Source organism: Chelon labrosus (genome assembly GCF_963514085.1).
Source record: "Chelon labrosus genome assembly, chromosome: 2".
NCBI lineage: Eukaryota > Metazoa > Chordata > Actinopteri > Mugiliformes > Mugilidae > Chelon > Chelon labrosus.
In genome coordinates, this window is record NC_140338.1 from 21,562,259 (window position 1) to 21,706,437 (window position 144,179).

The window sequence follows — 144,179 nt, forward strand, 5'->3', positions numbered from 1 at the left end:
CTGATTTGTGAAGTTCAATATATGTAAAAAGTGAAATCTTTCAGTCTGTTTCTTTATTAGAGGCTTTTATGAGTATATGTTTTGATCAGAACACAGCTCACACATCACCTCCAAGCACCAACCATCGCAGCCAGCTCGGTCACTCAGCAGCAGGCCGCCTCCTGCAGCCTGAGTCGGGAGCTGTTCTTCAGCACCACCGGACGCCGGCAGCAGCGGCAGCAGCAGCAGCAGCAGGAGAAAGTGCGTGTCTTCAGCATTATGAGTTGCATTCTGCATTCATTACCATTCAGCTTTCTATCCTGCCCGAGGACGCATAAACCCCCCCGCGCCATTTGGTGCCAAATTACGCGATTAGTTCTGAGCGTGTTTTGGTCGTTATTTACTGACCTTTCTGGGAGTTTCGAAGTCTGTGGAACCCCTGCTGTTGTCCCCTTTGCAGCGTCGACAAGCCTGACACATTGTTGCCCATGACAAGACGCAACAGTGACAATAATTCACCGCGGCTTGGACTCAACGCTTCCGATCAGATTCGCAGTGTCTGCTCTCGGGCTGATCCCTCAGCAGTAGGTGAATGAACTCATCCCTCCTCGGATGCAAACGTTTTGTTTTTTTTTGTTGTTTTTTTTTGTAAATGACGTCCTGCAGGCATCAGCAGCCACAAAGCGGAAGAGGCGGCAGGCAGCAGGCGCACAGGTGTGTGGAGTCAGAGTGCAGCGATGAACTGGCGGGATGTGCTCGATCCTGTACGCAGCTTTTGGCTTTTCAGCAGCCGAATAATCTCCTCATCTCTCCTCATGGAGTCCTCACTGTAAAGCTGAGCTCATTCGATTACCTTGTTGGAATGAGAACTGTGCAAGAAGGATTTTAACTAAATAAATAAATAAAAAGGTGTACCCTCTATGTTCGGTTTCTCAAGGTGGAATAGCGAATGAAATAAATAAATAAAAGCACACCAGAAGAGTATTGATGAGCCGGTGTTTGGGCCTAGCTCAGTCTGGGATACCTGCATTCTTGCGACCGTGCAGACAGACGATAAATATCAAACAAGTGCAAAGCACCCATGCATAATGAGCGCCTCATCATCACGCTCCATGAACTGTGAGAAGCTGCCATCTAGCGTAAATCCACAACAAACATCACAACAAATTAAAGCCAGCGGCAGTTTGCTTTCGATTCCCTAATGTGATCAAGGTCCTCGGCAGGAGTCATCAATTTTTAAAGGAGTCTGGTGTCAGCGGGTGTATTTATTCTTTCTCCGTGCTTAATCTTCCCACCCACGCATGGAACCTCATATATTTGTATATTATAATTTACTCTCCTGCAACATATCACTTACACTGTTTCATGCCTCTGTCCTCCCATTTATTTATTTTATTTATTTATTTTTCTAAGCTACATTGGATTTTCCAGCTCCAGTCACTACTAGTCTCCCATGCATCATGCATCAGCTACTATCTTGTACTCTTGCCGTACTGTTGATGTGCTTAAATGCTTCTCTTCTGCTCCGTCTCACTCTTCTGTTTCTGTCTTTCTACAGCCTCAAGCAGATGTTTCCCAATCATGAGCTGGGTTCTACTCAAGGGTTCTTCCTGGCCACCATCACCTTAGTGTTCGCTCTTGAGGGTTCATGCTGTGGGTTGAGACCATGTTGATTATATTTGACACTATATAAATTCAATTGAATCGATTGAACGTCTCAGTTTTTCTCTGTTGACTAGTCTCCAAGAAACCGAAGCCGAAACTGCTGGATCTGCTGGGATCTGTATGACTCGCGGGGAGTTGGGGCTTAAATAGGAACATATTTGGGTGCTGTCCACCTAAAGCTCACTTGTCTAGGGTCTGTAATTGGCAGAGACAGTTCCAATCCTGTTTTCCTCCCCCAGTGAAGGGTACTCCAACAACCCATCAAGAGTCTCCGGTCTCTGGATGTAAATTGGCGGGGGGGACTTTTTGGGGACAGATGTTAAGACTGTGTACCATACATGGTTGTCTTTTGGCAACAAAAGCAGTTTCAGTTAAGGCTAAGGAGTATCCCGATGTCTTTCAACCTGATGAACTTTCCATTAATATAGTTATTGTGGCTCTTTACTCCTATTTCAAACCAACTAAAACATGGAAGTCGAGTGTCCATTGTCATTCAGGTGCAGGTTGACTGTTGAATCCTGGTTTTCAGGACCTGCTCTCCTGTGTCTTAAAAAAAAAAAAAGGAAAAAAAAAAAAGGTTGCCCTCGTTTCAGTTTTATTTTGTGGATATACCATGACTTGAATCACTGAGAAACCTCCACAGATGTTCATTAGTGGAAGAAGAACTGGTAGCGTGGAAACAAAAAGAATGATTCATGAGACAATTATACATCTTTACTTTTAAAGCTAGAACGTCACCAACATACTGTGAGTACAATTTTCCATAGGGACTAAAATGTATCCTTGTTTACTCCGTATAAATACAGCTTTGACATTTATCTTTTTTCTCCTTGCAGAGGTTAGAGGAAAATGTTTTTATTCCACGGTCTGAGTAAACTTATAAATCATTTTACCAATCGAGGTTTTAAATAAAAAGCCCATCATGAGCGAGCGAAAGCTTGGAAACAGCTAAACCAGTGGTTTCCATGGCCACTGGCACTTTTCAGATGTTAATGAGATCGACACATTCATCGACAGATCAGGTTCCGTGTTCAGGTGATGTGGCTGCTTGTAACGAATGCAAGTTTTCACACTGAGCATCTTCAGCCCAGTCGGGTCCGACTTTGTACACGAATCTTCCCCTTTTTCTACAACACAGCCTGGTGAGGGTTTTGGGAGTGGAACCGTTTTAACAAAGTCCTTATTGTCTGAAAGATGAAAATGAACACAGCAGTTTTAGCAGACAGAGGCCTCCAGTCCTATAATCTGACTGCCAAAGAGCTGTCTGTTTACTTAGACTTTGCAGGGATGCAGCACCCACTTACCTGTAGGAAGTAAACTCAAGAGTGCATGGTTTCACCAGTGAAGTCTGTGAGTTGTGACAGTGACTCCACAGGATCCCTTGAAGACAAAAGTCTAATAAAAGCTTATTCATCCCAGTTATGCCAATCTCCTGCTCCTCCACTCCACAATTGATTGCTAATTAATGAAAAGAAGAAGAAGAAGAACACTAGCAGCAACTACTGCCCCTGCAGCCTGAAGTCAATGTGAAAACACCTGCTGCTGCTCCATGGCTCCAGAAAAGGGCTCCATCTGACTCCCATTCACAAAGCATCAGCTTCTCCCTACATCACTTAATCATCTCGGCTCCGTTCACTGAATTATTCAGACCTTCTGATAAGTCCACCGGCAGTCTTATGGTTAAATTATTGCTTATGAATAAGGTCTTTAAAGCTTCAGACCTTATTCATAAGGTCTGAAGCTTTAAAGAAGGACCAGACTCGACGTCTTGTACTTCTTTTGAGCTTCTGTTTAAAGAATGAAGTTAGATTTTGTTTATTTCTACAAGTCCAGACCTGCTGTGTTTGTGGTTTGTGTCACTAACAATACCCGGACGGGATGCTGCCGTTACACATTTCAGTAGGTTTAACGTCAGTTGCTACTGGATTAAAATAGCACGGCACAGCTTAAATAGCTAACCAGTGTAAAACCAATGGGAGATATCACACCTTGCTATGTTTATCTGCATGGAGAGACTCAAAGAGTACGGCACTAATGTGGCACTGTACTTGCACAACACAATGGGCATATTTTTATGTTGTTATTTGTCTAAACAAATAAAAACAGCACAGATATTGTATATTTCCTAAATGCTGTGTGCTTTCCTCCCAGTTTAACTTGATTTCTGGACGCTCAAATGCCAGTAGCAGCCAGCGAATCCCTTGAGCCCATATTCTGCTGAGCTGAGGAAGTTTTTGAAGCTGACAACCGATGCTGACTCAAGTGACATTACTTCATCACTTGGGGAAAGCGTCACCTTTCAGTAGGACCGTTCGATCTTCAAGTACAAGGTGACGGGAGAATACTGTACACAGTTAGGGATTTGGCAGAGAAGTGGTAGTGAAGACATTTTCAAAGCTCTTGGCTGTGGTCCTTTTATGATAACAGTATGCTTACAAAAACCTGACCTCAACTGTATATGGGATACTGGTCATATCTGAACATCTACAGAACGTTTTACCTTGCCGTTATAGTCTTTTTAAAAGCACCAGATAAAAGAAAGAGCCACTGGGCTTTGTGCTAAACAAACACCAGAAATAAATAAGGGGGAAGTGTTACTTTGGACATGAGTAACTGCTGAACTCCAGCACAGATAAACCATATTTAGCTCTGGAGGGTGTGCAGTCTGAAAGGTAGAGAGTCCCAGCAGGATTCTGTCCCGCTGACCCCCACCAGTACATGTAACAGCTGAAGCTTTTCATCCGTTCTCTTTGGTTTGGTGTTTCCAAACTCGGTTCTAGCTGGACCTCGAGGTCCGTCATATCTCCAGAGAAGTGAAGTTGAAGCACCTGCAAAGGCTGCACGGAGGCCGTGATGCAATCATCAGACCTGATACTGCGGGGCTGAGAGGTCCCAGGAAGACAACAAGAGACTGGAGCAGCAGGGATGGAGCTGAGAAGGAGAACAAAGGAGAAGGACAAGCCCACACAATCGCAAACACACATGACGGATTTACACAGGAGGGGAACATTCTGCCTGATCTTTGCCAAAGAAAGTCACGGCTTGAATCTCAGGATTCTTCTTCGCTAAATAAACACATAAATAGTCTCTTATTACTCCCACAAAGGAAAATTCTTTCTCTGCATTTGACCCATTCATTTGTTTACACTCGGAGCACAGGGCAGCATCTTGTTTGGCACTTGGCGAGCAAGTTGGGAGTTAGCTTGCTCAAGGCACCTCAGCCAATGGACATAGGAGGCGATAAAAAGGTGGATTTTTTTTCCCCCCCAGAACGTCGTGCACCTTTGCCACTACACCAACCCCTGAAGTTGCCTTTTAGCCAAGTCGGCACATTTAATCTTCTTCCTGTTCCCCATTTTGAATGATGATTACACACTACTGCCACCTGCTGGTGTGGAAGGTTATTATATATACGTAGCTGTTGTGGTGTTCGCAATGTGTTCAAGTTCCACGTTTCGGTCCGGACAGAGATGAGGCGAGGCCTCTTAGTCAGCCTTCGTCACTGTTAGTTATATAATGTTGGTCTGGTGTGCCCGTACCGTATTTGATACAGCTCAAATTTTTATTTCAAAGGAATACAGTCAGTAGAAGTCCAAGCGTGATAACACGTAACTCATCATCTCTGTGGTACATTGATAGTGTGTGAGTAATGGTTCTGATGCGGGAAATAAACACAAATCTTCTGCGTCTTTCAAACAACTCCAATCCAACAGAAGTCATTTCAGACTTTTCGTACAACTTTAAGTTCCGGCAGCCAAATGATGTAAAATGGATAAATGAAAAATTTCAATATGCACCGCATTGATGTCTGCCACACAGACCAAGCCCAGCTGGGAGCGACAACAATAACTTCCCTCCCAGGTGGATGAATAGAATCAAAGCCTGCTTGCAGATGGATACTGGGTTGAGGGGAGGGAGGAGATCTTTCTTCTCCAACTATGGCATTCTCCACCCTGGAGCACTTGATTCAGTCATGACAGCGTGTCACTCACATTCTCCAGAGTAGAAATGAAGGTTCTGTCAGCCGTGAAATAGGGTTTTATGTGGATTTAAAATATGCAAGGTATCGACTGTGACCTCATCGCTCTGCACAAGAAAACGCAAAACTCGAAGACAAAAAAATAAATACCTTGCATTTTCCTCTACTTCTTCAGCGCGATGCACAGGCCTGAAACTGAGACCCTAATCCCCGGCAGGAATCTATTTCTTTCGAAGCTGCTTCAGTCAACACTCTGTAATAACACTGAACGTGAGTATTCATTTATAATATGAAAACAATCGCTTATAGTGGCAAACCCAAAGCCCTTGAGAGGAGCTGTAACGCTTAACAGCTCCTCTCAAACGCTTTACAGCTCTTTTCAGTGTCTTTCAGCTCGTCGTTTTGGTTTTCAGCCTGCAAATTACACAGCAAGCAGCTGCGTGCAATGATAACCCCACTGTACATGGACAAACAAAGCTAGCCACTAGCTTGCGGTCTTGTTGCTTGCGGCGGAAAACCAGGCACGTTGGACATACAGTACCTTAAATGTCAGTGAACTGAAAACGTACTTGAACCGTGACTCCAAAACCTCCAGTTTAATACCAAACTGCAAACTCTCTGCGCCTTTAGACCGCTGGAATCAGTTACTCTGATAAGTGAAAACCGCGGTTTTAGAAGCACTGCATAATCCAGGTGTACAAATATGACCTGAATGCATTATTCTCCAACCTGCTGATGGTACCTCTTATACCCAATAATTATACCAGCTCACTCACCTATAATAGAACAACCGCTGCCACCGACGGTTTTATGCCCCTGTGCTCTTGTTTATGCATATAACAGTCATTTTATGAACCCTCTATATACCCACGAAACATTTCTAAAGTGAGTAGACTCATGTAATATGCGTTAGCTGTATTTTATACTCTTGTTTCCATCACGACTAGGTTCGACATGTATGCACGACAGATGCATGTTTATCTAGTTCCTCCTGCTGCTCTCTTCTCTCTCCTTTTTCTGGCTCTACCCGGCTGGCCTCAGGCAGATGAGCCCGCCGTATATATGAACTAGGTTCTAGTCAATGTTTGTTCCTGTTAAAAGGGAGATTTTCCTTGCCACTGTTAGCTTTGCTCTTCAGGCTCGCTTTCGTAAAGCGCTTTGAGACGATTTGTATTGTTAGTGATTGTACATAATTCAAACTGAATTGATTTGAATGTCCCTTGAAGGAAACACTGATATCAGGTCAATACAAAAAGACTGTTAAGCAGGATTTACTCTCCATTTTACTAGGACTCATCTGTGTCCTGTTTCTTGCCCACTATTCTCCTCCATCCTGCCATCCATAGCTCCTTCTTGGCCGTTCCCGTGGCGGTGGCAAGGTGCAGCGGAGCCAAGTTTACCCACCGTGCCAATCGGATGTGTCTCTGGCCTGGGGGGTGGCAAACGCTCAGCTGGTGCCTGTATCGTTTGGCTGCTCTCATTCAGAGTCAGTGTGCCATAGCCCCCTTTTTTTTTTTTTTGTTTCTGTTTGTTCTGTTGACATTTGTGGTTTGCCACGGCCTAAGGTGTTTAGTGACATTTGAGCTCGCACCTGAAAACTGTTAAACAAACTAAAACGAATTCGCTCCTCATTTGTTTTACTCTCGCTCTTGCTGGTTGTACAAACCTGCCATTTCGACATCTCATCTTGTCCTGCGTTCTCTCTCCCCCGCACCGTGGCCCTCCCCCGCATCTGACAGATCTCGAATTACTCAAAAAAAAAAAGCAAGCGGGTTACTGCGCAAGTGAGAATGCCAGGGTATGCGGCTCGAGTCGGCCAATGAGCAGCTCTCTCTGGGCTGTCAGCGAATGACCTGGAGGTAAACTCTCTGCCGCCAACACACTTACACACCTGAGCGGCAGAGGATTTCCCCCGGGCGTCTGATGCTCCGTGTGTGCACGTATGTTTATGAATGTGAGAGCCCGGGAGAGAGAGAGAGGCACAAGTAAGAGACCTGACAGCAGGTTCACACTGTGCAGATGAAACACACAGACGGCACTCTCATCTAAAAGTGATCCTGGCTGTGGACGGGGGGCACCGCCAGCAGAAAACAGTCCTGGGAGTCCACTATTGCTTTTTTTTTTTCTCTAGGTTCTGCCTCTTCTTCTTCAGCCCTCAGCTAGGCAGGAACTGAATGATATTTGACCTTTTTGGGAAGGTGGCCTATCGTGATTTTCCTCTTTGGGAAAATCTCAACTTACCTCCATCAAAAAGTCTGCTGGAGCCTGAGGCAGTGGGGATGGTGGAAAAAATAAAAAAAATAAAAGCTGGTCTGGCTTTCAGAGCGTCGACTTCATCCGCATGCTGCACTGTGCACTTGTATATAGAGATCTGAAATAACTGCTCTGTAGAGTATGATTCACGCCGTACCTGCAGCTTCAGTGTTCTAAGCCCCCACCTCCACTGAATTTACATTTATACCCAGCTAATTTCCTACAATACTGCTAGTCATTTTAAAATTATAACAAGGCAGAGCCCAGAAACTCCTTAAATAAATCTTTTAAATATAGATAATGAAGTTCCCAGAGACTCCACAGTGTGAGCAAGGTCAACTCAGACTTTCCTCCCCTGAGAACACCAACATGTCTGAAGGCTTTAATGGGTACTTTGTCACATGTAGCCACAAGGGGGCACTGCTTGGACACAGTTCATCATGTAATGACCACGGACAAAGCATCCACATCTGCTCAAACATATGCATTCCACTACTGGGAGATTGGAAATGATTTCTAATCTCAAACATGAAAAATTTCCCATTTAACTTAAATTTCATTTAGATGCATCAGCCAAAGGAAAGCCACACAACCAAGCGCCCTTAATGTCTCTTGCGAGGTGGAGGAGCATGCCAATGCAGCGAGCTTTTCATGTGCCCGAACATGATGTGCATCCTGATTACACTTGAGTAGCTCTCTTCAGGCTGCTGCAGGGTTGTTGTCATTTCCTGTGAAGTAAGTGGAGGTAGTAATTTATTAAAGGGAGAACGAAGACGATAAGAGAGAAGAAACATAAAGGCAGTAAAGGCAGGCAGAGGAAGTGAGAAGAGGTAGGGAAACAAATAAAGGAAAAAAAAAGGGTGATTACATTTTGTCAAACCACCGTGATGCCTGTCTTCCTCCAGCGAATCCTCTTGAAAACGGACAAAGAAAACAGGGCTATAACCCCAATACCAGTAAAATCTATTATCCACTACTCTGTCTCTGTCTCCCCCTCTTTTAAAGTGTCCTTGTCCCTCCCACGTAGCTGTCAGTTAAAAGTGAATGCTGGGCTGACGAAGCCAAAAGTCAAGCAGAACAAAGATGGAGAGCCAGGAGGAACTGAAGAGGTGGAGGTGAAGAGGTGTGGGACGGACACACACACACACACACACGCACTAATACAACGTGAACCTCCTCTCTGTTCCTCGTCCATCACTTCCTCTCTCAACCATAAACCCTCTCCACGGAAAAAGCCTCCTCTGACCCCTTTTTTCTGCTGCTTCTAGGAAAAATAGATTACTCAGCCAGTCATGTCACAATTAAAGAGGCGCTCCAGAAATGTAACAATACATTCCCATAAAGTTTTGGAAGCTGTGAGAGACAGTTTTTACAAAAGAGTGGCAAAGACCTGAACATCAGAGGCTGAAATATTCAGACAATTAGTCTCTAGTCCTGGCGTGAGCCCAGAGAATGCATGATGCAACTCTGTTGCATCATGGGAAGGTCCGGGCCAGGTCAGGGCAGCCAGCAGCATAATAGGCAGGGATACTCATAATGCTTTCACTTCCATCTGCCGCTGATCCCCACGCTTCCAGAGGTGTTTGTAGAGGTTTCCATTTGGTGTACAGCCTGTGGCCAACAAAAGGTTAGACAGTAATGGCAGACCAGCTGAACTTTTGGGATTTACAGATCTCAGATGAAGAGGAGGAGCATGGCACTCGAAGGCCCTTCCAGGAGCCTCCAAGAAACACTGGGAGTTCTTGCTCATTAATCGTGACCCTACAAGCCCCTCCACATGTAAGGCAAGACACACAAACAAAAGCTTAGCCCAGTGAGGTCCGGCGGAGCCTTTCCAGACCAGCAGGGCCACAGATATAACAAATACCCAAAACCTGCAAAAAGAGCCAAACAGCAATGTGCACCAGTCAGCCACAACATTAAAACCACTGACAAATGTGAATAACATTATCTTGTGACAATTCAGTGTTCTGCTGAGAAACTTTTGGATCTGGAATTCATGTAGATGTTACTTAGACATGTACCACCCACCTAGACCACAGCAGGTACCCCCACCCCATAGCAATGACACTCCTTAATGGCAGCAGCCATCCCCAGCAGGATGCAGCCTGACATAGGCACAAAAACGGTTTAGGAACAACTAAAAAAAACTTGAAAAACAGCACAAAGTGTTGACCTGGCCTCCAAATTCACTAGATCCCAAACTTGTCAAGTATCTGTGGGATGATCCACAAAGGCTCCTCCCCTCAACCCATAGGACCCAAAGACCCCCCACTAACAACATTCTGTTTCCAGACACCACAGGACACCCTCAGAAGGCCCATGTCCATTCTCTGATTAGTCACAACTGTTTTGGAGGCACAAGGGAGACCTACACAACATTAGGAAGGTGGTCATAATGTTATGCCTGATCAGTGTGTGTCTCAAGTCCAATCTTGCAGTGCAGCCACCAACAATGATTATGATCATTGTAATAAACACTTTGTTTTTACATTACAAACCTACCGACTTTTTCCGTTAAAGAAAGACAGACACTGTCCGATCAATCAATTCTCCGAACGACACGACTGCGCCGTGTCCTTACGTGAGTCGAGTGTGGGCCATCTGAAGTTGTGATGGATGAGCTAAAAACATGCTGCCACATTAATACGTCTCCCCGAGGTGACGGATGGGAGCCCGGGATCTGAGGTCAACAGCCGCAATCCACTGCACGGCGACCAAAGGGAGAACACGAAATGCCCATTTCTGATGACAGCCCAGATGCTCATGCTTTCTGACACTGTACGCACTTAGCAATGTTCACTGGTCTCTGTTGCTTTCAAAGACATAACCGCCCGCTTGTGTTGTTCCTGTTTCTTGCTTTCTGTCTCTTCATGTTGATTTATCGAGCTGTTGCGCTTACGATCGCTTTGCTTCCGTACAGGTTTGCTTCTTGCCCCCGACTGTCTACCTTTTTCGCGAGATTTCTTTCTCTCTTTCGGCTGCATCACACTCTCCCAGTTTTATATTGTTTCTGTTATGTACACTCATCAGTTTCTTTTAGACATAAAAATAAAATACTTTCTCTCACCACTCTAAGCTTACTTTTAGGCTTCATAGCTCACGCCGTGCCACTAAATTAAATGGCATACTCCTCGTCATGCAAGAAAAATAGTAGTTATCAAAATGTCACAAAGCAAATTGTTTTGACTACACTACACAATCCCTGTCACCCTCTCCACGCAGAGCTCGAGGGCTCCCCAAAGTAAAGCTGAGGCTGACAGAAGCCGGCCCGGGAGACATGTTTAATTCCCTGTGAGCCGCTCTGCAGGCTACTGAAGTTAGTGGTGTGAGGTATATGAGCCTGTCACTTCCATTTACCTCTTCCTGTCTGAGCCCATATGAAGACCACTCTTGTTTCATTGTAAAGGTCACAAGTCCTGCAGCTCTGTGATGTAACTGTCGCTCTCCAACAAGACGTAGCTGGCATGTTATTTCACGCACAACATCATGCGTCATATTTCATATGTCCAGAAGCGCGGCATGAAACATTTTTCCCGGGAACACATGAAGCATTTAATTACAGTAAAGGCGTTTGTACAAGTGCTTACTCTGTATGTATGAACTTTGCTGGGTGCATTCACCCACAAAAATCGAGCAAATAATATAAATATAACGCAAGAAAGCCAAAGTAGGTGGCAACAATAAATATGAACAAATATAAACAGCCTTTAATTTAGTTCTGTGTTTGCTCAATAATCCTGTTAGTGTGTCTCGAAACAGATGAAGATTCATAGACTCATAACCGCAGGATAGGTCTGGAATATGAGAACACCACACAGCTTTTATTATCTGCACATTAGTCTTTGTTTAAGTTCTGTCAAACCAGTCGGTATTCACATAATTGCGTCTTCACTGAAGCATCTGACAACTGTTGCACAAAGAATCTGTGCCGTGTCTCCTGCTCGATTTCTGCGGGACCTGCTCACCTAGATGTATCACTGCTTTGAACAATTTTTTTTTTTCCAACTTGACTGAAATGATTCTGATCAGAAATTCTAACTTAACTGTTAACTCAGACTCTAAATAAAATGCTCTAAACAGATGTATGTGTTTACGTTGCCCAAAACATCCGTCACCATGGAACTTTATTGACAAAGAAGTCCTGCTTCTGTGGAGCGTCACATCTGTGGGAAAGACAACAAAGAAGAAGAGGACTAAGAAGGTCTTGCCCCCCCCCCAACTTTATTTCCAACACTGAATTTATTCAGCAGAAGAAGATAACCAAGACGTCTCCACATTCCCAACATCCCCGTCCACATGGATTCTGTCTTCTTTCATCTATTCAAACACTTGTTTCTGTCCCTTCTTCTTTTACCCCACGTGGAGCAAAGACACTCAAAAAGAATGGATTTATTCCAACTGGAGTGAAACCATCAGATCAATTGTTTACATGGTTATCAGAGAGCACATTTTTCTATTGAACAGATCATCAAAGATTTACACCCCACTTCAATCTGAATGAAAACCTCTTTTGATCGATTGTACTGATTGAGGTGGTTACATGAGATTGAGTTTTATTCTTCAGAAGCAATGGTGTCAACACAGCCAGTGTTGCAGAATGAACATTATATTAGGAGCTTTGCTTAAGACAGAACAAGTCGTCAGGAGGATGTGTGGAAGATGTGTGGTTAGTACAGTTTGTAATAACAGCGGGACGGAGAGGAATCGGAACTTGTTTGACTTCAGAGCCAACATTATTGTAGTGGTCCTTAAGGGGAGGTGGTTGCATGAGGGATTTTTACTCGAAGATAATGCACTTTTTCATACTTCTCATTTTGAAACATTACTTTTTATTTATTTATTCATTTATTTTTTCATTTTTATCTTTATCACTTCATGTCCAGAGTGTTCTTTCATCAAGGCCAATTGAATACAATGCCTTTGAACCCCTGTTGGTACCCCTTATCAAGAAAAACATTAGGCTGTCAGTAGCTATAAATCAAACTACCTGCCTGAAGTCAGTCACATGATGACCTTTCGCCTTTGGTCCTCTGAACCTGTGCATTGAGTACACCTGGAAAAATAAAAGACTGATTCCAACTGAGCTTTCAGTATGTTAATATGATTTTTTTTTGCCTCCAGTAGGTTTAAGTGCCATTTGTCACGATACTATGTGGACTGTCTGACCTGCATGGTTGTGTTCATTTGCAAATGGTGTTTACCAACTTGTTGGTGCATAGCTAGCCTAACTTGTATAGGTCTGTGCAACACAATTTTCTGCTTTGCACAAGCCGGTCACAAAAGTAGTCAAATGATCTAAATGTAAACACAACTTTATCATTTTGGAGGGTATGAAATGTCACTGTAAGCGTTTTGCTCTGCACTATATTTTCCTCATTTTTTTGTCCTAGGCCAGTCTATCAGCATCGCCCTTCAAATCAGTTATGTAACATAACTATAGTGGTTGTGATAAATATTTCAACTGTAGGCAGTTGTTCTCAGTTTTTTTTTTTTTTTTTTAGGTTTTGGAGGACAGATCAACATCCTTTGAGATCAAATCAAATATGTTTTGTCCATTTTAATTGGTCCATGCACTCTGGCAGCTGAACAGAAGACAACAATCCTTATCAGACTATCAGTCTGTTACATTTCAGGGGATGTTTCAACCAATACAGAGAAAAAAAAAATACATGCAACTGGATAGTTCCACAAACAACCAGAGCCATTTAGTAAAATAATTCAACTCCACATGACTACATCACTGTCACTCTTCTATCTGTCACAGCGTAAATCCCACCCAAACGATTGGATTGGCTCAGCTGCCAGAGCATAATCAGTTCCAAACACAGTGACTTCAGATCAACTTTTTGCTACAAGAAATGTTTGGGTGGGTAGGTTCGTCCGGCTTCCAGACGAGAGGACAGCTCTATATAAATGAGTGAAACAGGCCAACATAGTATGATCTTGTCACTATTTAAACATTTAACATCAGAAGAACACTGAGTTCCCTTTGGCTCTGCAGGCTGCCCATGTGCCTAAGGAAAAAAAAACTAAGGAGAAGAACTGATGCTACAACTGGACTGGGAGAGGCTAAAGTACAAACATAGCTGCTGTGTGTGTAGATGAGACTTGGGGTGAGAATCAACAAACGCTGTACATTAACAACACTGTGCAGGCACACAAACACCTGATTCTCTTTTATAAATCTCGATCATTGTGGAAGTGGACACACATGCACACGCATCATGTCCATTCCTGCAGTATATAGTTTAGATTGGATGCTTCCAGCTGTGTATTTTGACTGAAGTGTAAAAATAAAAAATAGAGTTACTGCCAATTTTAACAGGACAAGTGAAAAATAAATTCAGTCACCCGGCAGACAATTGCCTTTAAAAGTTAGAGGGGCAGATATACAGAGTATATTATTGATGTGGCTTGTTGTACGTTTTGAACATACCTGGCTATAATTCAGGTTAAATTCTTATGATGATTCACAGCTATTTTAAAATCTTTAACTCTGAGCTCCAGCTCCTCTGAAGGTCTATGCACGTCCCTATTTTATTTTATTGTTCTGTTAAAAAAGTAAGTATGTGAAGTATCATTTTTCTTTGTTCACATTTTTATTAACTTTTCAATTTTAACAAAACAAGAAAATGTCTTAGAATAAAACAATAAAACAGAACTTGCAGGCAAAAGACAAACCTCTTTTCCGCACATGTCTCTCACAGGTAGGAACAAGAAATACAAAAATAAAAATGACAATAATAAGAGTCAGTTACGTGTACAGACAGACCATAAGGCAAATATCCATCGTAGGTAGTGACTGGAATCAAACTGTATCACAATTATAAAGGTAGATCCCTGTCAGTCTTTATACGAGTCCAGAAGTGGTCCCAGGAGCTGATCTCATCTCTTCTCTTCTAATCTCTGTATCATAAGCTTGCTGTCTCTACCATCACATCAACCCAATTTTTCATACTGTGGCTTTTGTCAGTTTTCTACTGTCTCAACATAATTCATGAGGACTTGATTAATCCGACCACAAAAAGAGAAAATGGACTTTTGTGAAATAATTATGATTTCTTTATTTTTTTTTATCACTCAAAAGACAAGTCTGGGGTCAGAGGAACCATGCAACCATGCCAACGGCTTAGGACTCAGACAACTTTACCCTAAAAAAGTGCAACTAGAGAACATTATTCATTACATTATTGAAGTCTTGATAGGGAGTGGTAGTACCTGTGTGTGATCTTGTACTGTAAACCTCCCCTTTACTTCCTTCAAATGTTTTCCACAGTCTGACAGAATATTCAATCATCTCTTCTGTGTAAGGTGTGATCCCAATTCCTTCGGCCACGAAAATTTCACATTAGACAATTCACCACTTACACCACAGCTGATTCATTTATAAAACTGGAAGGCTGTGTGACAATCCAGCGGGAGGTTAAGAACATGCAGGTCTCTGACAACTTATTTCTTCTTATTTGGAAGTGTTTTGATGCAGTGGAGAGATGTGATGCTTCTTGGTTTCCCCTCATTTTGAACCAAATGTAGAGAAGCACAGCTGCTGCAGAAGTACGCACCAATAGCCTACTTTTTATTGACAAGACACAAGCTGGAGTCTAAAATGGTTTGTAAGAGGCTCTGACAGGCAGGCTTTGATCTGGAGTATTGCTACTTCTGAAACACGGCTCTTTAAAGCCCCAGCCGTCTCCCCTCTTCTTAAAAAAATGGCCCTAATTGCTCTTCAAGGCTCTCGATGTGAGATGGAAGGGAAAAGAGCACTCCTGACACAGATCATCATGTGCTAAATATTGTATCGTTGCTGTGTATCAGGAGATGAGAGCCCGTTCAATATTTAATAGCCTCGGACAGCACTGCGCCACACTCTGGCGTGATGACCGACCACGCAATGCTGACACAGGAAGAGGAAGAGTGTTATCAAAGGTACAAAAGGTAGATCTAATGAGGGCCGGACTCTTCTCATCAAGCTAAAGGCTCATTTCAGGTACAGTATATCGTGGGTCATAGACGCCGTAACCTACGCATGTAGCATACGCAGGTGTGAGCCATTTATACTAATGTTTGTTTCTACTTCCTGCCTCACTTTCAACAATGGCGACTGAAACTTTCGGCAAAAGACGAGTCATGCAAATGTCTGTATCTCCGAATCTCCTCAGTTAACCTTTCCTCTATGTGTTCCATCTTTATTGATCCAAAACAGTCAATTCAAAAATTGCAGCGATGGAGAAACACCCAGAAACACTAAAGCAGAAACACGCTACTACCAAGCGGACCAGCTCTTGCCATCTGCGTCGCTACATCGCATAATTACATTTCTGGGGAGGTGCACGTCAGACTACGCCGTTAGGGTCTACGTACGATCTGGGCTGTCGCCGTAGCTACGCCGCCAAATTGACGCAGAAGTCTAAACCGCCTACATCACCTGATGAGATGTAAGCTAACCCAGATGAGAACAGGATTGTTCATTTAAAACAGAAGTGTGTTGGGTGATTTTGGGGCATGAGCGTAGCTAACAAACATTAATGACTTGGATGCATTAACATTGGTTATTGAAGAACCGTATATTTTTAATTTTCATACCATGTAATATAGAGGGCAGCAGTAGCCGGTTAATGGCAAACAGTAGTTAAATGGGCAGCAGCTTCATGCATTTTTTAACAATACAATCCTGATTCTGATTTTCATAGTTAACAAATTAATTGTACAAAAAAAAACAAAAAAACCCAAAACGATTTAAATATACATGGAAGGATACATGAAAGGGATATTTTAAGTCTGTATTACTCTTATCAACATCTAAGCTGTTCGGAAAGCTCCCTGCTCAGTTCATAACTCAGTTCACATCAGCTGGAAATGAAAATAACTTCTGGCAGGACTTTGAAGCTGAACTTGTCGTTCAACAGATGGTAATCGGTCTTGTTTTTGTGTAGCGCTTTTCTACACTGTAACATTTAACATGTTGTTTCAACATAAAAATATCCGTGCAATGGCTGCCTTAAATTTTTAAGTATCTTGATTAAACAACCCCTGTTGTGTAAAGCTTTGTTTTTAGTTTGGTTAGTATGGATTTGTTAATTAACTGAACTCCTTAGTGTAGTCTATTTCAGCTCAGTTTAAACAGTAAGGTCATTTAGATACAATCCCTTAATTAACTGAACCTAATCTGGCATTTCTTTAGATTTAAACATCCATGTCAGAATAACTAACGTAGGCTGCTGCATTAACTGTGCCTTATTACATTTAAATTGGTGCATTCATCTCACTCCATTTTGACTTTCTAGGCTATTTGTCCTATTCATACAAAATCGTTCATACCAAATCCTAATAAAAATATTTTGAATTAAGTAAGTAATTTTAGTGTATAGTAGTATAAAAAATGGCTGAAGCAAGCTTGTTTGAAAGAGCGGTATGGCAGCAACCAATCAATATTCAGCATTCAACATTAATTTTTTGCCAACTTGGCACGAAGTTATGTGTTTGAGGGAATGCAGTGCCAAGACAAGGGCTGTCTGACGACAATGTAAAGAACTTAAACTGTTCCAAATTCAAAATATTGGTACTCAAAGTGCTTAACAGTCACAGAGCCACATCTACCCATTCAAGAGACTGGGGTTTAGTGTCTTGCTCAAGGAGAAATGTTCAAGGGTTGGACCGTTAACCTTCCAGTTTGTCACAAAAAACACTGACAGCAGCAGCCAATCAGATGTTTGCTGACTTAATGAAGTCTGCTGACTCTATGGGGCTCTTCTCTACTCTTTAGAAAGAGACGCAAGCAGTGCATCTTCAGTGGGCCCACACATGCATGTGCACATGGACATGGGAATTGTTAATCATAAACTATTCTTAGTTAATCAATCTATGGTACCAAACCATCGGCACGCATGTTGGGACTCATTTAAATCCGGTTCACAGTGTCTTAACAGTACTCACAGTTCCTGGGGTGCAGGATGCTGTTAGATATAGTTTGTCAAACCCCTCCTTCAACAGTGTCCCATCACTGTGGTGAAGAAACACGTCCTCGGGCTCCGTCCATGTTCATAAGCATCCAGTAGGTTCTCAGCAGCTTGGTGCAGTAAGTGCTTCCCAAACACAAGTCTCCCATACTGCTGGCACGAGGAGCTAACTAGCAACAGCCCAGAGTGTAGTCATGGTTTAGTATCAACCAAGCTCCCCCTGCGCGTCCAGTCTCTCCAGCAAACAAATCGTGCAGGCAGACACGTAACTAAACCACACTAATGTAAAACACTATAGCTTACTGGACTAAGTTTTAGCGGGTTACTTTCTTTCTCGCTCCGCCTCTCTCCTCTCTGTCCCACCCACCTGGAAACCCCGATACTTTAACTTAATTGGTTAATCAAACAGACTGACACCTGTCCATTGCTTTCATAACACAAGACTAGTTCAAGAACCATGATGAACACAGGACATTCTATATACAGAACCATTCCAAATACTAGTATTCTTCTATGTAATTTCCACATTTTGCAGTGCACAAATTCACTGCAAAATCCATGCCGCGGGCCAGATGAGATCCTCCGGCGGGCTGGTTTTGGCCCACAAGCCGTATGTTTGACACGCCCGAGTTAATGTCAAAATGATCCAAAATCAGCCCAGATTTTGGCCATCAGCCCAACTCTATTGCTGCCCGAAAAGTAACATTAAAAACTGGCCCAGCTGGATGTGAAACCGCAACATCTGGCAACCCTGACGGTGCATGCGTTGATCACTTGTTGAAAAAGATTTGTGGCGTAATAAGGAATTTGCATTAACATGTTATTCGTGCGTTAACTTTAACGGCCCTAATTTACATACGAAAAACAACTAAACATTTATTTACAGAAATTGATGTTGCAACTAATGCTACCATGGCCTCCAGTGTTAAATATCCAATATTGCTGTTAGACGCATCAACTTTAGGTCCTAGCAAAAATTACAGAGCACAGCATCATTATCAGCAATCATAAACGCAATTTACCGTTTCATGCAAGCATAAACACATGTCCACAACAATCATAGCTCTGTCCAAAGTCTCCTGAGGAATGCCATGAGGAATTGATCCTACTTGTACAAACCAGGTGTAAAATGGGTAAGTCCGTTTAATTTCACTGCTAGACTGGTGGTGCAGAATTGTCCCAAAATGCTGTGACGTTTGAGGTTTCTACGTTTGACCGTTGGTCTGCAGTGAAGAGGTTTCATCATCTGTCCAGATCCAAGCTTGAGGGCATCAGCAGACAAGTACAGCTCCTCTTCACCTAACTCTGGGATGTTAATATACAGCAGATAAACCAATGTCAAACATCAGGTCATCAGCTTGCAAAAGACATACATACATGACAGATCCTTTACTCTAACAGCTAAAGATGGTTTGCTTCAAAGTCATGTGAAAAGTAAATCATTTACAGCTTGTTTCTTTGAGAGAAATCAGATTCTTTCTGCAACACAATACTAACTAAACTTTCCAGCACTCTGAATATCGGCCTGTGGCAGAAACCCTTAATCTGGCACTAAAGTTGCACAAGACATTTTTTTTATTAGCAAAGTTTCAACTATGCAATTAAAAAAACTAAAAAGCTGCTGACATCACAAAATACAGAAGAACCCTACCTGAGGTTCAGCTAATATGGATTTAAAGGTTTGTCAGAATGTGCGTGCGTTAGCCTGTTACACACATTCATTTTCTTTCAGGATTTTCTTTCGTAGTAGTAAGAATTTATATAAGACCTGACAGTTAGTGAGTTAGTGAGGAATTGGTTTGTGGGATTTATGAATTTAGTTTATTAGTATTCCATGCACGTATGCACAGACACACACCAGAGTCATGGACACACAAGCCATTAGAATTCAATCCTCTCACCGGCATACGATCTAATGATGTGCTCCATAAATTGTAACATGTAGGGTGTTGAACATAAAACATTAACACGTGTTGTTGATGAGGCAGAAAAAATGAGCGGGGAAGCAACTTGATTTAAATGGAGCAATTCATCATCACTGACTCCCGGCTATTCGCCGGCACTTTGTCTCGATCATTGGTTGCAACACAGACAGTTATCCCCAACTCGACACGTTCGCAATTTCAACGGGTCTCTGTCAGCTGGCTGCGTGGCTTCTTCAAACAGAGACACTGATGTTACACAGAGGACAGACAAACCAGGCAGTCATTAATGTACAGTACAGTAGAGAATCTGCATCGTTTACAGTTGTTTTCCCTGCACCCACCCCTCCTCACACATTTCCCCTGGAAAACATCCCAGTCTCTCTTAAAGAGTGGAAAACAGTTTTGAAACAGCGCTCATCAAAGCAACAGCCTGCAGAAAGGCTTTGTAGTACAGTGCACTCATAGCAGGCAGTTTTACTACCCCAAGCATGTACATTAATCTCTCGTGCTGCAGTACTGTTCTGCAGTCTCTAATGGCCAGTGTACAATCGTCAAAGTACACTGATTAATTATTGTATTAAGACTAGTGTTACAACGCCTTATTATCCAATTTCATTCCTCCTCTGTCATTGTGTTACACAACAGCGAAGGCAAAACAGCACCAGTTACTCTTTCTAAAGCTGAGCCCATCTCCAGCTTTCCAAAGGAAGAAATGCTCAAAGTATGCTTTCCCTATTTTTAACCCCGTGTAACTCAGAGTCGGGGGTTTGTCATTTCCATTTTCTTTGTGAGGAATTTTATTTCAGCGCTGTCATTTTTTTTTTCTTCTCTCCAGATGTGGTATCAAAAAGTCGATGTTCTCCTCAGCTTCCTGCCAAACTTTGCCTTTGATTTTGCTCACTGTCTGTTCGTCTGATTCCGCCTCCTGCTTGTGTCATTGCACATTACAGTGCAAACTTCTGGTTGGTTTTAAGCCCTCACTTTTTTTTTTTTTTTTTTTGTCTCGAGTTAAAAAATAATAAAAAAAAATAAAATAAATAATTATAACTCAACATTTCAGTCTGAACTTTTAAACCGGCTGGCAGTATTCCCATGTTGGCCATTAAAGCGATGTCTTGCTGAGGGTGGTGAATAACATCTCTTACAACCATAAGCTGCCACAGTGAATACTGTCATAAAGCGCTGCATAGGATTTAGAACCTCCCAGTAATGATTTTCTGAAATGCGTCTTTACCTCTGACAAGCTCCTGGAGTCACAGAAACACTTAAACATTCATGAATATTTCCTTTTTTGCTTAAAATTTTGCCTTCAGTGCACAAAACATTGCTCAATAAATCAATTCTGAACTGTAGCCGGGGCAGTCAACCTGGCTGAAACAATAAAATTCTACTTGAGCATTGCAGTGCAGCTATTGATTTTAATCCAGTGTTCCTGCTTTAATCAATCATTTTTCAGCAGCATTAATTCCTGTTGTTTTTTTTTTTTTTGTATTATCTGAGGCGGTCACCTGTGAGGTGAGAAGGAAATAGCTGTTCAACCCCTTTCTTTTGGCAAAGCAGCTGGGGTATTTCATAAGGCAGATTGATCCTCTTTGAATTAAAAGAAAAATATGTGCTACTGACCTCTCTCGGTGTGCGGACAAGCCGTGTGCTTGAGGTGAATCCGTGGAAAATATTAAAAATTGATTTTTCACCTCACTTGGTATGAAGAACAGCGGCTCCTTTCGCTGGAGCGTCCTTGCTTTAAGTGGCTACTTGAGTCACAGATTACAGTGAAAACACTCACAATCAGCCCCCTCCTGGGTTAATGTTACTTTGGGATGGTTTTCATTAAACAAGAATAGGAAATTGTACTACGATTGGTTCATTCATAAATCCCTCTTGTATGAAATCCTTTGATTCTGTGCATGCTATCTTGGACCAGGGTGAAGAGAGCCCTGGCACAGCGTGATTGGATTAGCAGAGCCATGCACAGGGAGCAGTATAATACAACCCAGAAATCTAATTTGATTTGGAAAGGACCGAGGAATGTAATTTGATGTTTCTTATCTTGCTTTGTGCCGGACAGAAGGGAAGGGATGAAAAAAAAAAAAAAACAGAAAAGGATAGCCCGTGAGAGAGCCATATTGATCTCATACAAATTGAAAGTGGCCTAAGCTGTTAACATAACATTTTACTCACACCTGGAGTCGTCCTAGCAGCACTGGGAGCACTTGAATTTACACCCCTGTAACACTTTTGTCAATGCAGCTTGATTTGAAGTTGCAGTTTCCCACCAGCTTTGCCCAGATCGAACTTCTAACTGAAGTAGAAAGTCGTAAAATCTTGGTTCTAAGAATTTCTCTCTCTTTTAATGATGAGGTGAAGCAATACGTTCCTGACACTCATGTACAAAAGAAGTTAAGCGTAAATTCACGCGCTTTACTGGGTGAACATACGTCTTTTTTCATGCAGTAATCCAAACAGCCGATCACATGTCAGCAAGCTCCTGCAGATACAGGTCTGGATCTGCAGTCAGTGTTCACGTCTAACATCTTGAATGAGGAAAATGTGATCTTTGCTCAAGTTTGCTGAGAACGGTGAAGAACAAAAACCATCATCAACATCACCATAGACTAAAACAGCAGAAGAACACACCGTGGACACAGACTCACCAAGACAATGACCATGGAAAAACATTGTCTGTTCTGATAAATCTCCACTTCCGCTAAAGATGCAGATTGTGGGTCAGAATCACAGACAGTATAAAGATGGACGGCAGAACAGCTCCTCAAAAGTGAAGCCAAAGCAAGTAGAGCTCCCCCTGGTGACTCCCTCTGGTGACTAGGTCATAAGCTCAACCTCTTCCATGTTAGTAGACGGGACTTGGGCCAAATTAATAATTATAATAATAACAAATAATTTAGTTTAGTTTCTGTCATTTTAGATAGTTAATATAATACTAGATGCATATTCAAGTGTCCACTTTTCTAGCAAGTTTTGTTTTAGTTAGTTATTTGAGGCTATAGAAACAGGATGTGACATCACGATCACTATAAGTTGCCATGACAACTGCTCCATAAAGCGGTCCGTAGGACTGTGAAAGAGTTGAGAAAAAATTAAAATAAGCACAGTGTATAATCCAATATTTCCTGTAACTGGTGGAGGTAGAGCAGAGCACAGTATCAATTAAACAAAACGCAAGTGAGTCTGGAGGAAGTGTGGGCGGGCCATTGATATCGCAGCCCCGTGTGGCTCCACTCTCGGATCGTACTGCGCAGACTCTGGCTCCAAACTAGCAAGCTGGTGCCACCCACATATCTGGGAAAATAGTGTCAGTTTGGCCAATGCAAGGAAGTTGGGACACATTGTCCATATTTATATACAGTCTATGCTCAGAATCCACAGCATGAATCCATGGGGACAGCATCATCAACAGTCCAGAGTGCAGCTGTAATGGTGTGGGGGAATCTTTGGGATCCTTAATACCAAGCAGTCATAGTCTAAATGTCAAAGCCGTGTCGTGTTGCTGATCCTGTGCATCCCTTTATAGCCACAGATTACCACCTTCTAATGGCCACTTCCAGCAGGATGATGCTCCATGCTACAAAGCAACAGTCAAACTTGTTTTATGAACATGACATTGAGAATTCAGTCACCTTAATGTCAACGCGGAGCCGAATCCCAGAAAAGAATGCATCCAGCGTTTTATGGAATTCACAGCACAAAGAACTGAGAGCAAAGAGATACCCTCCCAGCTTTTGTGTGGTGGTCCTAATAAAGTGCTCGGTGAGTGTAAAAAGGTCACTGAGCTTGAGCTCGAACAACGTCAGCGTCTGTCTGGTTTGCTCATGTACATGGGGAATTTCTACAGCAAAAACACTGTGTAAGCAGCCATATTACTTATTTTTTCTCAAGACATACTGCACACACAGGCACTGGCTGTAACGCTGGCGTCATCGCTCACAAAGTATGAGATTGAGTCATTTGTGCGTATCTGTAGGACTCAAAAATATATCCACTGGGGGGCAGATCATGGCCTAATAATGCCAAACTAATTTTTTTGTCTTACTTTTATATTGCTTGGCAACTGACGACGTGAATCAGGCCTTCATGGTCAGAATTGGGCCAAGAAACACAAGAAATAGACATTAGGCAAGTGAAATTCTCTACTTGGTGTGATGAGATTTTTAGTTCCACCCAACATGTCTTTGTGAGACTCAGAAAAGGTGAGCGGATGGTTTCTACATGTGTGGTTCCCACCGTGAAGCATGGAGGAGGAGGTGTAATGGTGTAGAGGTGCTTTGCCGGCGACACTCTTTGCGATTTATTAAAAATTCAAGACACATTTAACCAGCACAGCTACCACAGCATTCTGCAGCGATATGCCATCCCATCTTGTTTGTGCAGGACAGGGACACCAAACACACCTCCAGGCTTCGTAAGGGCTTTTTGACCAAGAAGGAGAGTGACGGAGTGCTGCGTCAGATGACCCGGCCTCTGCAATCACCCAACATAAACCCAGTTGAGCTGGTTTGTCATGAGTTGGACCACGGAGCGAAGCAGCCAGCAAGTGCTCATCACCTCTGGGCACTCCTTCAAGGCTGTTTGAAAACCATTCCAGGTGACTACCTCATGAAGCTGATGGAGAGAATGACAAGTGCAAAGCTGTGATCAAAGCTAAAGGTGGCTACTTTGAAGAATCTAAAATATAAAGTATATTCTGGTTTGTTTAACACTTACTACAAAAGTCCACGTGTCTCCTTCATAGTTTTGATGAGAAGGTGTGTCCAAACTCGACTGGTTCTAAATGTTGGTTTCAAAAGCCCAACTTCTCAGTAAAAAGAGTCCTAGGGCAACGCTGGGGCCCGGCTCTGTAACATTTCAAACGTCGCTCAAAGCCAAGAAACTTAATGTCTGGTATTTAACATTAGGTAGAAACACTCTGATCAGTCAAAATCATCGTGGCTGTGTGGTTTGATCAGATTTGACTCAGAAGCATGTCTTCAGAACTTGATTTGAAAGCTGCTCTGTGCTACTCACTTCAAACATGTTAGTCATTCATTCATCTGCTCACACACTGAAACTCTCACTCACACACACACGCCGCCTCTTGTTAACAAGCTGGAGTCCTTGTGGTAAACACTGTAGCTGCACTGTACGGAGTGAAGGGTGCGCCGGCCTCGTGCAGGTCATTTATATTGTGCAGCCAAGCTCATTAACTCCTAATGTTTGTTTGTTTGAGCTTGTTCCATTTGATCCCCATTAAAATGCTGTTCCAGTCCAAATGGACCTTTCCAAGCTGCCAATGGGGGCTGCCAATATTAATGCACCGCTCTGACTGTTAGGGGAAACAGGAAAGGTTTGATTGCCAGAGGCTTTCATGCCACAAAATGCTCTATCACAGTCAGTGTTCTGATACAGGATATATCAAAGTCTCTTTTTGGTTTCATTATCTTTTTATATGTCTTTGATAGTCTGAGGAGAGGGCTGAAACTCCACTCCCAGTTTTCTCTAGAAGTGTCCTCAACTGACAGTTGCAGCAACCTTGTCACATTTTGTCACAGCGTTTTGACCATGAGCTGTAATTATTTAATGACAGTCTACCCTGGCTTGTCCCCAAGTCTCTCACGCCTGGAAGTTTGGATCTTTATTTTTTGATTAGGTACATTTTCTATATCTCACTGCCAACCTGTCCGACAGAATAACCAATAAACCAAGTGCTTGACAGACGTTCCGCCTTTTCTTTTTTTGTCGAGGTTAAAACCATCATGGCCATGTTCTCCCTGTGTCTGCGTGGCTTCTCTCCGGGTACTCCGGCTTCCTCCTACTGTCCAAAGACATGCTTGTTAGGTTCATTGGTGATTCTAAATTGGCCGTAGATGTGCATGTGAGTGTGAATGGTTGTCTGTCTCTGTGTCAGCCCTGAGATAGACTGGCGACCTGTCCAGGGTGTTCCCCACTTCTCACCTGATGACAGCTGGAATAGGCTCCAGGTCATCCCCCCTCGCAACCCTTCACAGGACAAGCGGTTACAGAAGATGAATGAATGAATGAATAAAACCATCATGGTGATTTGTCAGACAACAAAAACTATTTTTAAAAATATGGTCCAAACTGATCTTCATTTGAACGATCAGCAGAGGTGGGAAGTAACGAAGTACAAATACTTCGTTACTGTATTTAAGTAGATATAGTAGATAAGTAGGTATCTGTACTTTACTTGAGTATTTCTTTTTCTGACGACTTTTTACTTTTACTCCCTACATTTGTACACAAATATCTGTACTTTCTACTCCTTACATTGGAAAAACAGGCTCGTTACTTTTTTGACCTCCACGGATGACATGACGTAAAAGACGTGACATGATCGGACCGGACATGACTAGAGCATCGGACTAGAGAGGGAAAGTCGATGATGCACTTCCTGTGTTGTTCTTCTACTGTTTTGAACAGGCAGCCTGTTGATTAGTTTGAGCTCTGCTGCCACCTAGTGACTGGAGGCTTGTTTATCATTCAAGCATCAATAAAGACAGTTATACCAGAGAATGTCTAATAAGGGGAGAAGTGCCACTCTCAGTCAACTTCCGGCTTCTGAACTGGTTGCAGTTCCACTCTGGTTCCATATGAGGGCGCTCTCAGGACGAGTGCAGAATGAATGGCGGTCTATGGAGCAATACCCCTCAAAATCCACTTTTCTCAGGATATAATTTTTTGTGCAGTAATTTGAATATTGTATTTGAAAGGAGATGCAAAGAAATTACACATTGCTGGGTGTTAGATTTTTTTAGAGTCACTTATTTGCTTTAAAAAGTATTTTAAAATACACATCGTACGACCAGATACTGCTTTACGGCAATCCTTCAGTCACTGCTTTGGTGCTTTCGCGCTCTGCACTTTCTTTTCTCTCGAGGCATGGACAACACAGCTGACACAGGTAAATACACGTGCTAGAAGAGTTTTTGTTTTGTTGTTTTAAAAGTTGTTACGTTGAAAAAAAAAACTTGGGCGAAAAAGTCCGCCTTAACATTCTGGTCCCGCTTCGGATGCCACGATGCCGTCAAGCGGGATCTGGTCGTAATCAGTCCTTCACTGACCAATCAGCGTTCATTAGCACAATGCTAGCGTGTTATGGGCAACAACAACTCAACCTGTAAGACAACGAAAGGACATAAGTTCTCGTTCATTCAACTTTTGATCTATAACCCATGTTGAACTTGCAAAACCTACAATCAAATCTGAGATTTCTCAACGACAATCGGGTGAAAGAGACACATTTAGCTGTTTAGCTCCATAGACTCCCATTCATGTTGCACTCATGGCGATCGCCCCCAGTGGAAATCTGGTGGAACTGCAACCAAAATTCGTTACAATGGGACTTAATAGAGAGTGGCAAGGCTCTCCGTAGACGGGCTCTGGTAATACTGAAAGTCCACCTGACCCCACTATTTGAGAACTACTGGTCTAATGTGAAAAAAACAAATTCAGGTATGGTGTGGTTTCAGTTGCTATCATTAGCTTTTTGAGGATTTTTTGGAAGCTAGTTTACAACATTAGCAATGCACACCGTTTGATAGTTTATAGCTAACACTAGCTAGCGGTTTAAAAACAACAACCCAGTAACCCTCAATTTATTATTAAAAATTATCCAGATGCTCATGCAGGACATCTGGTCAGTTCAGTCTAGATTATTCTGCTAGAACCTTTTTCATTTTGCAAAATTATCAACGGATGAATTGTTTCATTAATGGCAAAATCATTTTTACTTTTTACTTAAGTACATTTCAGAGCCTGTACTTTCTTACTTTTACTTGAGTAAAGGAGTTGAATCAGTACTTTTACTTTTACCAGAGTATTTTTTTTTACACAAGTACCCGTACTTTTACTTAAGTACAGAATGTGAATACTTTTGCCACCTCTGACGATCAGACATTGATTTATGGAACCCTCGGATCAAGTTTTTTTTTCCATTCAATTTCCTGCATCCTCAAGTTAGAAATCTCAGTGCAAGTTTCACAAGACTGCACGAGAAGATATGTCCAAATGTGGGGGAGATCTGAAGCATGACAGGAGCTTAAACTCTGAGAGCACCGTCAGGCCTGAAATCTGATGATTGGCAGCGGTTTGGATTTAAGAAAAAAAGTAAAGCCATATGCAAGATGTGAAACTAGAGGTACAATATCACAAATCTCTGAAACCAAGGACAACATTAGTTTAAGAGTTATTTTACATTAGAAACTAAAATGTCTCTAAATAAACTGATAATGAGTCAAACTGGAATGGACTGGTTCAGGAAATCAGCAGCAATACTAATCCTTATTTTATTCAAGCAGCATTTGTTCAGAAACGTACGCTTTAGTCAGATGTTGCTGTTCTCTTCTTTCTCTTTTCTGTCTTTACCCGGCTGGCCTTAGACAGATGGGTCCCTCCATATGAGCTGGGTTATGCTCAAGGTTTCTTCCTGTTAAAAGTTTTTGCCACTGTTGCCTTCAGGCTTGCTCTAGGGGTTTCAGGCTGGGTTTTGTAAAGCGTCCTGAGACAATTTGTATTGTTAATGACGCCATATAAATAACATTGAATTGAATTGAATTGAAACTAGACTAAGAACCTGTAACCTTGTACAGCAATGCTTTGAGTTACAGACTAATGTTAGCATGCTGACTTGCTCACATTAAGGATGCTAACATAGGCATGTGGGCACATAGGAGCCTCCATCAGCTGTCAGTCGTTGTTTCTTTAATCCAGCTTTGCCCACAGGAGCTGGAGGCCAGTGTTTCTGGAAATTTAACCTCGACCACCATCTACTATGGTGTGGTCTGCTTGGAGCGGCAGCATATCAGCGGCAGACACGAAGAGAATGAACAGACTGGTGAAGAAGGCCGGCCCTGTTCTGTGCTGCCCTCTTTAGCCTGTGGAGGTGGTGATTGACCAGAGGATGGAAGCAAAGCTGTCCTCGCTGATGGAAAACCGATCCCACCCCCTCCATGGCTGTAGCAGCAGCCGACTGCTTCACCCGCTCTCTGTGAAGGCGCCTTAACGCAGGTTCTTCCTTCCTGCTGCTGTGAGGTTGTACACTCAAGCCTGCTCCCAGTAGACCACATACAGTATGTAGAACAACTTTTGTATTTTAATTTGCTATTTTTTTGTATTTATGATGTTTACTTTTCCCTGTCTTGTGTGCACTGTAGCACTGTATATGTTGCTGCAACACTCCAAATGTTCCCACTGTAGAATAAAGGGGTTATGTTATCTTATTTTAAAATTGCAAAGAAAAAAAAGGAAACATTTTGTTGGTCTTGTGTATTTAGTTTTTTAGTTGTGATTTATTTTTGAGATACGAATGAGAAAAACAATCTTTTTGGGCAGGCATGGATCATGTGAATGTGGTTGCAGCCTTGGGTGCAACATCATTTGAAGGCTCTCTATCAATGTTATCAGGAGCTGGTATGTATTTATACAATATATAACTCGACATCACCCTAGTGAGGACCATGTGTGCCAGAATGTGCTGCACAAGCTTCTTCCAGTGACTCAGCAGGTTTTACAGAGATTTCCTTCTCCTTTTTTAACTTATTTACCCAGATCCTCTTAAACATATCAGCAAACGTGTAAGCTCTGACAGCAAGCGCCAAGTCACCAAGAATTTGGTTATGGTGTATTTAAAGAAGTTAAAAGTTTGTAGAATTTTTCAGTTCACTAAAGCATACTGCAATTTTGGCCCCAAGCCTGCCACCAGTAAACCTGCAAGGCTATTTGTTACAATATGAAACAAAGCACCAAGGGGACATCCTCAGAGTTTACCCAGATCTGAGCAATGCTCTTGCCAAGAAGCGAGCTCTGTTTCATCCACACTGAATGGGTAAAACCTCGGCTTTAGCTTCACCTCATCTGAAGATCGTCTTTGAAGAAGAGAGCCAAATGTTTCGACCACAAGATAAAAAACTTTTTACAGAAAGCACTCTGCTGCTGATTATTTTTTGGATAACCCACCTTGCATAGAAACCATTGTGGACTCATTGTATTTGTAATGGCTTGCTTTGACTTCATTTTTAACCTGATATATCGAGCCTACCATTGAGTTTCCCAGTGTCAGCATCTGCTATGGCCTGATGAGTCAGCAGCCAAAAACAAGCCCCGGTTCCCCTGGCCACAAAATTATGGTGGGGTGGGGGAAGTTAGCTTCATTTGGAATTCATTATTCCCGACAAAGATCTGCTGGGCCACTCAAATCATTTGGGCTGGTTTTATGAAGTAATGGACTTGGTGCTTGCTCTGGGGGTGCAGGCTCCAAACGGAGATTGTGGAGCCGCAAAATGATTGCCGTCTTGCAGAAGCATGACGTTTAGATTCTGCTATCACATGTGTTCTGATTGGTTGTAGGACTATCCAGTGTTGTGCAGAGGTTGTTTTTGTTTTGACTGAAATACACCCCATAGTAAAATCCAGATGCTGTGTTACTAGACTCAGATTGAGTTGTTGCCAGGCTAACAACCCTATTAAACATGACAGGACACAAGCAAAACAATGTTACATCCTTTTTAATCACAGACGTATCAGACAGCCTTTGAGTGTGCTCTGCTTAATACCCTTCTTGTGTTTTAATAACTGATACAGCCTGCTGCCTTTACAGAGCCCTCAGGGGTTGGAAGGGTTAATGCAATTCATAATGATTGTTCTGTGAGACATTTAAAGTTCTCAGTTTTATTAAAAACAATTGTTACATACATATATGAAATGAAGTGATCTGATCTAATAACAGACCAGCCTGAATGGTAGAAACTGAAAAGGGAACATATTCATGTGCTCTGACATGGAGATAGTGACGCAGCACTTTTCCATGTTAGCCATGTTTTAGTGGTGGAACAGCAGGCCATGATTATAAAAAAGCAACTATGATGTGTCTGACTGAGCACATCACTGAAAGCGCCTCTAACCAACAAAATGAGCTCCAGCCGAAATGGAGAGAGTGACGCAGCACTAATAATGCTATTAAGTACATGGATGTTACATCTTTGAAGAACTCTCTGATCAGTAGCGCCTTGCTCAACAGCAACTGCCAGGGTCGCTTTGGCAACCGCATCCTATCCAGCTACGACCACCGCTTTGTAATCAATAAAATAAAGTGATCTGATATAACAACAGACCAGAGGGAATGGTAAAAACTGAAAAGGGAACGTATTCATGTCTGCTCTAACATAGGTCAATGCCAACAGCAGAAGACGGAATGCAGTGACTGTCTTCCTTGTAAGGAAAGCACATGACACAACAGTGCAGTTCCCAACCATGTACTGTATGTAGAATAAAAAAAGAAATGCCACTCCGACTCCCCCCGTCCACCAACTTTCTACAGTGGACTGGAACCCTTTTTGTTTGGACGTGATTACTCTCCAGCAAAGATCTGGTAGGCCAATCAAATAGTCTGACCTGGCTTTATGTGGTGATGGACAGAAGAGTAACAGCAACGTGGTCATACATGTCGTCTGAGCGCTGTGGAGTTCTTTGTTCACAAAAAGATGCATGACTATCAAAGTGCATGGTGGCTGTCAAACTGGTTGAAAATGGAAATCCAAATGGAATGTTTCCAGAAAGAAATTCTACAGACTGCTAAGATCACAATGCAATATATACATGGATAATTTGACTTTTACTGGAGATCAGGTATGAGTATGTGTACTGATTGATAGGCCTCAGGTGGATATTCATCCTTAACACTGAAAATGATTTCATGAATCATGCAACCTACAGACCGAAGAGGCTTATGAATGACTGGGGCCTGTGGTGTGGTCCAGAATGAGATCTGGACCCAGTCCTACAGAGTACAGGCCAGTTAGAACATGTTTACCGCACAAGGTTGGATCGATATATTTTGGGCTATGTTTGGAATTCAAGTGCACCCGAGTTTGAAATGAAAAGTTTGGAGACAAGGCTCAAGGCGTGTTTTTGAAAACAAGACCTTGTTAGTAGCAGATAATTACAAGGAACTTTCCTCACTCTGTGTAATAATTTGAATGAGTGATTCCATTATAGCTCTACAATAAGCCCGGTTAAGAATACATGTACTGCTTGACAAGGTATTTTTTATATTTTTTTTTTACTAAGCATGCTGCAGTGTGTTCGATCAGTCTGTCCATGATTTTGGTCTGGAATGATATATCTGTAGAACTACAAGTTAGATTGCAATGATCTTTGAAGACATTCACGGTGCCCAGAGGATACATCCGGGCTATAGTGACCACCCTCCTTTACTTTACTTATCTTGTGAAATATTTCAACATCTTCATAGTACACTGACACCAGATTCAGTCCAGACATTCACGGTGCTCAGATGATTGCTAAAGACTTCAATCAATTTGCTTTTCCTCCGGTATCACAGTGAGGCTGATGTTTGTAGTTTCGAGTGAAACATCTCAGCAACAGTTGCTTTAGTTCTTCACTGACTTTGTCTAAAACTGACGTTTTCTAAAATAATTAGCACCATCAGTGGGAGAAAATGTTAATTGGTTTGATTTATGTAATACCTTTTTTTTTGTGCTGATCATCAAAGTGCGTCATGCATCAAACTAAAATGATGTACTCTGTAAACATTACACTCTGCGTTTCAGATTGGTTAGCTCAAAGCAGAGTTGTGCTCAAACACAGCCACACAGAACGGCTAGCATGGCTCGAGACTCTCCTTTTTGCTCTGTTAAAATGTTTGCCAGACATGTGCGTGAGCTGGATGGCGAGGAAAGCAATTAGGAGAAGTTGAAGTTTAGAAGTTTGTATACGAACAAAAAAAAAAATGGCCTACTGTCTTGGGTGTGTTGTTGGTGGATTCTTAAGTAACTGTCTTTTCACGAATGTATAGAATGACATCTCACCTATATTACATATTCTTCCTGATGCGTCTGCAATACAGTGCCTTGCATTTTAGTAGGGATCAACAGGAGAGGCTAAGAGATGAATTAGTGTGTCTGTGTGTGTGAGAGAGAGATCGGTAAGCCAGCCAAACTGGAAGGTGTGTAGGTTGCAGGGCTGCCCAGCACCACGCGTCTGAACAGATGGATTTGGTGGGGCGCACCGGAAGGTTTTCAGGGAGAGTGTGGTCCTGATGTTCACGGCTAGCTGACTCGACCGCTCGGGGGCTTGCCACAGAACAGAGGAATCACGACAAGTTTGGTTGTGCAGAGGGTAAAACGTTCTGTTTTTTTTTTTTTTCCTTCATGTTAGGCATGTTTTAGCCATGGAACAGCAGGCCAAGATTATAAAAAAGCAATTACGATGTGTCTGACTGAGCACATCACTGAAGGCGCCTCCGACCGACAAAATGAGTTCCAGCCTAAATGGAGAAAGTGACGCGGTACTAGTAACGCTATTAAGTACATCATTCATTTAGCCATAAAGGGATGCTGTAAGAGAACTGCCACCTGTAAAAATAGAAAAAGTGGAAAGATTAAACATGATTTCCATAAGAAGGTGTATGGAATATAAATAATAAAGAATATAAACTTCCTCTGGGGTTTGTGCTCTGTCCTAGAGTGTGGACAGTGGCCTGATGCCGCACAGTTCAACTCATTAGCAAGTGTTGTCACAGTAACAACGTAACACAATTAAAAAACAAATCAAAAACTACTTGATGAGAAGCACAGTACAAGAGAAATTCATTAGGTTAGTAATGAATTGACAATATCAAACTGTGTTCCATGTGGATATATTTAGAAAGTCTCCCCATTTGTTTTCTTCATCCCCAGTAAATGGTTTTCCACCTCAGAAAGCCCTCTGCAGAGGAGCTACTAAATGCTTTTTGGTGTGAACAAAAACATCATGACTGCAAAGCTACGCCAGTGTTTATACAGCTTTAACACCGCTATAGGCACAGCGATGCTCTGAGATTAATGCTAATGTCAACATCCTCACAATGACAGTTTAGCATTTTTGTTTTCTGCAAAAAAATAAAAAGAGCAAATGTCTGTAATATAAAAAAGGGAGGGCACACCATGGACAGCTTGCCAGTCTGTCACAGGGCTAACACAGAAACACAAACAACCATTTGATCCCGGCCAATTTACAATCTCCAATTGCCCTATAATCATGTCTTCGCGCCGTGGGAGGAAGCCAGAGCACCTGGAGAAAACCCACGACCCATGTGGCAAAGCAGATTTGAAGGTTTCTCGGCCTAGTTGGACAGCCAGTCGCCACATATGACAGAGTGGGTTTGGAGCATGTGAATGACCTGTTGCGAGAAACCTGTGATTCTAGTAGGACTGTTGGTGTTTTCCCTTAAATGCAGCTATCTTTTTATTGGCACTCTCGGAGTCTTATGCTGGCTCATCATTGGTTCGTTCACTCCTTCCAAATAAGTTCTCCAGAGACATTTTTAGTTTTTTTTTTTTTTTTTTTTTTGCTAACTTTGGCTGGGATTAGCTTGATAGCCCCATCTACCAGGCATGAGCCCAGCACCAAAGACCCACAGTCCACTCCTGGTCCATGGCCCAGTGGTTGGGGACTGCACACAGATGCAGACGCTGCACATTTTTAATGAACTTCAACATCTTCACAATGACAATTCAACACACTGATATTTAGCATTCGCTAATTAGACTTAAACACACCCGAGGATTATCACTGAGATTTTAGTTTCTTCAATTGTTAATTAATAATGATAATTAACAATTCGAATTCTCTGTCTGTGCTCTCGAAAACATTTGTTTTATTAGTGGATTTATGATTATTAAATGTAAAAGTCTGTGTATGCGTAGGCCTTCTGTCAAACTACAATCACTTATGCTATAATAAGATGTATGTTTATTGTCAGCAATGGTGTGATCTGTTTACTAAAGTCAAAAAATATATTTCTAGCAACAGACAGCCAGGTAACAGTAAATTCAAATCTCCTGGCGGCTGCGATGGGGGATTCAACCTGAGTACGGCTGCTGTGGAACAAATTATTTAACCGTAACACTATGACTCTGTGTGACAGCTCAGCAGTGTGAAGTGTAGACAAAACAGATTGCAATTTACAGTTAGATCCTGCCAATCCATCTGGTAGACGCTGCCATATTTTGCTGGATAATTGAATACTTGGCACTATATGGAATGTCACAGGAGTGATTTAGGGAGAGATTTATCCTCAGGGGAAGTGCTTCTGTGTAATTTCATTGGAAACCTTTTAAGGTTTTTTTTGGGGGATATTTGAAACTCAACCACTCTGGTGGACAGACTAACCATCAACACTAACCTATACAGAAAGGGCTGTGCAGCAGGTTTGGATTACTTGCACAAAATGTTGCAGACTCTGCCTGTGTCCCAAATGCAGGACACAGGCATGAGGCAGGAGTGGGAAACAAATGGGTTGGCAAGATAACCCAAAAACCACAGCGAAAACTAAGGGACATGAGGAAACACGAGCCTAAGACAAACAGGGCAACGGAACAGAACAGAACAGAACAGAGGTAACGTCACAGATGACTTAAAGGGAAAGGCAGGGCTATATATACATGGACAGAGAGGTTGACAAGACACAGGTGAAACGTATGGGGGCAGAGCACACAAGGAGAAACCAATCCAACTATCTATGGGGGAAAAACACAAGAAGTAACACATGACAAGAAACACATATAAAATAAAAATAGGAAACAAAGAAAAACAAACAGGGTAACATATGGAAACCAACTACTACCAGTGTGTCTCCAGCCTTTTTTTGCACAACAGACGGGTTTCAAGCAATGAGACAGTTTTCCATGGACACAAAAAACCATAATCGTGTTTTCTACAACACAACAAACAAGGCAGGGCACACCATGGCCACGTCGCCAGTCTACCACAGGGCTAACACAAACCATTCAAACCTGGCCAATTGACAATTTCCATATGTCTTTGTCTCATGTCACTGTGACTGTGAGAGGAAGCCAGAGCACCTGGAGAAAACCCAAACGGCACAGGGGAGAACATGCAGACTCCTTCAGCATGGAAACTCGTTTCCTTGTGCACTAGCACTCATCATTGGTTAATTCACTCTTTTCAAATAAGCTCTCCAGAGACCTTTGTTTTTTGCTCATTTGCCCGGGGTTAGCTTGATAGCTTCATCTACCAGGCATGAAAACCGTCACAGAGTCAGACCAGCAGAGACGGATGTGACAGGTAGATGATCTGACTCCAGTAACCAATAGAACTGACATAAAATAGCAGCATTTCTTTCTGCACGGCCAAGTACCAAAAGACCCACAGTCCGACACTTGTCTGCAGCCGAGTGGTTGGGGACTGATGGGTTAGACAACATGAACACAAACACAGACGCTGCACATTTTTAATGAATGCTAATATAATGGTGTAGTGTGTTGGATTTAAGCAACCAGTGCATTGACAAACGTGTAGATGATTAGAATTCTAAGCAGAGAGTCGAGTAATATACAGTAGGTTTTTCATCCCAGGCCTTAATCACATGCATACATAAATTACACATGGATTAATTTTCAAGTCACATTACCAAATATCAAGTGGCATTTAGAATCAAGTCTCCATTAACACTTTATAATAACTGCACACTATGACGCATTAGTACAGTGACTGCAGTTACATTCTCTAAAAGTCTACAGAATATTTTCTTTTATGCAGATGTGGACGGCACAGCTGTATTTCTCTTTTAGATCAAAATATGAACCACAGGAAACATGGACACACAGTGTACAGTATGTACATTTCAGTTCCAATATTATGTTCATGTTTGATTGTGATAGGTTCACTCTTACAGAGCTCAATCTTATCCAATAAATGTCCATTCTGAGTTTGAGCATTCATGGCCTGCGTACGGACACTCGGTGAGGTCAACTACAGATTTCCTGAGGAGCGGCTTGCAGCTAAGAGAGGTTGCATTATTGATCACAGCACACAATTCCAAGCTGTAATCAGAGCTGTAAAAAAAGACTTCAGCTAGTTATCGATACATTTTATTTAGTTGTGAGTGGATTTTTAGATTTTTTTTGTTGTTGCTGTACGTGTACCTGTTGAGTCTTTATGTCCAATTTGATTTTCAATATTTTTTAAACCTTTCAATCCTGGAGGCCCCTGGAGCCATGCTTCATAACGACAAAGGTAGTACATTCAATCTAGTACTACTGAGTTTAAAACAGATGTAGAATTGCTCTGCTTCATTTCTAATCCATCAGGTACGTAGATAGATATTATTCTCGTTATCCTAAATTTTCATTCAGGTCATTCTGAATCTGTGACCAGATGCGAGCAGTGTGAAGAATTGATTGAGGAGATGCCTGAGGACATGTGTTATGGTGCGTGGTCTGCATATGACGGCTTTGTTGTTGAGATCTGAGATGTTGGGCATGAAGAGGACGATGAATTTGTTCCCACTAGATGGAGTTAACATGGTGAAGAAACAGGGGGAACAGTAGAGGAGAATAGGTTGATTTGGTAAGAGTTGCCACTGTTTGTCACTCTAATGTGCGGACGTGTTGTGTGCTGCTGAATGTGTCCCTCATCCACAGAGGTTAAGTTTGTTCATTTCAGCCTCACAGGTGTGGAGCTGTTACAGACTGAACTTGGAAAAAGGGACAGTGCCTCACAGTTGCTGTTTTCTCATGTTTATTGTTCTCATGCTGAAGGCTAAACCCTGCCAAATATTTTAATCTTTTACAAAAATGTGTGTGTTGGTTGGTATACCTTTGGTTGACAAAAGAGTCCTTAAAATCGTGTCACTGTGACTATCATCCCCAGATGGCTTTAGGTAAATGCCTGTAAAGTAACTGCAGCCTTGGCCATAGAATATACATCCTAGACATCCACAGGCCCTGTAGCATAAAAAAATCACTTCTGTGCTGAGCAACACAGCAGTGCTCCCAACTGGAACCCTTTTGAATCTCTTATCATAGAGGAACAAGGCTTTGGAAAAAAGCTTTGAACACAGAGTTAATGTCAAAATAAAGAGCATGTACCAAAGGCAGGCAAACAGAAGTAGGCATGAAATCGAAATGTAAAATGATCAATAAAAACCTCCTGTGCTACAAAGTCAGTACACAGGACCCTCACTGAGCGCTATGATTTTGTCCAGTTTGCACTAAAATTGACCCTCAAAATCAAGTCGCGCCTTTTGATACAAGTTCTTATCACTTTATCTTTGTCAGTGAAAATAACCTAAAGATTTGTCTCCAGCTGTAGCTTGAAGTCCACATCCTATAGCCTGCTGCTAGCATTGAGTTGTGCAACTGACCTGAACCCAGCAGGTCCTGACAAGGGGTGGTGCATGATGGATTATTTTCAAATGAAACTCGAAAATCTCTTTCTCTGCATCTTTTTGCCTCTGACTCTGCTAATCTTTGCCGGTTGATGTGCGTCATGTGCTGCAGGTGCATAGTGAGAGGAGAGCGGGGCCGGTACATTAGCCTGGAGAGCTAGTGGTTAGTAATGGAACATTAGAACCTTGTTCTGACAATATATAAATACCTCACTGTGTGCATAGAGTGTAGAGATTCCAATCTAACTTCATAGCATCGAGAAAATCAGCTGTATTAAAAGTCACATCTTTGTTGGTGGCATGTGAGGCCCTTCTTGGTGACAATATGAGGGCTAAATCTTAGCCAGAGACAACAAATGGTTTAAAAGAGGAGTAAAGGAGGCCAACTATGTCAAATTGGAAAACCCTTCTCTGAAAAGAGGAGGTGGACTGAGGTATAGTCAGTTTACAACACAGTGTTAACCTCTGTCCCCAAGAAGTTTCAACCCCATTCACACCTTGAGACTGGAGCCTCTGACTGATGATAGGTCATTAGAGCACCATCCATCCAACTACTTGGATGAGTGACACAACGTCTTCAATAAACTCTACAAGTCCAGTTGCCTTTCTTAAAGGTTTTTGTCGCATGTCAATGGGTTTTCAGAATCTTCTGCTATGTCTAGAAAGTGTGAGGCTATCCTACTACAACGTGGCATAAGTTGGAGGTCTCAGTAGTTACATCTGACATACAGAACACATGCTAAAGTCAACCAATATGTTGACTAACCACGGGACTGTCAGCTACTACTGGAAGATATCTTTATATTTGATCAGATATATGTTCATCAGGTTGATATTGGACAAAGTTGATTTGTAAGTCAGATGCTGGTACCTGGCAGTGTGTGTATGTGTGTGTGTATAGTCATTAAACCTGTGATTTAATGGCTAATAGGTGTTATGCTATGCGTGTGTGTTGTTAATCCATCATTCCGTATCCACTTCAGTTCAGGTCCCTCCTGCAGAATTGTGCGGTTCAGGTCTGAGAGGTTCAGGTGATCAGCGTTTTATCATTTCTAAGTGGAGCACTGACACCAAACAACCTAAAAGACAGTCCAGGTCAGCGCTGCCTGGTTCTATGCAGTGAGTTCTTTGTGTTGGAATGAAAGATGACTTGTCCCTTGGCTGCTACCACAGAGTATCTCCCAAACCTCTTCACTTTCTTTTCTGTAGTTTGAACTATCCACCCTTCAGCTTTAACCTGGCATGCTTCAGGGTTCAGTCATACTCGCTCACGTTGACAACATCATGAACCATGGGAAGCCAACAGATATCCTTCACCCTCAGGGACTACTGCTTGTGCCCTCGGCAGCTGATTAGCATGGCGGCCTCCCGCGGCACTGTTATCTCTTCAGCCTCTCAGAAGGAGCAGATATAAAAACAGCAGGGAGGCTGACCTCAGGTCATTTACTCACAGCAGTCTCTGAAGAGCCTTCTTCAGCACCACCAAAGCTACGCCACTCATGACATTTTTGAATTAATGAGTGTGTAGCAAGATGTACACATGTTGATGGCCCTACAGACAAGAGGGTTTCAAGATTTTAATCACAACTAGACATTTACATGACAGTGTAATTGACCACAGCGGGTACAGCGAGCTTCACAGGCAGGAAGTGAGTCACTCTGTTTGTTAATATCAGGTAGAGTGGGTCACTGACTGGAAAAGAGAGCTGGGGGAGTTATCTGAAAAGACTCCTATGGCTATACACACCGGCCTCACATGCAGTAAGTGTAGGGAACAAATTAATGTTGGGCTGCATCCCGTACTTACTAAGAATCAGCAGGTTAGTCATGTGTTAGATAGCAATAAATAAGCCCTTGCAACGGATGTAGTACCATCTGGCCATCTACAACAGTACACAGCCTGTGTCATCCTGGAATCTCACTTATCTTTTGAGCAACAAAGTCAGATCTTTTAACAGATCAGGATTCTTCCACCTCTGCTTCTCATCTTCCCTCTCGGGCCTTCACTTTCTTATCTTGTTGTGGAAACACTCAGTCATGCATTTGTCACCTCCTGCCTGGACCACAGTCCTTTCCAAAATCTCCAGCAAAGTCATTGATGAGTTGCAACATGTCCCAAACTGCTTCCAGGGTTCACACACACCAAATGCTGACAACACATCACCCCTACCTCCATCCAGTGACACTGGCTCCTGATAAAGTCTCGTATTAAATACAACCTTCTTCTCCTGACCTACGCTTCTTGTCACACTCGTGCTGGTCAATACGTCTTGGGCCTTCGTCACCCCTTAACCCCCCTGAAGACTTCGCTCTTCTGACACCGATCAGCTGTCCTTTCCACTGACGAGGAAATTCTCACGACAAAGAGTATGTGATCCCTCTACAAGCAAAGTTCTATACACAACTTTTTTGACAAGGTTATCTGTAAGCGTTTTGACAGAAAGTATTTATAATGAAGACATTCTCAGTAGCACCATCATCTGTTAGACGCAGGTCACACAAGCCTTGAATAATAGCTTTAATTTGTCTTTTCAGCCTTTATCTCTTTGAGGATTGCACAGAAGGTTTCAAGCAACCACTGCCCTTTGATACAGCTAAAGACGGATGCTCACTCGGTAAAATTAATTTAAGTGTCCGTCCTCTAAATACCCGAGCCCGTTCATTAATCTGTTCACGTGTCTGGTGCAGTTTAAGCCACTGGATGAGAAGGTAGTAAACACTTTAAATGCGTTAAGTGCTTAAATTGTATTGATCCATTGTATGGGACAGAGCAGTTAATCACGCTGTACCAACAGCAAACTATCAGTTGTTGCAATGTGGATATCACACTTTGGAAACTGCGGTCTGTGTGTTTGGGTGCTGTGTTATATGGCCGCTGATATAAAATACTGTATGTGATGAGTCTGTTGCTTTAACAGCATAAAAATCTGTCATTCTAACGCATAACCTGAAACAAAGCTGAAACAATAGCTCCAGGACTTGGGTTTCGTGATGATGTTTCGCCACTGATCCAAGTACCCTCTTTGGTAACATGGCGAGGGTGAATGTCTCACCCACATCTCTAACTTCTATTCAAAACGTGTTGCTTGTTGCTTATTATAACTTATTATTATTTATTATTATACTTATTATTATAACTTATTGAGACACAGATCAGCCACAACATTAAAACTACAACATTAAAACCATTGGCAGGAGAAGTAAGTAACATTGACCATCTTGTGGATGTTACTTAGACATGTACCGCCCACCTAGACCAGACCAGCCACCACCACCCCATAGCAATGACACTCCTTGATGGCAGCAGCCATCCCCAGCAGGATGTTATGCCTGATCAGTGCAGCTATATCTGCACATGAGGGAGTTGATTATAAAAGACATTGTTTCGTACAGGATGAATTGTTTACAGCAGATGAGCTTTACCGGTGCTGCATGCATACACCCATGTTTCCAGGAGGCATCTTTTGGCGGCCATTATTTAGCCCATTCACTGCGCATCCCTATGGGGAGATGAAGCTTCACAACCAGACAGTCAGTGATTGCAACACATGCTGCTTTGGAGGTGTTACCAGTCACGGCTGTATTTACAACATCACTAGAGAGGGATATTATTCCGAGATACACGTGGTCAGGAATAAAGTCTTTTAATCGCTATTTATATCATGTTCTTATGATAAATGCATGTATATATGTATATCTATATTTACATATTCTCAAGTCATTTACTTGGTTGTACTTTGCAATACATAATTCTTTACCAAGTTTAATGCAGCAAAGATGCTAAGGCAACACTAAGTAAGGCAGCAAGACCCAACATGGTTAAATAGATTTTCAGATTTGATTCCAATTTTCAAACTAGCCGTGTCTTTTTTACCTCTGTACGTTAATTCTCCAACTGACCAGAAGGAAAAAAAAGTCCATTTCATGTCATCTTTCAGCTGTCTTATCTTTTATTATCTGCCTGCAATTTTCTCTCATTTTTCCAACTTGTGTTAAGACTTTTAACACGGGCAGGGCAGCCAGGCTTCTAACAGACACATTAATTTCTATATATGCTCTCTAATACTCTCCCCTACTTAAATTCTTTCTCCCTAACTTAAAGCACATGAAGCCACTTAGGCTCTTCGCATTTATTCCCATTTATTCACTATTGCAATAGAACGGGGCTCCATCAAGATGCCGTCTACAGAGTTAATGCTCCGATACATGTGGTCATTCAATTGCTTTTCAGTAAAGTAACACTGGAGATGAAACAGATAAAAACCCATTTACCTGACTGATATCTAAGGGCTCTTGTAAAAATCAATACCAGTGTGACATCCTTCATTTCTATATGTTGTTCTGCACTCTTGTTTACATAACAGAAACAATGTCACAACCTTAACAGTCAGCATTTACAAAGCCACATTTATACTCCACATCTTTAATTTTTTTAAATTTTTTATTTGCCATATCAAAAATCTGATTATAAAATGTACAGTCACGACTGTTATGGTGAGTTCACACTTGGTCAGCGTTGCCACCGACATTGTCGCTGAGTCACTTTTGAAATGTCACTCGAGCACTTGGTGGTGGTGTCATTGACGGGCCATTGATTGTATATATAACAGGTAAACGGGTGAAACCAATGCACGTGATCGGTTGTCGCGTTACCGCCTTAGTGGACAAAAAACTGGAGCCAGCTCAGCCTTCTTTTGTCACAAGTATCACTACATATCCCTGGCGTCCATAGAAAACACATCATAGACTGTTTCTCTCTCACCACTAGTGAGAACCATGGACAGTATAAAGATGGACAGCAGAACTGCTCCCCAAAATTGAAGCCAAAGCAAGTAGAGCTCCCTCTGGTGTTTGGCTGCAGTATAGGTCATAAACTCCACCTCCTCAATGTTAGTGGATGGGACTTGGGCCAAACTAAAACACTAAAATACATCAAATAACTTTTCAAGGATGGTTTCAGTCATTTTGGGTAGTTAATATAATGTTGATGCATGTTCAAGTGTCAGTCATTTTTGTTTTAGTTAGTTATCTGATGCTATAGAAACATAATGTGGGACGGTGAGAGTAAAAAAAAAAAAAAAAAAGTACAGTGCATAATCCAGCATTTCCTTCTAACTGGTGGAGGTAGAGCAGAACGCAGCATTAATTGACTCTGGTTCCAAAGTCACAAGATGGTGCTGCCTGTGTCCTCGGGAAAATGGCATCAGTTTGGCCAATGCAAGGAATTGGGGACACATCATTCATATTTATATACAGTCTATGGTGTGAACGTAGCATACGTATTTAGATGTTTCTTTTTGAGATCAGATAGCTGTCATATTCACACACGTCAAAAACAACAATCTGCCAGTTAAATTATGGTCCCAATACGTGAGTTTATTGGCCAGTTGAGGACAAAATATTTACTATGTGCAAGTGGACCAATATAAAGTGTAATGTATTACCATTATATTAACCTGTTGTCTAATGAATGCAACACAAATGTTAATTAGCTGAGGTTTTGCTTTCTATCTGCACTTTTCTACACTTTTTCTTGGCTGTTTCTCTGCTTGGTGGTGCTGGACAAGTAGTGCATGGCAGGTACCAGTGAAAGTGATATACATTGATTAGTGAAGCTTTAAACTCAATTAAGTGATTGGGAAGTAAATAGATGGTCCAAATCCACTGCATATTTATTTGCGGGTAACCTCAAATAGTTTTTGGCTTCTCTTCACTTTAAAGATATTTCTCTGTTTTCCGGCAGAGTTTGGTGTAGATGAAGGTGGCTGACTGGATTTGAAGAGGAGGGACGGAAAAGAAAGCAGGAAAGAGCAGATTCTGAATGAAATAAAGGGCTTATCGCTAAAGCTGATCAGCTTGGAAGAGTTTTGGGCTCCACTGATTTGCTTCCTTTTTCTTTTTTCTGTATTTTTTTCTACAAGAGCAAACCCCATTATCTCCTGTCGTCGGCTGTACGCTCGTCTGGGAGTGAAGTGGCACTTTACAAACAAAGGTGTCGCTGAGTTAAAAGCAGTACAGATGCGTTCCTGTTTAAATTGCACCGCGCTATACATTTTTAATGTAGCCTATGACCCTTTAAAAGGATATTGACATCCTGGCTCAGAGCATGTCTGTCATATCAATCCCTCTCTGCCAATTTGTCGGATGCCAGCTTCTCATATTTCACTCTTCATTTAACAATTACCCTTCTACCATTCCTGTGACAGGATGTCGATGGGTTTTTGAGGATACGCTAACCAGTTCTGTCTCAGCTCTCCACACCAAGCAAAAATGGGAAAAATATCCTGTCATATCCCAATCTTCCCCTCTTTACTCTCTTGTTTTTTCTTTTTTTTTTTATTGTTGAATTTCCAGCCCGCCTCGACTTTTCGTCCTGTCAAAAAGTGTCACCATCAGCAGGTTTTCCTCAGTGCATGTGTGAAAACTGCGGTCGTTTTCCTCCGCTGCGCTAAGTGAATTATTCCAGGGTAAACCCACACAGGTTTGGCGTGTGGTCTCGACACGCCGCCCATGTGCCTCCCTGTCACTTTGGAGTGCATTTGCAGCTCTCGTCATCAGAACAAACCAGATGAATTTTTCACCTCGAAAAGACTTTGAGCCGCTGCAATCTGTTCAACATTTCAGGGATTCTCAGTCAGTCTGTCGCTGATGTTAGCCCATAATATATGCAGGAAGAATAGCTCTTACATGCTTGACTTCCTGCCCTCTCTCGTCTGTCTTCCCTTTTGTAGTCAGACAGCCTCGTCGCTTTGTTTTCCTCTGTTTGATACCCGTATGAAAAAGTCTGAAACAACAACAAAAAAAAATAAATCAGAAAGAATGATTCTCACCTTTGTGATTGTTATGCAACAAATAAAAGCGCCTCTCAATTAGACCTTCAGTGAAACATTTTATATTTCCTGATTTTGAGTTCTGATTGTGCGATAATAGCTGCATAATTATACATATATCTCACACTCACTTGCTTAACTTAATGCAGTAGAATAATTACCTCCTTTTGTTCCATATTACAGTGCCTGTTCCTTAACCACCCTTTAAAGGCATGTGTTAAACTGTGCTAAATTAGACATTTTTATCTCTCAGCGGCCACCTGCTATTCATTTTAGTGTGCACGCTGTGTTGTCAAGCGGCACCCGATGAATGCACTATAGATGCTCGGCTCCAAAGATGTTTCGGTTGGTCTGTCTCAATGAGGGATTCAGCCCTCACTCTTTGAAGTGTGAGCCTTCTCTTTGCAAAAGCTTTCAGTAGCAGATATGAGGGGGAAAAGGCTTTTCCTTTTTTTTCTTCTTCCGTTCTACCTAAATTACCTACAAAAGAACACGGGTTCCTTTCGCTAAACTCTCCAAGCGACATATGTTGTTGTTATACAGTATGAGGACCTAATGAAAAAGCACTGGATCCGACTTATATAACAGTGAATTCACTGAATATCCAGTGGTGTATGCACATTTGTTACTGAGTTTAGTTAGTGAACATTAGACTTGAACTGGACATTTGTTTCTGTATATTTGTATCAGTATTTAGTGGGTGCACTCTTTGCCTTTACCTGTCTACCTGACACTTGGACATTATACTTTGCAAGCGGGTTTTTCCATTGTGTTGGAGATGTAATCCAGACTGACTGTTGAGATCATGGCTTAGCGGGGTTTAGACCATCTGTTGCTGACTCCTTGTTCTTCTTGTAGCTATAACAAGGATCCCACGCATTCAGCTAAAGCCCTAAGGAACAGCAGTCAGGTGCCTTCCTATTGCCATGTACAAGAATCCCTTAATTACTTTTACTACCACATGCTAACGTGTGCACAATCGATTTTAAAGCTGAAGAATATCTAAGAGTAACCCAAATATTTAAAGGAGAAATGCTGAAAACAAAAGGCTCAGTTAGCTGAATGTATTAGCATCGAGCCGCAACACTATGGTCCAAGCCCTTCAAGCTCCACTAAGACACGACACTCATGTTAGCAGCAGTCCATCCAAATGTAGCACATTTATAAAAATGAATTCAGGAAACGATGATCAGTAATTTCGATGGAAAGGTACCCATATTTAGATTTTACAATCTTTTGGCCATAGAATCGGCATTAGACAAACTGAACGCTTGGAGAGTAGATAAACAAGAAGATATTAGTGAGAAAGACTGGGAAACAGCACGCCTGAAAACACACAATAAACACAAGATTAAAACTGCTTCCTTCCAAATGACTAATGAGAGTCTGCATAATCCCTGCTGAACATAATCGTATCTCCCCTGGTGTTCCTGATATTTGTGTTAAATGCTTGAATGACAAAGGTACTTTGATTCATTGTTCACGAGGGAGGGTATGCCTTCAGAAACAGGTACTTTGGAAAAATGTTGTTACATGTTTATCACAAATGGTTCTGAGCAGTATTCCACTGAGGCCAATAATTTGTATACTCGGGATATATTCCAAGGATTTTATCAGAACAATGAAGCAAGAAGAATGATTGCACCACGTGGACCCACCATTACTTGCTATGTGGGAAAGAGACGTGTTGATGTTGTGTCTTGGGCCAGAGAGGTTGACATAGTATACTGTTATGGGTAAATAGGAAGGAAGGAAGTTTGTATTTGGAACTTTTTTAATTTATATTTTACTTGACCAACAGAGCATGTACCATTGACTGAACGTACTGAGTGTGAACGTATTGACACTATATATAAATATAAATATATATATATTAATTTTAAATTGAAAATCCAAAAGTCCCCATAAGTGTTTTTTTCCAACATATACAGGATAAGGCATCAACATTTTAAATTGTTTTCCTGGAAATCACAAATGCTTAATATCTTCAAGTAGTTTAGTGCAAGATATTAAAACATCTAATAGTTATAATGTCGCTTTGTGCACATTCAATACATACCTAGGAACCTTTTGCAAGCAGTAGTTTCTCGTAGGACCAGTCGGAGTGGGAACTACATCCGGTTAGTGGACGCTAACGAATAGGAAGTTGATTTGTGAATTAACGTTTTAAAGTTTAGAAGACCTAAGTGAAATACTTGAACTCCGTTTCAAATTGGATTATAATAGTTGGTGTTATAGTGTATAGTGTGTAATTTGAATTTGTAATGTATTTGTACATATAGATTTTGTAATTTCAGTAAATGTTTTACCATTTGTACCTTTCATGCCTGTTGTTTAATTTGCATCATACTTGCAATTATATCTATACTGTGTACTATAGACAAATTAACAATCTCCACTTAATTTAGCATCAGCTTCAAAGCACAAACACAAATAATTCATTTTTTATATAACTGTAAATCAAATCAGGCGTCAAGGGGTTAATTGCACAAATAGCAACAATATTTGCATGACTCTGATCACACAGTTGTTGCATTGTAGGAATTGGTTTATGTTGGTTTAAATAGAATTTACCAATATCAACATTTTACCTGGCAATATGTAGAGGGACTGCAAACACATGTAAGGTAGACATTGTAGACAAAGCAAATAGAAACTGCTGAGGTAATAGTTTCCTGTGTTTGGAGGTAGCATATCAACTTGTAATCATAGCATTTAGACATACCACCTCCTAAAGTTGTATGGAGGATGTGGTAGTAAAGTGTTCTCAAGCTGACCGGGACCAGCATTAGCAATTCTCTTACGTTCTTCTCCACCCTTCTCGTTCGACAGCAAATCGCCAGATTTGTCTGTTGTTTTGTTACAACACACCAAACCTTTCTTATCACACATAGGCATGACATCGGCTTCCAAATTAAAGCTGTTGAATTTTCTGCAGTATAGACGTTGTTGGACTTGTTGAAAATCACCACCCACCGTTAAGCCGGTCCCCAGCACAGACCTCTGGGAGTGCAGCCAGCCATCAGGACACATGATCTGGGCACTAACGAAGATCTTTAGCCCTTTCAGCTACATCAACATGGCAGTCTCTCACCACCAGCCTGCCCTTACTGCCTCCTTAAGATGAATGAAAGGACAGGGGTTAAGGCTTATTAGAGAGAAGAATATTACCTCACTTTTCCCTCTTGCTCTTTGATCTCTCGGCTTCTATCTCATCATTTTTCCTCACAGTCCTTCCTTCTCACAAGTGTTCTCAAGGTTCAACATGTGTCATATGAACATGGAACAAAACAAAAATGAAGATATGCTAGAATAATATCAGCACTCTATGGCTTTGCACTCTGAGAATCTAGGGAAAAGTCCAGTATTAACTACCACAGTTCCTGGCATCTATCCTATATACACCGATTAGCCAAAGTAACATTGACCATCTTGTGACAATCCAATGTTCTGCTGGGAAACTTTTGGACCTGGCATTCATGTGGATGTTACTTAGACATGTACCACCCACCTAGACCAGACCAGCCACCACCACCCCATAGCAATGACACTCCTTGATGGCAGCAGCCATCCCCAGCAGGATGCAGCCTGACACATGCACACACACAAAAACGTTTTAGGAACAACTCAAAAAACATTGAAAAACACAAACACAAGGTGTTGACCTGGCCTCCAAATTCACTCGATCCCAAACTAATCAAACTGGGGTGATCCAGACACCACAGGACACCCTCAGAAGGCCCATGTTCATTCTCTGATGAGTCACAGCTGTTCTGGAGGCACAAGGGACAATTACATAATATTGGGAATATTGGTCATAATGTTATGCCTGATCAGTGTATACTGGTCCCGAAGTGTCTTGGAAAAAAGAATAACTTCTTTCCCAAGCAGATTATCTCTTACTCTACATTCTTTTCCTTAAGAGAACCTCTGTTCCATGTATGATATGTTTTAAAGGAATAACTCTGGCGTCCATTATGTGTATGCATGTGACTGTCTTTTCTCTTTTCCTCTGTCCCGATGCAGAGGGAACCACAGCTAATGAAACAGGAGAAGGGAACGAGGCAGTGCACTGACAGCTAGAAGGCGGAGGGGCAAAACTGCACACAATCCTAGCTGATGTTCACAAAGAACAAACAACCAAACGGGTGAAAGAAACAAACCGAAGAGAGGTGCAGACGCAGGAAGAGAAAGAGATGTGATGACAGAGAGGACAGGGGTTGGGGTCGGTGCTTCAGTGAGCAAACCGGCTGCACTGGCTGCTGCGGGGATGAAAGAGACCGGTCTGGGTCTGCTCCAAGCTCATTAAACACAGAGCCGGCCTCTCCCACTGAAGACTAAAGACCCTTGTGACCTCGCTAACCCTGCATCAAGTCAAATGCAGCTGTCCGAATAAAGCACTCAGATTCCCCTGTTTTGACACATTGGAGGGAGCATTAGTTCAACAGGTGACCAAACACATTTAACAGTCTTGTGGAGGTGCACCCACATCTAGACTGTTAGGCTGACTACCCTCTGGCAGTGGACAAAGACATTTTCATCCACTCAAACAACTGTAACGGCGAGATTTCTTTTTGCAGAGCCAAAAATAATTGCCTCGATGAGGGTATTCATTTTTTCCTTCCTAAGGGGTGAATCACTGTTTAACAGAGTAATGACTCTTGACTTAAGACAATGACAAAAGCAGCAGGGCCATGATTGGAGTTTCAGTGGCTGACATCAAGAGCAAAGATTGTTTTCCTAGAGAGTTGCTAAGCTCTGGTGTCAGTGAATCTCTTTAAGCCTTTGAACCTGATTGATGCAATAAGTGATCATCAAGCTGAAAGGGTTGCACCCTTTCTTCTCAGGCTCATAACTCAGCCAGTAATTAGACTTCACTACAAATGAACAATATATAGAACCACAGAACAATAATCTTTATAACAATAACATAACTAAAGGTCCTGCCCAGTGATGTTTATATTTATTATTATTTCATCAGGATCAGACGGTACTCAGCTGATGTTGTTTTGCTCAACCTTTCATGTTGGCTAGAAATCTTTTCATACACGCTCTGTACCAATGCTAATAGACTGCCGTGTTTCAAAGTCCCAGATGATTTTGTAACACACCCAGTAGCTGCATCTGCTTTCTCGGATTTCTTCAAGAGAATACTTGGTTTGTCCGGCCTTGAGACTGTTAAAGGAGCAGTGAACAGTGACTTGTTGAACCTTCAAGGGTCGGTGCTGCTCCAAGTTCAACAGTGCTCAGTGGACACCCAAAACAACAGCAACTAAAAACACAGAGGCGTGCAAATGTAGAACATGTCAACTTGATGGTGACCCTAAAAGAAAAGTTGGGGAACGATCAGAAGTAAGTGAGCTTGATCCCTTATAGACGATTCATTTCAGTACAAACACCCATCCGGTTGGCGAGCATCGAACAAAATGTTTCTGGTTTTTGCTCATGAGAACCAGAAGATAGCCTGGCCAAGCCGGACTCATTTCCAGTCAGAATATGAGGTATTTTTCAACCAATGTAGAGACAAAATGCAGTCAGAGCCATGTTATTGTAAATAAACTCCTTGGCATTCGGATGGCATGTTGACTAGTGTGCTGTTACTCTGCTGTCCATCACTATGTAAAGCACACCCAAACAACTGGATTAGTCCAACAGATCTTTGCTGGAGCATAATAAATTCCCAAATGGGGAGACTCCAAACTTTCCAGATTATGTGAATGGATCAGTTCTAAACACATATAGGTAGGTATTCAAATTTACAAATACAAGCCACTGAAAATCCACAGATTCATTTTGTGGTATTTAAGTGAACTGTTGTGGTACAGGGCGGCACAGTGGCGAGGTGGTTAGCACTGATGCCTCACAGAAACCATGGGCCGACCGGGCCTCTCTGTGTGGAGTTTGCATGTTCTCCCTGTGTCTGCGTGGGGTCTCTCTGGGTACTCCGACTTCCTCCCACTGACCAAAGACATGCTGGTTAGGTTCATTGGTGATTCTAAATTGGCCATAGGTGTGCATGTGAGTGTGAATGGTTGTCGGTCTCTCTGTGTTAGCCCTGCGATAGACCCCGCAACCCTTCAGAGGAACAAGCGGTTACAGAAGACGAATGAATGAATGTTTATTCAATTTATTTTTCTTTGAAAGTCACACTTCCGGTCACTTCTTCCTGTTGTACCCTGATCTGATACCACCTGGACTGACCCCCTGACCCAGAGAGACAAAACCGCAACGCTATATTGTTCTACTTCTTGTTCTTACTCTTGTCTTCCCGTAGCTTCTCTTTTTGTGGCTCTCTCCGCCTCTCTCCACCACTCTAATGCCTCGCTGACCACAGAAGCGGTAATCCCCAGGCAGAACTTTTCGGGAGCAACAAGGGGGCCTGCCCATTCCCCTTTGGCTGCGAACACCACACCAACGGAGCGCGACAAGCTGCAGATACGACACAAGGTCTGCATGAAAAGTTTGACCAAATAAGGGAGCAGCCACTTGAGTTAGCGCCACCCTGCTTACTCCACTAGAGGACAGAGGAGCAAGGCTTTTAATTGATGAGTGAGCTTCACACAGACACAAAGTCTGGCATGTTAACTACTAACAATCCTCTCTTCTTTAGGATCCCAGACACGGCCTCATGCTTCTAACCCAACCACACACGAGAAAGGTAGAGTTAAATCTCCAGCTGATCAGATCCCTTTGTCCTGCATCATGAGTCCATGTCCTGCACATGGCACAAAGAAGCAGAATAAAGGAAGAACATTCTTTGTGGCGAAATTAATAATTAAGAATATACTTTGAGACTGAACTTGCTATTTGGTTATTGGTCCCTATAGCCAGGGTGGTGCTCCGTAACTACTAAGAATTTAATAATCATATTAATGGTTACTAATTATGACTAATAAACAGATTTGCTTTTACAAAGCCCAAGACTATTTTATACATTTTTATTAATATATTAGAATATAAAGAGATCTTTTTGTGTTGTTTTGTTTTCAACACAATAATAAAGCTTATTCCCAACAGGACAACGTTTCATATCCTCGGCCCAGCAGCGCTGTGTCTGATATTTAGATGTATCTCCGCTTTCGCCGTGCGAGCATTTTACTCGCTCTGTGTTTCTGTGTTTACTGTTAAGAGACACCGCTGGGATGAATCTGATCAAGATCATGTGGGGGCGAAGGCGGCTGAAGGCTGCTCTGCGGTTTGTGTGGTATGGAGGTGACTGGGAGCTTTTTTGAATTTGAATCTATATGTTCCTGCAGCATGTTACGCCAGTGATCCTTGGTTTAATTCCTTGTAGTGTAGATGGACTTTTGCTTTTTTTCTTTTGGTTATATTTCAGGATGAAATTACAAATAGTTTAGTTTGAAGGTTGATACACTGAATCGTAGTGAATGCTGGGATTATGGCTTTATGTGTTATATTAATAAGTAGTTAAGCTTAAACTTAATAATTTGTCGTATGTCATGTGATTAGGCAATTTAATACATATCACTTGCAATTCCAGTGAAATTTAGAGGTTTAGTAGAGACACTTCCAATTATTATCTCTAACAAGCTTAGAGAAATAAAAGAATGGTGAAGACAGACGTGCTCATTTGTGTAAAGGAGCACTTTTGTCATTATAACACTTGAAATAGACAGCTTTCAAATTTAGCACCACCAACTTATATAACTGGGACGTTACGCTTAGAATAGCACTTAATTATAAAGAAACCGGTATCCTTTTTGTCGGCCCGTAAAATAAAGATTTGGGGTGATGGGAAATGGAAAAAGATGAAGTGGGAGACAGAGATATTGAAGCAGAGGCGGAAAAAAAGACAGACTAAAGATTGAAATAGTTTAGTAATCAGCACAGAGAAAGGACGGAGACTGAACAGTTGGCAAGATGACACGATTCAAGCACAGGGAGCCGTTCCCTTGAACACGGAGCTCAAACCAATAGTGAATTCATTTAAATCAAATCTTATCGTCCCCCTTATTTCTGGGTTATTTCTGTAGCAGGAGGCTTCGCTATATAACCTTTCAGACTGCAGTCAGTCCCCAGCCGCTTCGATAAATAATCAATGAGCCTGAATTATGCACTAATAAAAAGGCTTCTCATTTTGGATTATTTTATTATTAAAGTACAGATATTTCAAAGTTCTTGGTGGCCGCTCCAGGGAGACGTTATGGCCTTACTTGGTAAAGATTCAGGATGAAGTACTGAGTTTATAGTGTCTGGTATTTGACTTTTTTATTTTCAATTTCAAATAATAATAAGGACTTGGGATAACATAAGACTATACTTTGCCATGTATTTCTGAATATATTTTCTCTTGAGTTAAGAATGGATAATGAACTGGGGAAAGTTGGCAACTTACAACAGGGTGACCCCCAGGGTGTTTGTGCAGTTTATGATAATTAATACACACTTTTTAGCACTTATGAAATACTTTCTTGAGCTATTCGATGTTGAGCAAAAATGTTCCCCCAAAAATATAATTTAATTTAGATTTTTTTTTAACAATTTCACGGCTCAAGTAGTAAATTCAGTTGCATGAATTGCTGGCAAAAATACAAAAAATAAATGTAAAAATCAACCCAATTTAAACATCAAACATTTCATTTAAAATTCTGGATTTTTGATCATTGAGGACCTGCAAGAAAACGGTCGCCTATTAACACATCCTGCAAAAACAGAGCACATGTGATAGCTTCCAGTCGAGTGCAGATAGAGTGGATTGGTCTGCTAATCACTCCACTCTATTGACCTGTTGGAGTACAAACAAGTGAACAGGGAGCTTTTATGAGTTTTTGCTAATGACAGCAGTGTCAGTGAACCATCACTCTGAAGCTGTGGGCCAGATAGCAAAAACTGTGAGACTGTGTGTAACCGAAAAAAAAAACAAAAAAACACTCAAATGCTTCATAGAGTTGAGGGGAAAGAACACAGTTGGGTGATATTTATCTATGGTTTTGTGAAAGTGACTTTCACGTGAATTACACAGCAAACTGATCCATTGTTAAGCCAAGATTTTTATCTGAATATGATTCTGTATTTCAACTGATACTGAGAGGAAATCCCTCTGCACACAACTGAATAGTCCAACGACCAATCAGAGCAACAAAGTATGTGACATTAGGTGATTGAGGCATTCTCGTCAAATGCCTTAATCTGTTTATCTTTTAAAGTTATTTTGTGGTCAGTATCTTTTACAACCGATGCCGGGTGTGTGATATACTATTAGACGCACTCTCTCTCTTTTTAGATGTACAAAAAAAAAATAAAAAAAATCGCCATTTATAAAGTATAAAGCACTAATAGATATTAGTAAGTGTCACGGGGCAGAAGTGTGGGTTTTAGCATGATTTGAATTGTTTGTTTTACTGAATTTTAATATTGCATGCTTTTACTTGTGTTGGTTTAACCATTTTATTTATTATGTTTTTAATGCATGCGTGTGGTTTTTTACTTACTTCTGCCTGTGAACACATCGCTGTGCACCTGGGAGGCTCCGCCCTCTCCCCTTACCACTGAACCAATCGGCAGCGGGGGAGAGTGGCGGAGGGATATAAAGAAAGGTACGACCGGAAAAGACAAAAAGGCACGATGGGAGAAAGACGCCAGAGGTCTGGCGATAACATGTAGGAACAGAAGGAGAACGTGATGGATGGATGGACGGATGGACGGACGGATGGACGGACGGATGGACTGACTGGGGACTGAAACAGGACACGATCATCATGCGAGAGGAACGCCAGAGGGACGTCGTGGCGGCGTGAGGGGAGGAGAGCGAAGAGGAGGCCGTGATTGAGCCGAGAACGGGCGAAGGCAGCGGGTGTCCCAGCAGCGGGTGTGCCGGCCGCACGGATGAAGAGACCGCGGAGCGTTACTACATGAAGTTCTCGCAGCGGCAGGGCAGTGCGCCCTGCCTGGCGGGTAAGTTTCGCCCTATGGGCCGTCAGTAACGCTCTCGTGTGTGGTTGTGCGGCGGCACCGGTACCCGTGCGATGTGTGGACACCCGTACTGGCCATGTTGTTTTATCTTCCAGGTGTCAGCCGGGCAGCCCACTGCCAAGAGAGAAGAAGAGGCGCCTGCGGCACCTGGAGCGGTGGAAGGCCTCCGATCATCTCCCCTCTGAGCCGCCTCGTCCCTGGTTTGGCGGCCATGATGGACTCTTTTTATTTTATTTTAGTAACGGACACTTTTTAATGTTTATTTGTATCTTTTTAACTTTTGGTTTTAAAACCTTTTAAGGTTTTACTGTTTTAAGTTCTTTTAATAAACCTTTTGTTTTTAGTACACCGGCTCTCGTTGGTTTGCCGTCCTCTCTCTCCTCTGGTCGCTGTCAGCGTGCTCTCCCCCGATAAATCACCAGTACCTGTGCTTCCCCCCTTTCCCTTCAATAATAACCTTTTCTTCATTCATCATCATCCACTTCTCATCTCCCCCTCTTTCCCCTCGTGACATAAGCAGTTTATTCTTAACTTGTAAGCATTTATATAACATGTTTTATAACTGAATATTCATACTTTAGTAATGATCAGCTGCGTCTTCTGGCTAAAATGAAGACATTTTTAAACCGTCACGACCTGGTGTCTCCCAGTCCTCTCTTGGCTGCCTTCAACTTGTGCAAAATGCAGCTGCTGGTCTTTTAACTAGCACTAAGAGAAGAGAGCACATCACTCCTATCCTCTATTCCCTCCATTGGCTCCCGGTCCATTTTAGAATTGATTTTAAACTTTTAATGTTTGTTTTTAAAGCTCTTAACGGCCTTGCCCCATCTTATTTGTCTGAGATGTTGACCGTTCTTGAGTGTGGTAGGACTTTGAGGTCTTCAAACCAACTCTTGTTGGAAGTGCCTGACAACAAGAGTTGTCAGGCACTTTTCAACTGAGCCTTTTCAATTGCTGCACCTAGTCTCTGGAATAAGCGCCCCAGTGACATGCGTCTCATTACTGAAATGGGCCTTTTCAAATCAAAACTTAAAAGGTATCTATTTAAAATGGCTTTTAGTACCCGGTAGTGTGGTGACACTTTTAAATTAATTTTATTTATTTTTATTCTATTTTATATTACTTTTTATCCTCTCATTTATTGTTTTTCTTTTTTTTCTTTTGTAAAGCACTTTGGTTCACCTGTGGGTCGTTGTATGGTGCTATATAAATAAAGTACATTTACATTAGATTTACATTTTACATCAGTTTATCATTATGAATTAAATATTAAAGCATTTAGAAACCAGTTATTAAGGAGTTGCCAGTGGTTCATGGGATCATTTCGAAAGTATAAACAATCGGTTAATAAACTATATAAATGTACATCAATGCATCTTATTATTGCACATGTACTAATAGTTACTGAGTGTGCCAATAAATGGTTTATAAAAATGTATTCTTACTGTAATTCATGATTAATTCAGGTAGATATAAATAGAAATATATTTTTATGAGCTCATCTAAAGTGAGGATTATCTCAGCCTTGTAACACTTTTACAGAGGAGATTTAAAGGCTCAGTTATCTTCTCAACAGAAAAACGAGACAAACACAAAACGGGAATATTTATTTCTTGATATAAAATGGAGAAAGAAACATCTGCAATCTCTGAAACTAAAATCTTCTTTAGACTTCCGGAAAACATGACTGCAGTAAAGGTACACTGAACCTTGACAATTTGATATAAAGTGGATCTCTTTCTTTTTGTAAAGCGTACCAATTGGTGGATTAAGATTTACCAGTGTCAACACTTGATCATAGAAGTGCCAAACCACAACAAATAAATGTATGATGCTGGTAAGTGGTACCAACATCATACATTCTGTTTCATCCTGTGCCTCCTATTCTGTAGAAAGTAGTTGAAGAATGTCATTTTTAATGAGCAGGGTCTCTCAGAAGCGTGCTTTTATTCTAACCTCACAATATACACTAGTCTGAACTACCGGGAGCATTTTCTCGTTAATTAAAAATTGCTTCTTTAAATACTGTGGCACATTTGGCCATCATCTGAAGTGGACTTGTAGGAATTCCATAATGACCTGACATAAAAAAGAAGAAATTCCTGCAGCCCCGTCAGCATCCTCCTCTCTTTGTACATTCCAGCCCGGAGAAATCGTGTCACCACCAAACAGCTTTATGTGTCTAAGTAGATGCATATGTGTGCATTTTCTCCCCAAGCTGACCCTCCTATTCTCCTTATCTCTCCCAGCTCTCATCAGTGCTAATGGTGGAGCCAAGAGAACCACACAGAACACACCATATGCTGCTCCCAGTAATCGGCTCATTAGGTGCCAGCCTGCTTACTCTCCGTCTGAATGGAAATGTGGAATATCATAGACAGCCAGATACACCCTGTACACTTCTCACGTGTCCAAACAAACAGTTATGCATGTATGTGAACCGAGATAAACACAGTAAAGTGTTGATTGCATTAGGCACGGCTCAGGTCTGCATAATTACCATAATTCTTCCTGTTTGTGTTAGGCCTCTCCATTGTATCACCGTCTATTACACGCGTCTCCTTTTTTAAAGGGGTTTTGGTGATGTGATGAAGTGGCTATTTAGGTTTTAATCAGAGACTGACAGAAAGTAAAGGAGCAGATCAATATTTCGAGAAACCTTTATGCTTATTATTATTTTTAATAAGTACCATTCATTTAGTAATTAAGAGCAAATTGGATGTTTTGATCACTCCAGTCAGAGCACAACATTTTTATTTGTAAAGCAACTTTGGACGATAAGGCAATAAACAGAACACAACAGAAAGCGCATGTTCTTTTAAATGCCTGCTTCAGATGCTGTTTTTATCACAGCTCAGTCCTTTCAGAGACTGTTTCTTTTTTTTTTTTTTGCTTTTTAAGAAACTGAATGACGTGACAGACTACAGTGACCTCTCCCCGACGACAGACAATAGCTCTCATAAACCCAGATTTCATTTGAAACACATACAGAAACCCCCCCCCAGAATAGTTGTTTTTTATATATATATATATATATATAGAGAGAGAGATATGTATGCCATATACGTATACTGCAGACACACTTAGTAGCAAACCCACAAATCAGCTTCTGTAGCTCTTCCAGTCTGAGAAATAGTTAATGTGTCTTGTATTCTTGTATATATACTTCCTCTTTTACGTGCCAGTATAACTTGGATCTGTGTTCTTACTTGTGCCTTGGTTTCATGTCTCTGACACATGTCACGTGTATAGTAGCAGTCAAATCTTTGGACACTATTTCATTCCATCATTACTTTAAGACATAGAGGTCTGTCAGTCTGGAAAATTTCAAGAACTTTGAATGTATGCTGAATTGCAGTCATGAAAACTCTATAAACTCTATAATAAAGCAGGGTCTCCAAGAAGCCACTCGCTCAAGGACACGATCGGCATGCGGCTTCCCTTTGGCCACAGCCGCAAGAGAGTGACGGCGTCGGATGACCTGTCCTCCACAATCACCCAACCAGAAGCAACCTAAAATATAAAACATATTCTGGTTTGATTGACACGTTTGTTTACTCCATAATTCCATATGTGTTCCTCCATAGATTTGATGCCTTCAGTATTAATCTACATTCTAGAAAATAATCAAGATAAAGACAACCCATTGAATGAAAAGGTGTGTCCAAACTTTTAAATGATATGTATTTTATGCCGTATATTACTGTAGGCACACCCACAAATCAGTTTAATATACACATAGTTAATATGTCTTGCAGTCTTATGTTTACATCCTCACAGAGGTTTCTATGTGCATCTTTTCAAATTCATCTCCATTATAACTTGACTTGAAGTCTGTGACACTGTTAAGAGATTTGGTGCATCAAGCACAAGGTCACATGTATAATGTGATTATTCTAAGCTGATGATATGACTGAGATGGGACATAATAGTTTGATTCTGTAGCTGTATTTCCCCAAAGAACAGTCGATTATGTAAAGGTTAATGGCAACGGCTGCACAAGGGCAAACCATAGATATGACTTGCCGCAAAAGATTTTCACTAGAACACCAGGACTCGGCCAACATTAAGCCAACAGCATACAAAAGCAGGGATATTGCTTGATATTGTTGACAAACAGTAAATACAAGCTGAAGGTATCCTAAACAAGCCGACAAGCTAGGTATCTAGCCACGTTGCTGTTCTCAAATCCAAAAGGTATGAAGCAATGGTCTGCCATTGTTATGGATTTCCAGGGTGAGGTAGGACCCAAATGCTGGACACTATATGATGAGGCAGGAGTAGGCAAAAACTGAATTTAATTGAACAAAAGGGAAACACAACGCACTGCTGTGATGGCAGGAGAACCAAAAACAAAATTCAAAAACTTTCAAAAAAACAACAAAATGGAACATCACAGGACAAGAGACAGAAAACACTGGGAACACAGAGAAACAGTAGAAAACATAATTACACGACAGAGGACAAAGGGAAAAACAGGACTATATATATATATATATACACACACACACACACAAGGGCAGAAGAGACACAGGTGAAAACAATCAGGGCGGGGCAAACAATTACACAGGTGGCGAATCACAGGACAGGAAGGTGACGAGAAACAGGTGATACTAATCAAGACGGGGAGGACAATCACAAAGGCGGGAAGGGACACAAGAACTTAACAAAATAAAACAGGAAACTGGAAAACATGAAACATGAACAAAACTCAAAACATGAACACAGGAACCAAAAACAGAACCATGACAGCCATCAGCCATGTGTCAGCTACAGCCTGAAGCACTGAGTTGAACAGTGAGTGGGATATAGATAATCGCTTATGTTATACAAACTGTCAGTAAGAGGCAGGGCAGCCTCCTTGCTGCAGTTCCCGTGTACATTATAAAGTGAGGCTTTCACTAAAGGTGTGTTCACACGATTTAAATGTGTCAAAAACTAAAGAACTGATTACTGACTTTAGGCAACATCAGGACACACCGAAAGCCAACATCTTTCACAATGAGCAGGTCCAAATTATCGACTCTTACTAATATCTTGGCACTATATTTTACTCACAGCTCAAACTTAAAGAAAACACTGAGCTTATTGTCAAACGGGGTCAACAAAGAATTCATCTAATGAGAAAATCACGTCCTTTTAATGTCTGTTATACTATTCAATGTAACTTTTATCATTCTTTCACTGAAAGCCTGTTAACCTTTTCCTTTATCTGCCGGTTCAATGGGCTGTCTGTGATGGAGAAAAATAGCTTGAACACAATTGTTAAAGTATGTTCAAAAATTACTGACACTAAGCGTAAGAATTTGGGCTCGATCTGGGAGGAACGAGTCGCTCAGAGAGCAAAATCAATAATCAGCCAACCAGATCACATTTTGTCGGCTGAGTTGTTATTGCTGCCTTCCGGTCGTCCATCAGTAGGACAAATCGTTACGTAAAGTCTTTTATTCCTTCTGCTATTAAGATTTTAAAGAGAGACACAGAGTCCACTCATTTTAGATGAACTTTTCTAAAGTTTTATCTATTTATTTATTGGACTTATGTATCCATGGGATTTATTTATTTATTGGATTTCCACTACCGATTTTATTGATCTTAATGTGCACTGATTGTGTGATTGATTATTATGTGCCCATGCACTTTTTGTTTCCTCGGCTTGCTTGTTTGTTTATGTGATTGATTGACTGTGTATGGAATGCATGTGGAAAAGCTGCAAATGAATTGCCCTGTTGGGATAAATAATGTTCTCTGAATCTGAATCTGAATATGAACCTGTTGGTGGAGCAGTAAAAAAAAAAAAAAGTTGAAGCGAGCTCATCTTTCCTGTCACACATCTTTCCCCGGTGCAAAGCGGTAAGTGTTACATTATACTGGTTTCCTCTGCAAATATGTTACAGCAAACCAGTTCAAACTGAGTATCCACCCAGACTGCAGTATAAAACCATTTTACCCTCCAGAATAAAAATGGAAAGTCTTGGCTGCATTTGACTTTAATTACAACATCTCTGGTTAGGCATTCAGCTGGTTAGCGTATGACTGTCTTGACACCATCAATGCATCATTTGGTAGAAGGGGGAGGTTCAGCAGAAGCATCTTGCATTGGAAAAAAAGCAGAGCGAAGTGTTTAAGATGCCCAGGAAGTAATACGCGCATCTGAAAAGGAATTGATTGTGCCACCACTCCTGAATTGTAATTTCCTCTATTTACATCTGTTTCAGCTGAGAGCACGATGATGAAGGATGGGAATAGTTAGAGTGGCGATGCTCCCAAACACATTAGCCCACGTCACCTCTCTCACCTTAAAAACTTTTCATTTATGCCTCTCTAACTCCAGAAAATACTGAAATGCAGTCAGATTTCCTCATTAATTTAACACGTTTGCTTAATTCAAACAGCTGCAGCTAGGCGATATTTCTTCTTTCTAACAACAGTGAATCAAATCACAGCATGAAAACAAACTGACAGTTAAAAGGTGTTATCGGTGTGAACCTGCAGACACTTTCCCTCTAATAGTGTTGTTTCTGACCACAGCAGGCGGTGGAAAGTCGCTAAAAACCTACTTTACCTGCTCGGCATCCAAACGGCAGACAGACACAGATGGAAACTGGCTGGTGAATCTGGGAACTTTTAGCAGCTAATCTCTGGGCAGTGTTAGCTTGATTCAACTTGTGATACCAGTGAGTTGAAGACAAGTTTTTAATTCTGTGAGTTAATTCCAGCATTGACTTTATTATTGCCAACACTCCCATTTTTGTACAAATATACAGTTTTATTTTGTCACCACTGCTAAAAATGTGCCCCTTGCTCAGTGTTCAACAAACACTGTTTACATCTAAATGGACGCTGTCAGAGAACGAGCTGTTTAGAAAGCGTTATCACATCTGTAGTAAAAGATATTGAGAGAAAAATAACCTTAAAGGAATAACAACTAACTGTGAGTGAGGCAGTAGTCAAGAATGCCACTTAATAACACATACGTCTTTGCTCTCATTGGTTCCAGGACTATCCACTTGTGTGCAAAGGTATTTTGTTTTTCTCTGAATAAGGTGAAACTATAGTCTGCATAAAGAAGGATGGCGGAACAGATCCTCCAAAGTGAAGCCAAAGCAAGTAGAGCTCCCCCTGGTGTCTGGCTGCAGCATAGGTCATAAGCTCCAGCCCCTCCATGTTAGTGGATGGGACTTGGGCCAAGTACTGTTAGCTTTTAGCAGAGCTAGTTGTCACACACTTTCCAACAACTACACACTTTCCACTTATGTCACACACATGCTACAAACAAGGCTGCTTCCCTTAGAGGGAAAGGCTCTGCCTTTAACACAGTATAATGCCGACATGTTCAGGTTTTGGGCAGCTGTAAATTGGTTTTGGCTACATGCTCTATTTGATCCAATCCATTAATTTCAAAAACACCTGGATTGGCCCTGATACCAATCAAAATGACCCCGAATTACAACTAACATTGCTGTTGTTTTGTCTTTGTTAAGTGAGGCCCTTGCGCCATGACTCCTTAAGATTACCGGCATTTTGCAAGTGCTCATGGTGGAAGGAATTGATAAGCCGTGAGGCATGCAATGTTAGAGGTTAAAATATTGGGTATTCATACTGTACATTGATTTAACTTTTAAACTGCCCCTCTGATTGTCCACACTGTAAACCTACTCTTTTGCTTTTTTATACACGCAATATTTACTGCATTGTGGAAGGGAATCCTCATTTGCTCTCCCTCAGATTTTTTTATTTTTTCTTTAATTAACATATTACACAGCCTTTGGTGAGAATATTCAGCACGTTGTGGTTAATTAGAGGTTTGTATTGATCTAAAAAGCTTAAGTTTTAGTAATAATAATAATCATGGAGTTTACAATGCAGCTTTCACAGCAAAGTCCTAGAAAAATGATTCAAAGAAGCACCAGTATTTGGTCATGTACGCCCCAAAGCTGCCTCTTCAAAAAGAGATACAGCCCTCACACAGAATACACAGGAGTTGTGTGAAAAGGAAGAGGTTATGTGTGTGTCAGTTGCAGCTTTAAACACTGTTCAAAACCCTGACGATCCAGGACCGCCTGATTTTGAAGATTCACTATAGAAACTATCTCCGAGATCTAAGAGCTGGTACATGGAGCCTTTTTCTGAAGGTAAGGGCTCTGAGCTTGTTTCGACACACACGCACACACACACACACACACTATGCGGTGTTTTTAGAGCTTTTAAGATCTGACTCATTCAGTCTCAGGTCACCACAAAAAAAAAATAAATGGAATGAAAAGGAGAGATATATTCCAGTGGTACAGAAAGGGAATGTGTCTATTTTATGCTTTCACCGCTGCTGTAGTTCTTTGCCTCTACTGTCTTTTTAGGAGACATAAACCTACACCAGAGTAATATTCCATTTAGAGCTTTATTCTCCGCTCTGAGGGTTTTTGGCTGTTGTATATTCTTGTGTAGTTAATCAGTTAGACGAGCCATTGTTATTTATCATTAGGGTTTTATTAGTGGCTCTGTCAGATTTCCTTCTGTTTGTAACTCTTTGTCTTTTTCGGGTTTTTATGATATTTTTGAATCTCATTTCAGAGCGATCCATCTCTATGGTCAGTTTACATCACTTTCTGGTCATTTTGCTGTTGTTCTGTCTTTGTTCCACCGACTATATCTACACGATTTTTTGATATCTGTTTGTTTGTCTCTATTTTTTTCCCCAAGCCTTTTGGGGTCTCTTTACATGTCTTTCTGTTGGTTTTGCACTTCTTTGTTGTCATTTTCATGTAGGCAGATCCCTCTTTATGGTTTTTCTCCATTCCTTTGTTGTACTTTTGAGTCTCTTCCCAGCGGCTCTGCCTCTCCTTTTAGTCAATTCTGCCTCTTTGTGATCTCCTTCTGCTTTGCATTTCTTTATGTTCATCAAACATCTCTTTTTAGTCTGTAGTTTGACTTGGAGAAGCTGAGCTGCAGTGTGGTGACAATTCTTTGTAGGTTTGTCACTACACATGGCCCCTCTCGCGTCGCACATTGTCATTTGATCCATTTTTAATATAAAAACATTGATTAGATCAGCTTTACAGTTACAGGGAGATTAATCAATAATGAAAATGTCTAATAATTCTGTCATTCTACCATGACCAAGACACTGGCCTCACCATGGGGATTGATTTTTCTGTTTTTCCAGAGACTGCCCACAGTTGCTGAAAGGTCAGACTAGGTCAGTGCAGTTTCCCACTGAGTTAAGTTATGCCAACATGCCATAACTTAACTTTTTGCTTTACTTTGTGGAGATGGTGGAGCTGGCTAAAAGCTGCATCTGCGAACACGACTAGATGCCGTCTTCTTTGTTTTTGCACCATAAAATGAAAGTGACTCTCACCATAAAATAATATTTATTTAACAAAGTAAGTTTATCCCCATAACGTCATGTCTGCGACTCGTTCAGATCACAGCTCCTTTCCACCATCATTTCACAAGCACAGCTTGATGTAGCCCATTCAGCTTTGCCCAGCTTTGCTCGTGGCTTTTGCTCACCCTGTTGCCAGACTTGCAGCAGATTGCATCAATGGCACTATATCCACTTCTGCCAAAATCATTGTTCTGTTTGTCAGTTTTTATTTTGCTCTGCTCGCCGTCAAAACACATTGATATTGACACGTTTTGCCTGGTAATGCTGTTCCCTGAAATAACGCGCACTTTCCCCACATACAGGCAACCATATCTACAACATAGGCGAAGCGGCTGCCGGGCCACGTGTTCTCCTACACGTTCCCCCCGCCTCGCCCATATTCCATTTGTCTCAGTAATTTAATCATGTGAGTGTTCAGCGCTGAGATTAGAAAACACCAACAGCAACGGCTCTGCTATAGGCCCAGGTGAGATTAGGCCACAAGATGTGTTACCACAATACTTTCGGCTACACAGACAGAATTGCTGAGCTGATACAGTCTACGAGGATCAGCAGACATGGAGAGATTGTGAGCATGCGAGAGAGAAAGGCAGAGACACAAGGCTGACTGATAGGTCTGTGTGTGCGAGCGTGTGTGCGGGGGGCGGCGCTGTATCAAATCGACACGAACCGGTTGACAGGTTGCCGTGTGCAGTGGGAATTGCTGTGGAACCTTATTTTGACTACCACTAGAGAAATAATAAAAAGGAATAGATAGAAGAAATGGAACATGATGCCCAATTATCCTCCTCTGCTGCGCACACACAAACACACACCACCGCTGCCCTTCAGCATGTTTCTCTTATTGAGGCTATATTATGGAAAAGGAGCAAAGGACACAAACTCCATTTCACTTTATCCTGTTTGAACACACCGGATAACAGCCGGGTGAGAATGGTTAGTAAGAGATGCGAGTGATTTTGCGGAGTTTACCAAATTCCCAAAGTACGAAATCAACTCCAAAAACTGAAATTTAGGTGATGCAACTGATTCGGCGTCGCACTACACTGCTGTGTTGTGCAGTTCATGACTGATTTTGAGTAGTCACTTATTTTTAGTCCAGAACTAACTTAACTGTCTGCCTCGTCTAAAATGACACCATCAGTCAGAGCTGCTGAGCAGACATTCCTATTTCCCCGAATCCCATTAAGTTAAACACTCTCAGCTACTTTCCAGATTCTCGAACACAGCGCTGTTTATTGCAGTAGCTGTAAAATGTGCAGGAAATATGATTGCAGGTTGACACTGGGGGTAAAGTTCTCTCCCACGGTGAGGAGTAAAGATCTGAGATTGGAGCGCTGCTAGTGGTGCATTCAAGTTTGTGTGGAAGCTAGAGAGGGATCTTGCGCTTTTTTTTTTTTTCCTGTAGTGGAAGAAATTATATTTGCGGTGCAACTTCACCTCCTACCAAGGTGCGCGGAGGAGGAAAATAAAAATATTAAACTGTCAAAACTCCAGCAACACATGGAAATGTGAACTTTATTCGACTGACACGTTTCAGCTCGTGGCCCACTTCAGGGTCATCAAGAAACACACTGCAAACAGCGTTTTAAAAATGTATGAAGTTAAAAAAAAATATTCAAATAAAACAACCGATCATATACATATGGGAGTTCTAAACAAAGATATAAAATTATAATCCAACTTGCAGTGTTTGGCTTTGTTGGTATTTGGCAAGCCACTGAGGGGTAATGTCTCAAAAACTGATTTATTACAGAATTACGTATGGAGAAGATGTTCATCTTAAAAATCAGAAAACAAACAAACAAAAAAAAGATGCTATCGAACAACAGGAAATAAAATGTGGAAACCACACTGAAAACAAACACATACAATTGGAAGGAACAGTGTCCACCCCCTCTTCAGTATCTGACGGTTCGTGCATTGGATGACAGCGAGGGATCAAGTCCTGTCCACACTGTTAACATTTCTTGTTAGGTTGAACATAAAAAAGGTTGGATTCAGCTTTGGGCTTTCCAAGTAAAGCCGACCTCAGATTTGACCTGACATTGTGAGGTCATAACGTCTAGAGGAAGAAAATATGCCGCCCTGAAGAGAGGTATAGTTCATAACTTCCTCTGTGACGTTTGTTGTTGGTAGGAAGCCAGGCAGACTATCTGAAGCATGCTGGATTCAGTTTTATAGATAGATAAAAATAAATGATATAGTTTGATCCCCACGTGTTTGGACACTGAAACAGTTCTGCCTGTTTACATATTTAAGTTTTATGATGACTATCCTTAAATGGCTCTCAACTTGATCAAGCTGCATTTTATTTGGAGACAAAACTAAAGACTAAAAGTCCCACGAACAAACAACAACCGAAAACAGCTGCAGTGAATGCCCTCCGGCAAAGCATCACAAATAAGGAAAGCCTTTTGTTGTTGATCTCTATGGAATCCAGACTGTAAGCTGTCATTGTCTGCAATTTTTCTGGACAAAATGTCTGTGTAGGCTCCAGATACTGACTTGTAAATGGAAAAACCGATTCCTTTAATAACAGTTAAATATCTGGTGGTTACAGAGCCCATGTGAGTTCCAGGTGGGCACCACCCACGGATGTTTCTGAAATAAACCCCAACTCCCCATCAGTCTTCAGAACTGAATACATTTCTTGGATGAAACGTCGTCAAGAAAAGCTAACTAATCAGTTTGCTCTTGTTTTAGCATAGTTTGTTGTTATACTTAAATATTCTCTGGCTCTTTTTTTTTTTTTTTTTTTTTTTTTTTTTTATTAGTTTTTCAGTATGGTTACATAATATAGTTCACAGAAACAGGAAAAATAAGTAAGTAAATAAAAAGAAAATAATAATAATAAACAAAAAATAAAATAAAATAACAGCTCAGATCCATATAAAGAATACTTGGGGTTACAATAATAATACAGTATGCGGTATGAGCACTCAAGAAAACCCCTGCAACATGATATTGGAGACACTAGGTTCTACATAGTTCAAATAGGGTTCCCACACTTTATAGAATTGGTCTATTTTTGAATGTAATATACATGTAAGGTATTCTAATGGCACTAGGTCAAATACCACTTTTTGCCAGCCTTTAACAGTTGGTACTTTTTCATCAATCCATTGCAGTAAAATATTCTTCCTCGCCGCAAAAGTAAGAATACAATACAACCTCTTATTCTGTTTAGATATTAAGCGTCGGCTTGGGAGGCCCAATATAAGAAACAAAGGGTTCATCTCTAGTTCTAAGCCCAATATCTTCTCTATTTCAGATAGCACATTAGACCAATACATTTGCAGTTTCAAACATGACCAAAGACAATGAGTTAGGGTACCAATTTCTGTCTTACATTTAAGGCACATGGGTGAAAAAGTAGGATTGAAGTGATGCCTGCGATTAGGAGATATGTGCATTCTATGTATAATCTTTAATTGTATGGCTTTAATACGATTGCAAACTGAGACTGTTGTAGCATATCTCCAGACATCCTTCCACTCTTCATCATCAATTATAATATTTAGTTCATTTTCCCATGTGCCTTTAAGCCTCTGTAACCCAACAGGGGGTGTAGAATATATAGCTTTATAAAACAGGCTCACAGATACCTCTCTATCAGTTAGGAATAATAATTTCTCAACAGGAGAGATTTCATGATTCTTAATTAAGGTAGTACTGTGTAAAATATAATGCCTTATCTGCAAATAACGGAAAAAGTCGTGTCTGGGGACAGAATATTTCTCTATAATTTGTTCAAATGTCATAACCACATTATCAGAGAATAAGTCTTTCAGTCTGTGGACACCATTATCCCCCCACTGCCTAAAACCACTATCAGACATCCCAGGCTGGAAATCAGGATTATTCACAATAGGGGTAAAAACAGATGTAAGCTTTGATCTTCCCTCAAGTCGACATACTGATCGCCAGGCCAGAAGTGTATTAAGTGTAACCGGGTTATTACAACTCAGTCTAATATTTTTAAATTTCTTAAAGAACAGTAAGTCCCTTAATGGATACTTTGAAAGAGAAGCTTCAATTCCCAACCAGATAGAGCTTGAGTCATTTACAACCCAGTCATAAATATACCTCATGTGAATACACAGCTGATATGTTTTGACATTTGGTAGGTCAAGACCCCCGACAGAACCTGGAAGTTGTAATGTAGCCATCTTAAGTTTTGGTCTACGCTTGCTCCATATAAAGGAACTTAGCCAGCCATTCAGGTCTTTCAACACCCTGTTTGAAAATATAACCGGAATCATTTGGACAGGATACAAAAATCGAGGCAAAATATTCATTTTGATCAAAGATATACGTCCTAGCCAGGAGACGGGTAGAGAATTCCAACGCTCCAAATCTTGCCTCACCTTCTCAAACAGGGGAACTCTGGCTCTTTTTTATCCGCAGCCCATTTCATTACACACTCCATGTACTGTTTTAATTCTTTCCTATGGATACAGAACCTTTACCATAAAAGGACAGTGGTATTATGGTTTATTCCAGGGATCAGCTGATTGGGCTCTGAACAGTGCACCAGTCATACAGTCCACTTCCCTGAGGAGTTGATTTGCCTCATGGAGAACACATGCCTGTGTAGTGTCTGACGAGTTAATATGCAAAATTAAAAGTGCTTTAAAATGAATGGGGTGAGTCTTTCATCTACGCACCGCACCTGATGGTGATTGCAACATCAAACAGAAAAGTGTTTGTATCGGAACATTTTCATTTTGCATTCGCTGTGAACTTCTGCCCCTTCACACAGCACACTCTAAACACACACAGTTTGAGTTCACAGGAGCGCTCTCAGTCCTAAATCTTCTGTGTCCCCTTTTGATCACACGTTGAAAACTCACATTTGATGCTTTTAGGTTCATCATTAATTCACTATAGAGAGAGTCAGAAAAACTACAAGGGCAAAAAGAGTCAGTGGACATTAGCCCATCCCTCAGTGCTGTGGGAGGATGTGTGCTGCATCAAGGGTTACACTGGCTTTGACTTAAACCAAGATTGTGTCTATTTGTCTGTGAAAGACAACATTTTAATCCAGGGATTGTTCCACCTCTCACCAGATCTTTACGGGTTACTTCCTAGTTATTGACGAATCTTTTACATTTGTGCCTGCACATACCTGGTGACTGAAAACTGAAGTTCATCTAATGACCAATTGAGGCTAGTTGCAACAGTGAGTCAGTCCACACAGACCTCCGTGTCCAGAAATTTTTACATTCTGGTACCGGGAGAGGAGATTTTTATAGAACTCACGTGTTTAAATTTTATCCATGCTTTAAGTCTTGCAGAATTAAGGGCGTGGCTGCTTTGAGTGACAGGTGGGTATCCTCACAAACCGACAGCTGTTTAACTCGGCATCACCTGTCTGCCTCAGCTCCATTCACACCCCCCACCTCTTTGACCGTTTATGAAATAGCTGGGAGTTAGGAGGAGTCAGGCAGCGCCAAGAGGGAGACAGCTGGAGACACCATACTGAGCTTTGAAACCGGTCTTTGGGTGATGTCACAGAGAGTTTCTTTCATCTTTATATAGAGTCAATGCACAACAATGTTTGTAGAGAAAAATCAATAGGGCGTTGCGTTTTTGGCCACCTGGCGGTTTAGTTGCAGTATCCATTCTCCTTCTAGTTGTGATTTTCTCTCCTCTTAGAATTCCCTTAGAATTTCTGGCTATTTAGAAGCTAAAGGCTTCATCACGTTCACCAGCTAGCCATGAACTTTGGTCTTCCACTGTGTGCTGGACAGGTAATAGCAGTGAAAAGAGAAAGACATTTTTATTTATTCATTTAGGTGGTCTTGTACTGTATAATATTAGAAATAGAAATAATAAATAAATAGAAAAGGTAACCTGATTTATATGGTAGCCATAATGCTCTGTTCCTAACCAGGGTTGGGTCAGATTACTTTGAAATGTAATCCATTACTGACTACAAATTACATGGAAATTTTTGTAATCAGTAACGTAATCAGTTGGATTACCAAAAACATGTAACGTAATCTGATTACTTTTAGATTACTTCAATAAATATGCACCTTAAGTAAAAGACACCGTCACAGAATTGATCAATGAATTCTCTTTTTATTTTTCTCTTTATTATTTCATTACATCTAAGAAAACTTTTTGTTCTCAGTAAAGATGAGAAAGCATTCCTTTGTGAATGAACTAAAAACTGTATTAACTAAAAACTTTAGATTTATTACTAAGTACTTTCTTTACTCTGAACATATCCGTTTTTCAGACCATATCCTCATATCAACCTGTTTAACTCTTTTCTCACATCATACTGAATGTTTACAACTAAAAACATTCCTAAAACATTTTTCTATCTTTTCTCATATTTCTGAACATTTCTCATAACATATCCACAACATGTCTTTCAAAATCTCAAAATAAGTCTGTAAATAAGTCTGTAAACATATCATAGAACAAAAGTGAACATGTTCTTTTTACAACATATTAGGATTTTTTTCATGCCCAGGCTGTCATAAACAAGTTGCATTGTTTGCATGATAAAATGTAATCAGGTAATCCCCAACAATGTAACTGTAATCTGATTACACAATTTTTGTATTGTAATCTGGGCTGATTATAGTTACTTGATTTTTGTAATCTGATTACGTAATCCAGATTACATGTAATCCATTACTACCCAACCCTGTTCCTAACGTAGTGCTACACACATACCACTATATTAGCAAACAAGCTAACTGTACCTGTAGCTAACATACAGCTTGAAGTTGTTACTAAATCCTGTATTGTGATTATTTAAGAGAGGGGTAGGAGTCCATCTTGGCTCTGCAAAATATCTCAGACCAGGTGGCTCTTATCTGAACGATTCTTAAGTTTCGCCATAAGAGTCATTGATAAAGTTTGCGTCAATTAAAGTTAGCAAAGAGGTCTCCCAAGATTCCACTTATGGGAGAAGCTCTCGGTTTCTCATGTAAGTGGCTTCTTCCAGCGGACTGCCTCAACATTTTTAATTGATTTAATGGGAATGACCTTCTCCATATCTGTCTCTTCAAATGCAAACAGTATTTTTTGAGCAAAGTAGAGCTAGCTCTGAAGCAGCCAGCCAGTGTTGCACCTTAGCCGAATTGTCTATATAAATCTAGTGATATCTCTGTGGAAAAGTGGATGTTACACATTCAGCACATGCCTGAATAATCACACTATCAAGAGAGGAAGAGTGCTCGCCATGGCTTGAACGCACAGGTGCTGATTGAAGCTACTTGACATTGTCGCCTCATGGCAACTCGTCACTCATGCTTCCTGTATCCTTATGGTGCCTGAAGGTGCTGTTTGAGAGGCATCTCGTCCCAGCTGGCTGTCACTTGATGGGGGGCAGTGCCTGTCCCTAGAAGGCTGAGGTTCCTCATGCCACAATCAAGTATCATTGAAAAAGCAATAGCATGTCCACTATAATGCTACTATTTTTGTAGTAGTAGTAGTTAGTGGTAGTAGTTTTTCCTTTACAGTTTAAGATTAAGAATCAGACACTTTCTTAAACTTAAGCTTTTAAACTGATTTCTCCTTCATCTTTGTTTTAGTCTATTGATTTTATTTTTTATTTTTTCAAGAGGGACCTGCAAAGTAAGAAGTTCATTATATGGTAGAAACTGTAAACTGTGCATATAATGATAAAATATCTCGAATTTTGAATTTATTCGTTTGCTTTCAGTCTTTTTCACCCGCTTCCTGTCCTCTTTTTGCGTTTCTGTGTGTTATTCTATAGAATCAATGAATTTTCGAGCTTTGTTTTTCAAGCGCTCGTTCTGTCTTTTTTGTTTGTATCAGTAGACATTAAAGGTAATTTGCGGGTTCAGAAATGACTCTGGATTTTGTACAACGATAGAAACATCTTGTCCTCAGTTTAATGGGGAAGAAACATTTGTTTTGTGTCACAAACTGAACTAGACTGGGCTCATTGATTATTACTATTTATAGCACTAAATTCAAGATTGACCAAGATAATTAAAAAGAGGATAGAGGACTTGTGCCACTGCATTCACCAGCTTCCTGTCACTATTTTTTAAGATTAAAACCTGTAGAACGTGTTAAAAAGTCTTTAATTAATTAGATCTACTCCTCTCTGCGTCAGACTCATGGGTGGCCCTCCTGTGAAATTATTTCTGGCTCTTGCGCCTCTCTCCCACACATGCTGGTTCATGGCCAAGTCTCTGTTCCAGCGGTTTTAGATTGTTACAGCTTTGGACTGAAAAAAATAAATTAAAAAAAAGTGAGCAGGTGAATGATAACGGAACTGTGGGAGGGAGGACGGGTGACAGCTTCGGTTTCCGAGATACTCTGAGGCTGAGCGCTGTTGTGGAATTGAAATGATTTCAGCAAGCATCAGTGGTCCTCCTTCTGTCCGCCTGTGATTCCTCTTCTCTTTCTTCTGCGGCTGTCATATCTGACTCCGCTCATTAGCCCCTCTATTAGAGGACAAAAACCGACGCGGCCGTCATGCATGTCATGTAACTGTTGCCACGGTTACTGCGAATTCAGCCTTGTTAATATCAATCAAAATGTCAACCTGTAGATGTCACCAACCCCCTCGCTGGGTGAGCGGGGGCAATCAGAAGCATTATGTTGATTATAAACAGCCATAATTGTGATTGCTTTGGTTGGCCCTCCGGTCTTTCGGGGTGCCATGCTTTGCCTGTTGTATTTACTTCCCTCATATTGAAAATGCATTTGTTTGTGTCCCACTAATTTACAATGCAGCAATAAAAAAAATTCCATTTGCTTTCTTTCTTCTCCTGCTAAGTGGCAGTCGATATCCTGGCAGTGGTTTAATTTTCTCTGTCACTGTTTTTTTCTCTCCGTCGCAGAAGTCATACTGCAGTTAGCCAGTTCTGAAATATATTGAAAGCTGGTTTTCTTTTGACAGTTTGACAGCTTAGATTTTCATGAGCCTCCAATAAAGAGCAAGTCATTTTTCCTCGAATAACTGCTTTGAGAATATTGTTCTTCCCAGGCAGATAACAATGCCATTCATTCGGTGGAGCCTTGACTTGATAACATACATATTGATCACTGTCACTTATCTGGCAATTGCCTCAGCGCCCCCATATAGAGAAATTACTCTCAAAACTTGGCTGTGCAGTCTATAGTTCCTATTGATGCTGAGTCACAGTGGAGTTATAGAATCTTTTCTATGAGCAGCCTTTTAAGAACTCAGGTGGCTTTCCTTTTTTTTTTTTTTTTTTAAACCTTTGTCATCTCGTGTTACCAGCTGTGATAGTGTGGCTGCTATTGTAATCATCTTGAAAAGACATGTGGAAGTGCCACAATGCCTGCAGGGGCATAAAGTAACAAAACGTTAATGACAACTGTTTCACCCTTCTGAATGAAAGTTTCTTATGTAGATTTATCTTAAAGGGAATAACCTGACATAGCAAAACTAGTTCATTTTTTTCAGGATCAATCAATCAGTCAGTCAATCTTTACTTATAAAGCACTTTAACAACAACACAGTTGGCCGAAGTACTGTACACAGACACAAGGCGATAAAACACATAGAAGAATTAGAAACAAGATTAAAATCATAACACAATCAAACAATAAAAACCAACATCTCAAACTGAGTTAAAAGTCAAAGAGAGAAAAAAAAGTGTTTTAAGAGAGAATTTAAGAAGAAGGAGTGAGTCGGCCTTGCCCGATGTGCAAAGGTAGGTTGTTCCACAGTTTGGGGGCAGCGACTGAAAAGGTGCTTTCACCTCTCAGCTTCATTCATTCATTCATCTTCTGTAACTGCTTGTCCTGTGAAGGGTTGCGGGGGGTCTGGAGCCTATCCCAGCTGTCATCGGGCAAAATGCGGGGTACACCCTGGACAGTCCAATTTCGTTATGCAGAGAAACAAATCCTCACAATTAGGTAGTTCTACGACCATTTACAGCTATTTTGAAAACACATTAAACTCTGCTGTCCATCACCACATAAAGACCGCCAAAACTATATCACTGGCCCAGCAGCTGGAGCACCATCAGTTCCCAATGGAGAGACTCCAGTGCAACTTTGCACCACGAAAAATTTGTCGGTGGGTACGTTTTTCTGGCTTCCAGACTAGAGATCATAGCAAAATGTGATCTTGGAGGCATCTACCATGACATAACAGGAACAACTACAAAGGCAGATTGAGTACTTTCGTAGGTGTTCAGTCTACGTCAGTCTGTTGTTGGACAGATTTTGACAAATGTTAAAGGTGAAGTCACAAATCTTCAAAAATGGGTGTGGTCTGAATTCTCATTGACTGATCGTGGTTCAACATGTAGACAACAGTTGGTGACTACAATCCCATCACAAGATGCTCTGAAGTTGTGATTTTCACTTGAAAGTAGGCATTGTACTGACACAACACAACCGACATTGCCGATTTCTATAGGCTAAATATATCTGCAGCGCGCAGTATTGATAAGCTTGTGTTTAGTATTCAGTTCTGTTGTGTTCTATTAGTTGACGTTGTTGCTGTGGTTGTAGAGCGTGAGCTGCATATTAGAAGTGTTAAACGGACGTTGTTTATGGTGTTGAGGTCTACAGCCGACAGTAGCTCGTGTTCAAGCTTCAGTTACCTTGCAGAAAAGCCCATGTAGCTTCTCTAGTGTGAAACGCTACAATATGTATTCAGGTCAAGAATATAGATTTAATTGTTGCAAAGCATTACTAGTATTGCTTTGCGTACGTCATGTATTAGTGACGTCATCGACTAGTCGACATCGACTTGACTTTCACCACCTATTAGTCGAATTTTTGGAAGTCGTTCAAACCCTAGTTGAAAGTAGAGACAGTGACTCTGACCCAACACGTGATCAAATCCAGAGAATATTTCTTCACAACTGGCCTGCTGTCTGTTCTGTGTGTGGACCTAAAAAAAGTTCATCTGTGCAAAGGCCTTGCTCTGTAAATAAGAAATAAACAAAGTGGCTAGGACCGACCTACTTAATACTGTTTTTAACCGAACAGCAACAACAAGGTGCTCATGAATGTTACATTAGTATACTGTATCTGGCACATGGTGAATTCCACTTGAACACTAGTGGACTGGTGCGCTGGAGGAAATGTGAAGAATCAGCCAAAGTGGAAAAAGTCAGGAGAACAAAAGCTGAAAGAGAAGGGCTATAATCAGGAAAGGGCAAGAAGCCATTCCCACATCGGTGAGACTTTCTAAAAATGGATAGACCTCAGAGAGCTGAGAGGCATGGAGATTGATACAAAGGATTCTCTATTTCGGTTTAGCTGGTAGGTAACATTAGTTTAGCTTTTTTTCACAGAATCTGTGACCAAAGAGAGAATCGCACAGGTATCAAGTAACTGTCAGTATTGTTTCATCTTATTTCATAATGCTTGTGATAACTTGTGAGTATTCCTATGTGTTGTTTTCTTGGCAGTGGATGTCCATGAATCTGGATCTTCTGAAGTAGCCCCGAAAGGAGGGATGTGTTTGTTTGACTGTTGAGTTCTAATCTGTCAGGAACTGCCACCTCCACCTTTAAAAGCATCTCCATTCATGTCCAAGAGGCAGAGTCCATGTGAGCTGAGATAAATGATAGGATTTTGAGAACATTTTCCTGCAGTCACTCTGAATGCACTATGTGGACTCAATCAAGATGGCGAGCGCTTGAGGAAATAACCATGTTGGTGTCTGTTTTCTCAGCACTCTGTTCACTCCTCCAGTAGGAAACATACATTCTGAAAACTGACACTAAATCTACAAGGGCTCTGTGTGTTTATTTTTCCCTCTGTGCTGAGCGTCCTCACAGTTGGCTCTGAGGCGGCAAACTCCGTTTTCATGTGTCCTGTAAAAAGCTGCTACAACATGAGGGACTGTTGTAATTGTGGCTTGCTGTGACAATTAACATCTGTACTCAGCAGACCAAACACACCACATGCCGGCACAGATTTATGCTCTCTGGATTTTTTCAAAGGCTATCTCAGTCCTCTTAATCTCAACAGAATTTTACTATCTAATATGGTTGGGCCCTCTTTTGCTTATTACATTAAAATAAATTCCTCTGCGTTATCGCTTCAAGATTCATCCCATTTTGATTATTGTGGAAATTGTTGCACTCAAAGCTGCTTCAAGCCGCACGGGTTTAATTAATCTAAAATGCAAATGTTATTCCTCTCAGAAATAATGTACATTACTCCTACAGAGACTATTTAATTAGTTACTGTGCCTTTCAAAAGCACAAAACTATTTGTATTAATGTGACCTTTATTTAACCTGATGAAAAACACAACTGTAGACAAATCTCATACAGTTGTGACCTGACCAAGAATGCTGCGCTTATCTGCTCAGTTTAATAGGCACTGGGAATATTACTTGCCTCATGAAAACAGTGGACAGTAGATCAATCATAAAACCAGGAGTGCAGTTGCATTATGGGAAGCAAAAACTGAAGATATTTCCGAGCCTGCAAGCGAACCTGATTATGCTCCGGCAAAGATCTGCTGGGCCAATCAAATCATTTGGGCAGGATTTATGCAGTGAAGGACAGAGAAGTAACAGTGATATGGTCATATACGACACTGAGCACCATGGAGTCGAATTTGTTAGCATCAAAATGGCTCTGGTTGGTTGTAGGACTATCCATTTTTCATGCATTTCTTGGCACTGGTTTAAACATGTCCCATAGTGAGCTCTAAATGGTGTGCTACCAGAGTCATATTCTCGTGAGAATTGAGTCTGGTAGCACCAGACTTTCTTGACAGCCTATGGAGTGTCAATTTTAACACCATCCTCTAAATTTATGGACGTAAAAAAAAAAAACTAAATGGTTGGATTAACTCTTTAAATCAAAACCAACTTTTCACACTTTTTTTGTTGTGAAAATACTTGAGAAAAACAATGGTCCCTAGGCCTCTTAAATAGTTGTACAGCTGGTGTTGAGATACGATATTAGGTAGATGCTCAGATTTAACCAGCAGATATACTATGATACTAAAATGTCAGCCTACAACAAAAAATAAACATCCACTTTTTTGTATGCAGGTACAAATGGCCACTGACCTCAGGGATAAAGACCAAATGTCACTAAAAGGAATGGGTACAGTTGTCAATGCAGTCAACAAATATAATTTCATATTCCCATTATATTTCAATTCAGACCATGCATAAGGCAAACAATAAAAATACAAAGGGAAACCAAGGTCAAAAGATAAAACTACTATGGTTTCAAATATTTCCAGAAAATCACCAGGATTCCAAGCATGGTATTCAAATATCAAATATAACAAGATGAGAAGGGCTCGAGGCAAGTCATTCATTTTTTTAATTTTTTCTCTCCTCTGTTCACACCTGCTAGATGTAGAGCAGCTCAATCACCACCTCACTGGGTGTCCATACCGCATATATTGACTTTTTTGTAAAATCAGTTCAGGTGTTGTGTGGGGAGTTCATGGCAACATGTCTCCTTCACAGTCAACATTAAGTGCTGGGGCTACAGTACATGGACTATGTGCCTGACATTTGAAAAAAGGAACATTATTAAAACTAACTAAACAACACTCGTGGCAGATGGACTGATGTATATATACATTTAACTCCATGGCGCTCAAATGACATGTATGACTACATCGCTGTTACTCTTCTGTCCATCACCACATAAAGCCCAACCAAATGATTTGATTCAGGTCACAGAACTTTGCCAGAGCATAATCAGTCTCCAATGGATAGACTTTGAACCAACTTTCTACCACAAAAAATCTGTAGGCAGGGCAAGTCGGACTGTCTCCCAGGCTGGTTAGTTATTGTCCCTAAAAGCAAATGTTGTGTCAGGTATCTGGTGAAGTAGGATCCAAATGCAGGACACAAAGGGGAGGCTGGAGTTGGAAACAAAGCTACTTTAATAAAAACTCACAAGCTAGGGAACAAAAGGTGTTGCAGGAAAGGGAGGGTGTCCAAAAACACAACTCCAAAAACAAGTACGGATCAAAAGCAAGATGAGAACTCAGGAAGGGTTATGGTTAGGATCTGGGTTAGGGTTACACAAGGACGCATAAGTATAGGCCAAACAACGGCTACATCACAACGTGACACATCACAACTTCACAAAGAGTGAAGGAAAAGGCAGGGTTATATATGCACTCAAATGCAAGGGCTGATGGAATAACAAGAGACAGGTGAGACCAATGAGGGGAGGAGCATGCAGACAAAAGACATGAGGCGAGAAAGGTGAGTGGACTCAAAGAGGCTGGAACAGACAGACAGGAAGTAAAACCTAAATCCAACAAGAAACCCGATTACAAAATAAAAGAGGAAATGCCACAAAATTCAACACCATGACATGTTGATGTGATGTTAAGTTGTTTGGTCTTTTTTCTTGCATTTCCATTAATAATTGCTGTGAAACGTTTTAACTGTCAATCATAAATGAACAATGATGATAGGTGGAATGAATGATGTGGTTCTGCTTTGCTTCTTCTCATGAGAACTCTTTGCCAATTCAGCCAGTGCCCTTTCATTTCATGCTTTTTATTCAGACTTGTGCTTTGACATGTGAATTATTCATTATTCTTCTAATACCGAAGCACAGACTGTAACTAAAGTGAACACCATGACAGCTCCTCGAAAGAGCAGCCAAAGCATGTTGAGCTCCCCCTGGTGGCTGACTGGAGAATATGTCGTAAGCTCCACCTCCTCCATGTTAGTAAATGGGACTTAGGCCAAACTTAAACACTGAAGCACACGTCAAATTATTTGTTTTCAAACATGATTTTTGTCATTTATGTAATGCTGACCTACAGTATGTGTCCAAGTGTCCAATGAGAGGACGAGTCCATTTTTTTTCTACAGTCTATGTTCTGAAATCAAGGTGATGAAACAATGCTGAAGCTTCACTTTGGACCCGGTACTGTGGGTTTTAACCTTAAAGATCTTGCTTGCTAAGCAGCTTCAGCCTTTCTCTGTGTTTGCAGCTTTTAGAGGAGAAGCTGCAAACACAGTTGATTAAACAGTGTCTCATCTTTGAATGCCAGCCCTCTGCTGCTTTTACTGTCTGATTTGTCAGTGTTACTTTTATGTGCGTGTCTGATTTTATGGTCTGTCTTTCATTTCATTGCCATTGTTTCTTTTGTTAATGAAACACTTTGTGGCCTCAGTTTGAAGATGTGCTGTAAAATAAATGAAGTCTGATTTAGATTTATTCTGCGAGACTTAGCGATGTACTGCTGCTTTCAAATCTTCAGGCTTTGATGCTGCAGATTTGCAACCTGTAAATAAACATTTGCTTACAGTAGGTGTTTGTGCTTGCACCTGTCACTCACAACATGAAAAGAGCCCTCACATAAAAGGATTAAGCCTTTGCTTAGGACCAGCTTTTGGGATTTCTCTGCTGCTTTCTACCTTCTGTGAAGTGCCTAAAACCCCCACTCCGGCCCCCGCTGGGAACCTTGTGGGCATGGGCTGATCTCAACTCAATCACTCACCTCTGTATTGTGAAGACAAAAACCCACACACACACCAGCACAAATATAATACACAGCCCAGACTCATGCTATTTTCACTGCTGCTAACTGAGGCATTTCTTTGAAGGACCTGCATATGAATGGGGGTCACTGCTGTTTGCCCCCCCCCCCAGTCATGAGAATATTAGTTTTCACAAAGTTAGGGTCCGTCTCTTTACAGTCACAATCTGTCTGATGGTGTGTAGTCACAAATGCATTCAACAGATAGCAATTCTAAGTGCCTCACACCCTGGGCACACTGAGGACACAGCTGACTGATCTGATCTCAAACCACATTTGGAGGTGGTCTGTCATATTTGACCACATTGCTTTGGTGTGAAAACTACATGCATCCAGGACCACATTAAGGACCGCCCTCTCAGTTGACATCTCTTTGCCTAAACTTGAGTTTTGCCTCATTCATTCAGAAAAAAAAAACACAACCACTGTTTGAATAATCACCAGCAAAGGAAAAATCTGTTAAATCTATTCATAGTAGTAAGCTTAGAGAGGCTTTTTTAAATATCCTGTCCTTGAAAAAAAATAACGAATAGGTGTTTTATTAGCAATGTGACATTACTCTGTATGCGGAAGCTCCCGTGGTTCATTTATAATCTGAGCTTTGTGCAGGTCTCTAAAATAATCTCATGGCGGAGATAAATACATTAATAAATGTTCGATTCAGTGAATGAGAGAAACTGTACAGTCTGTTCCAAAATATGTATCATCTCCCCAAGTTTCCCCAAGTCATGACACACACACACAACACACAGCTGTTCAAGGTGCTGACACATCAGTAGTTATCCATTAGAGACAGCAGCTGATGAGGTCAGTTTATTTGTATATCGAGTGCTAAACTGTGATCACTGAAAAAGCATTTCAATAACCAAATCTGAATGTCCTGCCTGATAAGTGCTGTGTTTTGAGTCGAGGCTCAGCGTTTCCTCCTTATTTTCCTGTTTGCTACTTGTCTACTTTCTCTCATTCTGTGAGATTCTGAATGACGGCTGCAAGGCGTAGCTTGAGGGATTAAGCATCTTCACGATTCCTTGGTTTTCCTTAGTAACATCGACATCTGAATAAAAAATGGGACGGTAGAAGACTAGATGAAGTTGAAATGAATTAATAACCAGTATCTCCCAGTATAAACAGCCAGTGTCTCAGGACTGAAGTTACCGCTGCTTCTTTCAACTTCTGCCAACAACTACAACAGCACCAACAAAAAAGACCACTTTCATTTGTGCAAATTAAGCCCAGGGAGTCACTGGCGCATAATAACATCAGTAGCAGTAGAATTCTAGGTAACCATCAGGTGTTAAATGAAGTCATAAAAATGTCCGGATGAGACTAGATAGAGAGAGCAAACTGGAGCAATGAAGCTAACAGAGAGTGGTATGAACATGTCTTAACAGTTTTGTAGTCAGGCATGCCAACTAAATAACTTATGACTGATTATCCAGGACACACACACACACAGACACACACAAACATGTGCATGCTTAAGAAGTATCACTGTCTTTCTCTCTTTGTCTTACTGTCTCTGCTCAGCACTCTCTGTCCAGTCCACTATACTTATAATTGCTTTGAGTCATTAATAACCTATTAATATTGATGCATGTTATTTAAATGTGCAGGTTAACGACTCAGCGGACCTCATTAAGGCTTGATGGGGTCACACTAGGCCTGCAGTGCCTCCACACTGTGCCTGATTACACTTTTAATAGACTGTGGCTTTGATTTAGTAGGGTGTCCTCGACCACGTACGCACCGCTAAGATATGTTTTAATTGTTAGTGATACTTTAAAGGAGGCCGGCTGGCTTTGTAAGCATGCAGGTGACTAGTTAATTGACTGTGCTCCAAATCCCACAAACACCAATTGTCCAATCATAGTGCAGGAGCTGTAATTATAGGCGCTGTCAAGCTGTGGACACACGCTGATTTGGTGTTTGTGTAACTCTTGTAAGAAACTTCCTCAGAGTTTAGAAGGTGGTGACTCCTTAATTGCCTTACCCAAACAGAATAATATGAGCAAGGTGGATGAAAGTTGTGGTTGGGAATAGCACATCAGAAGCTGTACTGAGGGCTGGTTGGGGATGCTATTAGAGTTTAGACCAAAGTCATAAGGTCCCTCCCGCTTTGTGGCATTTGGACACATTTACACTCCTTACCCAGGTGGTCTCCACTCTAAAAGTGAAAACATAAATGATGTTAGGTAATTAGTCAAAAAAGATGATGTTAAAAAACTGTGTATAAGGATAAAATCTTCATGACATCACCCATATGTTTCCTGTAGAGAGATTATTAAGCTCAGTGTGCTGTCTCTGGCCATCTCCATCTTGCCAATACTTGACTCTACCTCCTAGCTAATTCAAAAATGGTCAAAGAGATGGAGCATCGCTGTCAAAAAGTGTGGCTACAGAGAAAATAACCGATAAAAACTGAAATCTTGTGAAAAGACCAGGATTTTGTCTAATGTCCGCCAAAGTTAGAACGGTTGCTAATGTTAGCTACCGTGCCTCCACTCCACTCTGTTATTGCAGGTTGTCAGTGTTTTCCTGTGGAAATGGACCCTGTCTAACTTGGCAACAGTAACATCAGAAGGGTTAGGGCAGAGAATATTTTTCCTTAATCTTTATACTGTAACCAACTGGCAGTGCAAGAAATGTTGCGTCCAGCCTCACTCTTTTTAGCTGCCAGAGTATAATTTGTATAACACAGTAGCTTTATTTGTACGATAAAAATCAGCCAAGCAGCTAATGCTGGCTAGCTAATTCAGGGACCGTGGAGGGAATTCTGCTGCAACAAATAAAATACTAAATGACTAGAAATAAATTGCATTAATTCTCAGTCCACTGCTCATGACCTAATTCCTTATAGATCTACTCACATGCACGTTAACCACGTTGTTGAAAGGAGTCCTTGCTAGCTTCTCTTGACTCAGCCCGTTTAAAAATGAAAACGTGAATTTAATTTGTTGTGTACAAATATTCAGACAATAAATCTTATCAAGGAAAAAAAACAACAACCTTTTTTTTAATAATATATATTTTTGGGGATGGGACTAATTACAAAAAAATAACGCGTTAAATAATTAATGCATTTAATTGCAGTTTGCATTCCAAACAATTCATGTCTGTGTCTATTATTTGATTCAGTCATCCACTAAAATCCATTTCATACTGTTACGCGATTAAAATGTGGTTAATCGAGATTAATTACGAAGTCTCTAATTAGTTAGATACATTTTTTTAACTCAGTCTGAATAGTTTTATTTTTATTTATTATCCAAATCGTATACATGCATCCTCATAGTATACTACATAGTGATGATTCTGACTTTTATCCTAAACCAGGGTTTGAGCAGGTACGCAGCAGTCAAGAGTATAGTTAATTAATAATGCTAATTATGACATTCTTGTTAATTAGACAACTAGACACCTGCCAGAGACAGTAACCAATACATGTAGCAGTAGCTAACCCTGTTCCTCTCCACTTTCAAGTTCCTTGGTACTTACTGTAGGCTACATCTCTGAGGTCTTATCTTGGTCAGTCTGCGGCGGTGAAGGCCCAGCACTGGTTCCACTTTCTGAGAATATTCAGAAGGAACAAACTGGAGAAGAGGCTGCTGGGGACCTTCCACCCATCCACCATAGAGAGTGTGCCGGTGTACTCCATCGCCGTGTAGTATGATGGCCGCACAGCAGCTGACAAAAAAAATCTGCAGAGGGTCGAAATTATTATCGGCTGCCGTCTACCCTCCCTGAACGACATCGCCATCTCTCATTGCCTTTCCAGGAACAGGAAAATCATTGATGGGCACCTCCTGCTCAGTCTACTGACCTCCAGAAGTAAATGCTGGAGCTTCAAAACCAGATCAGACAGACTAATTTTTTAAAAAAATCCTGTGGGCTGTCAGGACTCTCAGGTCACGAACCTGCCCCATGCTTCTAATCTACAAGGTCAATGCTAATTATATGTGCATTATCACCATAACATCCCCAATATCCAATATGTGAAATACATTTAACTAAGTGCCTCATCCTGATGACCTGACACAGTCTATTCTGTATGACTTTGTTTCTGCACCTTCAGCTGTGACTATCCCAGTTGTGTTGTATAGGTGACTGAACGATGACAATGAAGGCTATCTTATCCTATCATGTAACAGACAGCAAGCATGATGATGCTCTCTTGGCTTGCTGAAGGGATGAGGCATTTAGGCCTTGGAGGTGGAGGAGCTGCAGAAAGGGCAGCAGTCTAAACAAGGCTTTTAAAAATCCCTACCTGGCTGTTCATGATGCTTTTCAGAGGTTGCTTCAGCCAACATTAGATTTACTGTTTCTTTTATTGACTGCCTGTCCTTCAGCATGATTGACAAGATGTTAGAATCATCTTGACTCTGAGCAGTGCTATTTCTTCTTCTTACTCACTTTGGCTTTAGATGGGACGGACCAGTGCTAGCCTGTTGGAATACTATCTTCAGTAGATATCTCTACAGCACTATATGTTTTTGACTTAATGCATTAATTGATTTTTTTTGAACGTGTCTAAACTTATTTCTTTTTAACAGTCTTACAAATCGCCCCTTTCATGCTCACTTGCCACATCACTTTGAAAGCTCCTTTCAGTTTACGGTTGCCAGCCTCTGGCAGTTTCAGATATGGATCTGCAATAATGGAACCTCGTGGTTCATTTGGAGTCGGGGACGATCCTTGCGCAGTCTCCGAGCCAAATGTTATGATGTATTTGATTCTGATCTGGCCCCGTCTTTCATTGCTAGCTGATAAAATCTGACGGAGACAGTTTTCAGTTCGGCAAATGGACGGTTACCAGAAATGAGAAGACTGCTTTTGTTTCACTCTTCTAAACCTCTGTTTGAAAAGTTAATAAACATAATTCTGAGCGCTTAATCCTTCACCATAATCAATGTGAGCTACAGCACAGTGTCTGCAGCGTGCAGATCCATAGCTTTTGCACATTGAAACAAAATAGTTGGGCTAAAAGTTTGAACGTAAGTGGTAGTAAAGTGGACTAGGTAGCATGTTTTTAGAAAGACTTCTCAGTACTGCTGACTCATGTCTCATTTTGCAACCCTCCACTCCAAGCAGGAGAAAGTGAACAGAGCTGAGGGTACAAGATCCAGAGGCTCCGACAGTGCCGGAGCACCATCAGAGAGGGGAACAAAAAGCTCAAGGTCTTCCCTGATATTTCATCTCTGCGTCTCCCTTCTGTTTTATCATTCCCTCCTTTTTACTGCTTTTTGTTTTCGCCCAGTCCAAACATCACTGTTGCACCGTCTTTTCAAATACTTTCTTCTTATTTTCTTTTTGACCTTTATCCCCACTGCTGTCTGCCATGTCGTCATTGTTCTGTCCCTTCCTTCTCGCTCTGTTCTTCTTTCTGTCCTCACCTCACTCCACCCTCCCCGGTCCATGTCTCGCGTCGTGTCTCTTATTCTTTCACTCTGTCTTGTTTTTGTTATTCTAATGCGTCTGACCACTTGCACAGAAATGGTACTTGAGGCTCAGCGGACCCAGGGTGGATCTAGTTCTGCGGTGCATGTTAAGGCAGCAGCATTTCCCCTCAGCCCCAGAGTGACTGATTTTTCTTTTTTTTTTCCTTTTTGCTTTGCCTTCTGTTATCCTCACAGTACCGCTGCCACTGCATCCAGCAGCCCTGCCTCTCCGCTCGCCTCCGCTGCCCATCCCGCAGAGGATTTTTCAGGGCGCCCATAAATCATTTCTCCTTCACAGACTAGTTGTGAGTTCGGGCCAGTTCACTTAAATGAATAATTAGGCCCCAGCCTCCACCACCACCAACACCACTACCAGCTCCACCACCCAATTAAGAACTCAACCATAAAGACATCACCCAATATGTCTCAACCCACATTTGGTATTCTAAAAATGCCCCCTCCAGTCTCTCACTCTTTATCCTCCCTTTTCATTTTACCGACTCCGATTTCACACACTGTGAAAAAAATCTGGAAGAACAATGGGCAGGGATGGAAAAAGTTTCCTCATTAGCATTTTTCTCTTTTTGTGTGGCCTCAGGTGATCTCTCAGTGGTCATTAGAAAGATCAGTGCTAACTTGGAATAAAAAAAAAAAAAAAAAAAATGAACGATAGGGAGATTTTTAAAATGCTACTGGTGTGCTGAATAGGTTGAGAAATAGCTGTAGTTAGAGGCCCATAACTTTAAAGTTATGCGGAGTAAAAAACGTACCCATGCCCGGAGGTGGAGACATTCTGAGCTGAATTCTTTGATAATTTATTACCGAGCTTAATTAAATGTGAACCCCCGGCACTGTTGGCAGTGGTTTAGCTAAACAAGCTTGCATCCAGGCAATTGCAATGCTAATATGGAATAAGCATTATTTAGATATGCAGTAAGCCAAAGCTGAATCTGTGTTTCTGAAATGTTTAAAGCTGGCATCTGTTTTTATGACGCCGCTAATTAATACCTTATCATGTGCTTTGTCGGCCCTGGGGATGTGGTCATCTTAGTTACACAGTGTCAAAAGAAAAACAGTTCTCTTGATGCCTTCCTGCATTAAAATGCCAGAGCTACAGTGAGTGACATAAATTCAAGCCTTTATCTACCAGCGTTTGGGCTCTGACATTAAATGGCACATAGTTGTAAATGAATGGCTGTCACGGCCAAAGAACGTATTAGATTAAAAACCTTTTCCTCTGCTTCACAGCTCCATTGTTCTGTTGTGTAGCAGGGGGGACGCCAGGGACAGCCGCGACTCCAATTGTCACGATAACAAACAGAGAAAAAAAAAGCGTCGGCAAACCAATTTGAAGTGGCGTGAAGTTGGGCGAGCAGATTATTCAACAGATTGAGTGAAATCGACATTGTTACAACTTTGTTCCCCAAAAAATGTATTTATCAACTTTTTTGACACATTATTCAAGACGCGTCATTCTTTTTTTATTTACCATTCATTCCTTTGAGACTTCAAACCAACAAGTAATAATTTGGTGAATGTGGCACAGTAATTACGGAACAATACTGTTTCACTTTGAGTGTTTACTTTCTTATATCAACGTATGCATTAGGCGACAACAAAGAAAAAAGAATGCAGCTTATTTTTGTTCACTTAATCTGATTATTAAGTTATCATAAATAATAACCTTTCAAACTTTTATTCAGACATTTTCTCATAATAACATACTTGAAGCAGAAATCTATGAATGAAGAAACTGCTTCTTTAACTTTTACGTAATGATCAGAAACATTTGTGTGGCGGAAAGTTTTCTCCTGACCTGTTCGTGCTTAGAGTTTTTGCTGCTGTTTAACTTTAAAAATTCTCTATTTTGAAGAATTCCCATAGTTTTGACAATCTTTATTTTTCAGATAAAGTCTACTTTTCAGAATCCCTGGCGGCGGGAGCTATATTTGATGTGCAGTCATAAATTTTGGAACAGATAAACATATTCCAGATCCTTGTGTTTAACTAATGTTAAGTCATTAACCATTATCATGGTTTGCTCTGACATGACTTTGCTGCCCTACATAAAAGATAATGAGCAAGTGTTGCAGATGTGACCGATCAGCCACAACATTAAAACCACTGACAGGAGAAGTAAATAACATTGACCATCTTGTGACAATACAATGTTCTGCTGGGAAACTTTTGGACCTGGCATTCATGTGGATGTTACTTAGACATGTAGCATCCACCTAGACCAGACCAGGCACCACCACCCTATTTCAATGACACTCCTTGATGACAGCAGTCATCCCCAGCAGGACACAGACACACACGAAAACGGTTTAGGAACAACTCAAAAAAACATGAGAAACAGCACAAGGTGTTGACCTGGCCTCCAAATTCACTAGATCCAAACCGATTAAGTATCTGTGGGATGCACTGTGTAATGGAAATTTAGTAATAACCTATATAATCTCATATATCCTTTGTATTCTCTTTTAGATATGTATAGCTCTGTAGGAGCCTACGCTTGGAGGGTACGCTTGGAATGTGTGAAGGCTTCCATGCACGTGCTATAGCTGTCAGGATAGACAAGATACCTAGTAACCATCTCAAGTGAAAAACCACCCTGTATATGGCATTGTTGAACCTTACCCTTCCTCTGTTTAGTTGTATTGCTAATTCTCTGTAAAAGCCAGAGACACAGCAGGCTCTTACCATCTCTCACCCTCTCTTAAAAAAAGATAATGAATGCATCCAGTCTCTGTGTTTCTCACCAGAATCTATCTCTGTACTGAATGAAGCTGAGGACTTAAGTTTCCTCAAAAATTGGAACAAGCCTGATCCACAGAAGTCCCTCCCCTCAACAGGACCCAAAGGCCCCCACTAACAACATTCTGTTGCCAGACACCACAGGACACCCTCAGAAGGCCCATGTCCATTCTCTGATGAGTCACAACTGTTTTGGAGGCACAAGGGAGACCTACACAATATTAAGAAGGTGGTCATCTTACACCCGATCGGTGTGTGTTGGAATGAGACCTCTTGCTCACATGAAGATATGTAATTCTGACCTGTGTCGCTTGCTGGTTCAAACACCTTCCTGACGGAGTGGGCCTCTCTGTTTCTCCCCTTGTTTTTGGTTTAGACTTTAAGAAACAGCGTCGGCTTAAATAAAACAGCAGTCGAACTGCACTACAATCACACAGGCTGCCATGGCGATCAGCACAGAGCTGGTGGGAGCTGACAAGCCGAGCCAAATGACAGCTCTCATGCTCCAGCTGCACAAAACCAAAAACCACTTGCCTAAGCTGCAACAATTCCCGTCATTGTATTGTTTTGTCACACCGTGGCGTTGGTGCCGCCGTGGAAAAAGAGCCAGAATATGTGCACTGATCCTAAAATTGAAACTAAAATACATGTAAATGCCAGCGGCACAAATGTTAACTGTCGGGTTTGGTTTTCATCTATGGAGTCTTCAGCCACTAATCTCTGCAGTGCAGCGTGCCAGTGCATATCACCAGGAGCCTATTTAAACTGGTAGCTGGCTCTGTATAAATGGGGAACTGTTCAATAACTCTCTAGCACCCAGTGGCTGAAAGGTTCCTCCTGTTACCCACACTTCTGATGAGAGTTATCATGCTTTTGTCATCTAACAGGCTTTAAACTACGTCTCTCCCCATGAAAAGCACAAGGTGCTGCTACATGCACATGGCAAAATGACATCTTTTCATCTTGTCAAATCATTTTTTGGCCTTTGAATTGGTTGCTAGCAGATGGGATCATTAGCGAGCCAGCAAGTTTGGCTTCCGGGAAACACAGAGATGAATTATCTGCTGCCCCAAAGCATCTGAAGGCTGAATGTGACCATGCAGCCTGTCTTACAAACCTGTGTAACCATTACTTACTGTTTGGGTGAAATTTGACGCATTAGGGCATTTGACAGAAATAAAAATACCCCAAATCTTTCAGCTGAAATTTTGATGACTTTAACTAAAGTCACAAAGAATACACAAGAATGAAAATATTTGAAATGACATGGATTTCAGATCTACCATCGTGGGTCAACTCAAGGACAAAGGAGGTTTTAGGCATTCTAGCGATTGTAGTGTAGATATTTTAAGGGACAGTGGTGACAAAGTTCTCGGGGACTTCGACACTGTCACAAGAACTGTCTGTGTTCCCACGACATTTACTCAGATTCACACAGAGACAGACACCTGCTGGTCTCTGAAGGGGCATGGGGCAATCTCCAAACAGTGAAATAGTAAAACAGCATAGGAGTGATCATGTACGGCGAACAAAGGGAACAGAAGGTGGCTGTTTGCTTCGTCCAGAAGTTGAAATTTCAATCTTTTCGTGGCCACAGACATTTGCCAGACAAGCAGAAATCTTTGATCCAGCAGGCGAAATTGTCTCCCAGCCAAAGTCAGGTAAAGTAGATGGACTAAAGCATAAATCAGCATGCTGGCATGGTGGAGCAGGCTCTTCTCTGTCACTACAAGTGGCACCAGGGTTTATAATTTGAATGGGTAACACAGACCCTCAGCATTAATAGACTGTCCACATTATTAGAGGTGAAATATCCCTTTAACAATGCACTGTATAATGAATGGGGTTCAGAATAGCAGACCTTCAATGGCGCCTAACGTATTTAAGGGGCGAGGGTCAATATATGACATCAAAATATGATCAAAACAAAGTGTTTCTCATAATGTCAATTCAATAGATATACATGCCCTCTATGTCACAAGTCCAAAACGAAACATTTCCCAGATCGTTAAAATCTTCAGTGAAACCGTCATTTAATCTATTCCCACACACCTCGATTTATTTTTCATGTTAGTCCTCCGAACAGAACAAACTGTCTCGAGGCGCATGCACGTCCACAAGCACAGCTGCAGCTGTCTGAGTCCATATGTTTAGTCTACCAAATGCTAATCGTTGATGCTAATGCATAATGCTAATCCTTAATGTATCTCCCAGTCTCTGTATTTTTATTTTCATTAACCTGTACAGAATGTCCATTGAGAATTTACAGTAACAAAGTCGATTAACTCTGCTTCCTAAAAATATTTTTAAAACTGATCCCAGAATGCAAACTACTGCAGCATAAAAGTGGGTTCTTCTGCAATTACTGTTGTCGGCTTGCTACCAGAAGTGGCAAAACAGCGCGCATGAAGGTTTGTAACCATCGGCCTCTGTTCCCTGTCCACATCATTTCTTCCTGCGGGCAGAGCTAAACATGCTGGAGTCCAAGTATTGGAAAAGGAGTGAAAGGTTGGCCAATGAGCTGCAGAACACAAAGGAGAGAGAAAAAAATAGAGATTGCTCTGCTAGGTAAGTGTTGGAGCCCCCGAGGAGAGGACCTTGAACTGTGCAAGAAACTGAAACGACTGAGTGGGAAGGACTGTGCCAACTGGTCAGAGAAAGACAGAACAGGCAGTGCTGTGGATCACTTCACTTGTACAATTAGAGATTGTTTTGGGGGCATTTTATCCCTGTACATTTCTTTATTTTTTCTGCTGTGTGTGCATGCATGTCTTCTTCCTGGCATTTGGAAGCGCAGGCGACCTTCGCTATGGGTGATCAGCAGCTGTCACAGTGCTCTCCTGACATGTGGTAAGCAATAATTGAGTTAATAAAATCTGAAGAGCAGACACGCTGGCAACTTAGGTAGAAAATCAGACAATCAATGAGCCAAAAGTATCGGCTGACCTTTCATTTTCCTTATCACCATTTATCTGGCTTCTACTAGAAACTGCGCCATGGAAGATTAAACAGCGAAGTGTGGCTGGCTCTCATTACGAGCTCTCACGGAGGCAAACGTGCGGTCGAAGGTGTCCAGCTGATCCGTGCATAAGTGTGAATCATCCGCGGATTCCGCCTCGAGAATCTCCAAGCTAATCAGGTTTGTAGAAGTGAAACTGAAGGCTAACATCCACAGCCCTGTGTTCCCTGGCCTTTGCCTGGCAGGAGGGAGTTTGTTATTACTTGTTTACCCAAATATTGATTCATATCTGAGTGCCAACACTGCCAGGATATCCAATATTTGGCCTGTGGGAAGAAACTGAAAGGTTTCGCTGTTTGTCCGTTTCATCCATTGGAAACTCATGCATCACCACATGATATGCATTTATGATTTAATCATACTTCTAATTTCCTTTCAGCTTTTCAAATTCAGCATCTCCTTCCAAACACAGATATGGAAATTCTTGGGAGCAATTAGGAAGCCCATCTACTCCTCCTTCTTGCAAGGCTCCCATCTGCTCGCCATCGTTTCAAGACTTCCTCATTTCCATTTTCGATCGAGATGTTATTCCCGAAATTGTGAGCGTGACTCACAAATCCTAATATATTTCTTGTGAGCGCAGCACTATACCACATCACAGCTGATCCGCACTGGAGACATTAGTTTTGGAGCGGGGGTGCATGATGGAAGAGGTGACCTGCTGGCGGGAGGAAGTTGGCCCACCTTGGATAATAGCAGCAGATTGAATCGCCATACTCAATCGGCCTCTGAGCCATCTGCTGGTACCATGGGAGTCTGGTGTATAAACCCCCCGCTGGACCAGCCCCAGCCCAGGCCTGGCCTGGCCTCTGTTCAGGTGGCTGATACATATGCTGTCATCTCTGAACCGGTGCCCAATTAGAGTTCATCTGTTGTGCTTCCTGCCTGAAACAAAGCACAGTTTGATTCACGGTTGTAGAGCAGCGCAGTTTGGACTGAAGGAATATGACGAGAAGCTGAGGGTGACAATTGATCTGACTGTGAGATTGAAGAAATCTTGTGGAGGTTCATAGGAGATTTGTTTCAGCTTGAGTTCAAATGGATGCCAGTAAACAGTTTTAGTTCTGTTTAGTTCTGGTGGAAGTTCCTACCATGGAAGCCAGCCTGAGTTCCCCCGCCCAAAACAATGTTGAGGTAGAAAGTTGGTCTGGAATTGCTCTGTTGGGAACCGATTATTCTCCAGCAAAGATTTAAAAGCAACACAGTTGTACACGTCGTCGAATAGTACCGGTTGAAATACGCCCCAGAATGAGAACTAAATCCTGTGAAACAAGTCTCATATTCTGATAAGAATCGAGTGGGACTATGCCCGAGCTAAGACGTTCCAGATGTGAAACAGTTTGAACTGTTTGTTCAAATGAAGCTTTTAGGTGTAGTTTATGAATCCCACAGGTTGACATATGGCAGAGAAACGTACCGCATGTTAGCCACACAATGAATTCTCGTAAAATAATGAAACCCCTTGAAACTTTATGCATCTAATTGTCTAAGTTCTTATTTGAGAATAAGCATAATAATACTGCTATATGCATTCCTTACAAATATACATTTATGCACGGTAAACCCTGAGGCCATTAGCTAAGGTCAGCTACTTTTTACATGGCGGCTAAAGGTCAAAAACTTACCCCCAAGACTCAAACCACTGCTTCACTGAGGCTCACGACTTGAGTAGAAAGTTACCATCTCCATTCCTGCTGTCGAGAGAAATCAGATGTGAAAGTTTTTGACTGTTGTGTAACCTCTCGCTTATAACACGGAAAAAAGTACAGGCTACAACTGGCCCCGCCCGGTACCTCGTATTTTTCTTCGATGCTGCACCTACTGCTACTTTTAACTCAGGCTCAATAATTTCGCAGTTAAAATAATCGAGGCACCACTTAGTTTTAGATCAGTGAGCTCCCGCCTGGGCGGCCTCTCACTCTGCTGGATTTCGTTTTGAATTAATAAGCCCAGCAGAAATATTTCCAGTGGCTCACGACTTTAAATGCTGGACACAGAACACTGAGACAGCCTCTCTGGCAAGGCCATGCTAATGATGTCGGTATTGATCGCTCTCTCGTGCTCAAGCACTTCAGCATGCCTTAAATGGAGGAAGTGAGCGAGAGGTCTGAGCTGTTCATTTATGGGGCTGAAACACTGACATTAAACTTTCACACTGAAAACAGAAATAGGCATTGAAAATGAAAACTTGAACTGAAAAAGCATTTTAAGATATTTGCTACGACAGAACATCCAAGAATCATTTCCTCATGTTTTTTCAGTAAGCTAATTTCAAGTATTATTTACTATTATTTTAACCACACACACACCGATCTGGTATAACATTATGACCACCTTCCTAATATTGTGTAGGTCTCCAAAACAGTTGTGACTCATCAGAGAATGGACATGGGTCTTCTGAGGGTGTCCTGTGGTGTCTGGCAACAGAATGTTGTTAGTGGGGGCCTTTGGGTCCTATGGGTTGAGGGGAGGGGCCTCTGTGGATCATCCCACAGATACTTGATCAGTTTGGGATCTAGTGAATTTGGAGGCCAGGTCAACACCTTGTGCTGTTTTTCATGTTTTTCTGAGTTGTTCCTAAACCGTTTTTATGTGTTTGTCTGTGTCAGGCTGCATCCTGCTGGGGATGGCTGCTGCCATCAAGGAGTGTCACTGCTATGGGGTGGGGATGCCTGGTCTGGTTTATGTGGGTGGTACATGTCTAGGTAACATTCACATGAATGCCAGGTCCAAAAGATCCAAAAAAAAAAAAACAAACAAACTGAAATTAGATCCAGTCTTTTTGTATGTGTCAAATGAGGTCAGATTGTTTCCCTAGACTTGTTCAGCGGTGTGAAGTCAGAACAGGTAATTTTCTTCTTTTTTTTCCCCAGTGCGTGGCGTGTGATTGATGAGGTGCAAATTTAGTAGCTGCTGCCGTGGAGGTAACCACATTCTTATTAGCGTACAAATCACCAGCTGAGGAGGAGCGCGGCAGTACATCTCAGGATCACGGCTGTAAAAACCCTCTCGTCGCTTCAGTCAGAGACTGAATCCAGGACTCTGCCTCGGCTGCTGACCACCAGGTGAAATATTACCCGGGCTTGCGAGTTTTACAGCACCTTGGTTAGCGTGTGTTCGCTGCACATTCTTGCAGCAGTGTCTACATCCTTAATCACCCGGCAGAAAATCTTTGAGCGCTTAAAGCAGCAATTACAGTAAAGTCAATCGATAATGACAGGTTTTAGAGGAGACCAAATGACTTTTAATGGATTTTAAAAGGTGGCATAAATAATGCACAGGCTTAGGTGTATAATTACAGCTGACTTCCAGCTGCTGTTTAACCAAAAGTATGTAAAGAGTGAGAGTTCCCTCCCCTCCCCTCTTTTTTTTTTCCTTTTTTTTCTGAGCACATAAAAAAAAGAAAGAAGGAGAGCGCAGTATTAAGGTCGACCTCTCTTATGCAGCTCTGTGGCCGATGAAAGCCAAACTGTCACTGCAAATTAATGGCATCCGAAAGCCAGTGCTTCCATTTCGGAGTGCCTACTCTCTGGACGCCACACACTGACCGGGGCGCTGTCTCCATTACTGCGCCGCAGAGGTTGGATGCACGAGATCCAGCCAGGCTTATGTCAGGCCGTTCACCCCAGCTGGCCTCTGTGGTGTCCCTTCGCTCTCCCTCCGTGTGGCCTCAGTAAACCACTACAGACAAAGGTTACATTCACTTGAATCTGTATCTGAACCCTCGCGCGCAATACTAATCCTACTCTGTACTCCAGACAGCTTTATCTTGGGACAATTAAATTTGAGAGGTGGGAAATAGCAGGGAGATCAAAAGGAGAGTAATACATCACATACAAACATTTGTTTATTTGCCCACCTCTAGTATGCCTTTGTCTTAAATTAGAGAGAGATGAGACGCATTTCATTTAGACCCTCGCTTCGTGACTCATTGTTTTCTCCGGCTTCATGCCCTCTCTGCTGGCTGTGCTCATGAAGCGTATCGCCTGATCCATCAGTGAAAGGAAAGCATTTTCTCTCGTTGTTGCTCTTCTTGTTTGCCTCCGCTGATGTCGAGGGAGCTGTGAGGTATGGGATTCGACTTGCAGCAAACATAATATCACCTCAAACTCTGCCCTTTAAGATGCCGCCGAGTTTCTCCCACCACTTATTAAGTTCCTCGGCGTGCCAAGGACTTCCACCAATTCGACATGACGCCATCATTTCACTGGAACAGGACAATAAGGAAGTGGATGAAATAAAGTAATATTGCTGGTCTGGTTGCGTACACCTCAATCTAGAGTCAAAGGTTTCACTTCTCTGAGTGGGACTGTGGACTATAGGGACCTGCACCATGACTTGACAGTTATAGTCATGAACAATAAACATCGATCAGGCTTTATGACTGATACTAATATCGTGTAGGTCTCCCTTGTGCCTCCAAAGCAGTTGCAGGGCTCTCAAGTTTTGAAGACAGGCAAGAGTGACATCCACCAACCCCCCCCCCCGTCCGTCCGTCCGTCCGTCGTCGCACACACTCATTGTTTGTGTCAAACAAGTTGTGAATTTGTTGTAACATTACAACAGGAGTTGACTTACTCTGTGCTCAAAGTGATGCTTAGGCTGCGTTCAGACTGCAGACGAATCTGATTCAAATCTGATTCCTTCTCATATCCGATTTTTAGGGCTGACTGTTCACACTGCCTTTAGCAAGTGTCCAAATCGGATATGGTTCTGTTCAGACTGGGCCACATTCTTCACCGATCTGATAGGTTGCTGTAGCAACGAGCGGAAGCGTCATTCGCGTAAGTCAGTGTTTTTCAACCTTTTTTGAGCCAATGGTACATTTTTTTCATTTAAACAATCACAAGGCACACTACCAACCGAAAATGTTAAAAAAAAATAAGCTCTGTAGCCTAAAGTAACAATATAAAGTCATTCTTGTCAAAGTGTCTTGAATATGAATCAAATAAACACAAAGAAAAAAGTCTTATACCGTATTTCCTCTAATACTTTATTTTACTCAAGCACATCGCGGTCCAGGCCTTTATTGGAAGGAGGCCAGAATTAGAGGCAGGCCTTAATTTCTATTTGAGCAAAACGAACTACGAGTAGAATGAATAAAAACAAGATTTTGTGTCTATTTGAACCTATAAAATACTAGGTTCACTTATTAAAAACGTACAGTTACCATAACATGGTATGCATACAGAACATTAACAACAAATGAGCGGCGCGACGCGGTCGGAGCGCACTGAGGACAGTGAGTCCGCTGCAGGTCGGCAGTCGCGCCGGGAGCGAGTGGGACCCGTCCCTCCCCGCAGGGAGAGAGGGCGCAGTGAGCACTGATTCCACGACCCCAGGGAAGCGGTGAAGTGAGATGCGGGGGGTCGCTGTAAAGCTCGCGGCCGGAGCCGTCGAGCCACCTTCGCCCCGAGCACTTACAGGCCGCGCACCGCCACGGAGGAAATGCGCCCGGCGGGGGCCGGCCGACGCCGGGGAGAGGTCCCGCTGAGGGGATCCTCCCACACCGTGCCGCTGAAACCCTGACCCGCCGAGATGGTTCTAATAATAGCCCAGGCCGCTATTAGAGACCGGCCTTTATTTACCTCCGCTGACAGCGAGACCCGGCCGCTAATGGAATACAGGCCAATATTTTTAGATCAATTAGGTGAAACTGGATAATTTACCACGGCACACCTTACGATCTCTCACTGCACACACTTTCTGCCGGTTCCATAGTGAGAGAGGCGCGACCAGAGAAATTTTGGGCGCTGCGGCATATTAAATATATTATAAATATTTTTTCTGCGTGAGAAATTCAATGTGTGGCGGGAGTGCGTGACAAAAGACCGAAATGAGTGACTGTCACGCTCAATGCGTGACACTTGAGAGCCCTGCAGTTGTGACTCATCAGAGAATGGACATGGGCCTTCTGAGGGTGCCCTGTGGCAACAGAATGTTTTTAGTGGGGGCCTTTGGGTCCTATGGGTTGAGTTGAGGGCCTCTGTGGATCAGGTTTGTTCCAGGGCATCCCACAGATACTTGATCAGTTTGGGATCTGGTGAATTTGGAGGCCAGTTCAACACCTTGTGCATGTTTTGAGTTGTTCCTAAACCCTTTTTTGTGTGTGTGCCCATGTCAGTCTGCATCCTGCTGGGGATGGCTGCTGCCATCAAGGAGTTTTTCCCAGCAGAACATTGCAATGTCACAAGATGGTCAGTGTTACTTACTATTCCTGTCAGTGGTTTTAATGTTGTGGCTAATACAGCTGCAGCCAATACACAAAGCTCCTAAAACATATAAACCGCAGCTGAAAATGTCTCAGTATATACAAAATACAGGAGAAACACACTGAAATATGCGTGTTAGTTTTGACAGGACCAACAACCTCTGGGGCTGAAAAGGGAAACCAGTGCCAAAAACTGTAGTACCCTGACTTGAGGCTGGCTCCAGAGACCTCCATGTTGAAATGTCCTTGCACAGAAATAAACAGGTTTACAGACTGGTACAAAAAACAGAGTTGGTCTCTACAGCCAGTTTGTTCATTCATGACAAGTGCACAGAAATAATTTTTATAGAGCAATAGAAATTATATCAAGGCTCAAAGTTATACATAATTAAGGGTGTGGCTGCTTTGAGTGACAGGTAGCTGTCCTCACAGCTTGCTCGCCGTCTGCCTCGGCATCAACCCTCCGCCTCATCTCCACTCACACTCCACCTCTTTGACCTTAGACTTTTTTTGAATTAGCTGGGAGTTAGGTGGAGTCGGGCACTGACAGACGACCCGAAACACCACAGTGAGCTTCAGGACTCTTCAAGAAACTTATGGGTGACATCGCAGAGGTTTCAGTCATCCTATATAGAGTCAATGGTCAAGACATGGTGGAATGAGTTTGAGTTTGTTGCACACAATCACAATCAATGTTTTTTTCTATTTCTATTCTATTAGGAAAAACATGTATGGTCTGTAATGTATAAATGTTCTATGTACAAATCTGCAGTCAAATTATATCATTTGACTCTTACCAACTCTACCTTGCAGGACAAAGAAGTAACAAAAAAAAGCTGTAAGTCTTTCTTCAATTCTCTTTTTTCCTGCCTTGATTCCTAACTGACAGTTTGGTTCCTTTTCCCATCTGTTTCCCATCCCCTGCTCCCTCTTCCTCATCAATCCTTCCATTACCCTTCTTGTCTTGTCTCCTGTCCCTCAGGCTTTGACGTGGTGGCGGTGGCAGAGAGTAGTGGATATTTAGGTGACTTTCTGTGCAGGTGTTTTCCGCTGTTCTTAATGCCGTGGGAATCTCCTCTGGCTTATTTCTGAGAGTGTAAATCTCTATCCCAAAAAGAAAAGCAACACAACAGCTAGCAGCAGCTCCTCTGCGTTCACAGAGCTCTGACAACCCCTGAGGAAGAGCACGGCTTTGATTTTCATCTTCTGTTTCCCCCAGAGGCTCGGGAAGGTTGCGTCTGTTCAGTGTTGGGGTCGGATGCCTTTTAATAGAGTCCAGAGTCGATTATGACTCAAGTAGATGCTTCATCATTTCAGAGTGGTTTAGGAATCAAGTCCTTGGGGGCAACGGCAGTGTAGATGAAATGTAGATCAATGTCTCTTTTGAGCAAATTGACTGGGAGCTATTATGACACATCACTCTCTTAAATTAGTCATGCAGTTCAGCTGGAGACCTTTGACATTATTAGAGCTTCAGCACCTGAATACTAATGCTCACATCAAAAAGCTCAACCAGGATCTTGGAAGGAAACTGAACTCTTACTGTCTGGATTCAGTTATTTACAGATCTGGAACAGGGATGTAAAGTGTGGATTATCTCCACCTCCTGTTCCACCTTTATCTTTGGTAGCAAGGCTCCATCACTTTCTAGTTCCAGTAATCTTCCTTATTCAATTAAGTTCAATTCATATCACTTTATTTGTCCCCAAGAGGCAATTTAAGAGGGCATAACATAGCTCTAAATAGATACAATCACAATCAAGACAGACAAAAACAGCACACACGGTACAACATTCCCAAATTATTTATAAAGTGTTTCAGCTATAACGTGCATTCATGCATTTTTTAAAACCATTTTAACAATTTTTTATATTTTTTTTATCTTAAAAATGTTGTATAGCTGCATCCGTGCTTATACAATCTTGGTACAAAATGTGGTATGAGAAGCTGTGATGCAACATTCCCATGTCTTCAAAGTGAAGGTCACAGCTCGCACGTGCCAAGCTGCAGTCGGAAATCAGGAAATCAATTAAATCATTTGGGAATATTCAAACAGCAGTTGGCTGATCCGAGCAGGTAGCCCGTAACGAGACGTGTTCAGATATGGATCTGGTGTTGTCCATGAAATCCGCGCTGATAAGCCCGTGAAATTAAATCGTTTAACAATACTGCACGCTCCCTGTGTTTATCTCGATAACTGGTGCAAATTGACATTTCAGACTATCAGCTGTGAAAATCCTGGATCAAGATAGCAGCTTAGTCTTCACAGAGGGTGTGCGTCCTCAACACAGGACACATCTGTTTATGAAATGGAAATAATTCATTTAAATAATTAAGTCAGAGACGTGTGTCGTGGAACTTCCGATGGCGCGCAGTGAGCGACTGATCACAGCTTAATGCCAATTCTAGTGTAAAGAAAGCGAGGCAGTAGGTGTCGGGCAGAAGGCTGACAAGTGTGCAATAAAACGTATGCAAATGAGGCCACAGGTTATTACACCGCTACCGTGTGTGTGTTCAGGTTTAGGCGTGTTTGTCATCTTGCTTCTGAGCCCACCGTGAAAGCACCGCTGTAATGAGAGCTGATCAAGCATAGCATGCACAGCGCGGCGCCTCAGCGTGGTCGCTCAACCTTCATGTCTAACCTCTCCAGACATACCCTGTCTGACCCGTCTGACCCCTTTGACACACACAAACCCGTGTTTCTATCTTTGAAGGGACTTTCTTTTGACATAGTGCATTCCCTAGCCACTTAACCTAGCCCTAACCATCTCAATCAAATGCCTGAACCATAACCATACCCACAACTAATAGGAACGTTTATTCTAAAACCAAGTCTTAACAGGTTTTAACTCTTTAAATGTCGTTTCCTGCCTTTTGCTCAGTGATAGCTGGGATAGACTCCAGCCCCCATGATCCTCTAGCGGACAAGTGCTAATGGATACTGAATGAATTAAACAAAGACAATAAAACACACAAAACAAAGTTAAAACTGGGAAAGGTTGTCCAGTAAAAACAGGTCTTAATAGAATATTTAAAATAGATCATTGACTCAGTTGACCAAATTTCCTCTGGCTGATCATTCTGCAGCGGTGTGGTCCTGATCAGAGTGATATGATCCCTTTTCCTGGTTCTGGTTAAAATGTTAGGTGAACACTGTCAGCCAAAAGTTTGGACAGTGCATGTTTGGCTCAAAACCTTTAGATATCAAAACTATAAATAAAAAAAAATAAAATAAAAATACTCCTTATAATTAACCACTGTTTGCTTTGATGACAGGATTTCATACTGTTTTAAGTCTTGAGACTTCATCATGATTTCCTCCTAACAGAGGTACAGTTGTCTGCTCTTTCAGAAACATATGGATGATGTCACCTCGACCCTTCTTTACATACAGTCAATGACATACGTGGATGACAACGGAAAAGGGGGGCCCTTGTAAATTTAAATTCACTCATTTCTGCTTTTTTTTTTTTATGCAGCTGAATGTTAAAATCAGTGAAGCTGTTAGCCTGAGAGACAGCTATCAGGGAAAGAGAGAGGAAATGCGTCCCACATCTAGACAGAAAATTCAGTGACGTGCACCAAAACAAGGTGGACTGATTGAAATGCACCTAATCAGTCACTGACTGTTAAAATGAAAACTGAAAACAACTACTGGTGGGAATCAACGCTAATGTTCATTTCAACTTTAAATCTTCCGACTTTACCAGCTCTGCGATGATTCATAAAACAGTTTTCAGCAAAACTGCAGAAAAGAACTCTTCAGTGTAAAATAATGTTGACACTAGTCCTTTAGTACCTAGTACCTAGTACTTTAGTCCAAAGGGGAAACAGTGAGACGGGGGAAATGGAGCATATAAGGGTGAGGAGATAGATGGTCTCGGCAGAAACCAAAAGAATGGCCCTGAGACAGGAAACACACACACACGAACACACTGAGAAGATGTGGCCTGCAGATATATCACGCTTCACTCAACCAATTTGAGGTGGTTTATGTCTCACATTTGCACTCTTTTTCTTTTCATCCTGCTGATGTAGTGTCCCAGTTCAGCACTAGATTACAGTGCGACTTTATTACATCCACCGCTTTCTAAAACACTATGCAATTAGAGCTTAGCGGGGTTTTAATGTGACATTGGTTGTCCGGGAAGCTCGCAGATGAGCTCGCTGATCCTCTGGATAAGGAAGTGTGAGTAAAAAATAAAAGGGTAAAAAAAAAAAAAAAAAGAGGCAGGGATCATTGCACAGACGAGATTGCGGAGGAGAAAGAGAGTCCCTTTCAACAGGAAAATGAAAAGTTATTGGATTCTCTGCTCCCCGCCTGTGTGCGCTGGAGGGGGTGTGGATGTTCCTTCACTCCACACAAGCAGGGTGTCAATATGTCCAGATAGCACCTTATACAGCCTCATAAAGGCACTCAAGACTGCAGCCCGAGTTAGATTATTTACCTGAGTGTGCCTCAAGTACTGGATGTAGTTTATTGACTACTAAAAATAATGTATTGATATATATGAGTTTCTAGAATTGCTTGTTCCGCGTTTGAACATTCTGCTGAAATAAGGTATGTATTTGCCTTTACCTTCATTAAAGAAGAAGACAAAGCAGTTTTCATTGCATGCAAAGGTTCTCAGCCATCCAGGTCATGGTATACCCAAAAAAAACAACTGAAACGAGGTGAACTGGACTTGTGGAGTTTCTTGAAGATGTTTCTTCCAAGGAGGTTCTTCAGTTCTAAAAGACTGGTGAGGAGTTGGGGTTTGAAAAGGAACAACTGTGGGTGTTGTCCACCTGAAACTCACATGACTCGGGTCCGTTAAGGATCAGATAATTATGTGTAAAACAGGTTCCTCCAAATAAAGGTAAGTGGCGGATACCCTTGAATTAGGATGAATTTGTTCAGTTCCGATGTACAGCTGAGATTATTGACAATAAGTCTATGGTTAAAATGTATGTAATAAAAACACCTGGTCAGACCGGTTGGTAAAATTAGTTTTTAATAAAGCTGCCATGCTTGGCACGTTCTGTAAAAAGATTCAGTGGTATTACTGTCACTAAAATGCAGCTTATTTAGTTAGTTTAGTTAGTTTTGCTGCATCAAATTTGGTTGTGGTTGCAATTGAGGATTTTTTTTTATGTTCAACAACATCAATGTTTACAGACTCACAAGGTTGTCATTTAAAAGTATCGATCGGGTAGAAGTGAAAAATGTCAGTTTTTGGGGGACAAACACTGTATTGGGGGGGGGAATGCAGCTTGCATGAAATCGCAGCCTTGCACTGAAAATGAAGCTGTTCCTCTCTGTGACGGGTTCGCAGTGGATTGAGAAACGATCCCATGTCCATGGCCGGGTTACGTCCCTCGACGCCGCTAGGTGAATTCAGAGCTGCACACACAACAACTGAAGGACTCAGTGTAGAAGGTAAATTAAATGGATTCATTATTATTGCCAAAAACGGGCAAATTTAGCGGGGGATGGGGAGGAGAAGTGAAATAAATTTACCAAAACAACAATGCCTGGCTAACAAACTGCCCTAAATTAAAAAGAACAAACAAAAAGCCCAACTCTCTTTTCTAAGTAAAAAAGCATCATCATAAGTGGGTTGCATCAACCAATAATAGTGTATATGCAAAAAGCACCAAGCTGTGGAACGTGTCAAGGGTACCCTGAGCTCACCTATCGTCTGTAACCTTCCACTGCATGCCTATTTACAATGCTCACAATTAACAAAACTTAACCGCTCAAGCAGGATACCACGCTTTTGTGAGGACCCTGGACGAATGATTGACGAGTCTAGATTTGCAATCAGCCGGCGAGCAGCACTACCAGACTTCACAGGCAGAAACCAATACTACAAAACAAGCAAGGGGAGAGAGAGACAAACACAGACATCGCCCCTGTCTCGCAGGTAACAATAACGTCGGAGGCATATGATTCAGGTAGGTCGTAAAAGTTCGGAACCGGTATTCGATTCCCGACCGGAGTCATATTCATATGAACAACATCGCCGCTCCGAGTCTGCCTGTATATGGCGCATCTATACTCATCTGTGTGTGTAATGTGTGGCCTATTCTCTCGGGGTGCTGGAGTGTGACGGGCTCACTCCCATCTATCAAGCAGGTAATTAATTAGGATGGATCGATTTAGAGCCTCTCTGATAATGATCTCTCTCGGACATCTCACTTATTTATCTGAGAAGGAGGGGGGGGCGCACACGCGAGGCGTTAACGTGTTGGAAATGTTAATGGTCTCTTGCTTTGACAATGAGAAACATTGTTCAAGATGATTATGCAAATACATGCACACAAACACACGCATCTCAGTCAAGTCGCACGCTACGCACAGGTAGGCCCAGCCCAAACCCAATCAAGAAACATCTGCACACGCACAAACACACTTAATCCCGACTGAAAAAGCAACTCTCCTTTTATATCCCTCAGGTGCTTTTCCCCGGTAAACACCCAGAACAAAGCGGCTTTGTGAGCGAGCCAGCCCCAATTACAATCACGGGAAGCATTTGTCATATAAACTTTGTGCGCCGCGAAATGTACCGGTTCAGCAGGACGCCTCCTTATTTATGGCACGGGAGGAATAAGACAGCGCTGACATATGGGTTTAGCATGAAAAGAATTCGCTCAGAGTTTAGAGTTCAGCGTTCATATTTTTGAGTCTTTCTAAGATATACGACTCCTTCTAATAGTCTGAGTGTAATCTAGTTTCTTCCTTCCCTCTGTGTGTGCATGCACCTGCAATGTTGGCAATACCACGAAAGGGCTTTTACGATAGCAGGTTCTTTTAGGACCTGGCAGCAGCCTACAGTGACGACTCTTACATAGGTGACGTGAGTGGCAGCCCGCCCTCCCCTCTGCCACTGGATTGGATTGGACGGGTGCCTCATGTTTAACAAGCTTTGGCACCTGACTCGGTACGCAGCAGCACTGGTGCCACTTGGCAGGCTAACACAGAGCTCCACTGGTCTCTCTAGTCTTTCGGCATCTTTGTTTATTTTACCTTTCTGCTGCTATTTCTGACTTTCCAAGTTTGGAGGGATTGCAGGGGAGCAGTGACTCTGTGGGAGGGATGTCACTCGGGTCACGAATGGCCCCGGATTCGGTGTGTGGCAGCGCGAGGCTACTTTCCGAGCAAACAGAGCAGTTTGCCATGCGCCAGTTTCGCACCGTTCCAATCTTCACTTCCAGTCGGCAGCTTGTTTGCCCTCTTTGCGTGTCATCCGTGTAGGGCCTCAGCCCTCGACTGCAGGATCGTCTGTCAGTCAGCTCGTCAAGCCAGTTAGTCGGTGCCATGAGTGAGGCAGTCAGTCAAGTCAGCTGGTTGTCAGATGAGCCCTCCCGAGATGAGCGACAGAGAGGGCGTTCGCCTGTCAGGTGCTGCCATCACAAACCGATTCTAATGACTCACGGATGTGGCGGCAGCGTGCGACATCGGGGTGTCCTCCTGCACCGCCTTGTAGCTCCACTCCTCCCCTGACAAACGCTGACTGGGACCTACATTTTATATGTTATTTAGCGCGGCTGCACAAGGTTGACTACATGTTGAGTGTTAATGAATCGTCTTTAATTTCCAGCGTTCCTCCCCCGCTGTCACAATGTAAGTCATTATCACCGCACACAGAAAAACCGCTGCAGCATGACATGATTTATGGGCCATGGCTTTATAGTCAGTTGTAAAGCCTGTGACTTTTACAGTACGTCACTGCTGAACTGTGATTTTTAAAAGAGGTTCAGAGGGTTTCTGTTTAACACATGATAAATGGCATGGCGCCATATGCCATTTATCATGTGTTTAATTGGAAAAAGCCACAGAACTCTTGTTTGCTAATCAAAGACATGATCTTTGTGGATTATGATAGCTTATTTTATCGAGTTAATTAACCTTGTGTGTAATTATATTCATATAAACCCCAAGGAATAAACAATTAGCTTAATCTAATTTGCCACGGTTGCTTTTCCCTGTTTAGCATCTATGATGTTTCCAGACTGCGGCAGAAGTAAAAACAAACTGGTGCATTCAGAGCCACAGTATCTACAGGATCCAATCAATGATCAGATCCATTGTTACTACATTGCTTCAGTGGACTTTTCGATTCAGTCATTAGTCAACAAATGCATTCTGGATTTCTGTCACAGCACAGAGGTTTAGTTTGAATCGTAGCGCTAACACTCACTGCATGTTTCAATAGTTTTTGTGTTTCCACAGTGATGTTTCTCATTAAGCCCTGCGATAGACTGGCGACCTGTCCAGGGTGTACCCCGCCTCTCGCCCCATGACAGCTGGGGTAGGTGGGGTGGGCTTAAGGTTACAGAAGATGAATGAATGAATGAATGTTTCTCATTAAACATTACAGCAGCCTGTCTTCAGGTTTAATTGAAGCTCCGTTTACACTTGTAATTTCAAGCATCTCCTATATAGATGACACTTTTATTTACAGATGTGGGCATGTGTGAGTACCATAATCACAAATCTAAATGCAATCTGCCTGGGTTTCCCAGCCTGCGTGCAGTGAGAGTAAGATCTGGAAGGAAGCTGCTCTGTAAAATAAACTGACAAATGTCGTACAGTCGTACAACTCACTGCGTCTCATCCACACAGATTATTCAGTGGTTGGCCTGATCAGGAAACACATGCACCTAACATCTCTCTGAGATCCTGTTGCTTCAATGCAATTTACATTTACTCATGTGTACCAGTTAGAAAATCTACTAGATTTAAGGGCATCAAAGAACAAAACAAAGCTTAAAAAAATGAGTTTTCTTGAATAAATCTCTGCATTTATCAGCCTGAATGCAAAGCTGGCCCGGATTCTGGCCAAGATAAGCCCGACGTTATATGGTGATGGACAAAATAGTAACTGCGACGTCAGTCGTATACGTCATCTGAGCATTGTGGAGTTGAATGTGTTTAGAACAAAATAGTTGGATGGGCTGGACACCAATCCATTTGACTCATATTCTGATAAGAATTGAGTACTGGCTGTGCCACTATGTATGATTATGTAAGTACTAACAGAGAGGAGGAGGCTGCACATCAACAACTTGCTCGCAAATTTCATTGTCAGAGTTATAAGACCATTAGCTGCTGTACACTGAGAGGGCTTCAGAGAATACTGCGTTTATTTTAAAGCCAACTACACTATGCCATCTCCACAACATGCTGTGTAGTACTATTAAACGCTATTGATGGTGGTGTGTTGCTGCCTGTTTTTATACAGGCTATACACATCTGCAATGCACAGTATGCGACCCATGAGCTGTCTGTTCTCAGCATATGTATGCAGCTCAAGAATATAGATTTCATTGTTGGAAAACATTACTTTCTACTGTGTTTTTGTGAGTGATGTCATCAGCGAGTAGTCACTGACGACTTGACTCCATGTGCTGTGATCATGTATCCTTTCTCTGTGCTTCACAGGAAAAGGATGTGATGTCACATTTGTGATGAAGGCAATGAATCAACAGCATCTGGCTACACCAGGCTACCAAGTGTCTTCTTCGGTTCTAATTGACTGGAGTGTAGATTAGGTTTTTCTTAGGAACATCTGTTGGGGGTACAAGGCTAGAGTCTATTATCGACCAGATACTCAGCTGCAGTGAATGAGCTCTTCTCCATCTTCTGCATCTTTTTCTTTTGTTTCGACAGGCTGTTGGCAAATCAGCTTGCAGCTGCACCACTGCCACCTATCATAATGTGGATCAGTAGATCTACAGCAAATCGTTGCACCGCAATCTCTGTTTTTATTAACATCCTTTGCCCCATGTGATCACACCGATGCCCTTTATCTGACAGGATAATCTTAATATTATATATAGTGTGTGCAACTTTAAGATTAGAGAGAAGAATGCCTGTGAAGAATATCTGTGTTATGCAACCAGAAAACATTTAAAAATGTTCCTCCCCGTTATCAGCTTAAGTGCATAGTAAGGTTTTTGCTCTGGGGTTCCCCTCTGAGGTGACTGAAAATGCTAATGTCAGCACTGATGTTCACGAATTAAGACCACAAAAGACACTGAAACAAAGTCAGCTATTCATTTTATTAACAGTGTTGGAGTTGTATTAAATGTCTGAAACAGCTACAGCCACAGTGCTGCAACACCACAGCATTATAAATAGTGCACAGTCTGCAAATGCCCACACAGTTCTGAGAGGCAGTCTACTCAGCCTAAATAAATGACACCAGAGTGGGTGAATGGTGCTTTTTTTTAAAAACATAGTTAACAATGACATGTTTTACTGCACTGAACAAAATTATTCAGTCCAGCAAAGTGATTTATAATTTCCACCTTCACAAAACGGTGCTACGAGGGGTAGCTCAGCCTCCGCAGCAGTGTGGCCATAGTAAAGGAATCATGAGGAATGAGCGGTCAACCAATATATGGATTTTTGTGAACCCAGGAAAAACATAAGACTCTGTGAGTCGTCAGGAATTTTTCATCCGTGGCAGAAAACACGTTACAGGAGCCTTAAGAAAATTCTGCAACTTAAACTGCAGATTAGGCCTGACGGATTCCCTATAGACTCACTATAAATGGACTAAAAACACCTGCTAGCCTAGCAACATTAAGTCCACAAACAAACTGTAATACACTCTGAGTGCTAGACTCATGCTGGCAGTCTTAGTGTCTGTAATTTCTGAGGTCAACAGATAATTATAGGGTCCGATATAAAACACCTCACTCTATTTCAAACATAATCTCCAGGAATAAAAAAATGTTGGCGGCCCTGTGCTGGTAACATAGTGTCTGTATTTAAATTATGTGCTTCATTGGCGACTATCACCATGCTGCTTCTGTCTGCGTTATTTCTGCAATGATAAGTCAACATCTCTGCAGTAAATAAGGCCGATTCACAGCCATGTGTTTGAGGATGCGCACCATCTATTTTTATCTGAGAGCTGGCAAAGAAGTAACCGAGTAGACAGAATTAATTGTAGGATAGTTAGTTCTACTGTTGATACCATTATTGCTGAGTAACTCCTCTTCCTACCTGCCTAACGGGCCTCTCTGGCTGCTCCTGGGTGCGGGGGTGGTTTGGAGTTTCTGTTTTGACCTTAAAATAAGTTGCCACAAGTCTCCATGTTAAACTCGTAGGCTGAAGGCCTGGCATGTCTTCTTTCATCTCTCAGACAGGAGGACTCCATTGTGGTTGGCCTTGCGCTGATTGATCAGACCATACCTCACTTTGGACTTCTTCCTCATGTTCTCCCTCCCCAGTCTTGATCTATAACCTGCAGTACTGTCTGCATATCTATCCTGCAGACTCGGCATCAACGCAGAAGCTCCGCTAGCATAATTTAGCTGGCAGGGTTGTTAAAAAAAAAAAAAAATCCAATTTCCGACTCTTGTTGTCCCCCTTCTGTTGAACTGTCTCCTGAAAGTTAAAACTCCGTGCATGTATTTATATCCTGATTATCCATATGTCAGGATAAAACATGTCAGTGATGCATAATATGAATATACATAACTCATGACAACTTTTTTAAAAGAAGGGTCCCTGCAAAGGTAGTGAGACATAGATGTGCGCGTAGGTGTTTTCATTCGCAGGCTTCAAGAGCGCTGTGCTGGATTTGTGCATGTGAGTAAAATGGCTCACGAGTGTTTTCATTAACAAGGTGTGCACACATTCTGTGTCTTGTTTTTGTTTATTTCTGTGCAACCCAGAAAATGTATTCTCCAAAACACCAAAAAAAAAGTAAAAGTATGTTTTTTTTCCCTCTGGCGCCAAAAGGAGAGGACTGCCTTGCTGGTTACTGAGTCTTTTGATTTGTTTGCCGGTCGTCTTGTCCAATCGTGTGGCCCAGAGCATCATATCCCTGCAATTATTGACAAACTGCCATGAAACGTGGTATGATTCGCCTCCCAGAGAATGATTCCCAATGATTTTGTTGAGGCCAGACACCTGTTAACCTGTTGCATCCTAGGTAACAAAGTGGACGAACCATCTGCGTATCCCCTTCGAGCTCTATTCTCAACCAGTCAGATCAATGAATCAGTAAGAGATACACGTAGCCGTGAAAACTACGTGTAACTACGTTGTGCAAAAAACATCCTTATTGTTTTGGATTTTCACTGTACAGTGCTGTCACAGCTACAACACACCACCTGCCAGTAGATCCTCAAGGGATCCTGCTTGGTGGAATGTTTGTAGTTCGGCAACAAGGACAAGGCTTGAAGCCTGGAAAAGTGGATTGCGGGGTAATCTTAGGGAAATTATTGAATCCTCGACAATGTGTAGTAGCTTGACAACTAATTTCCACTCTTCTTTTGAGTGTTTGGTGAGTTATTTTCTTCTCACATCAGATCAAACTGTCAGCGTTTTACACAAGATCTCAAACATCAAAGCCTGGTTTTCCATTTCATATGCAGTCGATATTTAGTTTATGTAGGAGATAAAACTGTCTGTATTCTTAAAATTAACAGCACACGAAAGCACCTCACTCCATACCTTTCTATATCAGGACTATTGTAGAACAAACACATTCGTTTTTGAAACTTTCTCTAAGTGGTACTGAAACATCTACCTCTGTGTTATGGTCTCAATTCTTCTTTTTCAGACATCCTCGGTTAATCACAATGGCACACAACAGGAATTCATCTCTCTCTTTCTCTCTGAGTGATTCCCACTTTAACCATAATCACATGTCGTAGTTCTGGGTTCGAAGCTGCTTGGTCAGTTGGGGCATTTCCATGTGGATGCTGCATGTTCTCCCTGTGCCTGTGTCGGTTTTCTCCAGGTGCTCCAGTTTCCTCCCATGGTCCAAAGACAAGTTTGTTAGGTTTAATAGTGATTCTAAACTGGCATTGGTAGGTGTGAATGGTTGTTTGCCTTTCATTGCTAGCCCTGTGATAGACTGGCCTCCTCTGCTTGCCTCTCACCCACCGACAGCTAGGATAGGCCCAGCTCCCCATGACCCTCTAACACTCCCACACACAACTGCCTTCATGATCTTCCGATCAATCGACGTTTTGGGCACCCCTGGTCTAAAGTATATGCGGTAATATACCCTGATTAGCCACAGCATTAAAACTACTGACAATATAAGTAATTAACATTGACCATCTTGTGGCAATCCAATGTTCTGCTTGGAAACTTTTGGACCTGCCATTCATGTGGATGTTACTTAGACCACCCACCTAGACCAGACCAGGGACCCCCACCCCATAGCAATGACACTCCTTGATGGCAGCAGCCATCCCCAAGAGGATGCAGCCTGACAGACACACAAAAACAGGTTTTGACCTGGCCTCCAAATTCACTAGATCCCAAACTGGTCAAGTATCTGTGAGATGCACTGGAGCAAGCCTGATCCACAGAGGCCCCTCCCCTCAACCCATAGGACCCAAAGACCTCCACTAACAACATTCTGTTACCAGACACCACAGGACACCCTCAGAAGGCCCATGTCCATTCTCTAATGAGTCAGACCTGTTTTGGAGGCACAGGGGAGACCTACACAATATTAGGAAGGTGGTCATAATGTTATGCCTGGTTAGTGTATAATGAATTAATGATTGCTTCCCTTTTTGTTGTATGAAATATGGACACTACGTTGATTTACATTATACTCATTTAAATTCCATTTGTTTCCTAGTTTAATTTCCCAGACTTTGTGAATTTAAACTATAACTACTACTTTCCCAACCATAATCTTTATCTGAATCTAAACCTAACATTATTAAAACCAAATCTTCTGCCTAAAATAGGTACAGCTGACAAATCTCTTACTTGTACGAGTAAGACATAGTATATCAATAAAAGCCATACATCAGCTTTCAATTTGATTTCAATCCTGCAATCCCAGACTTTAAACACCGATTAAATAGAAACCAATGCCTGCACCTGTCAGCACCCGTGAAGCTTTCTCTCTTTTATTTAATGTGAAAGGAAAACACCACGGGGGGCCATTACCACTGTGCTGTAGTTCAGTGGAACAGATTCTCTCATTTAAAGCTGTAACTATGAATTGTTTTAATTACACTACCTTACTGCAGACTATAATGAATAGCTTAGTGAGAGGGCCTCGAAGGCTTGCTCTGAAAAAAAAAAACAGACAATTCATAGGGTCTGGCTTTTGAAAATCAAAATTAACAATTGTACTTTAAAGGGAATGGCTCTTCAGAAAAAGGATATCTATTATTCACTAAGCTCTCTACCGCTGACTGGCAGGGATTCAGGAGAGGATCTTGCTGTGGGTCAGGTTGCTGATGAATATTCAGACAATCTAATACCGCTTCCTGCACCTTTGCTTTCCGTCTTCAGTTTTTGACTGAGACTGTGGAAAGTACATCAGTTGTTATGAAGCAAGGGATATTTCTTTTTATTAAATAACCTATGTAGCGTACCAGTCTGGACTCCATAGCCATTTGTTTCAACTGGAGTGACTGCTGGCTGTTGTGTATGAGCACCATAAGCAAAACCTCTCTGGACACGGGAGTAAGTAGCTGACTCTCTTGGCCTTTCTCAGAAAAGCTAGGAGATACAAAGGACACAGGCAACATGCCGCATGAAATTAATGTTAGTCGGGAAACACCTGTGGTTCAGTTTTCCTTGCTTAACAACAGAGCACCACCGCAACGACGAGACGGAAGCAGCCTACGACAACAGACCCTTTTTAATGTGGGCTTTCAGATTCCCAATGAGCTTTGCCGCACATGCAACTTGTCAAGTGTGAGGGCTTAAGACAGAGCAATCTTTTCGACACACCTCAAGGTTTTTTTTTTTGTTTTTTTTTTTTTTTTTACACCAATGGCGAATCTCCCCATTGCAAAGAGAATGGGCAGCAATCTTCTGTTGTCCCTAAACACCAGAGAGATAACTCTAGTTTAAATAGATGTGTTCTCCGAGGTCAGTCGGAGTCTGAAGCCATTCTGCCTTCTGTAACGCGAGTGTCTGCTGCTTGCCTTTGTTTCACATCGTTGCAAATCAGAACACCTTTTGACAACAAGGCAATTCAGTGGACGCGAGTAGCTACCAGCATGAGAGAAATTGCTGCTAAATGATCCACTATATTCACCAGTTAGTAGAGCTGCTCCATCAGCATTTTTTGCACCCGCTCACTTATGGCCGATCGCGGGAAGCGCTATTGGCAGATACTGATCACTGCTTCAAAGAAATCCTTATTTGGACTCATTTCTATGCAGAGTGGTTCCTATCGGGCAAAAATTGCTGAAATGTTTTTTTTTTTTTTTTTCCACTGAAAAACTGAACCAGGATTGGCAAAGTACAGCACACTACAACCTATTTGTAACACATAAAAGCAGAACAAATAACCCCGTTTTCCTTTGGAAAAGGACAGAAGATCAAGTTTGAAAATAAATAACATTTTACTAAAGCCAGCAAAATAAATTCTAGTAGGTTATTAGAAGGAATGAAAAAACAGTTGTAATGTAAGAAATCAAAAGCATTTTTCTCCTTGTGCAGTGTTATTTATCTCCACTTGTGACCGAGCACATAGGTAGACTGGCGCTGCTTGGACTTTTTTCCGTCTTGATAACGCTCCACTTTGAGGTACAACTGGCTCTGATAGGTAGATGCCCATCCGTGGTGATGTGTGGCTGCTGGTTCGAGCATGCTATTGGTCAAGCGGTCAGGACATCACAGAACACTCCACGTACCAGGGGCTGGAGACTGTTGTGGCAGTGTGTTGGGAAATTATCTTGCAATTCTTGTGTCATCTGATTGGCCATTATGATCAGACGGTACATAGGGGGTTGATTAAATTATTTACATTATCGGTAGCTGAATGAGTTGGAACTACGAGGTTGCTGAAACCCAATGGGTGGCTAGAGTTAGGAGAAAATAGCGTTTATTCATTGGTATGAGTGATGGCCTTCACTCAGTTTTCAACATTTGATGCACTGTTATTGTAAAAGGATATTGATTACAGCAGCATTAAAGTAGCAAACATTCGTTTCCCATGTTACTGTCCCATGTTTTGCTGACCCAGCCATCATGTCAGTTTTAATATCAGCCCTGATCATTTGTGACCGTCATATGTTTTGATGCAGGGTTAATTCGAAGTGATAGCATTGATGTATGGTCCCATTTATTGACCATTAGCCGGCAATGATTGGACACTGCCTGAGGATATTAAAAAAAAAAAAGCATCCTCGTACTATAAATCATTCTAGCTCCATGTTTGTTAGCACATTCAACAGTTTATCACAATCTATTAGAATTTTAATTCACCCCTTGTATCAGTCCACACAGCACACATTGTCTGTGTTTGGCCAGAGTAGCTGAATGAGTAGAATCAGGTCTGTGTTCCTTGTTCAGTAAAACCAAACATTTTTATTTTTTCATTTTGGCAGCTTCTTAATTAGTAAGACGCGTCAGGCTGAGATACTGTGAAGTTATGTAATAGGTGTTAAACAATATTCAAGATGAATAATTTCTATTCAAGTCACAGTTTGGCATTTAAACCTTGGAGGGTTTACGGAGAATTTAATGATGCCAGGTCCAAAAGTTTCCCAGCCGAACATAGTATTGTCACAATATGGTCAAGGTTATTTACTTCTCCTGTCAGTGGTTTTAATGTTGTGGCTGATCGGTGTATGCGAGATTACAAGCATGAAAGTTTGTAATGGTAAAAAGAGCAAAGTCATCATGTGAAGCTGTGGTGAAGTCTGAATGTCACGTTGGAACTTTTCCTATCTCTTCATTAGGCTCAGTTTAATATGTTGACAGCCTGCTTCCAGCAGTTTCTGGTTCTCTTATTTTGTGACAAGCATTATCCATGTGTGCTTGATAAACAATCCCACACAAAATACTTGCTCTCCATCGAGTCAGATGGTCATAAGTTCTCATTGTGAAAGCACTGAACAATCACTCATACCCGCTTACTGTGAACGATGGTTTGTTCTTAGACTTTTACAGAAATGTTCATTATGTGGGGGAGTTTCTGATTCTTTCACTGCCGGATGAACAATTTACCCTAACTTTAAATCAATGCTCCTCAGAAGGAAAATGCTTCTGGGTTTGGTAAATGCAAGACTTGAATGGCACTTGAATGAGATGTAATAGTCAAATTAGTTTTGCGATTAAAAACTTCACTGCTTAAGGTTTAAAAGAAAATTTGGTGACACAGTCACCTCACACACCAAGAAGCTTCTGGCTGCCCCAAACACCCACGTTTGAAATTGGTGAGATTTTCATTATGTACAGGAGTGTCTGATAAACAGCAAGATGCAGTCTCGAAACAGCTCTCTCCTCATACAGCAGCCATTTTGTTTTAAACAAATTCAAATCAACTGCAGTCAGATCACTCTTCTGTAGCACTAGCACTTAACCCACCCAAATGCTTTCTTTGGTCAGGCAGATCTTTGCTGGAGGAGAATCAGTTCTCCTTGAGTTCCAGGCTATGTTGAATATGATTTATATGGGAAAACAATTGCCTTTGACCTTTTCCTTCTCAAAAATTTTAGATGAATATTTTTTTGTAGTTTTTTTTTTCCTGGCAGGTTTGGTGCAAACGGGAAGGACACAGTCGCAAGACGCACACAAAGAGGCAAGGTCGGATGAAATAATAAGTTCAGTTTAATGAGACAAGAACAAAAATGTGCTGCAGAGCTAAATCAGGTTAATCCAAAAAGAGCCCAACAAGAGCAATCTAAAAGGAAAACATACCAAAAAAAAAAAAAAAAAAAAAAACAAAGCATGAGGAAAACACAAGGAGATACGGGGAACACCAGTCAAACATGACTGGAAAATACAAACAAGCATAAAACTGAATAAATGCCCAAAACACAGTGACGTGACGTCTCCCATCATTTGTAATGATGGATAAAACGGCGTGGGTTGGCGATACAAGAACTTGTTTTTGACTCGTGAAGGATGGGCATGCCAAAAAAGTTTGCCACCACAGGATAACAGGCAAGTCCTTGGGCTGCAACACACCGACACCAAATCAGTCAGAAACGTTTTTTTTTTTTCCTCAAGACAAAAATAAAATTAGACTGTCCATCAAATAAATATATATTAAGAGTTGTAACTGTAACGGTATCAACCTAATTATACAAAGAATTTAGGCACATCGGACTAGAATTTGCATTTAGTAAATACCAACCGACGAATCGAATAATTGCTTAAAAGCACTGTATTCTCTGCGGCAGTCTGTGTCCACACTCAGCAGCATTTAGAGCACATTGTCCTTTTTTTGTCCACAGAACCAAAAATAGTAACTGTGTGAGAGGGGTGAACAGAGCCCTTATTCTGCACATAATGACACTAATTGCTGTATGATGTGGAACTCAGACTGTCATAATTAACAGTCACGTCCTGCAGATTGAAAATCATGGATGGGGGAGGTATTTTCTCATTGTCCTTTCTGTCACTGGAGCGCATCACATGTTCCCATCATGAGCTTTTTTTTTTTTTTTTTTTTTTTTTTTTAAAATCATCTCAAAACCGAATCTTGCAATTTATTCCTAGCCTCTAACCATCTGTCTTTCAAAGTGCTGCGGCTTCTTGTGTTATGTACTGATGATACGAAATGATACGTTTTTTTGGAATTTAACTGCTTACTTTTCCATTCCAAGAGCTTTTTATTTGATTAACCACATATCGTCTCTGCACAGAGAAAAATACATTCTGAAAACGTGTTGCACTGAAGACGTGACTCTTTTCCCAGTTGATCCGTCGTAGCTGGACATTGTTTTGACGTTCGCCTTTTCGCTTCGAGCTCTTACACCGTTTTAATTGACTGTCTCTTCAGAAACTGCCTGTCCTCTGATCAAACTGACGTTTTACAGCCCGCTACACCTGCACTATCTAGTGTCCACGTTTGCGTCAAACCACGAGGACTGAAACCTAAAATGTCCCTCATTCTCGACCCGTGTGGAAACTGTTGCTTAAAATAAGTACGATGGAACAACAAGTAATTACTGTGCCACTTCAGAGCACCTCGTACAGTTTACCAATAATTAATTAGTGAGTTTTAACCGTAGCTGTGTGGGTTCATATTTTTTTGTAAACAAACACTTTTGTAACGGTTGGAATAATCACATGGCCTCAGGGGGTATATTGTATGTCTAATTTACAGATTCTTTATCTCATTATTTACTGTTAACTGTTAAATCTGCATTGGATGTTTAGAGGCTGCCGTAGAATGTAAACCAACCACAATATACAAACACACTATATCAGATAACATTTGTATAATTAATTTTACCCAGGTTGTTTCGCAGTGCCGTGACTGACTGAATCTGTAGTAGTAACACTTACACTCCACATTGAGGCAAAGAAGCGTAATCATACTAATGATGTTCCTCACGTACACGGGGTATTTTAATTCCCATTATATCCCGTGTCAGCTCCCACGCTGCCACCTCTTCTGCTCATCCTCCTGAGCCTATTTGGGGAAGATGGCTCATTACAAAGTGTGATTCTCCTTCTTCAGAGGAACTGCTGTTGCCTGTCAGCAAAAAGGAATTGCCTGTCTGCTCAAAATATGGAGATCAAGAGGGACGAGAAGAGACTGTCCTCGCCAGTTCCGCAGATGACAAGGCCGGACAACGGTGGGAGCCTAATGCTGAAAATGGGAACCAACCAGTGACTGAGTGGAGCTCTTAAAAGCAGTGACAGCGGCCTCACATCCTGAGATCACACCGAGTCTGTGGCCTCTGTGGATCAGGCTTGTTCCAGTGCATCCCACAGATACTTGATCAGTTTGGAATCTAGTGAATTAGGAGGCCGGGTCAATGCTTTTGAGTAGTTCCTAAACCGTTTTTGTGTGCGTACCTGTGTCAGACTGCATCCTGCTGGGGATGTCTGCTGCCATCAAGTAGCGTCATTGCTATGGGGTGGGGTTACCTGCTCTGGTCTAGGTGGGTGCTACATGTCTAAGTAACATCCACACGAATGCCAGGTCCAAAAGTTTCCCAGCAGAACATTGTATTGTCACAAGATGGTCAATGGTATTAACTTCTCCTGTCAGTGGTTTTAATGTTGTGGCTGATCGGTGTATGCGAGATTACAAGCATGAAAGTTTGTAATGGTAAAAAGAGCAAAGTCATCATGTGAAGCTGTGGTGAAGTCTGACTGTCACGTTGGAACTTTTCCTATCTCTTCATTAGGCTCAGTTCAATATGTTGACAGCCCGTAAGTGGTCATAAAGTTGTGGCTGATCGATGTATATATGTATATATTGTACTACATTATAATTTAAGATAAAACATTAAAACAGGTCTCGAGTATGTTGCAAAAAAGCTGCAAACACAACACTGGAAAATTACGAATGTTTATTAGCGCTAGCATTAAGCTGCTACGTGGCACATTCAGCAGACATGATACAATAATACGGTAATCGCCAACTGCTTGTTAAATTTGTCTCTCTGATACATGGACATTAGCCGTATTCCTCACAATATCTCTCTGCTGCTGCTCTCTACTGAATCTTAACATGTTTCTGGCGGTAAAAACCAAAACAAAGAACTCAAAGGTGCTAAAATGGCTTCCTTCAAATGGGGTTGTGTTCATGAGAAAAATCTTGTGGTTTTTTCACAGCCTTGTAAGTGAACATTTACAAGATCTCACGATGCATATGCTGTACATTGTAATTAGGTCATATAGAGTTTTCCTCCAAATTTAAAAGAAAATATCTGAGGAAACTTTTGATATTCCCAACAGCCTCATGCTTTCATCAAGAATTCAAGTTTCCTACATTAGGTTAGCCGGGCGTTAGCTTGCTAACTGGCCAACTAGACCCTAACAGTTGCCTAGCAGCAGTGTTCTCATGACTTAAGACGGATGTTTCCTTTTGAACACCAAGTAATTTGTGTGCACGACTTCCCAAGTCTTAATAACCACGAGTTCCGTTTGAAGGCAACCCCCCCCCCCCCCCCCCCCCCCCCCATACTGAAATGCCAAGCTAGTACTAATGTCAAAATCAACCTGATTTTGGAAATGTGTCATAGTTTTTACATGTTGGTCTGCTGACATCATTTTGAGCTGAGTGATCACGCCACACGCACACTAAACTTAACACACAAGGATCACATGAAGTCTGATCAGTTGTCTCTAATGCTCTAGTCATTTGCAGTAGTTTATGTCCTGCCAAATGCTGCCCTTTTTTACTTTACGCCAGCCTTCAGCCTTGTTTACCTTCCTCACCTTTATTTGTGACACCAAGATGAATCAATTCCAGGCGACTTGGAAAGAAATCAATCATCTGAATCAGGTCAAGGATCTGCAAAGGCATAACACGGTATCTGAGACAGACTTTACAGAATATCATCTATTGCGTCAGACAAGGTTCGTGCTCGGTTTAATGTAGTATTCAAATTGCATGGGATGATGTAATTATTCTACTCTCCAAACATATCCCTGTCATTATTCCCCGTCTTCATGCACATTTCAGGTCGCCTCAACCTCGATGACCAATAATCACCATGTAAAGAAACAGGTAATTTGGAGTTTGGCTGCAGCAGGCAGGCCGTGCAGTGGAACCTGCACCAGGTAATTTTCAGAGGAAGTAAATGCCTGTTACGGTTTCTCATTTCACTGTTACCCAGAGGGTATTTTAGAGAAACAAATAAACCAACCAGGGTTGAAGACCTATTCAGTTTGTAACCTCTCAATGACACCCACACACACACACAAATACCTCCCCCTCCTTGGTGACTCAGGAGTGTTTTCCTCGACAGGACTCATTCCATTCAGTTTGAGGGACAGCCACACACTGAAGGAAAACGGTTTTCTCATTGTCAGCGGCTACTGCTCAGTTAATGGCCGTTATATTTCTTCAACTATCCCTTTAGGTTTCTGTTGTTCCCTGCATCTATGAATTCTCGTGCCCCTGGGAGATGATCCATTTTACGTCTCTCACTCTCCCTCCTGCTCTGTCTCCGACTCTGGTCTCCGCGACCAAACACCTCAGTCATGTCACCTTCCTTTAAATAGGACTTAATTTGTTGGAGATTCCTGTGGTTGTTAGTCCCACCTGGGTGCTGCTAGCATCTCCAGGTGAGTTGTTTTTCCATTTTTCTATTTAACACCATGGGGGCAACTGTTGTCCTGGTTCCATTTCCATCCTAATTGGTTGATTTCACTGATTTATCATTGAACTCGTTCTGCAACTGGTACTCGCGGCTCTGTGGCTGCTGTTTGCACTGTCAAAGCATTTTTAAGCCAGGAGGCGTGCTCAGACTGGAGTCAAAGCATGCCGCAGATGTCTGAAAGCCAGAAAGTGCAAACGCTCCGCTCCGTGTTCGGTTCCATCTGGATTCGTAGAGCGGAAAACAAGCCTGGCCGAAGCGGAGAGCGTCTTGTCGGCCCGGTTCAAGTGGGAGTAACGAGAGAGCAACTTTGAAGTGGAGAACATAGAGAAGACCTCTGCATCCAAGTCTGGCTCTAAGTGGGTCATACGGTTAGCCTTTGTTAACAGATGCCGTTTGTGTTGGGCTTTGTCTCGCTCTTCCTCAGAAAACAAACTCTGGCAACCACTGTTCGCTCACTCCAGTGCCGTTGTTTACACTTCAACATGGCAAATGTCTTTAACCTAATTACAATGTTGCTAACATGTGTTTTTTTTTTTTTGTTTGTTTTTTTTCTCTGAGGACAATTGTGAGAACTGATTCATTTCCAAAACTGTTTTTCAAAAAGATTTTTATTTATCTATTCCCTGCCAGAGGTGGATCTGATCCAGTCTGTTTTTTTCTGACTCAAACATCTTAACTCTCACATCAACTGCATTTCAATAATATTGTATACACCAATCAGGCATAACATTATAACCACCTGCCTAATATTGTGTGGGTCTCCCTTGTGCCTCCAAAACAGTTGTGACTCATCAGAGAATGGACATGGGCCTTCTGAGGGTGTCCTGTGGTGTCTGGCAACAGAATGTTGTTAGTTGGGGCCTTTGGGCCTATGGGCCGAGGGGAGGATCCTCTGTGGATCATCCCACAGATACTTGAGCAGTTTGGGATCGAGTGAATTTGGAGGTCAGGTCAACACCTTGTGCTGTTTTTCATGTTTTTTTAGTTGTTCCTAAACCGTTTTTGTGTGTGTGTGCCTGTGTCAGGCTGCATCCTGCTGGGGATGGCTGCTGCCATCAAGGAGTGTCATTGCTATGGGGTGGGGGTGTCTGGTCTGGTCTAGGTGGGTGGTACATGTCTAAGTAACATCCACATGAATGCAAGGTTTAAAAAGTTCCCAGCAGAACACTGGATTGTCACAAGATGATCAGTGGTATTTATTTCACCCGTGAGAAGTTAAACTATTGACAATGTGTTTTGTCAAATGCATTTTAAAGGAAATGTAATCCTCAGCCTTTTTTTTTTTTCACGTGAATTCTTAAAAACTATTGAATTTGCTGTTAAAATTTGAAGGTTATAAGATTAAGATGCGTTTTTATTGGATGATGTCAAATGTTGTGATGATGCTTCGACTTACTGAGACATGTCGATATACTTTATGACCTTCCTAAGTTACCATCTCAGGTTAACATTATCCACCTGATCCACCCAATAACTCGTCAGATATTTTAGTAGCTAAAGAATCAGACACCATACGATATTAACATGTCTCACCTTTGGCAGATAACCTCAATATTTCACCAACTTTTGCCCATAGGGGCTGAAATTGCTCTTCTTTAAACCCATAATCTGATGTGTCTTCCTGAACTTCAGTTTTATATTTCCACCTCGGGGTCACGTGCGTTTTAGTTTCTCAGAGATATGCAGTAACTTGGGCTCTATGCAAAAAAATCCTCACCCTCACTTTTCTTAATCATTTAGCCCACAGTCCACATTGATTTGACAGTTCTCATGGTCTTTTTTCTGCAGACGCAGTAGTTTGATAGACAGAAAACCCCGGGACGTCTGTTTCTTCATTTTTGTTTTTAATATCATCAAAGATGAGTCACGCTGTTGCCGTCTCTGCTTTTTCCGTTTATCTCTCGTCTCTCCATCTTCCCCCCCATTCTTCTTCCTCCCCAACCAGTACCCGACCTGTCTGCTATGATGACCATTAAGGCTGGGCCAGCAGTGCCGGTGGGCCTGCTGCTTCCCTGCTTGCGTCCCCATTGCACCGCGGTGAGCTCGCTGGCCTGAAGCCGCTAACAAGCTGTGCATTCAGACAGTTGATGCTACAAATGGAGCTGTGCAGTCGACCAACTCCAGAGATGAACAACCGAAGCGCTGCTGAATCCCTTCAGAGAGGGAGGGAGCTAGGCCTCCCACTCTCTGCTGCTGAGGATGAGACTGCAGCTCACCTACACTTGCAGTATGGGAATGTGTTCTGTGTGTGTGTGCATGTGTCACTGCCATGTCTTGAAATTTCATGTGTGCTACATTGTCATGTGTTGTGATAAATAATGCATTGCTAAAGTAACTGGCAATGCTCACCAGAAATTCAGGTGAAGGTAAAATAAACTGAATCCACTCTGCCATGACAGCAAGACAAGACTCTAATATTTACATGATTATTGAGACAAGAATACATGCCGAGGGAGGCAAACGGACAAGGCTTCCAGTCAGACTGCTACACAAATAAAAGTGTTAAAAATGTACTGTGCCCTGAACATGTATGGAGGATATTTTTATTTATTTTATGCACACCAATTAAAAATTTGGTTCTAAAATTAGCATTAATGGAAAGTAACGTTCTGCACATTCATGGCTGCACAAGTCAGTGTTTCCCACAGAATCTCATGAGACCCTGGTGTCAGTTTTTTTTGTTTTGTTTTGTTTTTGTGGGTGGGTGGGGGATTCTACTGTCTCAGTATTAGGCACTTCTTTAAAATTTGTTGATTATTTAAAGCAGCATACTTTATTGCACTGATCGGTTGCTGGTTTTCTGAGAACTGAGTCAAGCTACGCCAGGCTACAATGCAGCTGTAAGGCATAATCACGTATCCATTCCCTGCACTTGGCACTTATATTACTGAGAGCGATTACTCAATGTAGAGCATGTTGGAGAGCAGAGTTGCAGGGTTGCAAAAAGATGGTTTATTCCTAACGGATGGCAAAGAATGAGACCTGGTGAGTTTCTACAGCCGAAGAATGGTTTCTGAAGGCCTCGTCAGCCATGTCTTTTATCAACTTTTATCAACACTTGCACTGCCACTGCAAGGCCAGTGAGGGTGCAGAGGGGCATCACAGTGTTCCACATACTTCACTTTAAGTATTTACAAGTGTGCACTTGAATGATTATGTTGTATTTGTACAATGGCATCTGCAGCAGAAAAGAAAAAAGATGCCAGAGTAGACAGTACTGTATATGCCCTTTGACCTGAATGTGACAAAAGGAGCATACATTGTTTGTGCTTGCCCAATAAGTTTATGAGGTCTGTGTTATTGTGATGAGTAGTCACATATCTGGGGAGTTGCATGTTAGCTGTGCGGCTCATACATACATACGCCGATCAGCCACAACATTAAATCCACTGACAGGAGAAGTAAATAACATTGACCAGCTTGTGACAATCCAGTGTTACGCTGGGAAACTTTTGGACCTGGCATTCATGTGGATGAGACTTATGCCAGACTTATACCCACCTACACCAGACCAGACACGCCCACCGCATAGCAGTGACCCTCTTGATGGCAGCAGCCATCCCCAGCAGGATGAAGCCTGACACAGGCACACACACAAAAACGCTTTAGGAACAACTCAAAAAACATGAAGAACAGCACAAGGTGTTGACCTGGCCTCCAAATTCACTAGATCCCAAGCTGATCAAGTATCTGTGGGATGATCCACAGAGGCCCCTCCCCTCAACCCATAGGACCCAAAGGCCCCCCACTAACAACATTCTGTTTCCAGACACCACAGGACACCCTCAGAAGACCCATGTCCATTCTCTGATGAGTCACAACTGTTTTGGAGGCACAAGGGAGACCGACAACATATTAGGAAGGTGGTCATGTTATGCCTGGTTAGCATCGATCGAGCTTTAGGAGTTTTAAACATCAAACAGAAACAGGTCAGCATAGAGGTGTCAGTAGAAGTCAGTGGGGAATGTATCAAATATTTGCCAGATGGATTATCAACGAGCTTTAAATGACAGCTTGGGGTGATACGACGCACACTGACATATAGGAGTCTGTTAGAACATTGTTTCTTAAGTGGATTAATTCAAAAATGCTTGGAAATCCATTTAGTAGCCATACTCTGGCATCAAATAACATCACACAATCTTCCTCTGCTTATTTTCTCTGCTGGGTTTGTTCATATTCCCATGTTTTTCACTCTGGAACTCGGCAAATGATGCAACCGTCTTACCACAAGGTCCATTTAGTTCCTGATTTGAAGCCTTCTGTTATGGTCTCCTTCCGCTTCTAAAATATAATCGCAATAATAAGAATTGAGTTTAGCGCTGAAGCATTAAATTAATAAACAGTGTGCCCCAAATCTTTAATTTGAAAACATAAACCGCTTGTTTTCTCTGCGCAAGTTACTAATCGGAGCACATGAGGGAAACGGAGAAAAAAGACCCTCATTGTGTTTAATTGATTCAGAGTGTTTTCGGTTTGTTTACGTGGATATCCAGCACTGTGCTTTCCATCCCAGATTCATCATAAGCAGAGCGGCTGACCTGAATCTGCCACTTTTTGCCGTGCTTTAATAATGTTGAGCGTCTCCGTGTTACCAAACAGAGGAGAATCATTACAATTACGCACCTGGTATTAATGTAGCGGGTAATAATAGCATGGAAGAGGTGGGAGGATGGGAGCAGGATGAAATGACATATAGGAAGAGAGAAGAAAGGAGGTAAAATGGGAACTAGAAAATAAAAAATAAAAGAAAAGGATTTATGTTTGTCTGAGGAGCTGTGTTGGTGGCAGCTGCACACAAGAAGTTTCTCTCCCTCTTTGTTTCCCTCTCTCCCCCACTTCCGATTACCCTTCTCTTGGTTTCCCTACCTCATACTGTCTAACTACATGTCCACAAACACACATATAACCTTCCAGTTGAGTGAGAGCAGAGACTGGGCAGCACAAGGGGGAGCAAACAGTGTGCCGCATTTACGGAACGGGCTCCCCGAAGGCCCGGTCCTATCAGCCTGTATAATCAATGGAGGCGTCCGGGAGAGTGCAGCCACAGCTCTCAGGAGAGAATGAACAGACTTCAGGTAGCTGCCAAGTCTGCAATAAGGAACTACAAATGATCTGATAATTGGAAAGACTTTGATGCCGGAGAAAATGCAGTAAACCGGTAAAAATGAACATTTTCCACTTTACTGAATGTTGCTCCTCAACGATGAGGCTACACGTTCGTCCACACTCACATGAGACTTGAGACTTGGACCGAGTCAGGTCTTTCACAAAACAGGAACTGTATTTTTTTGTCGATATAGCATTTTCTGTGCATACCATTAAAAACAAGCTAATGTGAAACTATTTTTTTTTGTAGTACTAGCGCTGAGAGACGCGAGCACAGTGACTTTTGATGGACATCACCTTGTAATGATATGCCACATATCAATGAACGTGGTGCAGGAGAGGGCAGCACCGTGGGAGCTGCCAAGCATATTTCAGTGTGTTGTAAATGTGCTGAACAGCCAATTGTGCGGAGAGAAAGAGCTGGCCTTGCCATGACAACATCCGTGCTCTGCAGTCGTTAGAATACCAATAACCAGGCTGGCGGTGATGCCGGGGAATGGGGAGCAGGGCTCTGTAGATTTGTCTCCTCGTCCCGCCTTAATGATTTCTCCCCGTGATAGAGGGTAACCTTGAGTCCTGCAGGGCCCCTCCCCATACAATGAAGATGACATGTCTCAGGTAAAATGAGCTTTCTTTCTGCCCTCAGCGCAGTTATTGTCATGTGCGCGTCACATTGATTGTGTATCTCAGGAAGCACGTTTTACTCTGAGCAGTGAGCTCATCCAGACCGCATGTGGACACTGAGATTGATTTTGTGCCCTTGGTTGTCGGTGAATAGGTGTATCATTTTGTGTGTTCGCGGGGCAGCCTTTTGACAGATTAAGAGAAAACGCAATAATGGTGGATTATCTCATCATTAATGGACATTACTGACCTTTCCCTCTCGTGACCACACAGTCTAAAGATGTGTTGCTTAAACTGAAAGCAAGGTGTGCATGAAAATATCTGCTCCGTTTTTGAACCATTAACACTGGAATCTGGTTTTTAGGATGTCGCTCTCGGTGCTTCTACCAGTAATGCTGTATTTTAAAGGTCCCATCATTTAATGAGATTTTCCCTGGAAAGAACTGCAAAATAAGAACCATTGTGCACCAATAATGTGGAAAATGCAGAACGTGGTCTGCATAAAAACCACACATTATGCATCCACTTATTTGAATTATTTTTTTTTTTAGAATTTAGAATTTAGGATGAAAAACCAAGAAATTATACAGTAGTTATATGGTTGGGTGGTTAATTCCCTTAAAGCACTGCTATGACATGAAAAACTGACAATGGGATTATAAAGGAAGGATAAGATTAACATATCTCTTTATTACCTATGAAGCTAAAGCTTTCAAACGTGGATTCCCTGTAGACCTGCGAAGTAAAATCAGTATGAAACCATTTCTTAAGTTCTTGAGTGTTCCCAGGAGAGCGGTGGCTTCTAAAACCGTATAATGGAAAAAAGTTGGAACCAAGAGGCCTCTTCATGGTCAATAATCCAACCCAACTATATAACCAAGCAGTCCACTATCAGGGACAAGCCCAAGAACACAACAGGCTATTAAACAGAGGTTCAGAAGCCCACTGAGGAGATTGAGAACCTGCCTGCTGGAAGGACGGCCATCTCAGCAACTGTCCAAATCCAGGTGTAAGGTGTAAAGTCTGGGCAGACTTTAGAGTGGGAGCTTCTCACTTCTGCCAGAGAGGCTTCCACAAAGAGATTCTGAAATGCAAAAAGTATACTGAAAGTTGATGCCTGTGGGGTTTATGTACAAGTCAGTACATAAAATCTAAACCTCAGTGCTCCCTACAGATACATCCATGAGGTTTATTGGCCTACTGTGACATGTGATCATTTCACACTTGTTTGTTGGTGAATTTTATAGGCCCATGCTGTATATGTCTAGCAGGTGTGCTATCACTTCTCTATCACTTCTGTTTTAACTGAGCTAACCCCTCAGTGAGGTTGTTAAAGCATAAAACCTAGTTTATATCTATAGCCCTTTCTATGCACAGGAATGTATTATCTTTAAGACGAACATTATAATAGTGTCTATACACCAATCAGGCATAACATTATGACCACCAACAGAAGAAGTGAATAACATTGACCATCTTGTGGTAATACAATGTTCTGCTGGGAAACTTTTAGACCTGACATTTATGTGGATGTTACTTAGACATGTACCACCCACCTAGACCAGACCAGACACCCCCACCCCATAGCAATGACACTCCTTGATGTCAGCAGCCATCCCCAGCAGGACACAGACACACACAAAAACAGTTTAGGAACAACTCAAGAAACACGGAAAACAGCACAAGGTGTTGACCTGGCCTTCAAATTCACTAGATCGCAAACTGATGGGATGATCCACAGAGTCCCATCCCCTCAACCCATAGGACCCAAGCCCCCCCCCCCAATAACAACATTCTGTTACCAGACACCACAGGACAACCTCAGAAGGTCCATGTCCATTCTCTGATGAGCCACAACAGTTTTGGAGGCACAAGAGAGACCTACACAATATTAGGAAGGTGGTCATAATGTTATGCCTGATGGGTTTATGTGAATATTAGAGCCGTCAATGGATGATGTTTTACCGTGATGAATCACATGATCCCTTAGTTAACGCTCATTAATGCAAATTGATCTTTTTTTAAATGTACCTGGAAGGGATGTGTTTTATGTTTGCATTATATCTCAGCTCCCTGCTCAGTTCGCATCGACCATAAATGGAGATTATTTGTTCTCGTCCAGAGAACCATCTGGCAGGACTTTGAAATTGAACCGTATAGCCTTGCTAACATCACTTGCAGCTAGCAACCATGGGTGAGTTTCATTGAATAAAGGGGGAGAGGTGCATCTCATATCTGAGGACCAAAAAAAGATGTGCAGCATTATGTGTCTTACAGTTTGACTTCATATTATTAAACTGCTTTGAGCTGAGCATGTGTGTAGGTGTACACTACTTTGTGTACCATTGTTATGCTCTGCCTGTATACACTCAATTACAGTGATGTACTGTGTTTTACCGCACAAATGATTCTCCGTATGTTTTATTTGTTGCAGGCTTCTACACCACTGTAAAGTTTGCCTTTCCTAATGTCCCTTGTGGAAGACAAACAGGGAGTTGAAGACAATCGTAACAAAATTGTTGTTTAAGCTGCTGCAGTGATGTGTAGCATTTATCTTTCTCATATTGATTTCACTTGTCCAGATGAGCTCCTAAAACAGTAGCACCAACGGCTTAAGGTGCTACATTTTGAATTGTATCCTCTACTGCAAATCGAACCAAGACAGAAAAAGTTATTTCGGAACATTTCTTATGACATCAGAAATCCCTTGACCTTTACATACAGGGTAGTTTCACTGTGTGCTGTATTTTGACGATGCAATTATACATCGTAATGGCAGACTATCAAATACCTTTTATTCCAGATGGACATATCACATATGGGATGAAACCGTTAACATGCAGTTAAATGAGTTGTGGCTCAATTTTGTGAGTGCAGGGAGAAGGTATGCAGCGGAGTGGAGATAAGAGCGTTTGCAGCGCAGATGATTGGAGGAGACGTTCATACAGTTGCCGTCTGCCGAGGGAAGGAGGAAAAGATAAGGACTATTGCTCTTAGGGCTTCTGAGGCTGAAATCAGCCTCAGACTCGTTGGATCTCAACAATTCTGCCTTCAAATGTATTAGATATATGCAGCTCACTGACATTCAAAGAGACTGGGGGAAAAAAAAGCCCCTTTCCCTTCTGAATTTCTGTGACAATTTGCCTTTATGGATGGAGTTTCTGCAGGCAGACAGATGGAAGAATAGGCAGCCAGGCTCCTCTCAGCAGGCGGGTGTTGGCGACCCAGTAGGAACAGCTTCACACAGCTCAAGCCAAGGTGAAAGAACGTTAAAACGGGGAGCCATAGTGGAGAACACATACTATATGATGTAACGGAAAATCTTTGTTTGTAGCTCATTGTATTTAATTAACTCGGCGGCCTTCCTCAAAATAAGAGCAAAGGCGCAAAAACATGGTTATATAAATCCAGAAATGTAGCAGTTATACAAGTGAAATAAAATAGTGACATTCAGAATAACGTGTGATCACTGCTTTCTTACCAAATATTTTTATGTTTTACAGTATGGTCGAACTTTTTGGATTTGTAATCACCATCATTGAATTTTCTAGTTACTTTCAAACTTAAAAAGCATTCTTCTGCCTTTAGGCTTTACAGAGAATGTATTAAGCATAGCTGTGTACCTGCACATAGTGAGGCCGGACGAAAAACATTCGTCTTAAAATTAGACGAAATGGAAAGTCGCCCCATCCGTAAAGACCAGAACTAATGGATCTTTTTCCACACCACTCATTTAACATTTTGTAGCTTTTTTATGGGTTCTGAAAACTCCATCCAGGGTGCTTTGCAGTGATGAGGAAAACTGTTTTTGGCTGGTTATATTATTGTGTGCACCGCCATCTCCTCCGCTTATATGAGGTGATTTTGTTCAGTTCAGTTTTGTTCAATTAGGATGCAGCTCATCTCATTTGAGCAGCTTTGTCCAGAATCCCCGGTCAAGGATGTTAAAAATAAAACTGATTAAACAGAAGTTAGCGGCGAAGGTCTCCAAAGAAGACGGACAGGAAATACATATGCACACCATTTGAAAACGTGACTCACACCTAAATGGTTGGTTTCCTCATTTTCCAATATTATTTTAAATATATCTTTAAATATATGCCGCACACAAAAACTCCAAGCTAAACTAGAACTCGGTTCTTATCAGAAGATGAGTGGCGACTCTCCATTTGGATTTCATGAGCGCATGTGTTTCAGCTGGAGAAAAGGAAATACCCCTGCATCAGTTGGATAGTCCCACAATCAGAGCCATTATCACTTCCACAGCAGTCAGATGACAAGTATGACTAATTCCAAGAGGAAAAATGTTTATATAAAAAGCATGAGCTTCAAGACATTTTCCCCCACTAAATGATCTCTGCATCTGTGCCCCTATAGTGAAAAATCACCTTCAATAATGGATGGTGCTGTTGATGTTTGGGTCAGAAGAGGGATCGCCACAATGAGAGATCCATTTGTTCATAATGTTTTGTATCCTTTGATCAGCTAGTGTCAAGTTTAATGTCCCCTGCTGTCATTTATCAAAAAAAATTGCAACTTTGCAGTTTTGTATCAGCCTTCTATACTTCATTTCCATTGCAACCTCACAGGCTCTCTCTCTTAGACTCCATTGTGAAACTCAATCCATGGTCCAGAGTGTCTTTTGGAATCATCTATTCACTGTTAAACCTTGATGATTTGGAGTCCTTGTCAAAGGATAAGTGGGAGGAAGACTCCCTGATGATGTTTCGAAGGAAGACCTAGATGGGATTCATCCTTCATTAATATGTTTGGAACATACACCCATCAGGCATAACATTATGACCTTTTTCCTAATATTGTGTAGGTCTCCCTTGTGCCTCCAAAACAGTTGTGATTCATTGGAGAATGGACATGGGCCTTCTGAGGGTGTCCTGTGGTGTCTGGCAACAGCATGTTGTTAGTGGGGGCCTTTGGGTCCTATGGGCCGAGGGGAGAAGCCTCTGTGGATCAGGCTTGTTCCAGTGCATCCCACAGATAGTTGATCAGTCTGGGATCTAGTGCATTTGGAGGCCAGGTCAACACCTTGTGCTCTTCATGTTTTTTTTAGTTGTTCCTAAACCGTTTTTGTGTGTGTGCCTGTGTCAGGCTGCATCCTGCTGGGGATGGCTGCTGCCATCAAGGAGTGTCATTGCTATGGGGTGGGGGTGCCTGGTCTGGTCTAGGTGGGTGGTACATGTCTACGTAACATCCACATGAATGCCACGTCCAAAAGTTTCCCAGCAGAATATTGTATTGTCACAAGATGGTCAATTTCATTAACTTCTTGTCAGTGGTTTTAATGTTGTGGCTGATGTGGACCCTTTGTGTGATCGACGTAGGCAAGTACCAGCCACACAGGTTCTGGTTTTGTCCAAATGTGTTTTGGCAGTCATTCAGTCAGTCATCTTGAAAGTACCCGTGGAGCCCTCAGCTTTTACAGAAATATTTGGAATAGCCCCACAAGAGCCAAGCCTGAACCACCAGGCAAACAATAATATAGGCTTTTCTCTTTTAGCAATACGACTTATGTTGTTTAACTGGAAAGAAAAAACACCTCCAACTTTTAAGCTGTGGATTAAATATCTTATACACCATTTGACATTGGCGGAAATCTGCTACTCTACAAGAGGCTGTGCTCAGAGGCTTTATGTTAGATGGCAACCATTTCTAACCTTCATGGAGAATATGAATGCCGGGGCATTGTGGCTGAACACTGTGTTTATTATGGAAAAATCAATAAAAACAAAAAGAAAAGGCTTCAAGAGAAAATTTGAATACAAGAACGCATTGTCCCAAACTAGCTGAAAGTGACTAGCCCACAGAGATGTTTCTTAAATCAAATGTAATTTATTAAAACTAAAAAAAAAAGCAGCAGCAGAGTGTGGAAGTCAGCACTTTTTTTTTTTCAGTGCACTGTGGGTGCTCTGCTTGCGCTACGGGAGGGTAGGATCCAAACACACACACACAGAAGGAAGCAATACTGGATGAAGTAAGATGGCAACATAAAGAGCTGCCGTGAACTACGCACTACCTGCATCAGGTAGTCCAAAAGTGAAATAAAAAAAAAGACGGTACAACAACTTTGAGCCTAATCCCAAAAATTGAAAGGATGAAAGGAGAGAACAACTTAGAAATCACAGCAAAGAAACATGGGGAAAGACATCAGAGGAACCAACAGACAAAGAAACAAAGGCAGAGACAGGACCATATATATATATACACACACTCCGATAGCGCTGATAGGGTAACGAGGGAAATCAATGACACAAGGCAAGACAGGTGAGCGCAATCACAGAGACGGGAAGTCTTAAATGCAAAGAGAAAACAGATTACAAAATAAAACAGGAAACACAGGGAAACTGGATAACAAAGAATAATCAAACAAAAACTGCATCCTTAAAAACACAAGTAAAAACATTAATATTAACACAGGTAGGAACCATTTAGGAAACACATGTCATGGTTTTGCTTTATGATTTCCTGTGTTCATGTTGAGTTTCATTCATGTTTTTGAGTTTCCTGTTTTATTTTGTGAAGTTCTTTCCTTGTTTCCTGTCTTGCCTTCTACCTGTCCTGTGATTTCCCACCTGTGTAATTTCCTGCCCCGCCCTGATTGTTTTCACCTGTGTCTCCTCTGCCCTTCTATATATAGTCCTGCCTTTTACTTTGTCCTCTGTTGTGTCATGCTGTTTGTTTTGTATTTCTTCCATGTCTTGCCTTGTCAGGTCTTAGTATAGAGTTACTGTTTCCCTGCCATGTCTTAAGTCAAGTTTTGGTCTTGTCACGTTCAGGTGTTCATCTTGTTCTGATTTTCGTTTTTGGATTATCCTGCCGTTTAGCAGTGCTTTGTGTTTCCTTTTGTTTGATTAAATTCGTTTTTACCGACTCACGCCTCACCTCCTGGTGTCCTGCAGTTGGGTCCTACCTCACCCTGCAACCGTTGACAACGCAGAACAATACTGTGAAAGAAACATTTCATAAAAGAAAAGAAAAAAACAACACGGCAACAGAAGTTAAAAAACACTAAACAGATTCAAAGGGTTTTTCTAATCAAGGCAGAGGTGCAGTTGACTTCTCACATATTCATCCCATAGTCGTGCAGGGATTATTCATCTCCTGTAAAGGATGACCTCGCTCCCTCTGTCCTCCCTCCAACAACCAGACATGCACCGACACCGTAAACATTAGCCCGCCTGAACAGGAATTAAGTTTCTGTGCGCTTTCCATATTTTAACTCGGCGGTGTCATTGCCTTTTCGTGTGCCTGCAGTAAGTCTTATTGGAAAGGAGCTGCCCGGAGGCCGAAAGGAAATGACTTCTGTACAATATGAAGCGCGCCGTCAGTATGTGAAGAAAATGTCAGCCATTATTTTGAAATTATATCGGCTTTTTTTCCCCCTCCTCTCTCACTGTCTCTCTCTCTGCAGATTGTTGTTGGAATGTGTTCCCGAATCCTCTCAAGGACATCATTTCTCTTCTTTTGTGAAACTGCACAATTCCCCTCACTGCGTGGAGAAATTGTTTCAATTAGCACTGCAGAGGTGTTTTTCATTTGTTTTTGACTGGTTGTTTTTATCATTTGCTATAAAGATGAAGTGGGCAACGCAAACAAGGCTCATTATCGTCACTGGAGTTCTGTGCTTTAACTACCCGCTCCCTCAGACTATTTGTCTGTGTTTGCTGCCATCTCCCTCAAGATTGAGCACTTTGCATTAGAAACTGGGCCACCCTGGCAGCCTGACAAATGAAGGCACTAGCATGTTTGGAGACACCTCGTTCAACAGTTATTGAAGTTGATAACTTATAATTTGCATATAGATAAGGCATTCTTACCTAGACTAAATCTTTAGCATATAAAGTAGAACTGCGCTTTTTTTTTTTTTTTTTTTACTTTTCTTCAAGCTGGATTGTACTGACAAAAGCTGGCACACAATTTGAAGGTGGATTGATTCCAATGTTTGGGTGGCGCTAGGAATTTAGTAAACGCAAGAATGTCAGCGTGCCACTTGACAATGTAATTACAAATGACAAATACTCATTAGGCCTCAAAGAGGATGCGAAAAAGAAAAAAAAAGAGGAGCATTTTCTCTATTTGGAAAGACAATATCCACTGTGCAATTACCCAGTCAGGCTGAATCCAACCCATAAATATCATGCATGAATCATCTATTATAGTAATAAGCACATGCAGAGGAAAACCCGCTCACATGCTGAAAGTGAACAAGGTGAACAACCAGGCATTAACCACCTTTGTGGGAGCTTGAAGTTCTTATTTCTGCTCCTGCATTTAGCTAATTGCCTGTTTGTGTTTGGTAGTGTAGCCGCTTTCTTAGCTTGTTCACAGTTCTTCTGCATAAAAGGGGAATTGCCCTGAAAGGAAGAAAAAAAAAAAGAGAGAAAGAAAAACGCTGGGTGGGTTGGAGGGGATAAGCAGCTCATCAGACACTGCAGGGATAAGCCTGGCTAATACTCTGTGAACTAAACATCACACTGTTAATACAGGCTGCCATTTCAGCGGCTGCCAGGCACAAGGAAATCGCCACCCGAGTGAAAGCGCAATGCAAGTGCATGTGGTTTGAACTTTTCATCAGAAGTACAGAGAACCCACATGTACTGTTTGCTTTAAATGAGTTTTTGTTTCTTAGAGTAATACTGAAATCCATACAAAACAGTAATGCCGTTATTAGGATTAAACCAGCAAATCAAATTGTCTCCATGAATGTTAAATACGATTAGAAAGGTCACAGTCATTTTTCATTGTAAGAGCAGTCGCTCCCAAGTCACACATGGCTTTCTAAAGTTATCTGCAATTAGCCACACGGGACTTGGGAAGAGTTTCTTCTTCATGGCAAACGCTACCACACATCCATAATGACCGCAAATTATTTGACTCAGGATATGGATATGAAAAACTGAGATTATTTGTATTGTATTTTAACAGCTCCTGCATCTGAACGTCTGAAATTTCCAACCTGTTTAAAGAAAACGATGTGTTTGCAGATTTTGACACAATTATAAAAATGAGGAGCTGGTCATCCAATATGACCTGTCTTTGTCAAAATCTCCATTAAAGCCAGTTTTGGTTATAAAAGAAATCTTATACTGAATAATTATGTCATTATTCACACAGATTATAAACTCAGCCTAAATCAGATTGAAAACAGAGGTGACAATTATTATAAAAATGAGGAGCTGGTCATCCAATATGACCTGTCTTTGTCAAAATCTCCATTAAAGCCAGTTTTGGTTATAAAAGAAATCTTATACTGAATAATTATGTCATTATTCACACAGATTATAAACTCAGCCTAAATCAGATTGAAAACAGAGGTGACACATTAAAGGAGCAGTTTTTCACAATGTAAAGAGTCATTAAAAGGGTTTATATGCAAAAGACATGAATTTAAGTATGTGACATGAACATGGACAGTGATCCGGAAACACAACAGTATAAATCCATTTAACAGATGATATAGTCACATATCACAACACTGCTTAGCTCAATTTACTACTGCTGCAGCAATAAGCTAGCCTGGAAGCCAAACCAACATCCATTCCAGCAACTTTTTTTATGTGGCACAAAGTTGGTCTGGAACCCCTTTGTTGGAAACTGATTATTCTCTGGCAAAGATCAGGCCAATCAAAAGGTTTGGGAGTGTCTTTATGTAGTGATGGACAGGAGAGTAAGAGCAAAGTAGTCATGCACGTTGTCCACGAACCAGAGGGTTAGCGGTTCGATCCCCGGAATGTGCCGAAGTGTCCTTGAGCAAGACACTGAACCCCCAGTTGCTCCCAGTGCGTGGCACTGGTGTGTGAATGTGTGAGTGCTTGTGTGAGCGAATGGGTAGATGTGTCTGTGACTGTAAAGCGCTTTGAGTACCAATAGGTAGAAAAGTGCAATGCCATTTACGATTTACCACTGGGCAACCAGGTGAAGCTATATCCAAAAAACAAACTGAAATGAGCAAAACTGGACTTTTTGGGTTTCTTGAAGACGTTTCATCCAGTTGCGTTAGAATCTCTTTTTGTATGGAAGATCCAAAAGCGTTAAAGAAAGGCAACTGGACTTCTACAAGTCCAGTACGTGGGGAAGGTACTTATCAAAATTTGAAGGAGTTGAGAAGTGGCATCCAGGTCGTGGATTTGTAAAAGTCCAGTTGCCTTTCTTTAACACTTTTGGACATACCGCGACCTGGATGACTGAGAACCTTCACCTTTGCAGGTCTCTTGTTGTTGTATCTATAGAAGGATGACATGAACGCTGGAGCCATGAACTGGCCTTACATACACACAAAGAAATTAATTTTTTTCACATTTCTTATTAATAAATTCTTACATAATAGCCATGCATGAATAAACAATTATATATATTTTTTGGCAATATATAATTGGCTGATATACTGTATATAACACGAATAAGTAACATTTTTTTTGTTTGTTTTTTCTCTCTCTGTAAGCAGCAGCCACTCACACCTTTAGCTCCATTTCAGAGGTGAAACCTCTGTGTTCATCAGCTTGTCACTAACTGGGGAGAATACAGTGTCGTGAAAAGAGGTTTTTTTTCTTTTCTGAAAACAGCTGTCTGCCTCGTCTGGAACTAATGAGAGCTGCGACTCCAAATCAAAACAGTTTAGTTCTGGGCCATAAACCAGACAATATGCTAAGAAAAAAAAATCTCCACAGAGATGACTCAGAACCCAACAGCTTCATCCATAGTTTTGATTAGAGCATTTTTAAAAAGTTACTGGTTAGGGTGTTTTGAAGTCGCAAAGTACAATTTTGTCAGCTTCTCTGGAGATAAGAAGAGGACAAATGACACCAAGTGCAGAAGAACTTCTGCTCTTAGTTTGTTATTTAAGACTTAAGGCAAGTCTTAAAATAGAAAACCAAACTGTTGACTGTCCATTAAATATATTTCCTGTGCTTTGATGTGTACACACTAGGGTTAGAATGACATCCGATTTTTTTTTTTTTTTTTTAAAGTCAACTAATATGTGGTGAAAGTCGAGCCAACGCCGACTAGTCGAAGACGTCACACATAGAAACACAGTAGAAAGTAATGCTTTGCACAAATGACATCTATGTTCTTGACCTGAATATATATTGCAGCATCTCACACAAAAGAAGCTACAGAGGCCTTTCTGTAAGGTAATTGCAGCTTGAACACGTGTTGCCGTAGTCCACATCAACACTCTAATATGCGGCTCTCGTTCGGGGAAAAAAAAAAAAAAAAGTCACCTAATTTCAACAAGGTCAACTAATAGAACAGAACTAACATAAACACATGACCTGTATCAAAACGGATAAGTTTAGCCTATATAAATCAGCACCATCAATAGCATTTAACAGTACTTCACAGTGTGTTTTAAGATAGGATAATGTAGCCAGGATAAAAAATAAATAAATTGGTGAACTTGTTAATTGACTGTTGTTGAGAGGATTTGGACCGTTCCTCTGCTAGCATTAGCAGATGCCTTTTCAGATGAGTGTGCATTGCAGTAGTACATTTGTTGTATGTCAGGACTGACCTACATATTCTCCATGTCATGGCAGTGTGGGCTTCATCTTTAGTAAAATATTTCCACACACCTGATGAATTGCTGCTAGTTTGTTGCAATGACCCACTGGGCTCCTCACCTCCATATTGGACGGATCCGTGTTGTTATTGTCACGTGTTCACTGCCGTGCCGGGAGTTGACTAGTCGGTACAACCCCTAGTACACACCTATTCCTATTTCAAAAACTAGTGTTTTGGCCAATACTTTGTGCAACTGCGATAAACTTCTTGGCAAAAGCCCTGAAGGGGAAAAAAGTTGTAAAGTAGCAAGAACTGAAGAGACATTGTTGCTTTGTCCTCTCAGGATGTCACCCACAAAAGTTAACAGTTCGAATAACAGAGACTTTGTCTGACTGGCACTAACAAGAATATTTTCAACACAAGCTCCCGAACATCTTGTCTGTGATTTTTCAGCTCTCCTCTGTGTGAATTGGATGCTGTAACCAAGGCTGGAAATTAACTTGGATCAACAGATAAAATGTCAACAAGAATTCAAACTTGCCACCCACTCTGAATTTCCACATAACAGTTTTCTTGAAATAAATCAGACTGTGAGTCACTGCAGCATACAAACGGATCCGTTTCCTCAAACCCAGAACATAATTTCACAAGTGTTTTAACCTGCAATGCAAACTGGTAGATCACAGGTGATGAAAGGCAGAAAGAACCATGGTTTAATGTCATTTTTTTCAGCTGTATTGACTTTGCACTCCTGGGTGTACACAGTGTTTTTCTGGGTGAAAAAACAAACCACTCAGAACAGCATTAAATATCATGCAGAACATGTTTAGCTCACAGTCCCGCTGGACAAACTGTAGTGCAGCACCAACATGCTTGGCCTCTAGACAAATCAGTCCCCACTTCTTTGGGTTGGTGTCTTCTCAGTGTAAATGATCAGTGCAGACAATATCAGCTACACTCTGCTGTGAGGATGAGGTGGAATTCACAGAACACTGCCTTTGTGGACTGCTGGTTGTGTTTCAGATTGGCTGAATAGAGAGATTCTTTGGCCTGGTTTCTCAAATAACCTGAATTTAGATTTGAGCACTTACATGCCGAGTTGCACAGACCAGAAAATAAAAGGAGAAAACCTAGTACCTTTTTTGCTATAATGGATATGTGGTATATCCAGCATTAGTTGGAAGTTTGAACATGCCAAGTCACTGAAATGGTTTATCCTTACATCCTTCTATCCTTTAACAAGTTATAAAATGAAACCTAAGACATCAGAACTATGAAAAGGTGTAAAAAAGCAACTAGCCATAGTTCATATTCCTGCAGCTTAGATTCATCATGACATGACATGACGATATTTCAACCAGCTTCAACAGACTGGCCTCGTCCAAAGTAAACTGGAGGAATTCCTTATTATAGAATCAACTGTGTTGTGTCGATGTAGTACATATCATGGCAAGAAGAGAAACAACAGTCCATAAGGACCTTAAGGCATGAAGGTCAGTCAGTCCAGAACATTTGCAGAAATGTTCTTCTTTGTCTGTGTTGAAAGTGTCTCTGATGAGGTCTGCCTCAGGAAAGGAGGACCAAGAGTTCATAAGATAATGAATCTCAACATCAGCTTTTAGAGGAGACAGTGGGGGAATTGCAAAGAAACTTCAAAGAAGAAGAGCAGAACTGCTTGGACCATGACACACAGGGAATGGACATTAGACCAGAGGGAATATGGACTTTAGTCTGATGAGACCAGCTGGCAGATTTTGAACTGATGGATGTGGTTCCTACCATGAAGCATGGAGGGGGATCTCTGATGGTGTGGGGAGGAATTCAAGGCAACACTGAGCCAGCATGGCTACCATTATTGGTGGTTTCAGCAGGACAATGAGCTGAAACATACCTCCAGGCTCTGGGAGCCTGTTTAGATTGCTACATCAGGAGACCTGACGGGCACAATCAGGCATCTTAACCCAGCTCAGATGGTCTGGGATGAGTCTACGTGAAACTGTAGTTACAGAAACCAGTTAAAGCGGATGTTGTTAAATGTTGCAGGCGATTTTAAGAAAACCTGTATGGATGAAATACATTTTGAGTTGCTTGTAAACATTAATTGTAGTTTCTACTAGCAGCCACAGTGATAATGTTCTTGACAGTTTTGTCTGTGCAAGGGAGCCGCATGCAAGTCAAGGTCGTAGGCAGGTGGCTTTGTATCCTAAGAGACAGCAGAAATTTTACTTCTTCCTCCGTGTGACATGTTGAAAGGGCAAAGCAGTGACATCTCGTCAGGTCTTGTTATGTCACTACTTTTTTTTTTTTTTTCTTCTTCTTTCTTTGCTGACGCTTTCAACAGGAACTTTGAGATGGTCACATTTTCGTGAAGTTTTCAGGGACTGCTTAAAACACATGGGTATCCTATAAACTCATGCGGGTTCAAAGCCATGCTTTGTTCCTCTCTTTCACACATTATGTATTTTGTCTGTCTACTAATATACTGTCAAATTTAATAGAAAACATGTTCTCCCTGCTTTAACTCGTAGAAGGTCAGGTTCACCAAAGTCGCTGTTTTCTGAGAAGGAGGAAGGTACCACCGTTAAAGCACCACAGTTGCAGGAGATTTGATTGCATTTCCCAGTTTTTTTCAGTCCTAATCAGTCTTTTACTATTACATATTACTTAAACGCTGATTGAACATGTATCTGACACGTTGAAATGACACTTAAAACTTAACTTGAAGCTTTTCGTTATCAAACTCTGCAGTCACAGTTCTACAGCAGTCCTAATCTCTCTCTCTCTCTCTCTCTCTCTGCATATCAAGTGATTCTCTCGTCGTCCACGTCTGTAGCAGACTGTTGATTGCTAGTTGATTTTTCCAGGCTGTGGTTGCCAGGGTAACCCTCTTGAACATTTTCATCACCAAATGTTTCCAAGTGAAAACATAAAAATATTGCTAGTGTATGGATGGAACTACTTCTCCTCTTGTTGTCATTGCTCTCTATTTGAAGAGAATTAGATTTAGCAGCACCGCCTGCTATCAGCATGGTGAATCTGGTGTTCGGAACCAAAGACGTGGGCAGAGTTTCCTTGCGGTAGAGGTTTGGGATAACCCTCAAAGCTGGGATTAGGTCAGCATAGAACCAAATCGCCAAATCATCGCTACAACTCACTGAATGTCATTAACATTCATGGTCTTTTGTTGCCTCATTGCTGTTAGCCTCTACGCTCCTTCAGACTGGTGCTTCTTTAAGCTCACAAGCAATTGTTACGATGAACAATGAGTAGAGACAGCCGCCAAACTGTCACAGTGGGAAATTTTTATTCTGTACTATTTTACGCTCTTTTGCGTAACAGTCACAGTTGGTGTGTTGGTGTAGTGAAAACTGCCTAATCCACAAGTTTGGGGAATACAGATACAATAAAAAGGAGAGAGGCTGTGGCAACTGCTGCAGCTGCTCTGCCTGGCTCTTGCATTAGTAGTTGAATGTACGGGTGCTATGGATATTTCTGGCCTGACAGTTCTGTAAATTAAGGAAGAAAGTGTTGTCAAACCACACAGAGTGAAAAGCCACAGTACTTTTATCAGATATGGCAGATGTGTTACCAACACACAGCGGGATTTCAGCAACACTCTGGTTCAGTACAACACTATGCCAGCACAACCATGTCAACACACTGCACACATACACTGACGCTGCATGTGTTTAGTATTACACCCATTCTAAACGAATGTCTCAAAGACACAATCTAGCAACCAAAGCAAAATCAGTCAGTTATGATCACAACTAGTCTTTCTCCATCAGCAGCCAGCGACGGAGCCGGTGAACCATGGCCTCTAGTTATCTTTCAAGCTGCAATGCTAGACTCTTGTGCCTGAGCAGCCACAGTCTAGGACAGTGTTTTTCAACCTTTTTTGAGCCAAGGTACATTTTTTTTCATTGAAAAAAATCACAAGGCACCAACCGAAAATGTTAAAAAAAAATTAAACTCTGTAGCCTATATTAACAATATAAAGTCATTCTTGTCAAAGTGTCTTGAATAGGAATCAAATAAACACAAAGAAAAAAGTCTTATATACTATATATGTATATATATGTATGTATGTATGTATGTACTGTATACACAGACACTTGACAATGGCATATTATTTCCAGATAGTAATTAATTCCTTTTCATAAAATGTTTTTTAGATCAATTAGGTGAAATTGGATAATTTCCCACGGCACACCTGATGATCTCTCATGGCACACTAGTGTGCCACGGCAGTGGTTGAAAAACGCTGGTCGAGGATGCAACTAAGGTCTTGGCCGTTTGCCAAGTTACTCACAAAATACTGATGACAGCTGACACGACCGGCAGTGACAGACTGGGAGGAACAAAATCGATAAAGTGATGCAAAGAGGGATCAGTCTTATTTCAGGCAATCCTGATCCATTTAAACCAGGCACCAAACTCCACGATTTAAAAATGCCCAAAACTCCGGTTCCTCTAATGCCCACTTGAGGCCGGCTCCAAAAGTCAGTCAATGATCAATTGCCAGAGACTGCCATGTTAAAATGTCCAAATTTACTGCAATTTTAATTGTAGTTTTAGTCTCTATAGCTAATTTCTCCATTCATGACAACTTCATGAAGGCTTAAAGTTTTGCAGCATTAAGGGCTTTGGGTGACACGTTGATGTCTTCTGCCTCTACGTCAGCCAGCTGTCGCAGCTTCACTTCATCCATCTTTATATCCAGGCAATGATTCAAACATGCCAATTTTTCTTAGTATTGACTAGGAACCGAGTAAATACATTTAACGCCAAGCCAAATGAGACATATAATCCCTCCAGGCAGATTTACAGCATCCACAGGTGGATTTGCTTGAGAGACCTCTACAGAAGGGAGTTTATGGGTTAAACAAATCACGGGAGTCTGGTACAATGGCAGAACGTTACAACTCCAATCAGCCTGTTATGCTCATACTTTCTTGTAAACAATCTTCCAAGATACTCAAACTGTTATTCCTAGGGGAACAACTTGATCTGAAGTCGTATTCTGGCAGAGAATCATAGCTTTAGAAATCTGAAGAAAAAAATGAGGGTATGGCAAAATGCAGCGCTCTCTGATATTACATCAGAAGTTGAATGTTATGTCCTTTCAGTCCAGTCTCTGCAGAGTGTCATGACCTGGCTCGTAAGCCATGACGAAAAACAGAGAAATGCAGTTTTAACATAAAGGTTAACTGATTTATTTAAACAAAAAATAAAAAAAAAACATAAGAATTAACGCGGTTTGAGTGTGAGTATCAGTGTGTCTGTCGATGGGTGCATGATAGTGTATGTGTATTGTTGAAAGGCGTTAACATAAAACAAATAGGCCGAAGCCAACAGAACAAAAACCCATGCTGGAGGAATCCTGGTCAAAGATCAGAGAGCGTATGAGGATCGTGACTGCCAGATCTTATAGGCTCAGGGAGACTGGCCAGGTCTCCCAATTGCCCAAAATGAGACCTGCAGAAACAGACAAGACAAGACAAGGGGGAAACACAAAACAGGCCCTAGTAGCAGGTAGCCGTCACAAGAGTTTTGTAAAATGGTAATAGTAAAAGAAAATTTAGCTGCAATTTGTATCCTTTATCACAACTTTTTTTAAAACATAATAGTGTTTTCACTGTGTAGTATATGACATTTTAAAGCGGAGTGTATTCTTAAACTAAGCAGAGATTGAGAAAAAATTGTGACGCAAAACATAAAAAAAAATCAGCAAGTGACAAAGGCATTTAAGGGAGGACTTTTGTTTCTTGTTCGTCTGTTACCTGGTGGTACACCACCTTCATTAAAGTCATAGTAGAAAGACCTTCATTTAGTCTGTCCCTGTTCCGAACCAGTTTTCATATGCATGTTGGTCTTAAAATTAAATCTTGTTCCATTTTATACTCTAGTAATACATACAATTCATGTTTCTGTCATTGTCTGTGTGCCTTCCCATAAATTCCTGGACCAAGACTGGATAGTTGCTTAATGATGGACCATGGACACAAGGACCAATACAACTGGGTTCAAAAATACACTACTGAATACATGTCTTCTAAAAACCAGAACTCTACTGCTGTGTCCTATGCAAACAATTTAGATGCACTATACTCCACACGCTGTGTCGTACTCCCTGAGAGTGAACAGTAGCACACCCCCTCAACTGGAGAGAGTAAAAGTCAAGGCTTGGAGCATCAGGCTCAATTGGACTGACCTGAAAGTTATTCCCCATCTGAGTCGCTGACTGGCTTCTGTGCATCCCCAAACTACAGGGGGAAAAAGAGCACTCACACTCCAAAGCTAGTGTGGTATAATGAGGCGACCCGGGAACGCTGGTTTTATTTCACTGCTAGGCTCTAAAAGGTTAGCCTGGCCCAATTAATTCTGCTCGTTAAAAAGGTCAGGGCTCTGTGTTAAAGGGCTTGGGAAAAGCAATACAAGGCCCTTTCACTGCTACCTCATTACTTAGGCTTCATCATGCTTCATTATGACGTCGTAGACATTGTATAAACCTGATTGAAAGGCACTAAGAGGACAACCAGGGCTTCAGCCAAAAGCTAACACAAACTACTTGTCACTAAGGACTTCCGGTATGGCATAGAAACAAGCAGCAGCTGAAGTTGGTGGCTTCCAGAGAGTCAGGCGTTTTCGGTTACAATTTTTAATAGTATGAAAAGGGGAAACAAAAGAAACGCTAGAGGATAATTGCAACACAATCTGAGGACAAACAACAACTCAGTGGCTGAAAGTGGAAACACCAGGGACAGTGTTGGCAAACAAGCTAAGGAAACATTATCACAGAGATACAGCACAAGCAGTTCACTCTGATGTGAAAACGATGTGACAGTTAAAGAAAGAAGTCTTGGACATCGGGGGGAGAAGTTAGCCTGAAACTAAACGCCATCATTACTGGCTAATAATATGTTAGAGAGTCAAGGAGATGGAGCAAAGAGTAGCAGATGTGGAGGAATGGAGTGCCCGAAGCTAAATATCTGTTTTCCCGTGTCACAGGAGAATATTTAAGCCCAGTTTACGGACCTGGAGGCCCATTCACAGAGAAATAACATTTGCATCCATGGAATTTCGGAGGGGACCAAAGAGACAACATACAGGAACTAAAAGTGAGCAGCCCCTTCTGGACGTGGCCCTCGGTATTCAGCGCTGCCATCGGTCTCTCTGGCCCAAACTACCACAGGGCTCCAACCCAAGGTCAATGGTCTGTTTTCTGGAGTACAAAACAAAAGAACTGGTCCTTCGCGCTGCATGGGGAAAAAAAAAACGAGGAGAGTGTATTTGAAAATACTTGAAAAGGAAGGCTTATTCCATCATCAAAAGAGCTTAAAGAGAAAGGACTCCGGTTCCAGGCACTTTACCCGGCAAAGCTCAGTGTTTTTTGACACTGGTGCAGCTAATTAAAACAGCGCACCTGAAGTGATGGACGACTTGAAGAAAAGGGTAATAATCCTGGACGATTCTGGAGCAGATCCACCTGCGAAGGGTTCACCCACGATACGGTCGAAACAACTTCAATGGAAAAAGGCATTGTGAGGACCGTGTGTGAGAACCCCTGTGTATTATAATCGAAAGAGCAAATTTTAAAGAGGCTGGTAAGATTCCACAGTTTCTTTCCTATAGTAAGGTTTATACACTGAAATAGACCACACATCTCGGTCCACTAATTATTTCTGTTTGCCTTCTCCTATGTGTACCATACTGACTCCAATCGGTCAGAGATGTAAGGTCACACTGGAAGAGGACCATACGTGGCTTCTTCTTAGAAGTTACTTAAAATATGAAAGTCCCTATTATGTGTATTTATATGTTTAGACTCCTGTACAGACAGAGGTTCTAGTGTTCACGCCAAACAACCCAGGAAATCGCATTTGCTGTTGAGTGAAATGGTTTACCA